Genomic DNA, 122,376 nt, shown 5'->3' on the forward strand with positions numbered 1-122,376 from the left:
CAAGCTAGCTTTCTCTGCATAATTCTCTTGAGAAATTTGTCATACCCCAAAACGATCTTAAAGTAGATAAATCTCTGGGGGCTGGTGATTTTTGGAATAATTCTACCCTTTGTTTATCTGGTGATCATCCCTCTTGTCTTAACATTACTACTAGATAGTTTACTTGCTGTTGGCATATTTGAGCTTTTCCTGGACTAACCTTAAACCCTGTTTTCTTTATTTTCTGTAATACGTGGTATAATATTTCTAAATTCTCTTACTTAGTTTTTGTGCTTATAAAGAATATCATGTACATATAATATGATGTTATCCTTATGAGGCATGTTATCCCATATTTGTTCATGTGCATATGGCAGATAGCAGCGTTGTTATGGAAACCTTGTGGAGATTGACAAAAACAAAACTGTCTTCCTTGGAATGTAAAGGCAAACTTGTACCACGAGTCCAGATGCAAAAGAATTTCAAAGAATGCATTAGCTAAATCTAAAACAGTGAACCATCAAGCTCCTCCCATAACAGAGGCAATTACTTCGGGATACTTTGCCACTACTGGAGCTGTCATTGGAGTCCATTCCAGAATTTTACAGTCCACTGAGGGAAGAGCCAGAAGAATATCAAAGGCCACCTCCCGTAGCTCCAATTAATACCTCCACAGTAACCAAAACTACACTACGAAATTAGGTCAATTTTATAGAAGTCAATCTTTAGTATGTGATTTTATACAGTCGATCATGCATGTCCCCACTAAGCACGTTAGATCGGCGGAGTGCGTCCTCAATACCAGGGCTAGCATCGACTCATGGAGTAGTGCACTGTGGGTAGCTATCCCACAGTCCCCGCTGCCCATTGGAATTCTGGGCTAAGCTTCCAATGCCTGATGGAGCAAAAACATTGTTGTGGGTGGTTTTGGTAGAATCTGTGCAGTCTCCCCTCCTTCCTTGAAAGCAACGGCAAGCAATCATTTTGCACCTTTTTCCTGGGTTATCCATGCAGACGCCATAGCATGGCAAGCATGGAGCCTGCTCAGCTGCACACTACAATGCTCACAAAAGCAAACACCTTGTGCATTATCCTGCCATTATGTGCAGAGCCTAGCTAGGAGCTGCTAGCATGAAGAAGATTGTGAGGACATGGACACAGATGTTCCTGAAAGCACGGGATGTGCCAATTGTGATATCATGGTAGCATTGGGGCGCGTTGATACAGTAGAATGCTGATTCTGGGCCCGGCAAACAAGCACAGAATGGTGGGACCCCATAGTGTTGCAGGTAAGGATGATTTCCAGTGGCTGCAAAAACTTTTGCAAGCGTAAGGCCACTTTCATGGAACTTTGTGACTTGCTTTCCCCCACCCTGAAGCACAGAAATACCAAAATGAGACCGGCCTTGACAGTTGAGAAGCAAGTGGCGATAGCCCCGTGGAAGCTTGCAACGCCTACTGCTATCGGTCAGTCAAGAATCAATTCGGAGCAGGCAAATCTACCGTGGGGGCTGTTGTGATCCAAGTAGCCAGGGTAATCAATACCCTTCTGCTAAGAAGGTTAGTAACTCTGGGAAATGTGCAGGTCCTAGTGGATGGCTTTGCTGCAATGGGGTTCCCTAACTGTGGTGGGGCGACAGTCGGAACGCATATCCCTATCTTGGCACCGGATCACCTTGCCAAAGAGTACATAAACCGCAAGGGGTACTTCTCAATGGTGTTGCAAGCACTGGTGGATCACAAGGAACATTTCACCAACATCAACATAGGATGATCAGAAAAAGTGCATGACGCTTGCATCTTTTGGAACTCTGGGCTGTTCGGAAAGCTGCAAGAAGGGACTTTCTTCCCAGACCAGAAAATTACTGTTGGGGATGTTGAAATGCCAATAGTTATCCTTGGGGACCCAGCCTACCCCTTAATGCCATGGCTCATGAAGCCATACACAGGCAGCCTGGACAGCAGTAAGGAGCATTTCAACTATAGGCTGAGCAAGTGCAGAATGGTGGTAGAATGTGCCTTTGGAGTTTAAAAGGGCCCTGGCGTAGTTTGCTGAGTAGGTTAGACCACAGCGAAAGCCATATTCCCATTGTTATTACTGCTTTCTGTGTGCTTCATAATATCTGTGAGAGTAAGGGGGAGACATTTATGGCAGGGTGGGAGGTTGAGGCAAATCACCTGGTGGTCAATTTTGAAAGCCAGACACCAGGGCAATTAGAAGAGCACACCGAGGTGCGCTGCACATCAGAGAGGCTTTGAAAACCAGTTTCATGACTGACCAGGCTACGGTGTGACAGTTGTGTGTGTTTGTCCTTGATGCAAAGCCACCCCCATTGGTGAATGTACTCCCTGTAAGCCAATCCCACGCCCCTTCCCCCCCCTTCGACCACAGTTGGCGCCAAGGGAAGAGAACGACCCAATGCCAGCCAGGGCTTCATCCTTGTCCTTGCCTGATGAGGTTGTGGCAGGCACGTCGACAGCCCTGGCCCTGGAGGACAGCAGAGTGCTGCAGCAGCTGCTCAGGAGGGTGGCACAGAACCCTGGGGATCCAGGCGGAAGCGGTGGTGGAGGACACTGATGCCATGGTTGACATTCTCGCCCCCTCGGGCCCCTCCCACATTGCTCTGTCACTAATTAAAACAAGACCTTGTGGCAGACCCCTGCACTCTTTGCCTCCAAGTGTAAAGAGGAATGGGTGCAGGTACTTTGTCCCCTCAAAGGGCTATGAGCACCTGTACACCCACCTCCGCCAGACTCCCTGGCAGCCAACCAGCCGGAGCGCCAAGGCTACCAGGGCCCCTCCCCAAAAAACCAAGAGGCAGAAAAGTTAGACCTATTTGACAGGAAGGTTTACTTGATGGCGGGGGGAGGGGGGTTGCAGCTCCGTATATCTAACCAAGAGGCCATCCTCAATAGATATAACTACAACGGAGCAATGGCCGAATTCACGGAGCTGCTGCCACAGGACTCCGGTGCAGAGTTTTTCATGCTTGTCAAGGAAGGCAAGCTCATCACCCAAGCATCCCTGCAAGTGGCCCTGGACATTGCGGACGTGGCCACTCGCATCATGGCAATGGGGGTTGCCATGAGGAGGAGCTCATGGCTACAGATTTCTGGCCTCAACGGTGAGGTCCAGAAAATCATACAGGACCTCCCCTTCGAGGGCTCAGTCCTCTGTTCAGAAAAAATACTCAAGGCTCCATAGCCTAACTGACTCAAGGGCCACCCTTAAGTCCATGGACTCCATGCTCCAGCGACACAGCGGAGGCATTTTAGGCCGCAGCCCTCACCATGGTTATACCATCCGCAGAACAGGCAGGATGGTTCCCGGAGGAGGAACAGAAACATCAGGAAGAGGCTCCACCCTTCCTCAGGCCAGGGCTCTGGCCAGATGAAGCCGTCTTCCAGCCAGGAGCAGGCCTTTTGAAGATGTGCCTGGGGGTGTAAAGAACGAGGCTCCTTGGTTAAATTGTGCACTCTTGGGACACATCCATGTAGGGTGTACGTATGAAATGAATAAGGATTATGTATAGGTTTTTATTATGTAATGTTTGTCATAAGGTTATGCGTCCTGAGATTGTCCATGAACAGGTTTTGTGAAGTTTCAGTTCACTGCAAAAGGCAAATGTTAGGTTCCCGCTCTTTCTTTGCTTCCCATCAGGTGGGAGTTGCCTAGCAACCAGAAGGGTATATAGGGAAGCTAGTCAGGTAGCGACTGACTAGGTAGCTAGTCAGGTAGTTTTCTCAGGAGAGTGAGAAGGTTGCTGCCTGCTGCACTGTGACTTTAAGTACAGCAGTAGTCAAGATCTCTCTCCGTAACAGCAAGGACTAGCTGTCAGCCCATGATAGCTGCTGCTATTACTGAGTGCATTGTTGTCGGGATTTGTTTTGTTGGGGAGCACACTCGCAAACACTTAGAGCTAGGTTCTTACTTGCAGCCACGATGGTGCAAAGAGGTTAGTGTTAGGGACACTCATCTGAACTCCATTGTCAGCAGTCCTTGTCGGAAGACGCGTCTGATCCAGCTCAGCTAGGAATCAATCGTCCGGCAGTATTGCCTGTGGAGAAGTTGAGGTAGAAACTGTTCAATTACTACGTTGTGTGCTTGCCTGTGTGTGTATATGTTAGGTTAAGGCTCTATTGTTATTCCCCTCCCTTCCCTTCCTCCCTTTACATCGTCTGTCCTCTGTAGTAATTAAAGAAAAATTTACATTCAAACAGAAGTGTGGGTGGCATTCTTCCTGGGCAAACTCTGACAGATGGGTGGGGAGGGGACTGGCAAAGGATTAGCAACCTCCTGTTAATTTCTGATCCAGAGCCTTTGGGAAGGGTTGCTCCTCAGAAGCATTACACTTGGGGTGTTTGGGTTACAGGGGAGGCGCACCAGCACGATACAACACAAGGAAAAACAGAAATGGAAGTCTCCTGGCATTTTGTCTCTAGCATTGTGCAGGGTTTCCCTAACATGACAGGGTCAGCTGCCAGATCCTGTGACAGCTCATTCTCAACACTTGCAATTATGGAACACTGAGTCCATTAAAACCTTTTCCAGTGTCTCCACATTATAGCTTTCTTTCTTGGGAACTTTCTTTCCTGAGGGCTAGAAAACAGCTTTTTGTTGGTTTTATATCACTCTCTCCTAATTTGGAGCTACATGTTTTTAGCCAGTTTTCAGATGGTAATTTTGACATCAGCAAGGGTTGAATGAGAACTGAAAGTATAAATCTATTTTGCTCAGACTAAACATGGCTGACCTACTCTGAATACTGCCTCTAATCTTCTTCAGCTATCACTTGATGCAAGAATGATGTCTGCCAAGGGGGTTCATTGGTGGGTTTTTAAGTGGCTGAGGAGCCCAATTCATACCCTGCAGATTTTCCTACAGAAGTGACTGGTGTAATCTTGGAGGAGACATAGTTGTTGGCTGGACTATTGTGCCCTTTCTTTCCTCCTTCGTCACTTCTGTGTCTCATGAGCACGTCTGTTCTCCTCAAAGTGATCTGTGGCTTGGTGTATGGTGTAGCGCCGTTTCCGATGCCCTCCATGAGCATTTTTTTCCTGACTTAACTGAGAGAAGAGTATTTGCTTCTGTGACAAAAGATTTTGCCTCAGTTGTTCAAATGACCTTAAATTGGAAATTTGCAGAAAAACCTCGGAATGGGGTTTAAAATCAGAAAATTATAATGTGCTTAATTAGACATAAAAAGTGGTGATAGTGTCAGGACCTTTTGAGATACTTAGACTAGTAATTAGTTTTAAGAATAAATCTTTAATTAGATAGAAATTAATAGTAGTTTAAATTAGAAATCCAGTAACAGCAGCTATAGGGTGATGTAGTGGAAGATTCCATTTCTAAGACCCATAGGAATCCATTACCTACAGTGTAATAATTTCACTTCCTGTAACCCAATGTTAAATTCCACTCCTTATGGGGAATGACTCAGCAAAATCTCATTCAATCTCAGAAATACATTATAGCCCATAGGCTATACATGAGGCTTCCAAACAGGAAGTATATGGGTCAGCCACAGGTCAGCTGAACCCCCCCCCCCCGCATAGCAATAGATTATAGCCTATAGGAATACATGGGACTTCCGGTGAGGAGGAAGAGCTATTAGTCACATGTTGGTACACGTGACATAATTAGCATATGCTAATCTTAAATTAGCATATGCTAAACCCTAGACGGTGATTGCCTGAGCTTGTGCATCACATGTCGGTACACCTGACATAAATTAGCACATGCTAATCTCTGAAAGCTGACTGGCTGAATCAGTGAGTGAATTATGTTGATAAGCTGACCAAAGCGTATATAAGGGCAACAGACAGTAGGTTACACCCTGTAGTGGGATCAGGGACCTTGAAGAGAGAAGAAACTGCACGACACCTAGGAAGGAGAAGACACGCAATAAGCAGCGGTAATTGCATTAGCGGAACCCTGCAAAGCATTAACTGCCTAAAAAGCAGTTTATTACAGCAGTAGCAGCAGCAGTTCCAAGCTTGCCCAGAGCAACGGCTGTTCTTCTTCGAGTGTTTGCTCATATCAATTCCAGTTAGGTGTATGCATGCACTATGTACACGGCTGTCGCAACCTTTTCCCTAGCAGGTACCCATCGGGCTGGCTGTGGAGCCCTCTGGAGGGGCGCTGGTATGGTGCTCTATGTACGACCCTGCTGGCCCAACCCCCCTTCAGTTCCTTCTTACCTCCAATGACGGTTGTTGGAATAGTGGCCTCTTGCTTGCAAGTGTTCCACTAATCCCTAGCTCTTTTGTTACTCTCTGTAAATAGCTCCCTTTCTTAGTTAATAGTTCACAGTTCTTAGTTAATTGTAGTCTCGCTACTTAGTGCTTTGCGGAGGCTCCCCCTCCAACACGCACCCCGCTGGGTCTCGGGGCATGCCGTCTTGGGGCTTCCAACCCTGTAGTTCCTGCTCTTAGCTTATGCCCACGGGCAACCCCCATGACTCCTGCCTCCTATGTCTGGGAGAAACCCATCAATTGGACAAGTGTAAGATCTGCAAGGCTTTAAAGCCCTGCACCAGGAAGGAGAGGGATATCTGCCTGAAGCAACTCCTCATGGAGTCAGCCCTCCGTCCGCAGCAGGACCCGGCCCCAAGCACCTTGGCGAGAAGTGCTCCCTGTGGTACCGTCTGCGGTGCCGAGAAAGGACTCGGCATGCCAACCCAGAAGCTCTTGGTCCCTAGAAACGTTCTCCCTGGCACTGCTCTCATTCCCCAGTTGCCTGCAAGAAACAGGCAAAAGGGAAATCCCCTCAGCGGGTTGATACAGCTACTGCACCCCCGGAAGGGGACAGTGCAGAGGACAGGCCTATGGCTGGCAGACCCTCAGGCCGTGCATAGGTCCCTGTCTCTCCAGGGAGCCCTACTCTCCTGGACTCACTGTGGCTGCATGTGGGGGAAGCTATGATGCCTTCCACCTTGGACACTTTTGAAGCCATTGAGATGACACCTAAGTCTCCCACTACGAGGGATAAGACTCCACTTCCTAGAAGCATGGCACCGGCTAGAGGCAAGCCTGCCATGTTGGGTCCATCTGCTCCCCGACCTGGATCTCCATGCCATTCGGAGTCCTAACGCAGCTCCGAGTCCCAGCACCGCGCCTATGCCCTGCGCCGGTCTGAACAGGGGGGTGGCAGGATACCAGATGGGGTGCCCTGGGACTGATAGTACGTCCAAGGGGTCCAAAACTGCCATTGGGGTGCCAAAGCGTCCTGCCTTAGGCTCCCCTGCCCTGATCTGGACACCTCAGATGTCCCCGATGCCCTGCCTGAGTGAAGGGAGGGCAACCTTGAGCAGGACAGCCAAGGGGGAGCGGTGCAAGACTGCACCGGAGAAACATCTCCCTCCCTCCCAACTCATGGTGCTGGTCCCATAGTCCCGACCATTGGATCCGCTCCCATTCAAGGTGGTCGTCAGCGGATAAGTCATGGTCCTGCTTGAGGTCCAGGTCCCGCTCTGTGACCTCGCGGCACTGTTCTTAGCACCGACCTCTGCCCACACGTTCACCCTCCAGGTGTCGCTCGGCTGACTGGCACTGCTCCCCCAATGCTGCTCCCTGCCTCGGCACCATTCTCGATTGCGGCACCGCTCTACGTCATGGCACCTTTTCCCCACCTCGGCGCTTCTCCATGTTGCGGCACCACTCCACACTCCATCATTGCTCCCCACCATGGCACTGGTCTACGTCGCAGCACCGCTCTGCATCACGGTGCTAATCAACATTGCGGTGCTGCTACGCTTCACGCATCCCATCCATCGGAGGGAGATGTTTCTCCAGTGCAGTCTTGCACTGCTCCTCCTTGGCTGTCCCGCTCAAGGTTGCCCTCCCTTCACTCAGACAGGGCATCGGGGACATCTGAGGTGCCCAGATCAGGGCAGGGCAGCCTAAGGCAGGATGCTTTGGCACCCCAATGGCAGTTTTCGATCCCTTGGACGTACCATCAGTCCCAGGGCACCCCACCTGGTATCCTGCCCCCCCCGTTCAGGATCTCACCTCCCAGAGGCAACTCTTAGCTGCCCACCCCAGGACCCCCCACAAAACGTGGACCCAGCACCACATTCTTCTACCGAGGCTACACCCGGTGCCCATAAGGACCCAATTCCTAAGGATCAAGCGGTCACCATGGAACCGGTCCTACCGGTGGCTTCCTCCTCCTCGTCCCCTGATGAGGCGGTGGCAGGCACCTCAACACTGGGCTGCCACCCAGGGATTATAGGGTGCTGCAGGTTGACCTCCAACAAGTAGCCCTGAATATGAATCTTCAGATGGAGGAAGTGGTCAAACAGGAGGACCCAAGGTGGACATCTTGGCACCAGAGGGCCCCTCTAGGGTAGCCTTACCCATCATAAAAACTATCCAGTCCAATGCCAAGTCCATTTGGCAAATGCCTGCCTCCATTCCCCCTATGGCCAAGGGAGCTGAACGCAAATACTTTGTTCCCACCAAGGGATATGAGTACCTCTTCACCCATCCTCCCCCATGCTCTCTCGTGGTAGAGGCGGAGAATGAGAAAGAGAGGCAAGGTCAGCAGGCCCCCACACCCAATTCAAGGAAGGCTAAACGGCTTGATTTGTTTGGATCATAAACCAGTTCGCGGTTCTGAGTAGATACAATTACAACTCCTGGTCCTCAATCCTCAAATATAAGGAGCTCCTTTCATCTGAGTCGCGAGGAGAGTTGGAGCCATTGCGGAAGAGGGTAAAGTGGTTGTCCAGACTTCCCTCCAAGGCTCCCCTGATGCTGCCAAGTACTCTGGTGTTGGGAATTGTGATGAGGTGCAATGCTTGGCTCCAGTCCTTTGGTCTTCCCCCGGAGGTCCAGCAGACCCTACAGGACCTTCTCTTTGATGGACAGGGTCTGTTTGCCGAGCAGACAAATTCCAGACTGTAAAGCCTAAAGGACTCCTGAAACACAATAAAGTCCCTTGGCATGCACACTCCGGCAACCCAAAGGAAGCTCTTTAAGCTGCAGGTCACCTAGCAATGGTCTTTCCCTCCTAGGCCCAGACAGGACTTCTCACATAGGAGAAGCAGATACAATCGATGCAAGCCATCGCGTCCTCCATCTGGGCGGGGCCAAGGGCAATCCAAACTCCCTTTGGGCCCTTTTGAAGGTGCGCATGATGATGGAATACTAGTCCACAACTCGGTTGTCTCCCCTCCTTTCCTGAACCGTCTATCCCACTTCTACCATGCATGGTCCCTTATTACATCGGACCAATGGGTGCTCCGCACAATAGAGGCGGGATATTCTATCCAATTCTGCTCTTCCCTTCGTTCCCACTCCCCTTGCCTGTCCCTCTTCAGGGACCCCTCTCATGAGCAACTCCTTATCTAGGAGGTCCAGGCTCTTCTCGCCTTAGGAGTGGTGAAGTCCCTCAGGAACTCAAAGGCAGGGGGTTATATTCCCGATACTTCCTCATCCCCAAAGCGAAGGGGGGTCTCAGGTCCATTCTGGACCTGCGGGAGCTCAACAAGCTCATAGGCAGCTTGAAGTTCTGCATGGTCTCCCTAAACACAATCTTCCCTTCCCTGGACCTGGGAGACTGGTACACTGCCCTCGATATGAAGGATGCTTATTTTCACATATCTATCATCCTGGCTCACAGATGCTTCCTCCACTTCATAGTGAACAAGGTGCATTACCAGTTCACAGCCCTCCCATTCAGGCTTTGCACAGCACCTCACGTCTTCACTAAATGTATGGCAGTTGTAGCAGCTTTTCTCTGCCCCACAACGTACATGTCTACTCTTACCTGGACGACTGGCTCCTCCCGGCCTGCTCCTGTCAGCAAGTGGAATGGCAGGTCAATATAGTCAGAGACACATTCGACTAATTAGGTCTCATATTCAACGGCAGCAAATCAGTGCTCACCCCAAGTCAAAGGATAGAGTTCATTGGAGCCATTCTGAATGAGACTCAAGCAAGAGCGTTCTTGCCAGAGACACGTCACCTGGCCCTCTCGCCAGATAATCAGCAACCTTTGCAGCTTCCCTTCCACCACAGCGAGGCAGTGTCTCAGGCTACTAGACCATATGGCGTCCTGCACACACATGGTTCAGCAGGCTAGGCTGTAACTCAGATCCTTGCAAGCGGACCACGACAGTCTGGACACAGTGCTGACCGTCCCTCGACACAACCTCGATTCGCTACAGTGGTGGCTGAATCCCCATGCAGTAGGCGTCGGGGGTCCTTTTCACCCATCCCAACCCATCTTGACTTTAGTCACAGACCTGTCCGCGTTAGGCTGGGGAGCGCACCTCGGAAGCCAAAAAAGGCAGGGCTTATGGCAAGTAGAGGAACTGGCTCTACATATCAACATCAAAGAACTCAGGGCAATCCGCCTCGCTTGCCAAGCTTTTCTGACTCGCTTGCAGGGCCATTGCATAGCGGTGTTGACGGACAACACCAGGGCTATGTTTTATATAAACAAGCAAGGCAGAGCCCGCTCATCTCCTCTCTGTCAGGATGCCCTCCTATTGTGGGAATTCTGCCTAGCCCACTCCATTCTCCAGGCTTCATATCTGCCAGGCATTCAGAAGGTGCTGGTGGACAGTCTGAGCAGATGTTTCCTCACTCACAAGTGGTTGATTCACCCAGACATCATCCACTCCATCTTCCGCAGTTGGGGGTTTCCCCAAATCAACCTGTTCGCCATGTGGGTCAACAGGAAGTGCCCAATCTTTTGCTCCTTTAGGAGCCACAGCCCAGGCTCGGTCGCAGATGTGTTCTTGATCCCATGGTCCGGGCAGCTGCTATACACCTTCCCGCCATTTCTGCTGATCCATAAAGTGCTCCTTAAAGTCCTCAGGGACAAGGCGGACATCATTTTGGTGGCCCGAGCCTGGCCTCGCCAGCACTGGTACCCCACCCTCATGGACTTATCGGTCCAGTCACCGATACGGCTACCTCTCATTCCCAACCTCATTATACAGAACCATGGTCGCCTCTTTCACCCAGACCTTCAGTCTCTCCACCTCACTGCCTGGAGAATCTGTGGCTGAATCAGGTAGAGCTTGCCTGCTCGGATCTGGTGAGGCAGGTCCTTCAGGAAAGCTGCAAATCATCTACTAGGGCCACATACAGGGCGAAATGGAAGAGATTCTCCAGCTGGTGCACCCAAAGGCAGGTGCTCCCATCCCAAGCTCTCATTCCTTGTATATTGGAATATTTTATGTACCTAAAGGACCAGCGTCTGGCATTTGCTTCTCTTAAGGTCCACCTTGAGGCCATCTCGGCTTTTCACCCCAGTGATTCTGGGTGTTTGGCGTTCGCTAACCCCATCGTGTTTCCTGAAAGACCTGGAGAAGATACATCCCCTGATAAAGCACCCCCCCATCCCGACCTTAACCTAGTCCTCTCCCGCCTCATGGGCCCTCCTTTTGAGCCTTTAGCTTCTTGTTCACTCCTTTACCTCTCTTGGAAAGTAGCTTTTCTGATGGCTATCACCTTGGCATGACGCGGGTCTGAGCTGTGGGCCCTCATCTCTGAGCCCCCATACACAATTTTTCATGAAGACAAGGTACAACTTAGACCTCATCCAGCTTTCCTTCCCAAGGTGGTATCCCGTTTCCATATTAGCCAGGACATTGTCCTGCCAGTCTTTTATCCAAAGCCACACAACAGTCCTCAAGAACAAAAGCTGCACTCGCTGAATGTTAGGAGAGCGCTTGCTTTGTATATTGAGCACACAAAGCTGTTCCGAAAGACAACTCAGTTGTTCGTTGCTATAGCAGAGCGGATGAAAGGATTGCTAGTCTCTTCCCAGAGGATCTCCTCCTGGATCACAGCTTGTATCCGCACCTGTTATTACTTGGCGAAGGTTCCTCTGCCTACCATCACAGCTCACTCCACGAGGGCACAGCCTTTCTAGCCCAAGTACCTCTCCAGGAAATCTGCAGGGCTGCGACGTGGTTTTCTGTGCATACTTTCACGTTGCACTATGCCATCGTCCAGCAATCTAGGAACGATACGGCCTTCAGCAGAGCGGTACTTCGGTCAGCAATACCTTCACTCCAACCCCATCTCCAAGGTAAGGTTTGAGAGTCACCTAACTGGAATTGATATGAACAAGCACTCGAAGAAGAAAAATATAGTGTGACAGGGTCAGGCCAGATGGCTATAGGAGAGTAATAGAAAGCAGATATATTAGCTCCAGGCTAAGTAGGTCCCTTTTCCCTGGGTAAGGTAACAGGGAAGGTTCCAGAACAATCAGGAACCTTCTGGAGACTATTAAGACAGGCTGATTAGAACACCTGCAGCCAATCAAAAAGCTGCTAGAATCAATTAAGGCAGGCTAATCAGGGCACCTGGGTTTAAAAAGGAGCTCACTTCAGTTTGTGGTGTGTGTGTGTGAGGAGCTGGGAGCAAGAGGCACTAGGAGCTGAGAGAGAGAATGCAGACTGTTGGAGGACTGAGGTGTATAAGCATCATCAGACACCAGGAGGAAGGTCCTATGGTGAGGATAAAGAAGGTGCTGGGAGGAGGCCATGGGGGAGTAGCCCAGGAAGTTGTAGCTGTCGCACAGCTGTTCCAGGAGACACTCTAGACAGCTGCATTCCACAGGGCCCTGGGCTGGAACCCGGAGTAGAGGGCTGGCCCAGGTTCCCCCCAAACCTCCCAACTCCTGGTCAGACACAAGAGGAGTCGACCTGGACTGTGGGTTCATGAAAATGGCCAAACTGAGGGCTGCTGTGAATCTCCAAAGTGAGCAAATCCGCCAATAAGCGCAAGACCCACCAAGGTAGAGCAGGAACTTTGTCACAATGGTTACTCAGGTTTTGTAACTGTTGTTCTTCAAGATGTGTTAGTCATATCTATTCCATCCCCTTCCTCCCCCCCGCCATCTTTCCCTCTGTCGGAGTAGCCGGCAAAAAGGAACTGAAGGGGGGTTGGGCCGGCAGGGTCGTATATAAAGTGCCATACTGGCGCTGCTCCAGGGCAGCCTGATGGGTAGCTGCTAGGGAAAAGTTTCTGACAGCTGTGCATGCGGCATGCGCACACACCTAACTGGAATAAATATGAGCAACACATCTCAAAGAACAACAGTTACAAAAGGTGAGGAACCATTTTTTTTCTGCTACCAAGCCAGCAGCTACCCCAGCAGCTACCAAGAGGGCTTCTGTCTCCTACCTCAGGAGCCACTTTACCTCAGGAGTAGGCAGCTGTTTGGCACAGCAGGTAATGGAGACTGCCATCAGCAAACAGTCATCGCTCACAAACTGTGACAGAGCAGAAGGACACTTTTATTTGAGATGGTTTAGAGGGATTCTATCAGAAAACCATTGTAAGTTCAACCTTCTTCTATTTTATTATCCTAGACTGTATGGATTTTGCTTGTAAATAAAGCTGGGTATCTGTGGTCTGAGTGAGATCTTCCCCTACCCATCTAGTAACTGCTTGGCCAATGCTTACTGGATGTCTAGCTTTAAGTAGTTAGTAGTGAATGTTTAATTGACATATTGTTATATAGTTATCAATCAAAATTGGAATTATAGTTTTGCATCTTTTTGCCAAGTCGCTTCATTCCCTTTTCAACCGTAACCCCTATTATATCTATCTCTATAATATTACAGTAACCACTCAGTTCTAAATAAATATTATTTTTGTTTTCAAAGATTTACTGCTTACTTGTCTATTCTGGATCGGAGGGCTGTATCCGTGTCCTTTCAAGGGCCAGCAAGGCTAGTTTCCCTGGCAATTCCTTTTGAGTGGAACCTTGGTTACCAGTTTAGATAATGACAGAATAAAGGTTTTAACTTAAAAGCAGTGTCTTAGGCAACATCATTGGTATAGTATAATTGAATTAAATCTTCCAATTACACTTCTGGAGGCAAGTGTCAGGTATACATACAGGGTGGCCAGCCCAGCGGAGTTGGTGTTTCATCACCTGCGCTTCTATACTACTGAAGTTGGCTGCAGAGAGAATACTGAAGTTAGTGCATCTGTCTTCCCAGCTGATCCTGGGAATCCTCCTGAGGCAGTGCTGAGATGTCGTCTGTCGGTTACCCAGGTTTCACACCCATACAGAAGGGTGGGGATGACAACAGACTTGTAAACCAAGGTTTTGGTGCCTGTTTGCAGATCCCTATAATTGAAGACTTGTTTGTGTAGTCTTCCAAAGGATGTTCTGGCACAGTGGATCCTGTATTCAATTTCTGTGTCAATGCTGGCTTTTTGAGAGAGGTGGCTGCCAAGCTATGGAAAATGGTCCATATCTTCCAGGGTTCTTCGAAGCAACAGTGCCTGGAACTAAAACTTCTAGGTAACTGTCAATGCTTACTGAGTTAGGTCAGAGCTTATCTCTTGGGTTACCTTGAGTACTTGAATCAAGTCTTCAATAAATTCCACTTGTACTGAGTCAGAATGACATTAAGATCATCAGAACAAAAGAAGAGCCCACTTATTTTCCAGCAAGGATAAAATCATGTAGTAAGTGGAATGCCAACTGGTGATGACATCTCAAATTAGCTGGGTAATAGCTTGGTCTTTTGTATGCCAACAATTGAGAAATCCTTGAAAAGTCCAATCAACCTCTCTCTGACCAGCCTGAATTATTGTTCCAAAGCCATGAATGTCCAACCAAGGGATTCAGAGAAGTGGACACAGCATGCCAGCAGGGCAACATGCATGTCTTAGATGAAGTTTGGATGCTTAAAGGCTGTTGCAGAGGTGATTCTGAATCCACATTTCCTAAGCAGGGGTTGGAGAATAAATCAACTACAAATAGCCCCCTTCCCAACTCCAGCAGCCCCGAAGCTTCACCACCTGTTCCCTACTTTCCAATACTGGTCAGCTCAGGGCCTGACTCCTCAGCCCAACCGCTCTGAACCACCTGGCAGCCTGAGTTTATATGAGTGAATAGGAGGAGGGACAGACCAGCCAAAATAATAATAATGCAAAGCGAGTGGGTCAGCTAAGGCTGACGCTGCCTTTTCAAGGCCACTGTTCCTGTATGATCATTGATCCACCATGTCTTTCAGGCCCTGTTAAACACTGTTACCTGGGGTTCTTTCAACCCAAAGCTCTTGGTAACTTTTACTCTGTGCGAGGTGGTGTCGGGAAATAAATCAAGGAAGACACGGCCATCCGACCGATAGATGGCTGGCACAAACAGGGCAACACAAGAGTGCTTTCACTTAAAGCTAAACTTAGTCTCAAGCACTTACTCACATCCACAACAGGTTAGTAAAACACCCCCAACCTTTGATAATTACCAAAGCTGAGTGTGGCTCTCAAGTGGCACAGCAGCAGCCTTCTGGTGCCCAAATCTTCCATCTGCCGGTGGAGACCACAAGATGCGTCCAGAGGGAGAGTCCCTGAAGAAACCCTCCCCAAGAGTCCCTCTAACTCAGACTTTTCCCCCTAATTTATACATTAGTAATACAATGACACTTAAAGAAAACTTGTGAAGCAAGCAGTTTCAAAGGTGAAGTGAGAGGTTTCCTTCTGGTCATCAATTAACCAGGTATGGTCAGACACATTCCCGAGGGCACATGGACAAGCTTCCTGTTCTTCTAAAATGCATGTATCAGCAATTTCAACACAATTCTTATCAGGAAGGATGCGGGGTCAAGCTGCTCTTTCTGTGGCACCCCAAACCCCCTCCCCTCCTGCCTTGATTAAGCTAAGCCTGCTGCATGGCCAATTTACGGCCTGTTGACATGGCTGTGTTTAGCAATAAGCAATAGGGATTTCAGGTACTTTACTGGTTTGCCAAAATCTCCCTGTACAGTCCCTCTCTCTCCTTCCCTGATACCTCAGGGCCTGCCCTTCCACAGCCAGTGCGCCACCAAGCCCTAGGGCCAACTTTCTAATGGCAGAAAATAGAACAGCTTCTCCCGCCTCCCCCAAGGCACAGCTTCTGCGCCGCCCCTTCCCTGAGGCCCCACCCTCTCCTCACTTCATTCCCCCCGTCCCTCCGTTGCTTGCTCTGAAATCTACAAGAGAGGAAGTCTACAAGATGAAACAAAAGCAGGAGGGTGTCCTGTTTATGAATAAAGACAAAGGATTGTTCTGGTATATGTTGGTTTGCAAGGAAACACACAGGGTTCTTCACTGAGGAAGCAAGTTGACAGCGTGCTTGATCCTGAAAGAGGATTCCAGCCAACCTTGCTGTAAAGGGTTGTAAGGATTTGGGGTAAGCATTACACTACAAGACATGAGAGCATCTAGTTAATTAAGTCTAGCCACTAGGATGCGTGTTATGATTTTATTTTATATGTAACCATGTTTCCAATATGTCTACTTGCTGTTACTTGAATCTCTGTGTTCTGTTAAATAAACTCATATTTGATTTCACTATAAACATATTTAAATGCTGTGAGTTAATCAGAGTGGTGATCTGAGTGGAACTGGTAAGCTGGGATGTACTGTTTCTTCTTTGGAAGCAGCAAATCCATGAATTCTGTCCAGGGGACCAGAGTCTGGACACTCCAGGGAGATGCTCAGAGGGCTCAAGCGTTGGAGTGTGCCAATCACTTAACCTGTAGAGCAGAGGTGGGCAAACTATGGCCCACGGGCCACATCTGTCCCGCAGGACCCTCCTGCCCGGCCCCATAGCTCCTGGCCTGGGAGACTAGCCCCCGGCCCTTCCCCTACTGTTCCCCCTCCCCCGCAGCCTCAGTGTGCCGCCGGCGCAGTTGCAGAGCCGCGGCCTGATCCCATGCTCTCGGTGGCGCAGCTGTGGGGTTGGATGGGGCAGGGGTCCTGAGGGGGCAGTCAGGAAAGAGGGGGGGGTTGGATGTGGTGGCGGGGGGGCAGTCAGGGACAGGAGTTCCGGGGGCCGTCGGGACAGGGTGAAGGGGTGGTTGAATAGGGCAAGGGTCCCCGGGGGGCAAGTCAGGAATGAAATGGGGGATTGGATGGGGCAGCGGGGGGCAGTCAGGGGCAGGAGTTCTGGGGGCCGTCAGGGGACAGGGTGAAGGGGTGGTTGAATAGGGCAAGGGTCCCCGGGGGGCAAGTCAGGAATGAAATGGGGGATTGGATGGGGCGGCAGGAGGCAGTCAGGGTTGGGGGTTCCGGGGGGTGGTCAGGGGACTGGGAGTAGGGGGTGGTGGTTGGGGTAGGAGGCCCAGGGAGGCCGTCAGGGGACAGGGGTTGTTGGATGGGGCAGGAGTCCCGGGAGAGCTGTTGGGGGTGAGAAGCGGGCGGGGGGGGCAGATAGGAGGCAGGGGCTGGGCCACGCCTGGCTCTTTGGGGAGGCACAGCCTCCCCTAACTGGCCCTCCATGCAATTTTGGAAACCCGATGCGGCCCTCGGGTCAAAAAATTTGCCCGCCCCTGCTGTAGAGTAACAGCAGGGCCTGCAAGGTTTAGACGGGAGTGCTTGTGTGCCCGTGGAGCTGGAGGCTGACCCATGGCAGGCGCAGACAAGGCTTCCTCATGCTATGAGCAGGTGGTAGCCAGGTGCCTCATAACCCTGGATACTCTTGGAAAGCATCACACATGTCAACGCAGCTGGGGGCTTGAGATGTCTGAGGAACTGGTTTGGGGATCTAGGGCAGTTGGACTGCAGAGTGCCATTACTCAAGGAAGGGTTCATGTTGTGTATTTGGTTGTCGTGGTAATAGAATCTTGTTGTTGCTATGGCAACTGAGTTAGATTATTAGGGGATAGCCCAGCCACTTTTGGCTGGTTTTTGGTTAGGTCAGTGTGTGGCAATAAAGGGCTGCTTTTAAGGTTTACAGCTCTCTGTGTCTCAAGTGATTGTTTCCTAAAACTGTTTCCCCCAAAGATATAACAACGTGGAGACGAGGATGGGATTCCTGTGCTGCCCCAGCAACAGAAGGAAGTAGAAGTCCAGGTACAAAAAAACCCCTTTTTTCTGTTGGAAGGGGGTGAGAACTGGCTTGTTTGCACTGACTGTGCAAACTGAAACTAAAACCATGGCTACCCTTCCGGGGCCACTGGAATCTTTTGAGGAGACTGTAGTGCAATGGCACATATATACTGACTGTTTTGAGCTTTTTGTTATTGCAAATGACATTATAGAAGAGAAGAAAGTGCCAATATTCTTCAGTGTTGTAGGGGCTAAGACCTACTCCCTGCTATGCAGCTTACTACACCCTGTTAAGCCAGAGACCAAATCTTACAGTGACATTGTGGAAATTCTGGGGTCCCATTTTTCTCCAAACCATTGGTATTTGCATCAGAATGCTGGTGTAAGGAGCTGGTGTGTCAACACTGTGGCAAAAAGGGACACATTGAGTGTGCCTGTAAACAAAAGAAAAACAGGCCGACCAAAAAGGGAAATCTGCATACCCTAGAGCAGACCTAGGATGACCAAGAAGACACCTCATCACAAGAAGAAGTGCCACTCCGTGTTCTCTCTTTGGCAGTGGGCTCAGATGAATACTGGGTAACCCCATTGGAGGATGGCAAACCTATACGCACGGAACTGGACACCGGTGCAGCCATCTCGCTGGTCTCCGAGACTGTATAAAGAAAAGCTACAGCATCTTCCACTTAAGGCATTGGTTCCCAAACTTTTCGGCATTACACCTCCTTTTTAATTTTTGAGAAACCCTCATGCCCCCCACCTCTCCTTTACGATCATCCAACCCCCCTTTTAAAAAATTCAATTTGTAATTTAAAATTAAAAATAAACACAAATAGTTTTTCTTGGCACAAAAAATTAATAAAAATGTAATTTAAAATAAGAAATAGCAAAAACAAAACAAATTTAATGTGAGGGATGATGATGCATTTTCTTCACGAGTTGGGAAATCCCAGGTTTGAAAGATGAAAGTGCGCAATGAAAATAGTTTTCAACATCCAGTCGATTCCTTTGTTTCGTTTTTATTATGACTAAACTTGAAAAGCTTTTTTCACAAAGGTACATCGACGAAAACGGAAAAATAATACGTAGCGCTTCTTCTCCAACTTTCAGGTAAATTGGGAAATATTTTATCCACAATTCCTCTGGGCTTAAGTTTTCAAAAATATCTTTCGCACTTGAATCATATTTCATTTCAAGTGCTTGTTCTTGCATTGCTCCTGGCAATGAATTAACATCAACATTGAACGGATTACATGCTAATTTATGAATGGGGTTGCCAGAAAAGTTGTTTGGAAAATAGCAGATGAATTAATCAGCAAGGCAGTCCAGATGAAACACAATTTTGTTCTTTGCATCCTCTTTACAAAGTTCTTGGAAACCTTCATTTTCAGCGAGTGATGAAACTGTTGGAAAAGACAAAAAGTTAGGTGTCTGAGCTTGCATTCAACGTTTCCAAATCTTGATTTTTTCTGTAAATGCTTTGATGGCATTGTGGTGTGCTATAATGTTTGCAGTGTTGTTTCGTTGCAGCTTCAAATTGAGATTGTTCAAAGATTCAAAAATGTCCACGAGGTATGACAGTGAAAGTTGAAACATTTGGTCCGTAAAAGCACAATATAACTCTTCTTTTTTCTGTTGCTTGAGGAAAATTTCCACTTCGTCTTTCAGTTCGAATAATCTCGAAAGCATGTTCCCTTTAGAAAGCCATCGTACCTCCATGTGAAACAAAAGAATTTTATGATCCGCTCCCAAATCCGTGCAAAGAGCTGCAAAAAGTCTCCTATTTAAAGCGCTGTTCTTCACAAAATTGACAACTTTGATGGCCAAATTCAACAAGTCACGTAGGTCATCTGGAAGGCTTTTAGCAGCCAACACTTGTCTGTGTATGACGCAGTGAGTCGTGGTTATGGCTGGATTTTTTTCTTTCACCAATGTCACAAATCCACAGCGAGAGCCAAGCATCACTGGAGCACCGTATGTGCATACACCAACCAGTTTTTCCCATGAAAGTCCATTTTCTTCAAAAAAGTTGGAAACCGTTTTCATAACATCAGAAGCCTTTGATGTGGTCGTCAATTCCTTTGAAAAAAGCAGTTCTTCTTTCACAGTTCCATCGTTAATGAATCGAACGTAGACAAGCAACTGAGAGAATTGTGCTACATCAGTGGTATCATCGCACTGAATTGCAAATAAAGGAGAAGCTTTCACTGCCTCCACAACTTGAAGTTTTAAATCTTTCGCCATGTCATCGATGCGACGTTTCACGGAATTGTTGGAAACTGAAATTTCTGATATTTTTTTCTTGCTTTTGGCACCAAGCACAATATCAGCTGCTTTCAACAAGCAAGGTGTCATAAATATAAAGGAAAGGGTAACCACATTTTTGTATACAGTGCTAAAAAATCCCTCCTGGCCAGAGGCAAAGTCCTTTTGCCTATAAAGGGTTAAGAAGCTCAGGTAACCTGGCTGGCACCTGACCCAAAATGACCAATGAGGGGACAAGACGCTTTCAAATCTGGAGGGGGAGGAAAAGGCTTTTGTCTGTCTGTATGATACCTTTGCTGGGAACAGATCAAGGATGCAAGCCCTCCAACTCCTGTAAAGTTAGTTAGTAATCTAGCTAGAAAATGCGTTAGGTTTTCTTTGTTTTGGCTTGTGAAATTCGCTGTGCTGAAGGAAATGTGTATTCTCGTTTTTGTGTCTTTTTGTAACTTAAGGTTTTGCCTAGAGGGATTCTCTGTGTTTGAATCTGACTGCCTGTAAGATTATCTTCCATTCTGATCCTACAGAGTTGTTCTCTTATCTTTTTTTTGTTCTTCTAATAAAGTTCCATTTTTTAAGAATCTGATTGGGTATTTTGGGTCTTAAAAATCCAAGGCTGGTTTGTGCTTATCTTGTTTATTCTCAAGCCTCCCCAGGAAAGGGGGTGAGGGGATATTTTGGGGAAATAGGAACTCCAAGTGGTCCTTTCCCTGTTCTTTGTCTAAATCATTTGGTGGTGGCAGCATACTGTTCAAGGACAAGGCAAAATTTGTGCCTTGGGAAAGTTTTTAACTTAAGCTGGTAAAAATAAGCTTAAGGGTCTTTCATGCGGGTCCCCACATCAGTACCCTAGAATTCAGAGTGGGGAGGGAACCCTGACACAAGGCTTCACAAGATTGTGTGCGCTTTCTTGGTTTTAGCGATGATCAATGACAGTTCATAAGATGCTTCTACCACTTTGGCCGATGCTTGATGAAAAGCTCCAGTAGTGTCCAGCTTCATGAATTTTAAATTTTGAATTTTTGCAGCAAAAAACTCTTTTGGTTTGTCTTTCAAAGTGCTGTGGTTCTTTGTCAAGTGTCACTCAAGACGACTGGGTCTCAAGGCATCATTGCTGAGAACTGCATGGCATACTATGCATTGAGGAATCGATTCCGTTTTTTTCCGTGATGGTGAAACCATACTTAATGTAGTCTTCATCGTACTTCCTTTTCTTAATTGCGGTCATAATATACTAATAAAAAAATTATAAAAATAATTTTCCTGATTCATGAATAATAATAGATGCAAGTTAATTTGAGTTATCGCAAACGTTTTTTTACTAGTACTATTATGTATGGACGCGTGCTACCCTATATATACCCTACCACCAGTCTGGCAAGTAGTCGGTCTTGCACAGTGACTGGTGGAGGTAACCACTCCCATGATAGAACAGTCTCGAACACTCTCGTGAGCAAGCTAGGAAGTTTTTTAAAAACTTTCTACATTGGTCTTCAGCCTCCCCACTGACCGAAACGTCACTCCTACACGTTGAAAGGCAAAAAAATAAAAAATATTCACATTTCGTGGTATGAAATTTGAAAACATTACAGTTATATAGTTTTATTTATAGTTGTATTTTTATTATTATTGTACTTTGTTATACCTTTATTCTTGTCTACTTATATTCTTAATCAAAAATGAGAAGATTATTAATACTTTATTGTAGTTAAATAATATAGGCCTGTAACTGCACAATTTTATGAATAATTATTATGTATAAAGAATATGTATAATTTATCATCTGTTGGTCTATTAAATTTTAAAAAAAAAATTTTTACGCTGATAAAAAATGTTTTTGTTATGAAAATTTCACAGCCTTGCGCCCCCCCCTCCTTGGAATTTCTTCATGCCCTCCCCGGGGGGGGGGCTGCCCCCCAGCTTGGGAACCAATGGCTTAAGGCAACAAAAACTGTGCTGAAGACTTATATGGGAGAAGTTGTGCCCATGTTGGGCACTACTGATGTCCATTGGGAGCTCAATGGACAGGCTGCTAAATTGCCACTGTTTGTGGTGAGAGGTAACTATCCAGTCTTAATGGGTAGGTCTTGGCTTAGAAAGATTCAGTTGAACTGGGCAGAAGTGCACCAAATGACTAAAGAAGAAACCAATCTGACCGCTATACTAAGGGAACATGCTGCTGTTTTTGGAGAGGATCTGGGAAATATAAAGGGAATCACTGCGACATTGAACATTAAACCTGACAGTCAACCAAAATATCTGAAAGCCAGAACTGTGCCATGTGCCCTCAAGCCAAAAGTTGAAGCGGACCTGGAGCGCCTGCTCACAAATGGAGTCCTAATACCAGTTACCCATAGCCCATGGGCAACTCCTGTCGTTGCAATAGTGAAGAAAGATGGCTCCCTCCGGATTTGTGGTGATTTTAAATTCACTGTCAACGCAGTGTTGTGTGCAGAGCAATACCCACTTCTCCGCATTGATAATCTCTTTGTGGGCCTGGGGGATAAATGTTCAGTAAGATTGACCTAAGTCGGACATATTTACAGATGCACGTCGATGAAAAGTCCCAAGAGCAATTGACTATTGTGATGCTAAAGGGCTTTATCGATACTGTTGCCTACCCTTTGGAATAACATATGCTCCCACTGTTCCAGAGGGCTATGGACCAGATCTTGTGTGGCTTGCCAGGAGTCCAGTGCTATCTGGACGACATCCTGGTCACTGGAAGGAATGAGGAGGATCACCTGAAGAATTTAATGCTACCCTACAAAGACTGGAATAGTATGGCCTCTGAGTCCGCAAAGACAAGTGTGAATTCTTCCAGTCCTCTTGAATATTTGGGACACATCATTGATGCTACGGGTCTTCGTAAGGCCCCTGCAAAAGTTAAGGCTATTATGGAGGCTCCCTCTCCTCGAAATGTTAGCCAGCTTTGGTTGTTTCTAGGACTATTAAACTACTATGAACGTTCATCTCAGTTAGCCACACTGCTAAAACCACTTCACGAACTCCTTGGGCAGAACAAGGCCTGGAAGTGGACTGAAGCCTGTGATATTGCATTTAACAAAGCTAAAGGTGCATTGCTAAATTCTGAAGTTCTGACACACTTTGATCCATCCTTACCCCTTATGGAGTGGGAGCGGTCGTGTCACACATTATGCCTTCGGGAGAAGAGAGACCTATTGCTTTTGCTTCACGCAGTCTAAGCAAAGCAGAAACTAAATATGCCCAAATTGGACGTGAGGCATTGGGAATTGTTTTTGGAATTCAAAAGTTTCATCAGTATCTGTTTGGACGGAAGTTTACTCTTCTCACAGACCTTCGACCTCTGACTTCAATTTTTGGACCCCACACAGGCATCCCCCCATTAGCTGCTAGTCGTATGCAACGTTGGGCATTGTTGCTTTCTGCTCACACATATGAAATCAAATATTGGAAATCCACTCTGCATGACAATGCAGATGGTCTCTCAAGGCTGCTTTCGCCAGTCAAACATCAAGATATTGCCCAGAAGGAAATCTTTTACTTTGAACAGCTAGAGAATACATCCATCACTGCTACTCGGGTAAAGAAGGCAACTTGAGTTGACCCACTAGTGTCCCAAGTTATGGACCTGGTGATGCATGGAACATCTCGACGAACCTCTCCAGTCTCACCCGACCTTGTTACCTACGTATCCAGGAGACGGAGTTATCGATCCAATCTAGTTGTTTGTTGTGAGGGAGACGCGTCATTATCCCACCACCACTGATATCACAGATGTTAGAACAGCTACATTCCGGTCACTCTGGAATAGTGAGCATGAAAGGAATTGCACAAAGCTATTTTTGGTGGCCTGGATTGGGCAGTGCTATTGAAGAGAAGGCAAGAGCATGTATGTCATGTCACGGTCTGAGAAATGCACCCCAGTGGGCACCTCTATACCCATGGGACTGGCCTGAAAACCCATGGCAATGTATTCACCTTGACTTCGCTGGCCTACTTGAAGGAAGCATGTTCTTGGTGGTGGTAGATGCCCATTCTAAATGGTTAGAAGTCTCTATAATGCAGTCCACTACTGCAGAGAGTAGTATCCAAAAACTACGGGGACTCTTTAGTCGTTTCAGTCTGCCAGAACAATATGTGAGTGACCACGGACTGCAGTTTGTCTCTCAGGAGTTTCAAAATTTTATTAAGGCAAATGGGATACACCATATCACTTCAGCACCATATCATCCATCCACCAATGGATTAGCTGAAAGATTTGTGCAGACAATGAAACAAGCTTTGAAATCAGCAAGAGGACAATTATCCATTCAAAAGCATCTGGACACCTTCTTATTATCATACAGAAACACACCTAATGCTACGACCAAGGCATCCCCGGCCTTTCTAATGATGGGATGACAGCTGCGCACTTGCTTTGATCTGCTGAAACCTTCTGAACCCGGACAAATTGTGCAACGTCAGCAGCAAGATCAAGTCATCAGGCATGCACCCAGAGCAAAAGACCGAACCTTTAGCCCAGGACAGCCGGTTTTGGCTTGGAATTATACTTCTGGAGCTAAATGGGTCCCTGCCACTGTCATTGCTCAAACCAGACCTGTTTCCTACACAGTCAGGACTGTAAAGGATCTCACCTGGCAGCGACATGTAGATCAGCTGTTGCCAGGTCATATCAGTCCTCGGGATACATCTTCAGTTGAGTTGCCTTACTTCACCACTTTCAGTGAGACACTGAATCAAGAGTCACCTGTTTGTGACTTTCCCCCTCCATTACTGCCAGCGGCAGAGATACCCTCCTTCCCGGAACGAGCTGATACCACATCTTTACCCATTTGCACTATGAACCCTGAGCCCATTGTCAGGCTTGTGCCCAAGGCATTTTCAGGTGCAACAACACCAGAAGTCCGCCATAATCCACCTAGGGACAGAAGGCCTCCTCAATGACTGGATCTTTAGATAGGGTGAACCCACGGTTACAGGGCAAAATAATCCCTGGGGTTTAGCCGGGAACAGAGGCAGTCTTCCCTCCTTCTCTAGTCCAGTGTTTGTTTTATTTAGATGTTCTCATTAAGGGGGGAGGAATATGTTGTGTATTTGGTTGTCATGGTAATAGAAGCTTGTTGTTGCTATGGCAACTGAGTTAGATTATTAGGGGATAGCCCAGCCAGTTTTGGGTGATTTTTGGTTAGTTCAGTGTGTGGCAATAAATGGCTGCTTTTAAGGTTTACAGCTCTGTGTCTCTAGTGATTGTTTCCTAAAACTGTTGACCCCAAGGATATAACAAAAAGAAAAGGAGTACTTGTGGCACCTTAGAGATTAACAAATTTATTTGAGCATAAGCTTTCGTGAGCTACAGCTCACTTCATCGGATGTCAGTCTCTAAGGTGCCACAAGTACTCCTTTTCTTTTTGCGAATACAGATTAATATGGATGCTATTCTGAAAAGGATATAACAGTTCAGACAAGAGGTCTGTGCCTGGTAGTGTGCCCTAGAATCACAGACCTATAAACAATAAATGGATGAGGGGGCTTAGAAGCATCTGGGGTCCAGGACCGGATCTGCTTGCAACAGATTGGTGACTTTTCCAGAAGAGAGGACTGCGCCAGGTTGTAATATTAAGTATCGCAATCACTTGCAAGTGCTCAACATCTATCAGGATTTAGCCTTTAGTGCACAGGACACATTTTATTTAAGTTTCTCTTGACAGTAGAAACACCTACAACACATGGTTTGGGACAAACTAATCACAAAAAAAAAAATACACCAATTGTGAGCCAAATTCTGAGGTGCCCTTATCTATTTGGTAGTATTGCAAGTTCTTCATTTTATCTGAAGCTTTGCCATATTTATTGTTTTTATTAATCCCGGTAATTTGGAGTCAAGTAATTACACGAGAATCTCAGGTTTCAGAGTAGCAGCCGTGTTAGTCTGTATTCGCAAAAAGAAAAGGAGTACTTGTGGCACCTTAGAGACTAACAAATTTATTAGAGCATAAGCTTTTGTGAGCTACAGCTCACTTCATCGGATGCATTTGGTGGAAAAAACAGAGGAGAGATTTATATACACACACAGAGAACATGAAACAATGGGTTTATCATACACACTGTAAGGAGAGTGATCACTTAAGATAAGCCATCACCAGCAGCAGGGGGGGGAAAGGAGGAAAACCTTTCATGGTGACAAGCAAGGTAGGCTAATTCCAGCAGTTAACAAGAATATCAGAGGAACAGTGGGGGGTGGGGTGGGGGGAAGAAATACCATGGGGAAATAGTTTTACTTTCTGTAATGACTCATCCATTCCCAGTCTCTATTCAAGCCTAAGTTAATTGTATCCAGTTTGCAAATTAATTCCAATTCAGCAGTCTCTCGTTGGAGTCTGTTTTTGAAGCTTTTTTGTTGAAGTATAGCCACTCTTAGGTCTGTAATCGAGTGACCAGAGAGATTGAAGTGTTCTCCAACTGGTTTTTGAATGTTATAATTCTTGACGTCTGATTTGTGTCCATTCATTCTTTTACGTAGAGACTGTCCAGTTTGGCCAATGTACATGGCAGAGGGGCATTGCTGGCACATGATGGCATATATCACATTGGTAGATGCGCAGGTGAAGGAGCCTCTGATAGTGTGGCTGATGTGATTAGGCCCTATGAATGTATCCCCTGAATAGATATGTGGACAGAGTTGGCAACGGGCTTTGTTGCAAGGATAGGTTTCTGGGTTAGTGGTTCTGTTGTGTGGTGTGTGGTTGCTGGTGAGTATTTGCTTCAGATTGGGGGGCTGTCTGTAAGCAAGGACTGGCCTGTCTCCCAAGATCTGTGAGAGTGATGGGTCGTCCTTCAGGATAGGTTGTAGATCCTTGATGATGCGTTGGAGAGGTTTTAGTTGGGGGCTGAAGGTGATGGCTAGTGGCGTTCTGTTCTTTTCTTTGTTTGGCCTGTCCTGTAGTAGGTGACTTCTGGGTACTCTTCTGGCTCTGTCAGTCTGTTTCTTCACTTCAGCAGGTGGGTATTGTAGTTGTAGGAATGCATGATAGAGATCTTGTAGGTGTTTATCTCTGTCTGAGGGGTTGGAGCAAATGCGGTTATATCGTAGCGCTTGGCTGTAGACAATGGATCGAGTGGTGTGATCTGGATGAAAGCTAGAGGCATGTAGGTAGGAATAGCGGTCAGTAGGTTTCCGATATAGGGTGGTGTTTATGTGACCATCGCTTATTTGCACCGTAGTGTCCAGGAAGTGGATCTCTTGTGTGGACTGGTCCAGGCTGAGGTTGATGTTGGGATGGAAATTGTTGAAATCATGGTGGAATTCCTCAAGAGCTTCTTTTCCATGGGTCCAGATGATGAAGATGTCATCAATGTAGAGCAAGTAGAGTAAGGGTATTAGGGGACGAGAGCTGAGGAAGCGTTGTTCTAAGTCAGCCATAAAAATGTTGGCATACTGTGGGGCCATGCGGGTACCCATCGCAGTGCCACTGATTTGAAGGTATACATTGTCACCAAATGTGAAATAGTTATGGGTGAGGACAAAATCACAAAGTTCAGCCACCAGGTTAGCCGTGACAGTATCGGGGATACTGTTCCTGACGGCTTGTAGTCCATCTTTGTGTGGAATGTTGGTGTAGAGGGCTTCTACATCCATAGTGGCTAGGATGGTGTTTTTAGGAAGATCACCAATGGACTGTAGTTTCCTCAGGAAGTCAGTGGTGTCTCGAAGATAGCTGGGAGTGCTGGTAACGAAGGGCCTGAGGAGGGAGTCTACATAGCAGACAATCCTGCTGTCAGGGTGCCCATGCCTGAGATGATGGGGCGTCCAGGCTTTCCAGGTTTATGGATCTTGGGTAGCAGATAGAATACCCCAGGTCGGGGTTCTAGGGGTGTGTCTGTGCGGATTTGTTCTTGTGCTTTTTCAGGGAGTTTCTTGAGCAAATGCTGTAGTTTCTTTTGGTAACTCTCAGTGGGATCAGAGGGTAATGGCTTGTAGAAAGTGGTGTTGGAGAGATGCATAGCAGCCTCTTGTTCATATTCCGACCTATTCATGATGACGACAGCACCTCCTTTGTCAGCCTTTTTGATTGTCAGAGTTGTTTCATCCTTCAACAAAAAAGCTTCAAAAACAGACTCCAATGAGAGACTGCTGAATTGGAATTAATTTGCAAACTGGATACAATTAACTTAGGCTTGAATAGAGACTGGGAATGGATGAGTCATTACACAAAGTAAAACTATTTCCCCCTGGTATTTCTCCCTCCCACCCCACCCCCCACTGTTCCTCTGATATTCTTGTTAACTGCTGGAATTAGCCTACCTGCTTGTCACCATGAAAGGTTTTCCTCCTTTCCCTCCCTGCCCCCCCGCTGCTGGTGATGGCTTATCTTAAGTGATCACTCTCCTTACAGTGTGTATGATAAACCCATTGTTTCATGTTCTCTGTGTGTGTGTATATAAATCTCTCCTCTGTTTTTTCCACCAAATGCATCCGATGAAGTGAGCTGTAGCTCACGAAAGCTTATGCTCAAATAAATTTGTTAGTCTCTAAGGTGCCACAAGTACTCCTTTTCTTTTTTCTTTATGAGAATCTCAGGTTTCAATAAAAGAAAAAAAGCGCGGGGGGGGAAGGAGAGGGGGTCAAGGCCCCAATCCTGAAACTGCTTCTGCACGTGCTTGACTTTACGTGTGCGAGCAGCAGTCCCAGGGACTTCCGGCAAAGGTAAAGTTACGCGGGGGGGTGTGTGGGCAGAATCGAGACTTAAGTTTCTAACCCTTGGGGTGGCACAGAAAAGCTTCAGCGTAGGGCCCAAGTCTGCACCCCCCCCCCCCCCCGGGCGCCTGCATTAGCCGCCCGGAGACTCGGAGCCGCCTTCCAAGGGCGGATAAAACAGAGGACGCGCGCGCGGTGAGCCGGCAGCGCTTAGTGTCCCTTGAGGGCGAACTACAACTCCCAGCCTGCCCCGCGCCCGCGCATGCTCCTTACAGCGAGCGGCTGGCAGGGCTGGGCTGGGCTGTTGCTGGGCCGGGGCTCGGCCCGTTCCGCGGGGGGAGAAGGAGCCGGTTCGGGGGTAACCGCCGCGGTATAAGGGGACGAGCCGAGCCAGCGCTGCGCCGGCGGGGGAGGGCGCGGACCCGACCCTCCCTGCGGCCCGGCCAGCTCGCGGCCGCCCGCTCACCCCTCCCGGGGGCAGAGCCGGGCCCGGGGGCTGCCGCGAGACCGGCGCAGCTGGATCGTCACCACCCGCCTCCTGTCAGTCGCTGTGGCAGAGCCGGGCTTCCCCTCTGCGAAGGTCTGTACAGTAGCAATTAGACTGCCAAGTGCCGGTGGGTTGGGGGCACTTCTGACCCTTTCCTTTTAGTCTTTTTAAAAACCACAAGATCGACTTTAGCTCGAAGTTCAGGTTTTATAAACGAACTTTTATAAACAAAAAAAAAATACTTTTTTGTTTATAAAAATAAAATCAAAAGAAATTGTCCTTGGAGGGGGGGAAAAAATCACAGAGATTTTGCTCAAATAAATACTCCACCAAACATTGCAGTGTTTTCCTGCTGCTGTTTTAAAGTGGAGAACCAGCTTTCACCTTTGTTTTTGCCTTTCTATTTCAAGCCGGCCAAAACGAGGCAAAAGCTATCGAGGGAGGGATAGCTCGGTGGTTTGAGTATTGGCTTGCTAAACCCAGGGTTGTGAGTTCAATCCTTGAGGGGGCCATTTAGGTATCTGGGGCAAAAGTTGGGGCTTGGTCCTGCTTTGAGCAGGGGGTTGGACTAGATGATCTTCTGAGGTCCTTTCCAACCCTGATATTCTATGAAAAGGTCACATGTCTTTCTCTTTTGTGCAGACTTCACAACAGCGATTCATGTTTCCTCATCACCAACAGAGGAAGGATGGTCCAGCACTCAATCCATTTGGCACTAGCCTAGGATTTAGGACCCTTGGGTTCAAATCCTTCTTCTGCCACAGACTTTGCTGTGTGACCTTGGGCAAATCATTTAGTCTCTTTGTAGGAAAATTGTACATCCCTATATCTCAGGGTTTTCTTTAAATAGATGAAAAAGATTGTGAGGTGCTTAGATATTATAGTAGTGGTTCCATATAAGTACCTAACCAATTAGTGCACTATGCTTTATTTGGGGCTGTATCTTAACTCCATTGGGAAATTGCAGCTTGTACAATTTACAGCAGTTTACTTGTATTTCACAGTGAGCTGCTACCAGTGCTTTGTGATTTGCACTGCCTGCTTTTGGGAATTGACCTCCACAGCCCTAAATGGCCTGCACTTTTTCTGCCTTGAGAGATCACCTCTCACCTTGTGTAATACTGCTGTAGTTGAGAACTGGAAGTACTGGAGGTGGCGCTCCCTTGCTATATTATAAAAGAGAGTGCTACGAAGCGTCATGTATTTCGTGTTGCAGTCATGTTATGCATTCCCACATCTTACCTGAAATGTCATTTGTCTAGTGTGCTGTGGGAAGGTGACAGACATTCGACTGCAGTTTTGTATTTTGGTCACTAGAGGTACCTGCAGTGCTTGTGGACTAGTCACTATATTGCCGCCTTTCTTGCTGTTCCTTCTGTTTGACCAGGGCCAGGAATGAGTAGCTGGAGGAGGAGGTGCAGCAGTAGCAGATAAGGTGAGGACTAATACTGGCCTCTGGCTTCCCAGCGGTTCCCCAGCCCCACACCAGACTCCCACCCAGCTACAGTATCCCTTGCTCCCCATGAGTATCAGCACCCTTGGTCCCCAAATCCTAGTATCATTTGTTTTCTAGCAACCCCAACGTCCACCCACCTAGCTTCCTACTTTGATTCCTCCATTGGTACCCAGCTATATACCAGCCACTCTCCAGTGAGCACGCCTCACCAGCCAGAACTGCCACTTTACAGTGCTGAAACTTGTATCGCTCAGAGGAGTGTGTTTTCACACCCCTGGGTGAAGAAATTTTCAGTGCTGTAAGTGGCAGTGTAGACAAGGCCTTTGTTCCTATGATGGTACTCTTAGTATAGTCATTTTTACTGTTTCACCTGCATGGATTCTGCAAGTGGTTCCACATGGGTGAGAGAAATTTTCTAGGAATAGGAAACTCTTATTATTTAAAAAAAATTTAGGGAATAAGCTGTTATGGTACCTGACAACATATTTCTCTCTCTCTTTTAAATATATTGACCCTATTTCAAGTTGTTGATGATTCTGTGTGCATCACAACTGCCCTGTAAGTTAGGGAAGCACTTAGGCTGCTGTGGGTCGGGCGCGCTGCAGTGGGGCCCCCTTCGCGCGGGGAGGGAGGAAGGATAAGGAAGCTGGTTTGGTGGTAACCAGCCTAGGCCAACACTCCAGTGTGGGGTGATGGTGCTGCTCACTTCGCTGTTGCGTAGATTTATAGCTAGCTTACTATGCTTGTTAAGAATAGTGCCGTGCAAGAGACAGGAAAACTTGCCTTCCCCAAGAATCTTCAGATCTAGTTGAGCAAGGCAAATTAAATTCTTTTGATGCCCGTTTGGTTTGTTATGTTACAGAAGTTACAGGGAGTATAAAATGGGGTATAAATTTAACTCTTGCTCATGTGTAGCCTGCGTGCAGTCGTCTTCCAGATTTATCACATAAAAAGGAAGAATTATTGGGGTCACCTAGCTATTGCAGGCAGTGAAATAAGAGATTTTAATTTCAGGGTCATGAGTTTCACTTAGCTCATAAGATACTTGGGGTAGGGATCATGATTTTTTTCATGCTTGTTCTGTGAAGTACTCAATATGCTTGTAAAATAATGAAGAACAGTAATCATAGTAGATGGTTACTCAGCTACTATCGTAGCTGTGATTTAATGCTACTCTACTATTTTGTTGGTGAGCAGGGTTTTCTAAACACACTTTTTTTGCTGTTTATAAATGTTTGTATTAATAACAAACCTTTTGTTTTCATAAACAAGGTTCTTTGCATCATAAAGTAAATATTTGCAACTTTTCCCCATAGATTCTTTTCCTTCAAAGTAAGTAAGGAAGAACAATGGGAGTTCAAGGACTTTGGAAACTGCTTGAATGCTCTGGAAGACCTATAAACCCAGAAACTTTGGAAGGAAAAATTCTTGCTGTTGGTATCCTTAAAACCTTGAGTTGACATACTGTTGCTGAAACATGCTGGTCCATCTATTCCATTGTGAAAAGATGCAGAAATATCCCTTACCAAAACAATCTGTTAGAACTAGGCATGGTACAGGTATAGACCCTGTGAGTTTGACAGATGAAATTTTATGATTGGAAAGATCAAGTGGTAAGGAGTTCTTTAACTGGTTTGGTCTTTATATCTTACGCACAAATGTAGAATGAAATGTTCCAATAGAGGGAGTGCAAATCTGAAAAGCTGAAAGGACTGAATTCATTCTGTATGTAGGGTTTCACTTTTGGTTCATGCCAAAAGAAGATTGACTCTAGCTCTGTTCCTGAAGTTTTTCTACACACTAAAGTGCAGTCTGTTAATAAAAGGCTTTTCATTGTTATCAAAGGCACGTTCTAAGCCTCTGTATTTAAGACATGGTTCAGACTGAAATGAGTTACACTACAGTTTAGCCAGATGGTGCAGAGAGGAATTTCAAAACCTTGCATTAATTCAGGAAGAGACGTAGGCTAGGTTTATTTTATTTTTTTTTTTTTTAAACTCATTTTTAACATGGTGTGGTCTGGCCTACCTGGATGGCCAAACCAGTATAACTTAGTTTGGATATGGCTGTGTTATTAAAAAATAAAAAAATAGATAAATGCTATATATCACACTCCTCATCTGAGCATCAACACATGGTCGCAAAGCATATTTGTTTCAGCATTCTAAATGGGGCCAAAGGGAGTGGGATTCTATAACAGTTTTGCTTAGGACAGATATACTGGCTGAAAATTTATCAGAGCATGGATAGGACACCTCTTTGGAAAATGAAGGTATAGTTTTTGGAACAAAAATGAACCCTTGCCAAAATTCTGTGTATTTTATTTTTATTACCCTATATATGGCATTGAAACTAACCACTAATCTTAGTTAGTTATCCTCATGGTTTGACTTCAGGGATTACTTGTAAAAATATAGGAATCAAGGGATGATAAATAAGAATAAACAATAATTAAATGTGTGCCTTTTATAGTTATAGATTCCTTCCACAAACAAATGACAGGTTGTAGAAGTCTGTATTTCATAAGCACATCTGATGTCTGCAGTACTGACAGTCATTTGAACCAGAATACAAAAAACGGGGAAACCAATGCCTATCTTCTGGGTCAGGAAAAATCAGTTCAAATCATCTTGTTAACATGGATGAAAGCTGGGAAGCTATTACAATTCATTCACTTACAGGAAGAATGAGGGCTGTTATATTGGCTGCAGAGTGACTCCATTGCTGCTCTTTGGCTTGGATATGGTGTTAAATATTCCTTCCTCTCCCATCTTCACTGTTCCTTGGACGATCAACCGGCCTCTTGTATACAAACCTGGCTACTTGGGCTTGGAACAACCACAAGATTTAGACCTAAATAAATTTAATATAGTTTGTTCATTGCATGGTTAACATTATGACATGTGCTTGTAAGACTATACATTTTTTTATCTTAACTGTCCTTCAAGATATTAGCATTTGGTTGAATCAAGCAGTAAAAGGAGCAAGGGACCGTCATGGTAACACCATACAAAATGCTCACCTACTCACTTTGTTCCATCGTCTCTGCAAGTTGTTATTTTTTCGAATCCGGCCTGTCTTTGTTTTTGATGGGGAGGCACCACTACTGAAGAGGCAAACTTTGGTTTGTACTTTTTTTGAGTAATTTTATGTTCTTTCCAGTGCTAAATAACCTTCCAAGGGAAGCAGTGGGGGCAAAAGATCTATCTGGTTTTAAGCTTCTACTCGATAAGTTTATGGAGGAGATGGTATGATGGGATAATGGGATTTTGGTAAGTAATTGATCTTTAAATATTCAGGGTAAATAGGCCTAATCCCCTGAGATGGGATATTAGATGGATGGGATCTGATTTACTATAGAAAATTCTTTCCTGGGTATCTGGCTGGTGAATCTTGCCCATGTGCTCAGGGTTTAGCTGATTGCCATATTTGGGGTCGGGAAGGAATTTTCCTCCAGGGCAGATTGGAGAGGCCCTGGAGGTTTTTTTGCCTTCCTCTGTAGCATGGGGCATGGTTGATTGGAGGGAGGCTTCTCTGCTCCTTGAAGTTTTGAACCATGATTTAAGGACTTCAATAGCTCAGACATGGGTGCGGTTTTTCATAGGAGTGGGTGGGTGACATTCTGTGGCCTGCGCTGTGCAGGAGGTCGGACTAGATGATCAGAATGGTCCCTTCTGACCTTAGTATCTATGAATCTAGGTGCCCAGTCCTGCATCTTTGTAGTGAATGGCAATTCTGCCACTAATGTCAGTGAGAGCAGAATTGGGCCTTAAATCAGCGACAGTAAGTGCAGGAACAAAGGCTCCTCTTGTACATTGTTTCTGCATGAACATATGCATAATTATAGTCTAAAGATCAGATTATAATGTTTAATTACTGTGCTCATGCAAGTGAATTGATGTATTGAAACCAATCTGAAAAATTCTAGTTTCTCACTTGTCTGGGCATGTGTATTTTTAAGTGGGTGAGTAAAATCTATAATTACCACAGTGACTTTTGATGATAAACTAAATGGTGAGCAAGTAGATTTTGTGCCTGGGTTGGTATTTTCATCTCAAGTTTACAAAGTTAATTTACATGGTGAATCACTGCTGTGGTTAGTTCTACAGAAGTGTGCAGAAGTCTCATTAAGATTGGGGCTAGGTACGGTGCAAGCCAAATCAATGATCGGGGAACTGACGTGTGGTGGACCTTGTCCCTGCCTGGAGTCTCTATTAATTTAATGGGGCAGATTGATACCCCTGGAGATTGAAATTAATGGGGCCTGATGGAAGGGGATGTCTGAACAGAATCAGTTGCAGGACTAAACCCTAAATTAAGACAAGACACAACAAGTTTGTGTGCAAAGAGGAAGTAGGAGATAAAGAATGAAGAGAGCAGTGGCAGGGAAGTGTGCAGACTGACTGTGTGCAGTTTACAAGGTTATTTAAAAAAATAAGCAGACATTAAGCACGACAAGAATCCACCATTCTTCTCAATTGTTTAAGTGAAGTACGGTATGCATTAGAAGTCAGTTATAATGTCACAAGTACCTATATAATGAACTTGGGCTAACTCACCAGTTTAGTAGTGGATGACTTTCATTTCATAATCCTTTCCTGTTTTAATACCTAGGCAATTATGGAAAAAAATGCCCTATAAAGATTGGAACTTATTTGTGATTGGGATGAGGAATTTATTTTAAAAAATCTACTCATTTGAGCATATCTCTCGCAGGGAACAATGCTTGCCACGTCCCACAGTGTTTCTTCTGAAGTGTAGCTTGGCGATTAGAAAACTGGATCATCCATCTGTTCTATTTTTATAAAATGATTAGTACTAAAGTTTATTTTTTTTCCAAAGTACTTGTATTTAATTCTGATTAATTTAAACAAGGAAATGTGATACTATTGTGTGATTTGCCTCTCCTCTTTTTCTTAGAAAGCAGGAAATCTTAAAAAAACCTTTCAAAACCCAGGAAAAACGCTTCTGGGATGCTATAGGTTCTGATCATAGCAGATTTGTGATGACCATGAGGGAAGAGGACAAGTCTAGCAGCTTCCAAGATACCCATTTTAAAACTGGAAGTCAATGGGGAAAGGTTGCAGGATTGGGCTCTTTTATAGATAATCTAGTTTCTGATATTTATGCAGGCATGATATGGAAAGCTCATCTCCTTTTAATATGAGAACCATTCTATTTTTATAAAAAAAAATCTGTCACGTACAGTGTCTCAATTTACAGCTTATTATAATAGTAATTCATCTGAAAAATATCTTCCATTAACAAGAAGTATCCTTTTAGTGAAATCTGATGTTACTCATTTCATGTTCGCAGGCTAAACGAAAACAAAGAAAAGAATTGGCAGTCAGTGACTCTAAGAAAACTACCGAAAAACTCTTGAAAACTTTCCTGAAAAGACAAGCTATCAAAACGGCTTTAACAGGCAAAAGGCAAGGGCAAAAACATTATTTTCCTCTTGTTTCAGTGGCAGTTTTTGCTTAGATATTAATAACTCTTCCAACTTTTTCTTAAGCAATGAAGCACTGCCCAGTATTTCACAAGTTCGAAGAGAAGAAATTGATGATATATATGTATTGTCCTCTTTACAAGAGGAAGAAAAAAAGAGGTAAGCAATGCTAAGACAAGTAGCTCAGTCTGATATATTAAAATCCATATTGAAAGTTTTTAATCCTGTTTTTGAGAGTATTCCTCTGTGAGATGCAAACTGTATTTACTTGCTGCTCTTTATTTTATGTTAATTTTGTTTTCATGAAAGAGGCTGGGTTGATAGCCCCGGAGACAGAAGCCCTCTGTTGTATCTACAGGGCAATGACTGGTAGAGCAAGCTTTCCTGCACCAACCTGTACATGTGCCTCCACCCTGATCTGAAGTGACCTCTGAAGATGAGAGGGCTAGATCAGTCTCGAGGCCTATTCAGTTGGCCCCTTTTTGAGTAACCAGCAGGGGTACCTTTTACGTTGTTTTGTTTTTTTTAATGTAGCTATTTCTATGCTAAGAATCAGAATGAGGCCTCCAAATAATGGTCACAACTGACCTGGTTCAGATTTGACTGTGTATCTCGTTACCCAGTAGTGGTGATTTTAAGGCTTTGATTTTTGTCATGGATATTTCTAGTAAAAGTCATGGACAGGTTACGGGCAATAAATAAAAATTCACGGAAGCCGTGACTTGTCCCTGACTTTTGCTAAAAACATCCCTGACAAAAATCAAAGCCTTAAATCACCACTACTGGGGTAACGAGATACTTGGTCAAATCTGAACCAGGTCAGTTGTGACCGTTATTTGGAGGCCTCATTCTGACTCTTAGCACAGAAATAGCTACATTAAAAAACAAACAGTGGCTAGGAGCTGAGGGGGGGGGTTCCCCACTACCCTGCAGGGCTGTGAGCTGCTGGGGGGGGCACGGCAGCTGGGGAGCTCTGGGGTTCCCCTGCTGCCCCTGGCAGCTGGGCAGGTTGGGGGGCCCTGTTGCGGTGGTGGCTGGTCTGCTGCGGTGCCCCAATGTCATGGAGGTCTCTGGAAGTCATGGATTCCGTGACTTCTGTGACCTCTCTGACAATCCGTGGCCTTCGTGATGATCTTTTTGTATCCCATGCAGTTCCTCTCCATCTTTTCTGCTAGCCTGTATCTTTTTTTATTATACATTTTCAGATTGCTTAGTTTTCCTGTTCATGAGCATGCAGTAGGTTAATTCTATTTTGCTTATTATAAAAAACATTATTGGTACATATGTTTAAAAAACCCTACAGCTTCCTTTTTGTCTACCTTGCTTCCTTTTGTAATTTTAGTTCAGAAGACGAAGATGAAAAAGAGTGGGAAGAGAGAATGAGCCAAAAAAAAATATTGCAGGTAACTACATTTGAATAGCCTTGTAATTGTGAAAATTTTCAATCACTCACTTCAGATGGACAATATTAACAACAAGGACCAACAGATATACTGGTTGGAGTGTATAGATGTACCATATCTAATTCCTGGTGTCAAAATAGGATTGCCTGCCTAAGGGACCAATAACTTTTAAAATGTGTGCTATTTTGCTAATCCCAAAATGTAGAAATTAGTGCTATCTCCTGCTGGAGAGCTGGAGACTCAATTTCCCAGTGTTACATAGTATTTCTTTCTAAGGTTGCGATTTATGAAATATTGGATCTTTTAGAGAAAAAATAAATTTTTGTTACTGAAAGTTAACTATGGAAAACTTAAGACATTAATATATGTATGTTTTCAGTCGTTCTTTCTTTCAATAAACTATGAGAGGCTGTTGGGAGTCCCTCCTGTCAAAATTCACAATTTATTCATTTCAAAAACTTTAACTCAGTTGGGCCTCTTCTTTTATCATTATGTCCCTTTTGTTTTTCCCATTCCTGTTGTCTCTGCTCCTCCCTTTGGCTCTCATTCCAACTTTTATCTTTGTCCCTGCAACAAATGCTGTCCCTACAACTGGAACTCTTTCAGCACATGCACTCTCTTCAAGCATTTCGTCATCCCTTCTTCTCTTCATTGAATAATTATAAACCCTCACTTTTGCAACCATGTTTTAAAGGTCTATACTTTGTGACCTGCTAGAGTTACAAACACCATGGCACAGCAATAAAAATACTTTTCAGGGTAGGTAAACTTTTTTCAAATGACATTGTGATTAATGGCACTGTTAAACAATAGAATAACAATTGAAATGTATTAAATATTTGTGGAGCTTTTCTACGTTTTTCAAATGCATTAATTTCAATTACAACATAGAATACAAAGTATGCAGTGCTCACTTTATTTTTTTATTACAAATATTTGCACTTGAAAAAATGATAAAAGAAATAGCCTTTTAATTCACCTCATACAAGTACTGTAGTGCAATCTCTTGATCATGAAAATGCAATTTACAAATGTAGTGTTCTTGGTTACATAACTGCACCCAAAAATAAAACAATGTAAAACTTTAGAGCCTACAAGTCCACTCGGTCCTATTTCTTATTCAGCCAGTCACTAAGAGAAACAAGTTTGTTTACATTTATCGGAGATGATGCTGCCCACTTCTTAATTACAACGTCACTTGAAAGCGAGAACAGGCATTCGCATGGCACTGTTGTAGCTGGTGTTGCAAGATATTTACATGCCAGATACACCAAAGATTCATATGCCTCTTCATGCATGCTTCAGCCATCATTCAGCTTCCATGCTGATGACACTCAATTATTATTATTATTTTTTTTTAACTAAATTTGTGACCGAACTCCTTGGAGGGAGAATTGTATGTCTCCTGCTCTGTTTTGCCTGCATTCTACTATATATTTCACATTATAGCAGTCTGTGATGGTGATCCAGCACATGTTGTTGTTCGTTTTAAGAACACTTTCACTGCAAATCTGACAAAATGCAAAATGCAATGTGAGATAGCTACACCACGCAACCCAAGATTTAAGAATCTGAAGTGCCTTCCAAAATCTGAGAGGGATGAGGTGTGGAGCATGCTTTCAGAAGTCTTAAAAGAGCAACACTCTAATGTGGAAACTACAGAACCCAAACGGAAAATCAACCTTCTGTTGGTGGCATCTGAATCAGATGATGAAAATGAACGTCAGTCTGCACTACCTAGATCGTTATTGAGCAGAACCGTCTTCAGCATGAACATCTATCATCTGGAATGGTGATTGAAGCGTGAAGGGACATATGAATCTTTAGCACATCTGGCATGTAAATATCTTGCTATTTGTAAATGTATAAAACACCCAAAAATATTTAACTAAATGGTATTCCATTATTGTTTAACAGCGCGATTAATCGCACGATTAATGTTTTTAATTGTTTGACAGCCCTAAATAAAAGCCTTGTTTACTAACTTCTGCTTTGAGAGACTAAATACTGTATTTGACTTTCCATTTGATTATGAGTGACTCTATGTATGTTTGTTGCCTTGGTCATATGAAACCAGTGTTTGTAAGTTCTCTTTCGCTTCTTACAGGAAGAATTCTTTGACAATCCTCATTCTGTAGACATTGAATCAGAAGACTTCAGCAGTCTGCCTCCAGAAGTGAAACATGAAATCCTGACAGATATAAAGGAGTTTACAAAGCGACGAACATTATTTGAGACCATGCCAGAGGTAAAATTTAAAAAATCTGTCATTTTTTTTTTTTTTAAAGCCAGTAGGATAGAGTCTGCTGCCATTAGTGCCGATGAAGACTGCATTAGTATCTCACATCAAAAAATCCTTGATGTGCTATGTCAGAAAAGTGACTGCACAAAAAATGTCAGGGTCATGGTTTTCAACAAACTTGCTTTCTATATGTATTTTGTTTTTTTGTTTCTGACTTCTGTTAGAATTGCAGAGCCAAGATTGCTTTATAATTTGCCCACTCTTGCATTGTGGCTCATGCCTCGCCACCAGAATTATTCTGTAATTGAAACTTAGTGAATCTTATTATTTATGATAAGTCAAGCAGAAAGAAAACAACTTCACTTCCAGATCCCAAGTTGCATGCAGAGCTTGTAGATGGGAAATCGTTTTTTTTATTTGTAAACTAAGCAAATGTGTAAAAAGTCATTTAAGAGACAACTGGAACCCTGCAGTGCCATTTTTAGAATAATCTTTGAGAGCACAACTATATTTTAAAGCGTAATAGGATTGTTTAGATGGCAGCTGACATTGAAACCTGCCAGGATAGATGTTGTAATAGGCAACCACATTTAAATCGCCCCAATGTGGGTTCCATTATAATATTATTTGCTCTTGAGTTATGGACCATCTTCTTTAAATGACCAATTTTTGCTGGTCATGTAAGAGAGGTATCAGTGTATTTAACAATGTTCCTAAAACTTTTTAAATAATAGTATTAAACAATGTCACAGCTCCAGGGCAACTGTATCTGTATTTCCCTTCAGTGGTACAGCTTCCAGCTGACAGACTGCTTTCAGCTCCCCAGTGGTTACCATTCTGGGGGGAGACCTGCATCTCTCTCCCTTCTGACCTTGGTATTCCCAAGCTGCACAGTTCCCTGCCTTCACTGTCTATTTCCCAGCACAGACAGGTTGCCTAAGGACATCTGCTTTGTTTCTCTTCAGAGACTGATAACATGTAACTGTTGACAATCACTCTTATCAGGTAGCACATCCTGTGCAAGTCTATTTTATTCTTAAAGTAAAATATAATAAAAAACAAACAAAAAAACCCCCTATAAGAATGTGATTAAGCTTACCAGAATTAACTGCAAACTTAACCTAGATTCTGGCAGACCCAGTCCTTGGAACTCTATCCTTCAGGGGGGCTCATAATAGAGGAAGTACATTAGCACCCCTCTCCCTCACGAGAGAAGGTATTTGCAGTGCTACAGTAACACATACACAATTGCATTTTTAATAGGATGTACATCAAAGGTGTTACCACTAATTTGATAAATGTGATTAATTAAGTTAAACTTTAACTTCATTCCATAAGGTTCAGGATATTACAGAATATTGTCAGTCTGTCACACTAATTAACCTATTTTTATCCTGTTAATGTGTCAGTCCCTTGTGAATTGCAATCAGTAACAGAAAAAGGTCCTGTGTCAGAAAGTGATGAGATGTAGAGAAACTGATGTATATATTATTTTCGTAACACAGCTGTTTCCTCCAGAGCCCAATGAATACATTTGCCTCAAAAATTCAGCAATTCTATTTTATTTAATTAGACTGTGGCTCATTTCATGTTTAATTTGTTTGTTTTAAGGAGTCCAATGACTTCTCACAATACCAACTCAAGGGTTTGCTTAAAAAAAACAACCTCAATCGATACATAGAACATGTGGAAAAAGAGATGAGTCATCAGGACTCAGGCCAAATCCAAACCCAATATGAAAATGAGGGGGGCTTCATGAAAGAAGTGGAAAGCAAGAGGGTAGTCTCTGAAGATACTTCTCATTACATTCTGATAAAAGGTATTGTAATGTTATCTTTTCAGTTCCTGAAATTTCTCATTGGGTGTGGGCACTCTGTATTGCTGTTTGTCTTGTATATACTGCTGAGAAATATGAGTTTCATATATAGAAACAGAGACAGTGAAGGCTTTTTTAACCGGCATACAGAGGGAATGGGGGGTGCCGGTAAATTTAAAATGCCAGTTAGCTCAGAGGGAGGGGTTTGGAGTGCGGGGTGGGCGTGCGGGCCAGGGAAATAGGAAGGGCTGTGGAGCACGGGCCCTGGGATGGGGGTTGGGACGTGGGAGGTGGCTTGGGGTGCTGATGTGGGGGTGCTCACATCCAGCAGCTCCCCGCAAGTGGCTCCCTGTCCCTGCAGCTCCTGGCGGAGGTGCAGCTAGGCGGCTTTGTAAGCAGGCACGCTGCCTCTGTCTGCCAGTGCTACCCCTGCACCTCCCATTGGCTGCAGTTCCCGGCCAATGGGCTGGGAGCCCCCGAGTCAACACTTGGGGAGGGCAGACGAAGGTAGCATGCCTGCAGAGCTCCCTGGCTGTGCCTCCGCCAGCAACAGCCAGGATGGGGAGCCATCGGAGGTGAGTGCCCCCTCCATATGGCACCCTGAGCCCCTCCTGTGCTCCAACCCCCTGCCCCAAGCTCCCTCCTGGACCCAAACTCACTCCCAGAGCATGCCCCATAGCCCCTCCCATGCCCCAGCTCCCTGTTGGCCCTGCACCAACCGCACTATAAACCAGACTTTTAGTGCAGATCTGAAATGCCGGTTTATAGAGCTTGCCAGTTAGTCAAGTGCCGGATAAAAGAGTTGTTGATACTTTCAGTATAATGAACTATAACACTAACTTAATTATTAAATTGCAGAGAAATAGAGTAATAAAAGACTTGATTATCAACCACCCGCTTCTTAGGATTTTAAATCTAATTCATTATAAAAGAAAAAGAATATATAAACAGTATGTATGAAGAAACTTAGCAGTCTTTTTCTTTTTCAGGTATTCAAGTAAAGGAAGCCACCAATACACACTTAGAAACTCTTTCAGTTGGGCATTCTTCCCCAGGACCTGAATATAACATACCTGATAAAATACATAATGAAATGAATGCTAATACCAAGCCACCTTCACCTGAAAAGTTAAAGACCAAGAAGGCTAGCAATGCAGCTGGAGCACCACCTTCTCCCAGAACTTTGCTTGCTATACAGGCAGCTATGTTAGAAAGCTGCTCAGAAGAGGAGCCAGAGGATGAAGATAAAAGGCAGCTGAATTTGGACCAAGCCACACTCTGTCCCGGTATAGCTGAAGGCAATGTATCACCAAGATCACTACAGGTTATTCAGCAAGCTTTAAGTGGTGGTAGTGGTGATGATGATGTGAGAGCAGTTATTACCTCTAGCGCTGATAGAATACAAATGGAAATGTCGGGGGTGAAGGATCATATTAGTAGCTCAGATGAGGAAGATGAGGCTTCTAAAATTAAGGATGGAAAAGAGTCGCTACTTTTACCTACAAATCTTTCAACAAACGCTGTCCTTATTCAAGATGGTGAATCAGACCAAAAACGTACGTCAGATTTTTTTTTAATCCCTGTATCTAAAGGTGTGTGCACACCTTGCGTTAAAAATGATTCCTCTGTTGAAATCATTAGAATAGATAAAGAACAGACAGAAGATGAACAAGAGGACACTTCAAAAATGGACTCAAGATCTCTGCAAGAAAACATGAATATTCCCATGCAGAAACTAATAAATTCCACAACAAAGACCACTTCAGTAGCTATGATTCATTCAGAAACTACAGAAATTTCTGACAATGTGGAATATGAAAATGTAGAGTGTCTTTTTCCAGAAGCAGAAAAGAATACTCCTGATCTACAGCATCCATTTTCAGTCACTCCAGAAATAGCAAATCCTAATGCGGCAAGAGTACAAAGGAAATCACAGTCTGAAGAGAGTGATTCAGATGGTACGTGCAGCATGCTGGTTTTTTCCATATTTGATTGTGGTAGCCAAGGCCCCAATCAGGATTAGAGCCCCATTGTGCTAATTGCTGAACAGATGCACAGGAATTCCCTGATTCCCTACCCTGAAGAGTTCACAGTCTACTGATGTGACACTTGCATTTCCCTCTGCTAATAGAGACACAGATGTATTTTAAGAACATCTTATGTATGATTTTTTTTTTTTAATTTGGCCTTATTGACAATTTAAATATATAATCTCTTGTAGACAGGAAGAAGTGCTTCTTTTTTTTTTGTTTTGTTTTTAAATTGTTTTTGATACAAAGCAGTTTTTAATATGGGATTTTTATTACACTTTAATTGTATGGGAAAGTAATTTTATTAGATTGTAAATTTGAAATGAGAGGATTCGATTAAAATGATGATTTCTTATTCTCTATCACAAATCAATATTTTCCTGAAGAGGGACTGACAGTTGCTCTAATTATGATGAGCCTCATTTCAGAGATCATTCCCAAATTTGTCTTGTTTTGATGCTGGTTTATAAATCAGAAGAACTTAGCAATACTACGCTTAATATTCCAACAGTTTCCAGTCTTTCTGATTTGTCAAAGAGAAATTAATTATTTGGAAATTTCTCTTGACAAAAATCTAGCAACAGCAATGTAGCAAAGCACAGTAGACGTGACAGAACTGTTCATATAAAAGTGTTCTGTATAAAGAATAATACCCAGATCATCCTTTGTACTTGGTTGTGATCTTGCAAGAGTTAAGTAGCCATTTGACTAACAAAATGTATTTAGGTATCTAAATGTTATATTCATTTAAAACAGTACATGTTATAAACTGTTAATAAGTGGGTAATCTAGGATTTGCCAGAACTCGGACAAATATGATTTATTTTTTCTAAGATTGAAATCATCCAGTGGTTTGACATGATCATCTTAGTCCCTGGAAAAAGAGACCAGGGTCGAGAAACACTTTGCCTCCTTATATAGAAATAATAGATCTTAGGCTCAGTAATAACTTAATTTGTCAGGGAAGAACACTTCTGTCCCATATCCAAGTCTGATTTTGGTATTAGAACCTCAAATTTGATGCATTCTTAATTGTTTGCTCAGTAAATTTGGGACCATATAAATACATCTTATCTTGATAATTAACTGATTTCCTCCTATTTTAATATAAAACTTTCTCTGATCCTCTGGGAACAAAAAACTAACAGTATACGTCAGCTGTTATTTGATATCTTAACATTTTGACCAATGATTCAATTCAATGGCAAAAAATCTATATTCACGCAGTGTTAATGTTGATTGGTGGTATGTTGTGCCTTTGCAGAATGCTGAGTTGAGCAAAACTCCAACATCTGAAAACCAGGAACTGCAGAGTTAAGGCTGCACATGCATATTTAACTCTGCCCTCTTTCAGCAAATCCACCCTGTTAACACAGATACCTTTACTCTGCCAACCCCACAGTTCCCGAAATATGTAATCTGTTCACCTTCTTTTACAGTCCACTCATTCTCTCTCACCCACAGGATTCCATCTAACGCTATGGGGGAGGGAAAGGCAGTTGACCATGCCACGTTCCCCTGGCATTAGTCAATTGGAATTATTTGCATACACTCCAGGCACAGTCAGCGTGTTAGGTGTACTTGCACTAAATGGTGGAGGCAGCAGTTGAGCCTGCTAAGTAATGTATGTTTGTGACATATGGATATGTGTGACAGGGCAATGATTAGGATATGAGGAAAGCTATGTTTTGCACACTGAGGTGAGAGTGCTAATGGAAGAGCTGCACGTGTACCTTCAGGATGCAGTATGCATCATTTCTGTGCAGAATTGTGTATATGTTGTGTAATTAGCAGGGCACAGAAGTATTATTACAAAGGGCATTGTCAGCAACGAGGGGGAACATGAGGATTCTAACACTTACATGATGGTTACATGAAAGTGAAATTTGAATTCTGAGAGTAAGTGTAAGAGAGCTGTAAAATGCTGTGAAGTGGTCCTTAAGTTTTACATGTTGTTCTCTCTGAGGAGATGGCTAAGTGTGTGAGTGTACACCAGGATCTGGAACCTCCTGAATCTTGTGCCAAGGGCCACTGTAAGTATGTGCTACATACATAGTAATGCAGTGCTCAAAGAGGGTAGAAGGAAGGTGGTGTGGGCAACCTTTCCCCCTCTTTCTGCGCTTTAATAGTGGAACCCTATGGATAGAATGGTTGAAAAAGGAGATGAACAACTTGTACATTTTGGGAGCTGTGGGGTTGGCAGGTTGTTAACAGGCCATATTGGGCATTGATGAAAGAGGACCAAGTTAAGTATACATGAGCGTTTCCCAGTTTTCAGACATTTGAGTTTTGCTAAACTTTGTGTTCTGCAGGAGGACAACATATCACCAGCAGCCTTAACTCTGCATTAATGTAGGGGTTTTTTTTTTGCCATTGAATTGCCTCAGTTTTTGAACAGGAAATGAAGTTGATAGGAGTTAGTACTCATTTAGGTAGATGTATAGATCATGTCCTACAGTTAGCATACTGAGCCAGCTGCAATCCTCTCCATGCGTGCCCTCCCGCCACGTCTGACCAGTCCTGCTTCAGCATCCCTCCCCAACTATTCCCCTGACTCATTCAGTGCTTTCCTCCATCCAACCTTGCCCTCTCCTCACTACTGTATCCAAGTCTTCCCACCACAAGCAAGCATTTCTCTGAAGTCTTCACTCCCAGGTGTAAAAAGAGTTCTATTGCTATTTCTTCACCCTTCCTATAACCTGATTCCAGTGCAGTGCCTAGAGCCAAGGAAAACTGTTTATAGTGGAATAGTGTTGGAGTGCAGGGAGGTGAGGGTGTGCTGGCAGAGCTGTGAGGTGCATTGGGGGTGCAGACAGAGCTGAGGGGTGCCAGGCCTCTCTCACTTGAGCTCCTAACCTTGCCTCTCCTACCTCCCATCCCCATTTATTTCCTTCTCCATAAACCCCTTCTCCTGGCTGCAGCCTCAAACACCTCTGACCCCTATTCCCACTCTTCTTCCTCTCTCCCACTTCCCTCCTCTCCCAGGAAGCATTCACATGTCTTTGTTTTCCCATATACTTTGATTACATTCCCCCCCCAGAATAAAGTTGCCACTTGTGATTCACAAATTGTAGCAATCTACAGCCACTCGGTTCATATGTCCTTTTGTCTTAGTTGGGGGCTTGTGATATCCTTATCCTTAGTGATGTTAATTGAAGGGTGAGGTCACAGGATTTGAGAGGTCTGTGATTCATCTAGTAGTTAATTCCTAGCTCAGTCTAACAAACCAAGGCAACAGAAGAAAACAAATTTTTTTACAGAGGGGGCTGTAACTGAGGAATCCTTTGGTCATGAACCCAAATTTGTTTGGATCACTATTGCTTCTCTGAACCTTCATGAAGCATACCAATTTTCAAAGCAATCTACCTAAACATTTGGATGTTAGACCACTTACAAGATTTGATCTTTTAAGGCATAAAAAATAGTTGGAATGGAAATCCTCTAGTTCTTTCTCTGTATTGGTACATGTACAGTGTAAACATGTATATATCTTTTTAATGTTTGCTATTGGGATCCCGTAAAGATTTAGTGGGTACCATGTGCTGCCTTGGGTAAAATGTTGCAGTGTGAAACCATTTTTGACCCATATCTCATCAATAGGTTCATTTCTAGCTCTAGGCAAAAAAAAAAAAAAAAAAAAAAACCCACCTAGAAACCTTTTTTAAATCTCATTTTTTGAGAGGGCTTATCTCCAGAACCCCTGGCTTGGATGACTCCAAATTTGTGCCATTAATCCTGCAACCTGAGATACACCAAAATTTCAAGGAAATCTGACTCTGTATGTCAATTTTAGAGGATTTAGAAAGGTTGACCTTTAAACTGGTAACGATGCACCCACACCACTATATAATAAACATTCTTTGGGCTAGATTCTCCCCTGTGAACATTATTGCTATTCAGGGTAATTGAAACCTGTAATTTCAGCTTGTAGTTTCATATAATTCTTTGGGGGGAAGGCAAAGTTTACCATTCTTTTCCCTAAATTTGAGCAAACTGTATTAATGGTCAGCCACTTTAGCTCCCCTAGCTCCATGAACCATTTGGCTCATGCTGCTAGGTTATTACCTGTCTGCTGCACCTGGATCCCACCTTGAAGGGGTAAGGAAATTCCATGGCAGAGAGATAAGCAGCATAAGTTAATTTAAGATACTTTGATATGTGGGCTTGGTGTAGAATCTGGAAGACACTTGCTGCTCTTCCCTACCCATAGAACTGTGAGGTCAGCAGGAAGGATGGTATTCCCCTCATGTATGCTGGATTCATTGGTGCAAGCTTCCTTCTTATAGAAGTGGTGAAGAGGGAGATTCATTGAGGGATGAGGCCATTCAGATGCTTGCTCCTGTCATTAAAGACCTACACCAGCATTTAGTTTTGAACTGTTTTGTTTTCCTAAACAATGCATTTAAAACTGAAAATAAAATGTTTAATCTTCTGTGTTTTCATTGCATGCTGTCACAATTTTTTTACTCATTTAAAAATAAGATTATGCAGAGTAATGAGTGATCTCTTCTGTTTAATCCCACCTCTAAAAAGACAGAGGTTCCTGTGAGAGGGTAGGACTAATGCCATACATAAACCAAAATCTGTTTTCCCCACCATAGTTTCACTCAGTCAGGATTGCACAAATATATTTTATTTTATTTATTTAGAAAAGCTCTGCAGAAGTCATACCATACAGAAGCTATTTAACATGATTTTTTTCGGGGGGGGGTGGAGTTCTATGCAATAGGAAAAACATAGATATGTATTCATGCGCACACATCCCTCCCTAGTTCCTTTTTTCCCTTTAAAATAAATAAATTAATAACTTTTAGTGTAAATTTTAAAATTTCCTAAATCACATGTCTTTATTTTTATAGCTGTATTTTTATATTCCTATCAGCATTAATCCTGAAAACTTTGCACTGAGTGGAAGGGAAAGTAAAACTGCAGTTCTCATCAATTCAATACAAATTATTAAAAGCTAAATGAATAAAAAAAGGCCAATTGCTGATATTTCCAAAGATAAAATCTGTCTTATTTTAACTATAAAGACTCAAACTTTCACATTCTATGTGAGTATCAATCTTATAAGGAAATAAAGAAATGTAAAGCCAGTTGAGACAATCAATATTTTAATTTTGTCTTTTCAGGACATCACTAGTTTGAAACAAAAAAAGCTACTACAGAAACTGAGAGAGCAGCAAAAGCTCTTAGGTAGTGATAGAGAGAAGTAGGAAATGTGAACATCTAACAGTGGGTCTGCCCAGAGGAGTCCTGGAGCATGGCATTGTGTCCAATGAAAATAAAAAAACAAACATTAATGTATCTTAGGAGTCGAGTATGGTATTTTTTTTCCCTTAATGAGGAAGAAATTGTGCTGCTTTTTTTTTTTTTTCCCCGTTCCCCTTGTGCAGGTAGCTTTATTGAAGTCGACAGTGAAATTAGTAATGACACTGAGTTTCCAGGTGAAATATTTAAAACATCACATGCTCCCTCTGAACCTGATGAGACATTGGCTGTTGAAGCAGCAGCTACAGAACAGGAGAAGGAAGGAGATGATGAGGCCACAGAGAACCTCTTTAAAGATGCTGCTGAAGAAGTGCAGCTGACTATTCATCAGAATGCTGAAACCAAAAAAGACAGGGAAGGTGCAGTGAATGAGTGGCAAGATATTAGTTTGGTAATGGTACTTGTTTTTCCTTACTTTACTATTCACTCTATACAACTAATCTCCAGTTAAATTGTTTTTCTAAAGGACGCTATTGAATAGACTTACGGCAGAGCTATTGTGTGCCTCCTTTAACTTACTGGCTAGTTCATTTGTCTGCTTGAAAGGTACAGAATATATTGAGCCTGATTTTTCAGAGTTGCTGAGCATCCACATCTCCAGATGAAATCAACGAGAGCTATGAGCACGCAGCTCTTCTGAAAAACATACCTATTTATATCTTTATGATGTGCTTCATTAGGAGAGTATGAAAACTTACAGGCATCTGTGTGAATTAGTGGTGCACAGGCTCCTATTGTAATGATAGTCAAGCACATATATATGTATAAACAATATATACTCTGTTGGTATGACCAAACTTTGCTTTTATTTAATATGCAGGAGGAATTGGAAGCTCTGGAGAACAACCTTTCTGTTGAGCAAAACATGCTTCAGGCTCAAAAACAACAGCAGGAGCGTATTGCTGCCACTGTAACAGGACAGATGTTCTTGGAAAGTCAGGTAATGTTTATTGAAGGTCATATTGACATTAAAAATAAAAATCACTGTTTGTACCTCTTGACAAGTCAAACAATATATCAAACGCTGTTTACAATTTTTAATTCTGGATCACTTTTCTCACTTATGAGCTTGTTTTCTTTCCTCAGCCTACTTGAGAGAGTATTAGAAGAGGAACATGTGTCTCAGATTCAAAATGCCTGAAATAACTACTGTTACACTCTACAGTTATGGTTTATATTTCATGAATAAATAAGGGAAAATATCTTCCTCCCTCCCCCCCCCCCAAGTATCAAGCTTATTTTTTAGTGTGGGGCAAGAGAAGGGAGCAATAAGATTGAGTAGAAATTAAAAAGCCTTTATAAGGTGAAATGCAGCAAGTTGTACCTAATGTTTGAACTGAAACTTTTTAAAAACTGTACTGTTGAAATGTATAATTTTTGAAAATATACACAAACAATTGTTCTCCGTGTTCCCGGAAGGAAGGACGGACAAGAAGTAATGGGTTTAATCTACACCAAGGGAGATTTAAGTTAGATATTAGGAAAACCTTTCTAACTATAAGGATGGTTAAGCTCTGGAATAGGCTTCCAAGGGAGATTGTGGAATCCCTATCGTTGGAGGTTTTTAAGAATGGAACACATAGCAAGGATGATCAGCACAGGGGGGCTGGACTTGAGGACTTCTCAAGGTACCTTTCAGCCCTACATTTCTATAATTCTATGAAAAATAAAAAAGTCTTTTGGATTATGCTTGTGTGGGCCATATCAGGCTTTACAGAAGACTGTTCATTTTTCTGCATTTCTTACCAATTGAAGTCCTGCTAGTAGCTGATTTTTTGGAAGTGAAGCACTCTCTGTGTCAGGCTCTGGTTACTGCACTTATACGTGATAGTGGTTTTTTTTTTAATCCTTACAGGATTTTCACTTTTGTGGGGCTTAGATTTCGTGTTTATCATAGTCAAATGAAAAATATGCTTGAATGCTACCCCCGACTTTTTACCTGTACAACACTATCATTTTGTATGGAAAGTCAGATGGGAGCGAAACCCCTCCCCCCTTACAATAACATAGAATCACTCTAATTTTAATGCAGGTAAACTGTAGCCAGTTAAGGTTTCCTATAGATTTTTAAGATCAGAAGGGACCATTATGATTATCTGGCCTCCTGCATACCACTGGCCAAAGAGCCTCACCCAGTAATATCTGCATCAAACCCATAACTTTTTTGTTAGAGCTATAGCATATCTTTTAGAAAGAGATCCTATCTTGATTTAAATACTTACAGGTTTAAAGGTATCTGGTTTTGATTAAAGACTATACTGACTTGACACCCCATGAAGTAACACGCAGTGGTGGTATAAATGATCTAATATTTGTAAACGATGTTCCAAAATACTAATTTTCAGGTTTTCTTTGGAGGAAAAGGAGGATCGTTCATACGGTATAAATTGTGTCCCAGTTTCTCGGGTTAAAAGGCTTCCTCATACTTTCACCATGATGTGATTTTTTTTTTTTTTTTTAGCCCCCCGCCAACTAATTGTTCTTTGGTAAGAGCTTGAGATATTGAAAGCCATGTGGTGGCAGACGGACTATTAATGCTGTAACTGAGCCTAATTTAACAGTAAAGGTGAGCAAATTGTTTTGAAACAGACTTTAACAGGGTACAGAACACAGTTCAAGCAAGGGTTCTCTGAAAAAATTAATCGTGCGATGAATCGCATTATTAAACAATAACAGTACCGTTTATTTAAATATTTTTGGATGTTTTCTACATTTTTAAATATATTTAAATTACAACAGAATACAAAGTGTACAGTGCTTACTTTATATTTATTTTGATTACAAGTATTGCACTGTAAAAAAACAAAAGAAATAGTATTTTTCAATTCACCCTATACAAGTACTATAGTGCAATTTCTTTATCATGAAAGTTGAACTTACAAATGTAGAATTATGTACAAAAAATAACTGCATTCAAAAATAAAACTGTAAAATTTAAGAGCCTGCAAGTCTACTTAGTCCTACTTCTTGTTCAGCCAATCGCTCAGACAAACAAGTTTGTTTACATTTGCAGGAGATAATTCTGTCTGCTTCTTGTTTACAGTGTCACCTGAAAGTGAGAACAGGCATTCTTGTGGCACCATTGTAGCCGACGTTGCAAGATCTTTACGTGCCAGATGCGCTCAAGATTCATGTGTCCCTTCATTCTTCAACGACCATCCAGGGGACATGCATCCATGCTGATGATAGATTCTGCTCGATAACAATCCAATGCAGTGTGGACCAACACATGCTCATTTTAATTATCTGAGTCAGATGCCACCAACAGAAGGTTGATTTTCTTTTTTGGTGATTCGGGTTCTGTGGTTTCTACATCAGAGTGTTGCTGTTTTAAGACTTCTGAAAGCATGCTCCACACGAAGGCACTTCGGATTCTTAAACCTTGGGTTTAGTGCTGTGGCTATCTTTAGAAATCTCACATTGGTTCCTTCTTTTCATTTTGTCAAATCTGCAGTGAAAGTCTTCTTAAAATGAAGAACATGTGCTGGGTCATCATTCGAGACTGCTATAACATGAAGTATATGGCAGAATACGGACAAAACAGAGCAGAGGACGTACAATTCTCCCCCAAGGAGTTCAGTCACAAATTTAATTAATGCATTATTTTTTTTAAAAAGCGTTGTCAGCATGGAAGCATTTTCTTCTGTAATGATGGCTGAAGCATATAGGGGCATGTAAATACCTTGCAATTCCGGCTACAAAAGTGCCATGCAAAGCCTGTTCTCACTTTCAGGTGACATTGTAAATAAGAAGAGGGCAGCATTATCTCTGTAAACGTAAACAAACTTGTTTGTCTTAGCAATTGGCAGAAGAAGTAGTAGGACTGAGTGGATTGGTAGGATTTGTAGTTTTACATAACTGCACTCAAAAACAAAACAATGTAACACAAAAATCTTCATTTGTAAATTGCACTTTCATGACGGATTGCACTACAGTACTTGTCTAAGGCAAACTGGAAAAAACTATTTCTATTTATCATTTTTGCAGTGCAAATATTTGTAATGAAAAATTAATATACACTTTGATGTCAATTACAACCCAGAATACAATATATAATATAAAAATGTAGAAAAATATCCATAATTATAATTGATATTCTATTGTTTAACAGTGCGATTAATCACAGTTAATTTTTTTGAGTTAATCTCATGAGTTACTGTGGTTTAATCGACAGCCCTAAAAAAATGTAAACATTATAGCCTTTGGTAGCATTAGATAAAAATGAATAATATCAGCCTGAAAATACTATTAAAATGATCCCCTAATGCACAACCATGCTTTGCAGAAGGGAGGAAGGAGAAGAAATGGGGGAGAGTAGTTTCCATAGATGTGGGGGTGGCGGTGAGGAAATCGTGTAGAGAGTGTACATGGAGCATAACTGGAGTTATGTCACACAACAGCATATTTAGCAGAGTCCAGTCAGAAATTTTGTTTATCAGAACACCTTTCTAAAGATGATTTATCCGCACCGCTGACCCATGTAAATATACCATTCATTTATATTACAATAAGACTTTTTAGAAAAACAAATAAACTTCTAGGATGTTGTTGCTACCTTTCATGGTCAGAAACATGGCTATAAAATTACTTGCTCACAACTGTTTGTCTTCCTGTTTTTTGCTACAACATTTATAGAACTGGAGCACCCTTCACATTAAATCATTGCAATAGTGAAGTCCAAAGCAAACTTCCTGGAATCTGTAAATTGGGAACACCAGAATTAAAGTGGTGTCTGCTGCCAAACATGCTTGAGGACTTTTCAAGCCTTGTAATACTTCACTTTCCAAAAAAGTATTTACATGAGTTATTTGTATGAATTAAACAGTTAAGGAGGCTGGGTGTTTTTCCCTCTAAGTTAGTGATCTACATAGCCAGTTTTCAGTCATTTTGGAATTGAGAAGTACAGGGAGAAAAATTTAGAGGGAGAATTTAGCTTATCCAAGAGACAGTTAAGAGGTGACTTGATCATGGTCTACAAGTACCGATATGGGGAAAAGATTTCTGATTGCTAAATTAAACAGCCATCTGCTAACAGTTATAACTAGATCCAGTGGCTTGAAGCTGAAAGTGGACAAATTCAGCATAGAAATAAAGCACAAATTTTTAACAGTGAGGATAAGTAAGCATTAGAACAACTTAGAAAGGAATGTGGTGGATTCTTTGTCACTTGAAGTATTTAAATCAAGACTAGATGTCTTTCTGAAAGGTATTCTCTAATTCAACCAGAAGTTGTGGGTTTGTTGTAGAAGTTACTGTGGGAAATTTGATGGCATATCTTTTACAGAAGATAAAACTAGATGATCAGATAAGACCTCAAAATCTATAAAAACTGATTTCTGTTCTTTTGTTTCTGGACTGAGATATTTTGTTCCTAGATATATTTTATTAAAAAGAGAGCCAGTGGATGCATGCTTTTGAAGCGTGTTCTGTTCCTGTTCATGCACACATTTGCATTAAATACAGCTTGCCTGATGCCTTATATTCTTGAACTGTCTTCTTTCATCCTAGCTCACATTTCATAGTAATGGGTTTCCTCACAGAATAAGGTGCTACTTGCCATGTGTTAGGCTTGTGGAACTGAATCCAAAGAGAGTATAGTTGACAAAATGACCTATCCAACGGTGCCTTCTTCCTTATGAGGTCAGCATGGCATCTCGGTTGGAGAGATGGAGATGGAGTGGGGGGTATCCCTGCCCCCATCTCCTCTCCAGTTCAGCTCATCCTGGATACAGGATGGGGCTGGGGGGAACTGCCATTCCAGACCCCATCATCACATCCCAGGGCTGCCTCCCCTAGAAAACAGAAAATCACGATAAGCTTGAGTGGGTCAGAAACCCAAATCCTCAAACTCCACCAAAGTAAAGTGATCGTGTAACAGTTGACTTTCCTGGCAGTACTTGTAAGTAAGATGAGTAGGATTCGACCCCTTGACTTTTTAATGTAAATTGTTTAGGTTTGTTATGAATGCGTAAACATTATCCAAATGTGAACCAAGCTCATTTTTAAGTCAAGCAGGCATGTATTAGGGGCTATCCTTTTCGGTGAAGTATTAACCTTACTCCCCACTTCCTGTAGGAACTTCTCCGTCTGTTCGGTGTTCCTTACATTGAAGCACCTATGGAGGCAGAGGCTCAATGTGCTGTCTTGGACCTTACTGATCAGACCTCTGGGACAATCACTGATGATAGTGATATTTGGCTATTTGGAGCGCGGCATGTTTATAAAAATTTCTTCAGTCAAAACAAGTATATGGAATATTACCAATATGTGGATATTCAAAACCAACTAGGTAAGGTGCAAGTGCTTATGTGCTGGATACATTGTTTGTTTGCTTGTTTTTGATGGGCAATTTTGTTCTATATCTTTTTTTTTTTTAATACTGGAACTCATTCAGAATCGTATAACTATTGTGGTGATTAACTTTTATTGAGAGAGATCAAAGTCACATCAGATACCAGCCTTTTATGTTGGTTTGTGCATGAAATAATCTCTCTGAATTCACAGCCATCTGTTGCACTGGGGCTAGGCTACTGACCTAATTATGATAGTAATAGTGGCTACCGTGTATGAAATGCAAGTCTGTTTTCTGGTAAACATTCACATTTTGTGTGAAGAAGAGAAAAAACTATGCATAGTTTTAGTCAGAGCAAATTTATATAGGGAGATTACAAACTTCTCTAAATAAAAGTTTCTTTTGGACATACTGACAAACGTGTTATAAAGGGATCTAATGGATTAAATCACTTTATAGAAAGATTTTCAATGACTAATTAATCCATGGTAGTATTTTTCCTTCTGATTGCTGGTGCAAGACCAAAGATCAAAAAAATATACTGGTCTGAACAAAATTTTTAGCCATGGTACATAGTAAACTATTGAACTTTTAAACTTGTGTGTCTGTCACCTAATTTATTAGGAACAATTTCTGCCCATTCCAGCTCTTCCTCAGCCATTACTTAGGCAAAACTACCACAAAACTCCTGGTTTAGAGATTTGAAACAATATTTTAATGAGTTTATTGATTATATTGATCATGTAAAACTTCTCAATAGTTTTACATAATGAAAAAGTATTTGTTTTTCCTGCTGTGGTTCGTTCTCCCAGCAAAGTCTTTTTTTCCAGTTTTTGTCCAGTTCTGTGGCTGATGTGATGAGCACTTATTTCTATATGCAAGAGTAGCTACAGCAGTTCAAAAAGATAAGTGGAGAAAATATCAAAGTTGGGGTGTGAGTGTATAAAAGCAAATCTCTTTTGTCTGATTACTTTATTTGTGCCTTTGTGGCAGCGGTTGCAATTGCTTATGTGGAAAAGAAGTGTTATGAAATTATTTGTGTTTTTAACTATCTGTGATACAGTAATATTTGGTTTTGGTCTGTTTTGGGGAAAATTAGTTTCACTTTGTCTTCCATCTTTCCTGTTCTTCCTTTCTTCTGCACATGGTTCCCTATGCCCAGTGGTCTTTCTCTCCTACTGCCATGGACTATAGACATTGTGATTAGCTGCCTGATGGACCGTCCTAGCATGCAACGTCCTCTCTTCTCTCTCTCCATTGAAGTATTTTCTGGAATAAGCTGGTGGATCCAGTCCCTAAGGAGTGGTTCTGGTTTTGTGTCCTCTTGTAACACTAATTCCTAGTAGTGGCAGCTAGGTTGATGTCTCCTCTTCCTTTCCAGCTGTTTCAAAAGAGCCTGGAGGCCTGTAGATGCAACTTGAAGCAATGAACATCATCACCCTGTGTCCTGTCAACACAGTGTGATCAGCCTCCAGCCAGGGAGCATAGACCACAAAGTTTGAGAACCACTGCTTTTAAGCCATTTGAATACTGTGATTCCAGACTTCAGGAGGTTGTGTGCAGCAATGGTTCTGTCTCTGAATTCCTGATATCAAAGCCACTAAACTTAGGTCAGAATTGAAGATAGGGTGAGATGTAGATTTTTTTTTTTTTAAAGATGTAAAATAACTTAACTTAAAGGCCAGAAATTAATGCAAGTCCCCAGGGTTCCAAACAGCATTTAATTTTGACTCTAAGGGGTTGTCAGATACAGTACCTTAAAGCAATCACTAGTGGTTGGACCAGCAGTAATGTTTTGCGATTGGTCCAGAATGTAAAGCAAGCCTGACCTTGAATCAGAGTAGCTTTGATCTCTGTCAATGCCTGTGCTTTTTCCTGTTACTGTTTTTATTTTCAGATAATGTGCTACTGTTGTCTGTGGGAGAACAGAGCTTAAATTCATAGAGTAATGTCTGGTTTACGTTTTCTGTCTTACAGGGTTAGACAGAAGCAAGTTAATTAATTTGGCCTATTTGCTTGGAAGTGATTACACTGAAGGAATCCCGTCTGTTGGCTATGTAACAGCAATGGAGATTTTAAATGAATTCCCTGGGCATGGAATGGAACCTCTCTTAAAATTCACGTATGATTTATTTGATTTTTTTTTCCATAATATAGATGTTAGTTTTGCATATTTTTCTATCACTTTAACGTGTAACAGAGATGTTGCGAATATAGGTGAAGAGTATGGGTTATGGAAAACAACATAGCTATCATAGGTCTGGAAGGGATCTCAAAAAGTCATGAAGTCCAGCCCCCTCTGCTGAGGGAGGACCACATACACCTAGACCATCCCTGATAGGTGTTTTTCCAGTGTTTCCTTAAAGTCTTCCAATGATGGGGATTCTACAGCCTCCATTGGATGCCTATTCCAGAATTAACTACCCTTATAGTTAAGTTTTTCTAATATTTAACCTAAATCTCCCTTACATAGTAATGGGCTCAATCTGCAGCTTCCTTACATATTTTATAATATGTGGTAAAAATGAGAAAGTAAGCAAGTTTTCAGTAATAGTGTGGCTGTGACACTTTTTTTTGTATTTTTATGTCTGATTTTGTAAGCAAGTAGTTTTTAAGTGAGGTGAAACTTGGAGTAGGCAAGGCAAATCAGCCTTCTGAAAGGGGTTCAGTAGTCTGGAAAGATTGAGAACCTCTTCTGATTGCCTTTTATGTCCCTTATTACCTATAACTCATTTTGTTCCTTAGCCTTTCCGATTTTGCCCCTTCATACTTGTGCAATTCTTTTATACTTCTCCTTAGCTATTTTGAAAGGTTTCCATTTTTTGTAGAACTCCTTTTTTTTATTTTCAGGTCACTAGAGAGCTCCTGATGGACTCATATTGCCTTCTTACTATCCTCCCTATGTTTCCTTTGCACTGAAATAGTTCGTAGTTGTGCCTTTAATATTGTGTCCATTAGAAACTGCTATGAGACCTTACCTACCTGTTCTCTGAGTTTGTTAAGGTCTATCTTTTTGAAGTCTATTGTCCTTATTCTGCTGCTCTTACTCCTTTCTTTCCTTAGAATCATGAAGTCTATCATTTTAATGATTGCTTTCACTCAGATGGTCTTCCAGCTTCAGATTAGCAACCAATTCGTCCCTGTTGGTCAGAATCAAGTCCAAAATGGCTATCCCCCGATGACTACTTCCACTTTCTGATAGAAGAAGTTGTCCCCAATGGATTCTAAGAATTTAGCGGATATTTTCTGTAATATGGGGAAAACATGTCTAGGTAGTTAAAGGCCCCCATTACTACCAGATTTTGTGTTTTTAGATATTTCTGTTGTTTTTTCTAAAAATGCTTCATCCACCTCCTCTTCCTGATTTGGTGGTCCATAGTAGATTCCTACCATGATGTCTGTGTGTGGCAGCAGGCAGATAAATGGAGGAATTCCTACCTAAAGTATCTTTGTGCCTTTCGATTGCATGTTTCTTGGGGCAGAGATTGTGCCATCTTGTTGTTTGGAAATTGCCTATCGTATCTTGGCACTACTGGAAACAAATAAGAAATACTAATAATAAAGGTGTTTAAGTTCTCCTGATAGTCCTTGATATTGTAAAATGTATTTTACTGAAACAACTAAATGTCTCTCTCCTCCTATACTGTTCAGTGAATGGTGGACAGAAGCTCAGAAGAATAAGAAAATAAGACCCAATCCACATGATACCAAAGTAAAGAAAAAACTGCAGCAACTGCAGCTGAGTCCTGGCTTCCCAAATCCAGCAGTAGTAAAAGCTTACCTGAAACCTGTGGTGGATGAGTCAAAGGGATCATTCATCTGGGGAAGGCCTGACGTAGAACAGATCAGAGAATATCTTTTTACAATCCTATCTGGTTGGAGTTGTGAACCAAAGTTGCTTCGATAGAAAAGAATGCATGAGTCTATTAGCAAGTTCAATAACCGAGAATCAAATTCTGCTTGTCTCACTTGCATGAGGAGTGATATCGTAGTCTCGCTCACTTCAAGCAGAGGTAAGGTGAGGAGGATTTCACTCTAAGCGTAAACTGTAAACAAAATCAGTGATTCCATCCTCACTTTATTTAGCATCCCTTGCCACAGTGCACGTATTTCTTGCACTGATTGCAATTTGAGATACAGCACTGTGTCTAAAAATGGATGGTAATTGAGCCATAGTTAGGTAACTAAATGAAGCCTCTGGTGTATATACAAACGTTGAGGTTTTTTTCTTTTCTTAAGGTTAACATATTTTTACAACAATATTGGATGTAGCCAGATGGATCTTTTTGTTGTTTGAAACACAGTTTATGAATAATAGAAAAGAATAAGCTTTTCTGAAGACATTTGGGATAATACTGGCGATAGTTATTAGACCTTGAAACTTCCATTGTTCTTACTGTACCTAAAAGTTTTTGCAATGTATCTTTTTGAGATGCTTGGTTAGATAAGGAACGTCCATTTTTCACATTCAGACTTTGGTAGTAAAGCATTTTTTAAATTTTTGATGAACCTTAACTGCCTACACATTCTGTCAGAGTTGCTTTGGCTGGACTAGGACAAAGACAGATGAAGCCCTTTTGCCTGTACTGAAACAGCTGAACTCACAACAGGTAATCCATGTTACTGGAGGCTTTTATGTTGTTTAAGGCTGGCTTGAAAATTTAAAAACTAGTATTTTTAAAATAACCAACAAAGCTTCAACCAAAAGTATATTACAAACCCAAATCATTTAACAGACTCTTGGTCAAAGTCTGTGCTGAACTACAATGCCTGCAATTCCACTGAACTTGTGGGCTGTCACAAGTTGTAAATCGGCATGGAATTAGGCCTTATGCATATAGATATTAAAATTGTAAGTAAATATATTTTTAAAATGACATAACATTAGATTGTAAATTCTTTTGGGCATAAATGTTGTACAGTTTATGTGCTGTGAAGCACTTAGGATAATTTTAAATACTGTAAATTAGTAAAATCTAATAGTTCTGCTGCCTGTCAACTCCTGAGTTCAGGCTCCTGTTCGTTCTGCGGTAGCTGATATTACAGATTCCTAAAGCAGCATAGGTAAACCCCATTTAATCCCTACTTCTGGTGCATTGAAGCTTGGCTCCTCTAGGATTTTCAGAATGTTTTTAAATGTTCTCTCAAACAGTTTGGCTAAATGAGGTTGTACTGTATTCCCTGTAAAGCTTTATATGTTAGTAATATCATCAGCTCTTTCCGGGAGATGCAGATCCCAGAATATAGGAGTAGGCAGATAAATGGAGGAATTGCTTTTAAAATACTTCGTGTTTTATAACATAAATATATTGATGACTTTTAAATCTACACACACTCTGTTAACAATGTGGAATCTTAAATGACTCTTTCAGAAGATGAAGTGAGCTGTAGCTCACGAAAGCTTATGCTCTAATAAATTTGTTAGTCTCTAAGGTGCCACAAGTACTCCTTTTCTTCTTTCAGAAGGGTTGCTGTTAAGACTTAAGATGTTGCAGTAAGCCTTCAGTTCATTTGATCAATGAGAAGAACGTTTATTTCACTGGTTTGTGCAAATGAAAAGCATAGTTGTAGGGTTTATTTAGTAAAGTAATCATTTTATTATGTTAATAGCTTTGCATTTGAGAATATGCTAATAAGTATGTGTGTTTGCAGGTCTGGGAGTCTCCATTTGTGCTGTAACTGCAAATAATGTGTTAGAAGCATGAACACAGTATTTGTAAAACATGCAGGGAATTTTGCTTCCTTAACCATTAATTTGTTTCTTTAAATAGGGCTGTAGTGTTTCTTGCTCTAATGAAGCTTTTAAAACTTACTGAATAATTATACAATAATATAATTACTAATCTCTTCTGGGAACTCATCTTGTACTCTATATATTTGTGATTCATATTTCATTTATTTGAGCAGTCTTTGTTCTACACCAATTTAGACTATTGCATAATCTATTTTATTTATAGAATGCCTATCACCATGGTATTAAACTTCACCTCTTTAATTGTTGTGTATACTTGTAGACTCAACTTCGAATTGATTCATTCTTCAGACTAGCACAACATGAAAAGCAAGCCATTAAGAGCCAGAGACTTCGAAGAGCTGTGACTTGTATGCGGAGGAAAGAAAAAGAAGCAGTAGCTGATGAAATTCAGGAGGCTACTGCTGTTGTAGAAAGAGAACTTAAACATGGTGAGGAAAGGAAGGGAAAAATAGCTGTCCAAGGTACAACAGATCGATCTACTGCAGCACAAAGCCAAAGGATAAAAAGAAAAAAACATTCAAAGTCCACAGAGGAGAGTTTACATGGAGGTGGTTTCATTGGTGAGGTGCAGCTGTCAGAAGGATCCAGTGGGTCTTCAGGGGAGGATTCTGAAAGTGAAGTTTTTAATAAGAGCAAAAGAGGAAAACCTGTCAAGGAATCAGCAATTCAGAAAAACACAGTGAGACAGGAGGAAGATGTGAATAGTAGCTCAAGTGGTGAGGATGAAGATGAAGAAAACACAGTCATGGTGACTGCCCAATCTGTGTTTGAGGGCAAAAAGGGAAAATCATGGAATATGAGAGGAAGAAAAAAGAAAAAGTGCTGAGTGTGTGTGGGGGGGGGGAAGCGGGGGGTTATGATAAAGTCTTCATCTGTAAATACTCTAATGAATTCTCTGGTAGAAAAGAATAAACGTAAATTATCTCTCTTTTTTCTTTGTATATTGCATTGACATTTTGACTAGACTTTAAATAAGAGGCAGTTTTAGCAATCTTGAACTGCAGTTTTTTCAGGACAATTATTCAAAAGGTCCAGTGTTGGTCTTTTTATTCAGTGAAAGCTTCCATTAAATAAATAGGAGTTTTTCCTGAGTTATTTTATAAAATTGGGCCTAACGATGATTTGTCAGTGTTATTTCCCAAGAAGCGAAATAGTTGTATTACGTCACAATCTATCAACTTCACAATTCAGTGAAGTTTGAGACATGATGTACAGAATTTGGGAGTACGGGGGGAAGAAAATAACTCAGACAGTTTTCGCAAAAAGAAAAGGAGTACTTGTGGCACCTTAGAGACTAACAAATTTATTTGAGCATAAGCTTTCGTGAGCTACAGCTCACTTCATCGGATGCATTTAGTGGAAAATACAGTGGGGAGATTTATATACACACAGAGAGAACATGAAACAATGGGTTTTATCATACACACTGTAAGGAGAGTGATCACTTAAGATGAGCCATCACCAGCAGCAAGGGGGGGAAAGGAGGAAAACTTTTCATGGTGACAAGCAAGGTAGGCCATTTCCAGCAGTGAACAAGAACATCTGAGGAACAGTGGGGTGGGGGAGAGAAATAACATGGGGAAATAGTTTTACTTTGTGTAATGACTCATCCATTCCCAGTCTCTATTCAAGCCTAAGTTAATTGTATCCAGTTTACAAATTAATTCCAATTCAGCAGTCTCGCTGGAGTCTGTTTTTGAAGTTTTTTTTTTTGTTGAAGGATAGCCATCCTCAGGTCTGTAATCAAGTGACCGGAGAGATTGAAGTGTTCTCCGACTGGTTTTTGAATGTTATAATTCTTGACATCTGATTTGTGTCTATTTATTCTTTTACGTAGAGACTGTCCAGTTTGACCAATGTACATGGCAGAGGGGCATTGCTGGCACATGATGGCATATATCACATTGGTAGATGCGCAGGTGAAGGAGCCTCTGATAGTGTGGCTGATGTGATTAGGCCCTATGATGGTGTCCCCTGAATAGATATGTGGGCAGAGTTGGCAATGGGCTTTGTTGCAAGGATAGGTTCCTGGGTTAGTGGTTCTGTTGTGTGGTGTGTGGTTGCTGGTGAGTATTTGCTTCAGGTTGGGGGGCTGTCTGTAAGCAAGGACTGGCCTGTCTCCCAGTATCTGTGAGAGTGATGGGTCATCCTTCAGGATAGGTTGTAGATCCTTATGATGCGTTGGAGAGGTTTTAGTTGGGGGATGAAGGTGATGGCAAGTGGCGTTCTGTTCCTTTCTTTGTTGGGCCTGTCCTGGAGTAGGTGACTTCTGGGTACTCTTCTGGCTCTGTCAATCTGTTTCTTCACTTCAGCAGGTGGGTATTGTAATTGTAAGAATGCATGATAGAGATCTTGTAGGAGTTTGTCTCTGTCTGAGGGGTTGGAGCAAATGCCACAAGTACTTCTTTTCTTTTTGCATAATGTAAAAGTATCTATATTGGTGTAACCTGACTATTTTTTTTTCTGCCGACCTTTCCTCTCTGTAATACTGCTTGCCACTTCCCAGCAGCTCTCTGGATCAGTGAGGGCCACTCCATGAATATAGCCAGTTTTTTCTTCCCTGTTAACTTCTTGTAGAACAGGCCTCTACCAATCTGAAACATCCCTCTCTATTTTTCCTATTTATCTTTCCTGAGTTTTTCCAACTTCAGTATTATTCTGTGGAAGTTTAGGTGCCATACAAGACTTCAGGGCTATAATGGGGCTAATAACCTGGAGAAAGATATTTGCATATTCCTGCCTCAAGAAACGTGGATAAATCCACTCAGTTGTACTGGTTGGAAAGTCACTCTATATGAAAAGAGAAATTTACTGGTGTAACTGCTTTCTAGGGGTATGAAGAATGTGTTTCAAGCTCTTGAAGTCTAGGAAATATCAGAAATTAAGAGTCTCTGTTCCTTTTTTGGGGAGTTCTGAGTGTAAACTTCAGTTCCGTTTAATGTTTCCGTACAGCTGAAAGGCCTTAGTATTAACTTTTCATCATTTGGAAGTCCACGCACATACAGTGAACTGCATGGAACTTTATTTATCTATCTCCCAAGGACGAAAGGTTGGGGTGACTTTGATAGGATTTGATCTTGTGGTTCCAGGGAGTCTAGTATTTCATGTAGGAGTCTTACAGCAGTAAGCCATCCCCTCTGAGTAGTACCTTTTGTAGAAAGTGAGGTCTTCTGATGCCCCAAGCATATATCCACAGGAGTGGATTTAGATGAAAGAGGTGGCTGCAGATCTTTCTCTAGTGCAGCGGTTCTCAAACTGATCCATGGATCACCAGTAGTCTGTAAGCTCTATTCAGGTGGTCCATCGATAGTTCCCTCTAAGGTGCGTGCCTGGGCGTCTGCACACGAGAGAATAAAGGGCCACCCACCTAATTAGTTGAGCCACACAGCCATGGCTCCAGTAATTAGGTGCCTGGACCCTGGAGAAGACGCACATATAACATGAGATGGTGGCTCTGGGGGGAAATAGGGAGTAGGTGGGAGGGGGCAGTGGAGTGAGAAGAGGGAGTGGTGGGAATTTTGGGGTTCCCAATTTTGGGCAGGCTGTGGTGGCCAGAGAAAGAGGTGACTTTCCCCAGCTCCAGGGCTGTGGCTGTCGGGGAGAGATGGCCCTCTTTCCCAGCTTCAGCTCTGTGGCTGCTGTGGCAGGGGAGAGAAGGAGAGAAACCCCTCCTTCCCAGCTCTAGCTCGGGGGGCTGCCACAGTGCGGGGGGGGAGAGGGCATATCCATCGCATTAGAAAGGTAAGACTACTGATATTAAAGCATGAGTTGTGTGCTTTTATTTGTAGGAGAAAAAAAATTGTTTTTTATATAGTGCTTTTATCCAAAGCACTTTACAATAGTTAGCTAATGGTACAAACAACATTTGGAAAGAGCATTAAGTGGTCCGCTGAAACCCTCAGTAATTTTCAAGTGGTCCGTGAAAAAAAAAAAAGTTTGAGAACCACTGCTCTAGTGGTCATCTTGCCTCACATTTGAGACTAAGTGGGCTGTGTTTGACAGTGGCTCCCAAATATAAAATGTGCTCTCTCTAGTATTTACTGTTGATGAGCATGGTAGAATCCTGCTGTTCTTCATTTAAGTTCTAATGAGATTTCATTTTATGATTATTTTTTAATAGTAGCACCTATAAGCAAATTATTGGGGACCCATTGTGGCTAGATGCTATACAACAATAGAGTAAGAGACAGTCTCTGCCCTGAGGCGTTTACAATCTGAATAAGATAACTTTCAGAGACATGCATATGTGGCTCCACTAATATAATTGTGCCTTTTGGAAGAGATGGGAGGGGAAGATGACGATGAAAAAGATTCTGATTCTTATAGAGGCACTTAATGCCGTATCTTCTGTATTTGAAATTTATATACAAAGATGTACAATTATGTGCCTACATTTGCTTCTTGCAAATTGAACAGGTGAGTGTACAAATCTCTCAGGCGTTCAGTTTTTATAGTCAGTTGTAATTGTGCACTCAAATTTAGACATGCAGTTGTACATGCATTTCATAAACAGACCTCTGCTTTAAATGTGACCCTGAATGTTTGGAAGAATACTTGGCTTTTGAATGATTTTTTTCCCCCCTTTTAAATTCTTTTTTTAATGACCTAGATAGTGACAGCCTTAGTAAATGCTATCCTATTTTTGTGAATTTGTCCAGATTACTCTCTATTGGGTATAGGCCTCTTGCTGTTATGAAATCTCCTCCTCCTCCTCCCTTATGTAAGAGTACCAAGTTCTCTGGGAAGCACAGCACTATGTGACCACTTCCTGTTCAAGCTGCAGCTGTCAGGATTTATTAATATCTTCTGGTGGGGGTTTGTTGGCAGTATGTAAGACACACTTTAGTGCATTTCTATCTGGGACTATTTGAGCTAATTGCAGGGGAAATCCAGTGAATAAATCTTTTTATATCTCTATCTTTATTGGAAGGCCAAGAGAAAGATTCAGGTATGTTGATAGATACAATAAAACACAGCTTTTAGACGCTGGATACCATAGAAATTCTTACTGCCTCAATTTTCAGAATATATTCTAATTAATCTGAATTACTTTCACTGCTTATATTAACTAGTGCAGATTAGTCATTGAACTGTTTAGTGCTGAAGTGCTTTTAGTTAATCATAGTAATAGAGTATAAAATCTATTAAACATGCTATGAATTAACATTCAAAGTCTAGCAGGATGTTGTCTAGTTCAGTACACATAATATTGTATTACGGAGATGACCTTCAGAAGAAAATACGTGTGGATGCTATGAAGCGAAATGTTTTTGCAGTTTAGAACGGTTGTGTAGTGAAACAATATTGTCTGTCATGTGGAGTGCTAAAAGTCTGTTTAACAATATTCATTTCTCTGACAATCTGAAGAAAACGTATGCATTCTACACTGTGGAAGTAGAGGACAAACTGATCAGTATAACATTTACTAACCTGTCCATTAGCTAATTGATGATTTTATGTTGTCCCTGTATGGGTTAACAATGATAGAGCACTATGGTGGTAGGGCAAATCTGTACCTGTTGTGTGGATAAAATCATAGAATTTGAAGACTGAACACACCACCAGCTCCCTAACAATGCAGGAATGTTTTTTTACTTTACATTTTCTAGTCTAATTTTAAATATCCCAAGCAAAAGGGTATTCACATTTCCCCAGAGGAAATTCTTCTACAGTCCAATAGATTTTTACTGTCTGGAAGTTGTCCCTCATATTCAGCCTATATTTTCACTTTCATAACTTTATTCCTTTATTGCTGTTTATAGATCCTCTCAATCCTCTCCCTCTTTGGTATTAAAATATTTATAAAGTATTATCATATGCTGCCCACAACCATTCCTTAGCCACTCCAGCCATTTGTAGTTCTCCTAATCTATTATTCATAAATCTTGCTACCCTGGATCATTTTTGTATTACTCTTCTCTGAACTCCTAATTTATCCATATTCATCTGATAATGAAGTTTCAAGGACTGAACAAATACTCAGATCAGTTGAACTAAATCCATGCACAGAGGAACTATTAACCTCATTCCTTGCATGGATGCTTCTGTATATGCAGTCCAAAATTGCATTGCCTTTATTGCAAACTTTTGTGTAATTTTTTTTTCCCCTATCACTCCAAACTCTTCGGGCATTACAACTTTCCATTGAGTATATGTGTTTTGAGTTCTTTCTGTGTGTGTGTGTGTATGTGTGTGGCATTTTTTCAGTTAAGTGTTTTCTTGAATTTTTGTAAGTTGAATCTCATTTTGTAGTTTTCCTCCTATGTTTCTAATCTTTCTAGATCTCTTTGTATTATTTCTCTGTTCCGAATGGCATTTGCAACTCCTGCTTCCTGCTTATCATGTATTAATTTAATTAATAGGCTTTTTACACCTCCTTCCAGATAATTAACGAAGTGAAGCAAGGCCAGATCTTATGGCAATCTCTGATGCTATGCTGGACAGTTTTCTCCTCCGCCATACATTTCTCATGAACTTTTTGTGGTCTTTCAGCCGTATTCCTATTCAAGACAATTTGAATTAATTTTCAAGTAAGATTTAATAAAATAGTATTAAATCCTTCAGTAAAATCCCAAATTTCTGTCAACTGCATTTCCTTAATCTATTTTTTCTTTGAGAATAAAAAAAATCAGATTTGCTTTAAGATTTATTCTTTGATCCATGATTCCATGCTCCTTTAGATATTTAGTGATTTTTTTTTTCCTTGACATTCCATTATTTTACTAATGATGGAAGTTATTTATAGGATTGTAGTTGCCAGGATCACTCTTGTCTTTACTTTTTTGAAAATCAGTACAATATTTGCTTGTGTACATCCTGCCAGTATCTTCCCAGTTCTTTATGATTTTTTCAAAAATAATTTCCATAGTTCAATAAATTCATTAGCTAATTTTCTTAATTGCCTAGGTAGCCATGTCATGTAGGTAAGCAAGTTTGTATATATCCAGGTTTTCCAAGAATTCCTTTATTTGTTTAATAATAATTTTTACAAGAGCTTCCTTTCTTTCTAATTGTTCATCCCTAGTTTTTATTTTATTTAAAACATTTGAAACAAGTTCAGATTGTGATTCATTTGCGTCATTAATTGAATCACCACAGTCGTTTGTGTCATTTCATTACTGGTCCCTGCTTTGTCTAGTACTGCCTGCCTGATAATATTTTTAAAACTCCATCTTACCTAAAAAGGATAATAGCCACTCATTTTTTAAAACCACCTTTATATTTTCCCTGCAAATCTTAACTGTGTATTCCTCATTGTTTGCCTCAGCCATTTTTCCTAAGCAGAATTTTGGTTTCCAGCACCTTTTTACGCACAAAATTCTTTCTCTCACACATAATGTATATATTTAAATAAATAACATTCCATTTGATATTTTAATAAGTATATTTTCTGTCCAGTACTGTATCACATGAAATGGACATACCATCACAATGTAATAATCTGATATCGGCTGAATTAACAAGGAAACCAGAATACAAGGAAGGTAATTTATTTTTCTTATCTGCTTCATTTTTCTGTTATGCTTATTAAGTAGGAGGGAAAAGTGTTTTATCCATGAGGTATTTTCATATTCATTTCCCTTAACAAACTGTGTTAATATTTACATAAAGATGCAATAGTGTTATTGCAGTGTTGTAGTGGAAATTTGTAATGTTATGCCATGCCAGCTCTCACAAACCCTGGCAGCTTCCTACCAGAGTTTAGAGCAGTGCCTCTGGCTGGTTCCAGTGAATGAAGTTGTTGCCATAGATCAGGATATTAATGTCGAGTTTCTATGTGGGATGTCAATAAGCCAGAATGAATTACTTACAAGCTCAATTTCCGTCTGGACTGCCTCCAACTTAATCCTGAGAGATCTTCACATAAAACTAGTAGCAGGATCAGGCTTTGCTCCCACAAAGCTTGTGGCTGCAGATCCTGTGGTGTGGTTTTTGTTTTTTAAAAGATCCTTAAACATCAAATTTAATCTCAGATTTTAGGTTTAAACAGATCAAAACTTTTGCATGCTGGCTATGAAGGAAGTTTCCAAAATGTTAATTTGTAGCTAAGACTGAAAGTTAGTCATGGTGAATGGACGGTGTGCACTTTAATGAGCAGTTATTCAGTATTTGCTTTCTCCTCACTGTTCAGTGTGTGGTCTCATGCCTTTTTTTTTATTGCACAAAATTCAAACCCTGCTTTAAAAACAATTATTAATGTCCTCATGTGTCTTTTCAGTTGTATTAATCACTACAGTATCTGCATGCTTCATAAACACTAACAAATTTATTTTCACGATACACACCTCCACACTGCCCCGTGAGATCAGGGAGTGATATTATTCCAATTTTACTCAAGAGAAATTGAGGCACAGAGAGATTTGAGGTCAAAAGTATCCACTAGTTTTGGGTGCGCAATCTGAGATACTTAAGTAGTGTGAAAAATCAGGTCCTATCATTAGATAGCACTTTGAACATATAAAGCTCAGTGCCTACAGACATTTGTTGCCGCTGTGAGTTTTCAGCACTTCTGTAAATCAGACCCCAGGGTACCTCAAGTTAGGTAACCAGAAAAAGAGGAACACACAATAGTTAGAGGGTTTTCTCTTCACCCCCTCCCCGGTTCTTGTCACACACAAGACAAGAAGTCTGAAGTTCCGGCAATGCAATGTTTGTTGGGGTTAGTTCCAAGCAAGCATATCCATAGCTCTACATGCCGGCAGAGTCTGTTTCCTAGGTGTTCTGTTCCCAGCTCTGACGTTGCAGAGTCTTTACCCCATGTCTCCCTTCCCAGCAGTGACGCTGCAGAGCTTTTGCCTGTGTCACTGTTCCCCATTCCTACCTCCTCCTCCTTAGCAGGCCCAAATATACCTAGTCCCACCCCTTACAACTTATGGTCATGTTCCATTTAGAAGGAATGTGCGTCTGGGGTCTTCTTCCCACCTCTTTTTGTATCCCATGAGAGGGGTAAGGAGTGAGGTTGTGCCCTGGACATGACCAGGCCTTTCTTTGGCTTTTAGTGGGTCTTATACCTCCACTCCTAACTGGTTGCCTGATCCTCACTTGAGAGAGGAGCCAGGCAGCCTTCCAGTATATGCTCATATATTACACTTCCACCATACCCTGTAACACTTTTGACTCCATCTCTTCTCTTTTCACCCCATCTGCTTGTGGGCAAATGTAACACAGTGTCTTTGTTCTTTGTTCTCACGCATTAGTAAGAATATCAGAGTATCAAAAGTCAAACCCCAAATTCTATCCCAGGCTAACAAACAGTCCTATATACTAACAACAGTTAGTAACCATCCATGAAAAATTTGATTTAAATGACTTGCCCAGCATGACATTGGAACTCTGTGGCAGAGGCAGAGAGAGAATCCAGTTCTCCAGGGTGGCATTCAATTGCCTTAACCATGAGACCATTCCCTCTCTTCCTGTAATTCCCTGCCTCATACACTACACACCTTCCAACTTCTGCCACAAGTGAAGCATGGGTCATACAGTCAACATCGTCTTTCACATCACAAGCTAGCCCTTCTCCACCTGTAGAGCAGAGTGGAAAAAATAGCATGTAATTAAAAAGACTATTGTAATGCATACAATGAATTAAGGTTATACAGGCAACCTTAATATTGGGGTTTTCTAATATTTGAGTGCTTGACCTTGCAACCTTAATGATCCTTTAAAATCACTTTGTGTGTGTAATTTCCTAGATATTTTTTTTTTAAACAAGCCAACTGAAAAAAGAACTTCTATCATGTGGCATCATATTTATGCTCACACAGGTCACCATCTGGTTTGGATCCTTTAGATTCACTGCACAGGCATCTGCCATTGATATTTGCTGACAGAAGAGGGATGGTAAAACTCAGGAATCTCGGGTTCTATTCCAGGCTCTGAAGGGGAGTGTGCTCTACTGGCCACGCTCTACCTGTTGCCCCCAACTATGACCCTTTCAGCCCCAACCCTGTCCCAGTCCAGTTTTTTTACCTCAGCACTAACTCGTTATCACAGTCCCATTCTCTTCATGTAGCCAGTCCCAGTCTTCACTCAAGTTTCTGATATCAATCTCAGTCGTCTTGCCACTAAGTCCTAGTCTTCTTGCATTGCCACGCCGTCGCCTCCTGGCTCCTCATCTGATCTCTGTTCCCTCCATCCACTGACTCTGTCTCCATTCCCTGTTGGCTCCCAGACCTAGTCTCCTTTCCCAGCCAGTCCCAGTTCCTTGCCCAAGTCCCCAGTCTGTCTGTCTGTCTCTCTCTGTTCAGTCTTCAGTCAATCCAGACACTCCATTTTCCCTGTCCCCACTGGCTCTCAGTCCTAGTCTGTTTCTCCAAGCTCCTCATCTAAGCCATGTCTTTTGTCATAGATGTACAGGGTGGTTAGTGCCCCAGCCTTTATACAGTCTCTATGGGTGTACTTCTATTATTTTCTAGGCCTCAGGTACAACTTTTTACAAGGGCAAACCATGCAGTCTCACAACTCTGAGACTGAACCTGTGGAGTATGGTATCTGTATACTTGCCATGTGTCTCTACAGCAAGTCCAGGTAAAAGCTGTACTCATTTAGGGAGCAATGTAACCAGTAAGTATTTGCAGCAACGAAGGGCAGCATTTTCAAAACAAGCCAGCATTTATTAGTCTGCTGGCATACAGTCTTAGATTAGCATGGAAAAGTCAAGCTTCAGTCTTTGTTTATAGTGGCAGGAGCAACTGGTCTACATTTCCATGGTCTCCTGTAGTCCATCTCAGTCTCCTTCTCCTCTAGACTCTGACCCTGTGTATCTCCCTGGTCTCTCTGAGCGGAGTTCTTCTTAACGCAGTCACCTGACATCTCCTGTGTCTCTTTTGCCCCCAGTTGCAGCCCCACTGTGTTCCATACCTTCTTCTTCCTTGGCTGCCAGGTATTAAAAGTTAATGTCTGGTCAGTGTTTGACCATTGGATCTTTCTTTTTCTCTTCAGGGTATTCCATTCATATGTGTGTTTAATTTCATTCAGTTCTTGATGGCACATTTGGCTTCAACCCAGACAGACCTGCTGCCAACATAACATCTGACTATCATTCCCATATTCCACGGGGAGAAATTAACCTCTTCACACCAAGTGGGTAGCAATACAATGTAAATGGGTAAACTCAGTCACACACACTAATAAAATTACAAAAAAATCCACATTCTCCTCAGTCCTCGTCTCCCTGAATCCTTGTTCCAGTCCGTTTGTCCAGCCAGTTCTAATTCTCCCCCATATTCTGACTCCTTGTCAGATCCATTGCCCTACTGGTTCCCAGTCTCCTTGCCCTACCAGCCCCAATTACTCTTTCCCCCATTCCTCATTCAGTCTCAGGTTCTCCCCCACCTATTGCTTCCATGTCTCTCTCCATTTCCCTTCCTGGGTCCTGGACCTAGTCTCCTTGCCCACCCAGATGCAGTCTCTGCCCCTTACCAGCCACAAGTAAAAGTCTCTGCCCCCATGTTCCTTGTGTCGATCTGTTTCCCTCATCTCTTCCCCACAGTGCATTCAGTCCATCTTTTGTCTCCTCTGCTTTTGAATGAGATGGCTTCCTCCTCCATACTGAATGGGTTCCAGCAAGGGGGTCAATGAGAGCGCAGGGAAGATAGGCACCCTGCTCTGTTCCCCAACCTGGAGCAGCCGGTTGCTGCCATTACAAGGAATGTTGGGTTTTGCCCTTGTAGCCCTGAGCTGGAGTATGTTCAGTCACTCTGTGGGAATAGTGCATGCACTAGGAGTCGTGAGAGGCTTGAGCATGCTCAGTGAGGACAAAATCTGCAGAAACCTCAGCTTTGGAGCTGTAGCGAGTGTCTACTGAACATATATAAACTGCAGTTTTTCAAAGGCTTAGAACATTGCCAAATTTGGGTGGATTTTTACAGGAGTGGTAACAAATACATCATGAAGTTCACTCCCCTGCCAAATGTCAACTCTCTGCTTCAAACCCGGAGGCTGTAAAGCTTTCCAAAGAAAAGGTTGCCAGATGTTTTTAATATTGAAAAATATTTTTTTTCCCTAGGTGTGTTCTCAGAAATGGCTGAACTGTGTTGGCTGAAATTTTCCAAAAAAGCGAGCCTGTGGCAGGCATCCAGCATGGAAAACTTCAGCCCAAACATGTAAAGTTTGGCAAAGCTATAAGCAACTTAAAATAGGATCTTGTAATGGGAAGTGTCAAGCAAGCTTAATACTAGAGTGCTATCAGTCCTGCCTCCAATAATCTCTTTACTACAGCCTCATTCTGTCTGCCCTCCCTTCTTCTTTTCCTGCTCCATTCCCTTGGTATCCCCTCTACTTCATTATTTCTCTTTTCAGCTAATAGTCTCCAAACAAAATCCGACTCCAAAATATTAAAAAACAAAGTTAAATTATGGTACAAAAATATTTGCAAATTATTGCATTGTTCGCTCTACTTAGGGCTTGTCTTTGTTGCAGTCTTGACTCAAGTCATCTACAATTGATTTAATTCCTTTTGGGTTAGCCTACCTCAAATGATTGGTCACACTATGACATACCACTTGAGCTATGCAGAGTCGTTGCATTAGAACAGGGATCAGCAACCTTTGTCACATGGCCCATCAGGGAAATCCACTGGCAGGCCAGGATGGTTTGTTTACCTGCAGGAAGTGGCGTCCAGCACATCCCTCTGCCCCCGCTGCTTCCCATAGCCCCCATTGGCCTGGAACGATGAACCACGGCCAGTGGGAGCTGCGATCAGCTGAACCTGCACACGCTGCAGGCAAACTAACCGTCCTGGCCTGCCAGCGGATTTCCCTGATGGGCTGCATGCCAAAGGTTGCTGATCCCTGCACTAGAAGCCGATGAGTTGTACTAACTCATGTTGTAGCCTATGTCCCTGTCTGGCTAGCCAATTGAAGTTAAAAGGACCACCATGCTCCAGTAAAGTGTGGATGAGACTCAAGTTAGTAGCAAGACTCAAGTTAACTCTGCAGGAAAGAGAAGCCCATATATGTTATACCCCTTCCTCCCAACCCTGAATCTGTGTCAGTTTATATTGTAAGCTCTTTGGGGGCAGGGACTGTCTCTTGCTCTGTTTGTACAGTGCCTAACACAGTGGCATCTCAATCTTGGCTGGGCTCCATAGATGTTTGTGATACAAATAATAATACATTGGGGGCGACAACTTACAAAAAGTTCAGTGTAATAAAAGAAAAGAGAGTAAGTGCTGTGCAGAGTAATAATGCTGTCAGTGTAATAGCAATTAATTCAGAAAAGTAAGCAGGTGTCACTCATTTCCTAAAAAATTTCTTCAGATGTAATCAGTACTGATTGCATCAAAGTACATTCATTCACTTGAGTAAAATATACTGTTTTTTGTTACAGAGTTGACTCATGAAATGATTAAGATTTTTGTTCTTTTCTAAATTTGGATGTTCATTTATATGAAGTGGGGGGGAAGGAGGAATGCAGCATTGGGGTGCTGGTTTTCGCATATACAAAAGCATAACATTGCAAAGTTCTGATATCCTCCAACATCTGTCTCAGTCCTTCTGTGTTTAATAAAAAAAATACTTCTCTATAATTTACCTGTTAATAACTTAACTTGCTATGTATGGACTGTATTGTGCAAAGGCTGCAGGTCTGTGCCAGACCAGCTCCTGGAGGCAACATGACTGATATGCCTCAGGAAGCCCACAGAAGTAGGATATGGATCGTTGCATCCTTTTGAAAGGTGTGTGCTCCTCCTGTGGCTGGCTCAACTCCTCTGACAAATGCACAGGGAGGGGCAGGGCTGTGGCTCCTTCTGAATTCCAACACTGGGTTCTGTTTTACCTACCTACACTTCCTTCGGAGTGTCCATCGGCTTTGGAGGTGTTCACTCCTCTTCTTATGCTGTTGTCATTTGTTCCTTCCCAGGGATGGCTTCGTTTCAATTGCATTAAGGTGGTGTGAGTAGTTTTATATCAGATATAAATCAGTTAAAACACCTGGAGAACCTTTGCTTAAAATGTGCTTTGAAAATGCAAAGTATAATTAACTACCAGTTGGGGAAAATTGGTGGGGACCAGATTAGTGAGTTCTTTCTTATGCTGCTGGGGGTGCTAGCTCCTGGTCCATCAGCAGCAGGGCAGGAGGGATCGAAATTCTGTCTGATTTCAGGATACAAGGAGAGAGGATTACTCCCCTACTTTGGGCACCAGATCATGGCTAGGGTCAGTCTAGCTCACTAGATGCCATCTGTGCAAGGGTTTTATAGCTGCTATGGGAGTCATGCCTTTAAATTTCTACATCCGTGTGTATAAAGTTTCAAGCATTATATTACATTGACATAGGGTCTCAAATTGATTTTCATGGCAAATAAAGAAGTCACACACCTAGAAATAAATGCAGTGCAATTACTATATTTCAGTGTCTTGTCTTCAAAATTAACAGATGCATTTGATTGTATGTTTCCAGACACGCCCTCCCTCTTCCCCTTTGCAGGTATTAATAGCAATAATACTGGTTTACCTGCAAGCCCTATAAAGGATAAAGCCAAAGAACGTTAGTCAAATAGTCTCTAGGTAAATTTATTCTCTGGAAAAATATTTTGTTCCATATTCTTGGAAAGTAGCACACTACTCTTAACATGTGTTAAGTGGAATGGAAGGATTTAGTGTTCTACATACTCTGATAATCATTGCTATATTGTCTAACAATTGCTATATTTAAGTAGTCTGCAAGGCTCTTCCTGAGGGCTCTTTCAAATCTGTCAAGACCATGGTTAATGTTCTGTTCTATCTAGGTTCTTATATTACATTCATCCCAGTAATATCATCTGAGCACCTTCCAGAAGTGCATTAAGCAGTGTAACTATCATCTGTCACATTATTTCTCTCATCTTCTTCCTGGGGTATTTGCAGTGGAGTGTTTGTTTTGGAATTTTTTAAAATTATAGGTGGGGCTGGCGGATGGGGAGTCTGGAAGGGTGAGACTAAGAATTACTGGGACTGGGATCAGAAACCTGAGGAGGGTAGTCTGAGACGGACTAGGTGAGGCGAATTGGATGGGATAAGGAGCCAGTGTTGAAGTAGAGAGAGGACTGGTGTACAGAGACAGAAGGGGTCAAGCTTGAGGGAAATGGGCAAAAGACTCTGGCCCTAAAGTACACTCCCCCTCAAGCCTGGAATGGAACCAAAAATCCCAGAGTCTAACCATTCCCCTGCTGCTCCCTTATCCCCCTTCTAGTGCTGGTCCACATGGGGGATAACAACTTGCTACTGATATCAGTTACTTCTGTTAGCTCAAGTGGCAGAGGCTATGAAGTTGGATATAAAGGTTCCAACGTTGCCAATGATCTATTTGGGTGTCAATATGATGTGGTGTGATATTTTGTGTGTTTGTTTGTTTTTTGCTTTTTTAAAAACCTGGGCAATTACACACAAAAATACGTTAAAAACATTGTTAAGGTTTCAAGTCAAGTATGCAAAAGTCATGAAATGCCACAATTAAGGTTGCCTGTGCAACCCTGATTTGGGCCCCTTGTGCACATGCATTATGATAGTCTTTAATTACATGAACACTTACTGTTTTTTTTTGTGTATACACACACACACACACACACACACACAAACACACACGTTAGAGAAGGTAGGTCAAAGAAATGTGCCTTGCATTTAGAGCAAGTGATGAGGTTTTTGATGGTCCTGGGGGAATACGTTCCACAGGCTTGGACCAGTCCTTCCTGAAGTTCTGACTCCAGCCTGGATGAACTTTCCATTTATGGTAGAGAGTTCTGTTGTACCTGAGGGGTGAAGTTGTAGGCTATGGTCCTCATCTTGGAGTGTTAGGCATTTAGATACCTTGGACCCAGGCTGTGCAGCACCTTGAAGATAGGGACTGAGCACTTGAACTTGATCCAGTGTTCTACTGGAAGTCAGTGTAAAGAGCAGAGGACAGGTTTGAAGAGTTCATGGTAGCCCATGTTTCTAAAGAGATGAGCTGTGGCATTCTGGATCAGTTGGAGTTTCCTAAGTACTGAAGGCTTCATGCCTAGGTGTATTGCATTGCTGCAGTCCAGCTGAGAGGTGACAAGGGTATGAATAACTGAGGATTCCCTCCCTTAGACCCATAGAACTAGGTAAAGACAAGCAGATAAAGTGAAACGGGCACAAAGACTGTGGGACTCTGGGTCTTTGGTGGTCCTTGGCTTCAGTGGGACTTTTCACAAGACTAAGGGGATTGCAAGATCACACCCCTTATCCTGAAAGGTGCTACTAGCTCAATGGGATTCCACTACTCTCAAGATTGGGCCCTAATCTGGATGGAAATAGAGACCTGCTGATAGTTTGAATCTCTTTGGTCTATAAATAATATCTGAAAAATGTGTTGTCATAAATATAAAGGGAAGGCTAACTACCTTTAAATCCCTCCTGGCCAGAGGAAAAACACTTTTACCTGTAAAGGGTTAAGAAGCTAAGCTAACCTCGCTGGCACCTGACCAAAATGACCAATGAGGAGACAAGATGCTTTCAAAGCTGGGGGAGGACAAAGGTTCCTCTGTCTGTGTGATGCTTTTGCCGGGACCAGAGCAGGAATGCAGGTCAGAACTCATGTAAAGAGTTAATAAGCAATCTAGTTAGATATGCGTTAGATTCTGTTTTGTTTAAATAGCTGATAAAATAAGTTGTGCTGAATGGAATGTATATTCCTGTTTTTGTGTCTTTTTGTAATTTAAGGTTTTGCCTAGAGAGATTCTCTGTTTTGAATCTGACTACTCTGTAAGGTATTTACCATCCTGATTTTACAGAGGCGATTCTTTTACTTTTTTCTTTAATTAAAATTCTCTTTTAAGAACCTGATTGTTTTTTCATTGTTCTTAAGAACCAAGGGTTTGGGTCTGTGTTCACCTATGCAAATTGGTGAGGATTTTTATCAAGCCTTCCACACTAAAGGGGGTGTAGTGCTTGGGGGATATTTTGGGGGTGGGGAGATGTTTCCAAGTGGGCACTTCCCCTGTTGTTTTTGTTAGACACTTTGGTGGTGGCAGCATAAAGGTTCAAGGACAAAAAGTAAAAGTTTCTATCTTGGGGAACTTTTAACCTAAGCTGGTAAGAATAAGCTTAGGGGGTCTTTCATGCAGGTCCCCACATCTGTACCCTAGAGTTCAGAGTGGGGAAGGAACCTTGACATGTGTATTCAAAATTAATAATAGCTTTTGAGGATTACCCCTGAGTGTTACTAAATGCTCCCTTGTGCTCCCCCCCCTCCCCACACCTTTTAGAATTGAGAGAGTTACTATTGAAGTGAAAATAAAGAGTAAATTACATAATTGCTTTAAGATGAAAGCACTATTGTCAGAAAACAATACTTTGCTAATGCAGTCCACTAATTTCAAACTTCCAAAATGTGATTTCAAACCCAAATTTTTCAGACAAGCCAAAACAAAAAAACCATTCCCCACACTTGTATGCAAAGTTGGAATTTTTTAAGGAAACCTGCTTTTGAGTTATCCAAACCCAAATTTCTTGACTGCTGAAAAATACTCATTCCCACTGTGATAATTCAAAAATAGACATAGGAATTTATAAGAAACTTTCCACATGTGCATGTTGCTGCTTGGCTGCATCTCAACATGATAAATTTCAGCCCCCAAAATAAGTTTATGAAAAGAAAATGCTAACTCAGAATGAAAATTCCATCTCCACCTAAACTCTTTAAATTGTTGCTACAGCACTGGTATAGCATATATGGTAGCATTCATTCTTCAGTAGTTTAAGGGCAACATTGCCATCAAATTGAGTCCGAGAAAACCACAAAAGACCTTAATATGCTTAGAATATAAAATGGAGCAAGTTTATTATGAAGTAATACTTAAATACAGCTAAATAAAGGTATTATCTTCACCTGAATTGTGACTTTCGGAGCCTCCATTTTTAGGACAATTTGAGATACTTGAAAGGGAAGGGGCCTGGTTTTCAGAGGATGGATTCTCAGCACTTTCTGAACATCAGGCTCATTTTAAATAGCTCAGATTGGGCACCCAAATTTGCTGGTTGCTTTTGAAATTTTAGCTTATCTATCATAGAGCTTTTGTGGCATTGTTTAGGGCTCAACATGGGCTCTGACATTCAAAGTTTAGTCTGTGTGTTGAATTGGCTCATCTCTAAATATAACCATTAAAAATTGTGGTTCTACTGAGAGCCTCAAGTGTCTATATACTTGTATATTTTCATTTGAAATAGCACTTGTCCCAGAGAAAATGGCCATGTCACCAGTTTGTCTAGGTATTCATGCCATGCTCTACAAACCTAAGAAGACCTAAGATTGTAGTGCTTGAAGGAACTGCTTGCAGTTCCAGAGCTGCACACACTGATACCTGATATTTAGAAGTACAGAGCTTGAATTAACTCTGTGGGTGAGAGAGTACGTAGCTTCTGTAGCAGGTTAAATATGTTGTTGCAGAGCTGAACCTTGTCAGGTCACATCCTACATTGCAAATTGGAAGTCTTGGGTTTCTATATTCATGTCAGCTGGAAAAGGTCTATCCAGCTGAGAGAGTTAAGGTCACAGCACAAGATGATATCACTTCAGGGTAAATAAGATTGCTGTCTGTCACATCAGACATCGAAAGTTAAGTAAGGTTAGGTTAGATCAACACTTAAAAGGGTTTCACAGTAGCAGCCGTGTTAGTCTGTATTCGCAAAAAGGAAAGGAGTACTTGTGGCACCTTAGAGACTAACAAATTTATTTGAGCATAAGCTTTCATGAGCTACAGCTCACTTCATCGGATGCATTTGGTTATGGACTTTTTCCTGAGGAAGTGATGTTGGAGACTCAGTAGGTGGCACTCTTGCATCTGAATCAGTGCTGTACTAGTCTACCAGCAAAGTATACAGAGAATGCTTGGCTGCTGTATGTGTGTCCCATGGATGAGACACAAAACTGCTATCTGTTTGCTGATGATCATTACAGATTCTGTATAGGCGGGGCATTTAATCCCATTGTGTTGGTCACATTCCAACTTGGATATGTAACTTTTGCTTATTAACATTCCTCCTACAGTTTCAATTTAATTATCATTAATTCTTTTCCTCCACTTTATATGCTGTTGAATGATGCCACGTTCATTCCCAAAAATTGCTGCTTTTCAATAGTAGGTGAAGTGTCTGTGTCCTAACTCACAAAAGGATATGAATTTAATTAATGTTCATAAAGCACTTTATGATCTTCTGGATAAAGGTAGTCTATAAGTGCAAAGTATTAACAACTACTTATTGGGGAGAATTCATTGATTGCAAGCAAAACTGGAGTGGGCACTTGATTACTGCACCAATATTACAGAGACATCTTGATCAGGCCTTGCAGCAAATAATCTGGTAATGAGGGGACTCTTTCTTAGCTAAGAATTTATTGAGGAAAGAAATTGCATGAATTCATCTGATCTCTTATAGCAGAGGTGAGTGAACTTTTTGGCCAAAAGGCCACATTGCGGTATGGAAATTGTATGGCGGGCCATGAATGCTCACGAAATTGGGAGTAGGGGTACGGAATGGGGTGAGGGCTCCAGCTGGGGGTGCGGACTTTTGGGTGGTGCCAGAAATGAGACATTAAGGATGCAGGAGGGGGCTGCGAGTTGGGGCAGGGGGTTGGAGTGCGGGGGGTAGTGAGGGCTCTGGCTGGGGGTGTGGTGTATGGGGTACAGCAGGGGGCTCCAGGCTGGGACTGAGGGGTTTGGAGGGCAGGAGGGGGATCAGGACTGGAGCACAGTAGAGTGAGGGGTCTGGCTGGGGCCCTGGTGGGAACTGAGGGCCAGATCAAAAGGTCTGATGGACCAGATGTGGCCGTGGGCCATAGTTTGCCCACCCCTGTCTTACAGTATATCTAATGTGTGCTAATAATTGAGGGATGGTACTCTACTCAATTTTAAGGCTACTGCTTCCTGATTTAAACAATCTACTATTATTGTTTAAAGTGTGTGGGTGCAAATTGCACAGTTCAGAGTGTACCTACTTTTAAACAGATTTGTTTAGAAGTGGTAGGAATACTAAGTATGCAGACTCAACATAGGGTCTAATTTGCCCCATTCCAGGGATTTCCTTTATCGTTAACTTAAACAAAAAACAAACAAACTTTAGCACACGTTTCCTTCTGAACTCAACTGTTTTTTGATGTTTTTTTCCTGCAGGACTCCTCTGTCTGTGCCCCTGGTTCCTTCTTCTTAGAGGAAAACTCTATCTCTTTTTTTACTTCAGGTTTTGAGCTAATAAAAGTCACCTAATTTGACATTAGAATGATAAAAAAGAGCTCTGCCTCCCTGTGCAAGGTTTAATAATCGGTTACACTGTTCTATAACTAGCCCTCCAGTAATTAACCAAGAAGCTCCAATCTTCCAGATGATTTACCATAAGAGCCCATTTCGGAAACTGTATCCATAGTTTAGTGTAGAAAATGTTGCTAACTCCTGTGCCTTTTATGGTGGTTATATTTACATCAGTTTTGCATGATATTGTGATTATAATGCAAGTCATGTGAAAGTATGTATATAAATAAAATGTGTGTGTATGTATATGTGTGTGCGTGTGTGTGTGTATATATAATATATAATTAAAACATGCTATTGCATCATAATGCTACTGCAGCAGAGTGTGATGATAATGACATAACTGAGATTAATTTTCTGTTCTACTAAACAAAAATTGGCAACAGTGTAACCTGCAACAGTGTTAGCTGTCCTAAACGTTCTTCACACAGCAAAAAGAAAGATTATTTGGGTGATCTAGCCAACTGGAAAGAATCTATGTACAAAGGTACGGTGGGCTGCATGGATATGCTTATCTGCCAGGAGCAGCAGTGCTTTCTTTTCCTAGCTGTATTGCTAAGGTTTCTGTTTCACATGTTCAGTGACTGATTCAAGTTGGTATTTTAACTCCTTTTGTACATTGTCAAAAAAAATAGCACTCTTAGAACCCATAAAAGGGCACAGGAAATAATAAATGAAAAATACACAAACAAAACCATGAGAGTAAAGAGCAGCAATTGAAAATACTTCCTATTGTGTTGTTTAAATTAATAACAAGATATTGTCACTTTTTCCTAACTTTATATTTTCTGTACTCAGCTGCATTGGCAACAAGGAGAAGAAATGCATTATGTGAGCTGTATAAATAGTTTTTAATTATATTCCAACAGACTCCTCCTGTGTTGTAGTTGTTAGTAGTAGTATTATCATAGAGAGTAGGACCATATCATACCAAACAATTTATTGTAAAATGCATTTCCACTATCAGGTATAAGCCAGATTGAAAGCTAGAGAGCCGCCTGTCTGTATAAACCAGTAGCTTTGTGATCAGTCAATTCTGCTTCTATGTCACAGTTTTGTTACAACACTGTATAACCTATATGATCTTTATCATTTTACTTCCAGATAAAAATGAAGATGAACAGACCGTTGCAGAAATCATGAGAAGGCGTTTTTCTCCTGCTGTTGTAACTAACATATCCTGGGAAGGTTTTCGCTTTGCTGACCATGAGATAAAAATTAGAGAAGCCACTGAATGTTATGGGGCAGTAGTCTGGCCATCGGTACAATATTTATGCAATATTATTGGTTTTTATTCCCTTAAAAACTCTAGCCCTTTACATTGTTTTCCATATTTGTTGTTTAGTCCTGTAAAACCAAGGGAAATGTTCTGCATTTTCTCTGCCTCTTCTTTGCAACCCACAAATCTTTTATGTTAGAACTGTGCAAGTGGGAGCTGGCCACACATCCACAGAATTAATCATGAACTTGCTGATGCACAGGGCTCCTTCGTCCCTCAGTTGAAGGACTAAATAAAGGGAAATATATATAATTTTTCAGTTTTTGTGCTTTCAGCAACTTTTGGGTCAATGTCCCCCCATTTCATTCTGAACCTGTTACAAATGAAACAAGGGAAAGAACTATTTTGTTCTATTCTGGACCACTAAAAAGTGGCCTTCCTAAAAGTCATTACTCTTGTAAGGAGACCAGAAAAGCTGGCAACCATTACATCTGTTTTTCATGGGGACCCGGGAATTTTCTACCCAAAGTTGTCATCTGACTTTTACCTGAACTTGAAAATAGTTTTTAATTTCTGCCCAAACCTGTCTTCTGATGAGGAATGGAAGTAGTGCTTTCTGCTTCAGTAGTGAGTTGAAATATCATGTAGAATGCACCAGATCTATGAGGTTTACTGGCAGCCATTTTGTGGGTATAAGTTAGGGGAGTAAGGAGGGATATAGAAAGTTAAGAGGCTACTTGATCAGTCTGTAAGTGATTGCGAGCCTTGGTCCCTTCAGAAGAGGGATTCTCTTTAGGGGTATGTCTTGTACCGTGCCAAAGCATGTCGTAGGCTCTTAAATAATAATTAGTAATGGCTTCCTCCAACCTGCTTGGAGAGAGGGAAGCTTCTTTGGAATACATATAAATCAGTTTTGTGTTAATCTATGCATGTCCAAGGCACTCTACAAATGTGATCTCTTTCTCTCCTCCCCCAACTCCCATAGACTAGGAATCAACATAGTAAACAGCCACTAATGTAGATCTTGAGAGAAACTTTTCAATAAGAATATAAATAAGAACAACTGAAATGTTGTCTTTTGAAAAGTCCCAGCGACACACATGGGAATCATACCCCAAAACGATTATATTAAAGGATATTTATGGTCCAACAAATAACTCACAGAAACATGTAGATTCAGAATCACTGATTCCCCTCCCTCTGCTGGGGGTGAAGTATATTTCGGTCTGCCAGCAATCATTTCTGGGTTGGTTCACCTGATCCTGACGAAACATCTCCTCTTCATTCTATGCTCCTGTTATTCTCATTGTTTCTATCAAAGTGATGGCCTTGCATTTGAGGCATAGGCATAGGAGTCAGGAGACATGGGTTGTGTTCCCAGCCCTACTACAAGCTTGTGCTGTGAGGTTGGGGAAGTCACTTCAGCAATCTGTGCTTCAGGCTGATCATGCCCACTCAAAACGGGGATGACAGTACTTCTTTATCTCACGCAGACAGATGGGGAGATGTTGGACAAAAATGTATGATGTTTGTGAAGTGTTTTGAGAATCTGGAATGGAAGAAGCTATTTAAGTGCAAGGTGGTATTATTCAGATGGCTCTGATTGGAAAAATAATGTTGTTCTGCAAATTAGGCAGCAGAAGGCTCTGTTGGAGCATAAGATATAATCTCTGCATCAGGTAATGGATAAAGGGTGATCTTTTATTGCAGGAGAGCTGAGATAAAATGTGCCTTATTATTGTGCAGTTGGACTTATTCAGCTTAGATAGATGTGAAATAAATTACATAAAATCTTGACTTAAAGAAAAGCTATTTTTCTTGTAATTAATATTCAGAAAGGTCAGTGCTCATATAGCTATGTATTTTGTGTGTGCAGAGTGGTCTTTTCCTTTTCCTTTTCCTTTTCCTTTTCACTATGTTCTTGTGTTTTTCCCTGGCAGGCTCTTGTTCTATGTCACTTTTTGGAAGCAAATGCTGAAAAATACAGCCTGGTTGATAAAAATGTAATGGAAATTGGAGCTGGAACAGGGTTGGTCTCCATAGTAGCCACTTTACTTGGTAAGTGTTGGCTGTTGCTTTGCTGGGTTTGGAAACTTCATTAAGATGACTATTGATTACTATTGGAGCATATAGTAAGTTGTTCAGTTCCTCTAAAATGTTGAAAACTGAGGAAGAAACACTGAATTCTTTAGGGTTTTCAGTCAACTTGGAAGCCAGTTCTGCTTTTACCTCCATAAAATTACTTGTCCTCACTTTAGAATGCCTTGTAGGAGGGGACAGTAGGTGTGACTGCCATCCAGTATTAAACAGAGGATAGAAATTGGCTGCTGTGAGAACTAGGGTTCTACCAGACCAGGAGGTCAGAGGCATATAGAAGAGGCTGGATTCAGACACAGCCTCTCACAAGAGCAGTTTATCTTCTGACTATTAAATAACCCCTTCCTGGTATCCCAAGTCGCTTCTGTTTTCAGATTTGTAACCTGTTCTTTCAGAAATGTATCTTTGAGCTCAATGTCCTGGCATCGTCCATTCTATCTTCTTTCCTGACAGCCCGTTCTTTACTAACGGTAATTGGAATCACTAACCACTTGCAATGTAGCCAAGGACACAATTTAGTCTGCGGTATCTTTTATTACTGTATGAGAAGGAAAGAATCCAGGGGATTCTCAGATCCCGGCTGACTTTGTACGGTTGATAGTTAGAAACCCCTCCCCCCATCTTTTGACTTGTATACCAAGCAGATTTGATATAAAGACCCCATAAAGGTGGATCCCTAGGATATCATTTTTGATTTTGCAGAGCAAGATCATATTTTAATGAATTTTTTTGGTGTGGAAACCTAATATACATGTCTAGTGTAATGAAATGCCCAGGAGGCTTTTTTCATGTATATTGTACCTATATATGGGAGAGACCTGGGAATGCAGTTGTGTGTGCAGTAGGTTTTGTGTACAGATTTCTTCTTCATTCTTGAAGTATAATCAAGGGTTAATCTGTGGTGGTTGTTTGTTTTTTGTCACAGGTGCACGTGTAACTGCCACGGACCTGCCTGAAGTACTAGGAAACCTTCAGTACAATATTCTCAAAAATACCAAAATGAAGTGTAAGCATCAGCCCCAGGTTAAAGAACTGTCCTGGGGAGTTGATTTAGAGAAAAACTTTCCCAAGTCTTTGTGTCAGTTTGACTACATCCTGGCTGCTGATGTTGTGTACTACCATCCCTTCCTGGAGGAGCTGCTTCTTACCTTCCATCACTTGTGTCAGGATAACACTGTTATTCTCTGGGCCATGAGATTCAGGCTGGACAAAGAGAACCAATTTATAGTCAGATTTCAGGAATTGTTTGACCTGGAGGTAATTTCCAATTTCCCCAGTTTAAACATAACATTGTATAAGGCAATGAGAAAAGGCAAGAAGATGATGTGATGTTCCAACTTGAGTGTTAGAAAGTGTGTGTGTGTGGGGGGGTGGGAGTATGAGTTTGAGTTTTTTCACAGGTTCCATGTTAACGCTTGATGACACCTGTAGATTATGCAAGCAGCATGCCTTTTGGGATGTCAGTTCAGCAGATGGATGCCTCTATCCCCTTCAGAAGAGAGTCACTTCCCACCACCCTTTGCCTTCTCTTACATAGGGTGATTATGAGCCTCTCTTCCTCATGTTGTAGACTTTAACAAATGGTCTTGCATAAGAATAGTGCAGCATACTACCAATTCCCTTTTAAAAAAAAATTCTCAAATCCTTGGAGCTTTGCCCCTCTCAAAATAGACCACTGTGGACCTCTAGCTCTGAGAGCACAATACTAACAATTGCCCTCAAGGCAATGTTTTGCATCACTGCCTCCTTGTGGTAGCTTGAGACCATAAAGACCTACTTTGTATGCTTAATTATGGGCAGATCAGAGAAAAAAGTTGCTTAGCATCTTTGGAAAGGCCCACTGTGACTGTCTGTATCCCTGTATTCACCTTTTTACAAAACTATAATGCATTTTGTACAAAGTGTGCTTGTGAGGTATCATTTGAAAATTCATAATTTACTGATCATTATTGTCCTGATAAACTGTGTGTGACAACATTGTATGTAAAGTTATAAGGCTCTACTCTGAGATTTATTGAGCCATATTCCAAGTCTGCAAAAGCAGGCACAAACCAGTCCCTCAAAGACACAAGGCAAATCGACGCCTCAGTCAAGTGTCAACAAAATCACATGGTCTATCGCCTGGTAAAGCTGCCATTCTTTGGTAAGAAAAAGGGTGTGAGTAAGAAATGTATATCTTGGCAAATAAACAGCTGGAGGTTTCCATCTCCTCAGACCTTCTGTCTTCTGAACCTCAGCTGGAGATAATTTTCAAAATAAAAGAGAACCATAAGAAAGGGGAGCAGATGCCTCAAAATACTCCTCTCTTTCTCTCTACCCATGACATCAACAACACCTGAAAGACAAGGAAAGTAACACTGGACCGGGGAGGGGCGCTAGGGGAAAAGAATCCTGGCCAACTGAAATCCAGACCGTAAGACTGCTCAAACATGTGGTGAGAGAGACCTCTGCTTTGAATTAATTTAGCTTGTTAAGTTAGATGTTAGTTGTGTTTTACCTTTTATTTTCTTGTAACCAGTTCTGACTCTTATGCCTCATTACTTGTAATCACTTAAAATCTTGTAACCAGTTCTGACTCTTATGCCTCATTACTTGTAATCACTTAAAATCTATCTTTCTGTACTTAATAAACTTGTTTTATCTAAACCAGTGTGCTTGAATTGAAGTGTTTGGAAAACTCCATTTGCGATGGCAAGATTTGTGCATATCACTTTCTATTAATGAAATGATGGACTTTATATGAGCTTGTATTGTCCAGAAGGGTGCCAGGCAGTAATAAGACACACATTTCTGGGGGAAAGTCTGGGACTGGGAGTTTTCTGGTGTTGCCCTGGAGTGTAATTCGTGGCTGGCTATAGCATTTATACAATATAGCTGGGAGTGATTTACGTTCTGGAGAGGTTTCAGAGTAGCAGCCGTGTTAGTCTGTATTCGCAAAAAGAAAAGGAGTACTTGTGGCACCTTGGAGACTAACAAATTTATTTGAGCATAAGCTTTCATGAGCCCAATGAAGTGAGCAGTAGCTCATGAAATTGTGTATTATTCTCAGGCAGGTTAATAATTACACTGATTTTTTTTCCAGAGGCAGCAAATCAGTATAGGAGTCTTCGATATTACAGACTTCCAATCTGTCCTTTGTGCTCCTGACTACATTCATGTTCCTTCTAGGTCTCTGGGGAGCAAAAAGGGGTTCCATTAATTCAAGCTGCAGCTCACCTGTGAGGCAAATTGAATAGCCACAGGTGTCACTCAAGAACATATCATGGCTGTCACATTCTCAGATGCTATGGTGTGGCAGTGGAATAAGAGACCAGAGAGATTGCGGGAGGCTGGCTTCTGGATAAAGACAGAAAATCAGCTCATGGTAGCATTAGCGCTCTTGTTATGGTTACCCGCTCTGGGCTAGTGAACAGATTTCTTGCTCAGAGGGAATACTCTCTATGCTTTGAAAACATGGCTCATGACTCCTTTTACTGATCTCAGCAATACCTCAAAAGGAAAATTATAATTCTCTTCACCAAGCCACCAGCTCCACCATTGACAGCAGAGTAGCGTCAGCCAGTTACTGTGTTTGGTGCAGGTGTGAGGACAATAGTTAGAAGCTCCGAAGAGAAAATTTCAGAACTCTGACAATGAGATTTTGAGAGGATCTGCTGTCTCACTGGCATGTAAATTAGCAAAGGTTTGTGTTCGTTCTGGCTTATTGTATGCTGTACAATGATGCCTTGAGACATAGAGAGAACACACCCAAAGAGCTGAATATAGGTAGATGTAGAGGATCCTCATTTGCTAGCTAGTCCCTGTGAGACAAGCAGGGCAGAGAGGGGCTGATGGTTGGAAACCTCTGAGATAAATACTATACAGATAATTGCACTTTCCAATAAGTTCATGCTTCATCAGAAAAAAGGAGAGAACAGACAGAGGAAAAACAAGGAAATAATTGCAGACAGGTTAATTGTACGTTGTCTATATTTTTTTAAAAGCATGAATCCATGCAAAACTCACTAGGAGAACACAACAGATAAAATCTTCTCGGTGTGGAAGGCTTCAGTAGCAATAATAAGGAAATTAAAGCTGAGTGGTTTAAAACAGCGCCATTTTATTTAGTAGCTTGGTTGCATAAACAAATTTGCTAAACCCAGGTAGGCCACAGAGTGGCCACAAGCAACTGAATAACGGGCAGGAAAAAGCTTAAATAAGGAAAACTAAAACTCCGTTTAATGTCTCTTTCCCTTCCTTTTTTATATTCTAGCATCAAGGCCTCTTGTGACTGTACTCTCAGAAGCAAGCAACTGCATGTAAGATCAGTGGCCTCTCGTGGTTTTGTGGAGACGTCTGAACATTCTGCTTCTGGTAGGTACAGAAGATACAGCAAATGTAACCTCACATCTGTTCCTTATGAGTTGATATTAATTTATGAGGGGTAGTTACAATGTACTCAGTCTTGTCCAGAGTAAAGAATTTTCTCTTCGGAGCTTCTAACTATTGTCCTCACACCTGCACCAAACACAGTAACTGGCTGACGTTACCCTGCTGTCAAAAACGGAGACCAGCCTAAACATGTAAACTGCCAGCCTGCAAACTAAATTCCAGTGGGTCCAAATCTTCAGTGTTACAACATCACTCTGAGCTCCTTCAACATTTGTTTCAGTTTCCTGTGCCTCGTTTCCACCTCCCCCACCAAATCCAGCATCCTCCCCATTGAATTTCTGTCCTGCGCCAGAGAATCGGAGAGAGAGAGAAGCCCAGTCAGGACTGTAGGGAGTTAATTTGACCCATCTAGGCTATCAATTTGGTGTACCTGTTCTGTGGCCTTGAGACTAGCACTGTCAGGCTGTCACCATTCCCTTAGCATTTTATTCATTCTGGGGCAGCTTTGGTCTTGGGGTGATCGTGAGGTTGGGAGGCAAGAGAGCTTGGATTTCCCCCCAGCTGTGCTGCTGACTTACTGTATGGCCTATGGCCTTAGGCCAGTCACTTAACCTCACTGTATCTCAGTTTCCCAAATGTACAACAGGGCACCTTGGTAAAGCATTTTGACAGGAATCCCTTACACATCCTAATATGGGGTGAGTTCTTTCCAGCTTGACTGAATGTTGGTTAGATTAGGGGAAAATATTTTTGGGGCTCTTCACAGTTGGACCAGTTTGTCCCAGAAGTGAGAGCAGTTTTATGGCTCCAGTCTGTACACTGCCTTGCACTAATAAAGGTTTGGTGATCAGTGTGTAGTGTATGTTTTGTGATAACCTGTCACAAAGGGAAGAGTAAAAATGGGCCTTTTGAGCAGAACAACAATTTGAATGAAATAAGCCCACCCAGCACCTCAGAACCTTCCCTTCCCTTCCCCATCACAAGATAACTTGCTCTTCAGTTTAAGCCCAAACCTAGCACCTCAACAGTAACCTTACTGAGTCTGTCAGTCCTCTCATCTACCTTGCAACCATGAATATGAGTAAGTAAAGTATCTGCAGTGCTCAGAAACCACACTGATGGGTGCCTGTACAAAACCTGATAATAGATAAGAAAGTAACTCCCCTGTAAAGCCAATTTGGGGTGATAGTGGGCGTGGGTGAGTGGTTAGGTAAGGGTTAATGGAATGGAGGACTGCTGTTGTGTGCTAATGGGTGTGTGTATGTAAAGAATAGAAAATTTCATCCTCCCCAGGAGGATCTGCAACTTTCAGACATTGAAGGGTTACCACCTGGAACAAATCTGATCTACCGGGCCCCAAAGATATTTTATGGTTATTATATTCTGGACTCCTTGAAGTCCAAAATACTGTTTGTTTGTTCTAGGGAAACAGTTTCTGCTTTTTTCCTCAGCCATATATTAGCTCTTTCCACTCATAACCCTTCCCTTGAAATTGAAAATGGAAAAGCTGGTCTCCATGTAGATTTGCTTTCACATTTTTTTAACTTTTTTACCTTTTACCTTGCCAGGCTCTTTTTGTGATAAAGGGAAATGAAAATTGTGAGTTCTAAATGAAGAGAGTCTGTTAGGGAGATTTATAGAAAGATTTGTTATCAGTAGGGCCCATCCAAATTCACGGTCCATTTTCATCAATTTCACAGTCATAGGATTTTAAAAAATCATAAATTTCATGATTTCAGCTATTTAAATCTGAAATTTCATGGTGTTGTAATTGTAGGGGTCCTGACCCAAAAGGGGGGGGGTCACAAGGTGGTTGTAGGGGAGAGTTTTGGTACTGCTACCCTTACTTCTGCTCTGTTACTGGTTGCGTTGCCTTAAGAGCTGGGTGGCTGGAGAGAGCGGCTGCTGCTGGCTCAGAGCCCAGCTCTCAAGGCATTGCCATTGTCAACAGCAGCACAGAAGTAAGGATGGCATGGTATGGTATTGCCACCCTTACTTCTGCGCTGCTGCCTTCAGAGCTGGGCCCTTTGGCCAGCAGCTGCCACTCTCCGGCCACCCAGCTCTGAAGGCAGCAGCGCAAAAGTAAGGGTGGCAATACCACAACCCCCCTACAACAACCTTGCAATCCCACTTGCAACCTCCTTTTGGGTCAGGACCCCCAGTTTGAGCAATGCTAGTTTCTCCCATGAAATCTGTATAGTATCGGGTAAAAGTAGAGAAAAGATCTGATTTCACCGGGGAGACCAGTTTACATGGTCTGTGACCTGTTTTTCACAGCTATGAATTTGGTAGGGCCTTAGTTATCACCTTTACTTAATTTACATGTACTTAACTTGCTAAAGAAATGGCTGAAGAATGGGTTCTGTAAACTCAGGTCTCCCTCCTTAGTTTGGAGATAATATAGCTAGCATTTCAGCTTTGATGTTGCTCCAAGGGCCCATGGATGGCTCGCCTGTCTCCCATTCCAGATCAGCATGTCACACTTAGATAATAATCAGGGATTTGATTACCCAAAATAGCATTATGAATCAAAGGGCTGTTTACTCTGACTGGCCACTGGAGGTCACCATAGCTCTACAAAAATAAGCAACTCTTAATCAATAATCCACAATAAAAACATCTTAAAAACGGAGCTGCTCTGAGACTTTATAAGTAGCTGGTGTGAAAACTGTGGGGTACAAACAAACACAATAAACTACAATTACAAATATATGACATTCACAGGAATTATTTTAAGCAAAAAGTGTAGGAGTCTATTTCCCACAGCCCCCTTCTGTATAAAGTGAGCATCAACCATATTGTGAGAGGCTGAAGAGAGGAAAAGTTAGCCTCTGGTTTCTCACTTTTACATAGTGGAGATGGAGTTGCTTCACACAACTACTGTCTGAGGTTTCTTCTTGTGACTCTCCTCCTCTCCCAAAGCAGAATGTCTTTCAATTGGCCACTGATTTAGGGAACTTGATCCGCAAGGGCCTAGGTTGAGGGTCTGAGTATCTGTCTCCTGAAAGCTTACCTCCTCATGACACCTGTTATCCTGCAGGAGTATCATCTTTCCCTTCTCTGAAGCAAACCTCTATGTCAGTAAGATTCATTGGCCAAGAACTGGAAGCAGCTTGGGGTATACTTGAAGCACAGTTGCATGCTCGAATTAGCTAGTATTAGTATCGAATTAGCCTCGATAGAGGCATACCAAATATCCATAATTTAAAAATAAGCAAAATGTGAAATGTAATAGAAAAATGTATGACCCTTCAGCAATCCTCTAACAAGTGGGGTATTTTTTTTTTTTGCCTTCCCGGCTAAGTACCTCTCATAGCCTGTAAACACACATTCATTAGCATTCTAAAATTTTCCTCTTGTGTCAACTGAAATAAGGCCAAAATCCTCCTCTGCTCTCTGAATTGTAGCTCTCTTGAATGTACCATGTACAGAATGAGCAATACAAACCCACACTGCTCCTGGGAAAGGACTGTTTTGTCCACTAAGAGCTCTGATCCTGAGAGGTACTAAGCAAGCTGGCTCTGATCCAGCAAAGCACTTAAGCACATGAGCAGTGCCATTGACTTCAATTATTCAAACTAGATGGGGGGTGAGAAGATGCTGAGTATGTTGAGACACAGCAGCCACGGGTGCTTATGAAGCTCCTTAAATTATTATTTGTTATCTGTGTTCTGGTAGCACCTACCCTGGGTGCTCTGCGGTCCAAATAGGAAGGCACAGCCCTTGCTCCAATGAGCTTACAACCTAAGGCAAGCAACATAAGAAAAGGGAGTGAGAGAGACAACATGCAGGGCCAAAGTCTCTGGTCTGCTGCAGCTCCTTTGCGCCACTCTCGTAGCACAAAGGGGTGGTATTTTTGCTGGAGGTGGCCGGTGAAGAATTCCCCGTGTGTGTGTGTGTGTGTGTGTGTGTGTGGGGGGGGGGGGCGCTTTCTCTTCTGGCATAAAGCTGTGGGAGGTGGCATAAAGACCTCCTGCTCCAACCACCCATCCCCCCCACCTGTGATGCAGGGACTGAGGAAGGGAAGGGGAGGAAGTGTGCTGGGAGGGTATGCGGTGGAATGGAGCTTATACTTGGCAGCATCTCAGCTGCTCTAACTTGCGCTGGGACCTGCTCCCTGACACCCCTCCACGCTGTGCCAGATGGAGTTCTGATAAAGGGGACAATTTGAGCCACAATCAGTATTAGTTACTTTTAAATATTGGCTATTCCCCTCTGTCCTGCTACTTATTCATTTGAAGTGGGACTCAAGGAGGGATTTGAAGAAGGTTAGAGAAATGGCTTTACAGTTCCATTCAGGGAAGGTGTCCCAGGCACAAGCAATAGCATGAAAGAAGGCAGAGAGACATCTTTAGGAAAAAGCAGACAAATGGGACATGGTCAGGACTGGTGTTATTACTGGATGGCCTGCGAGTGACTACAACGAAGTGTATAGACATTCTCGCATATAAAGAGATACTGAGGTTCGACCTGTCATGTGGCAGATTCTAGACTAGGTTATAAAAGGAAAGGAAACTGGTACGAAAGAGATTATGAAAGGGGAAGGCTGCATCCTTGCTCCTCTCAGCTTGCTGCAGCTGGAAAGGCCTAAGGTGGTTAGTATCCAGTAGTTTGAGTTGTTTAGTTCTGGTTTTGAGTTTGGTTTTTGAAAACCGAGCCAGCCCCAAAGAAAGGGATGTGAGGAGGCCTTAGCTGAAACCTTACTTTTTTCCTTCTGTTGCAGGTGAATCTGCACTTCAGATTGGCAATGTGGTAATAAGCAAGAGTGGATAAAGAGCAGGGAGAGGAGCATTGTGAAGGCAAGTAGTTTGGACTTGATGAACTGGAGGAGAGCTTCAAAGAGAGAAGTGACACGATCAGAGAAGTAGGCAAGGAAGATGATAGCAGCAGCTGTGATAGACTGGAGGAGGGCAACATAGGTTTCAAGGAGGCCAGAAAGAAGTTGCAATAGTTACTGAGTTTTCAGAAACCTCCCACTCTCCTCATAGTTGAAATAACATCACATGCTCTTAGCATCTTCTAACCCAATCTTCAAAATAAAAAACAGGAAGTGTTTTTTTTGTTTTGGGTTGATCTCTAGAGCGCAGTGAGCACCACCATGTAGTTTGGAAAACCAATGCCCTAGTTGCTGATTAGAATGCGTGGATGTTAACTCTGCAGAAACCAACAATGCTTTAAAAATGAGCTCTGATATCTGAAAGACATAATCCAACAACTCGTTTTCAGCACCACACATCACATCCCCTAATAGAAGCAGCCTAGTCTGCAGGAATGAACACAGGGCTGCGAGTTGAGAGCTCTAGGAGTCCTGGCTGTATCACTGACTCAGTGGGAGGTCTTGGTCAAGGGACTTCACCCGTGCCTTAGTTTCTCTGTCTCTAAAATGTTTGCTTACTGCAGAGTTGTACTACATCTGCCATCTTGATACTTCTCCACAATTCCGGCATTGCTGGTTTGTTCACCAGTCCCTCCCTCTGTTCCACCCGTATGTTTTAATAGTTATACGCAGGGACTGGCAACTTTTGGCATGCGGCCCATCAGGGAAAGCTGCTGACAGGCCAGGACGGTTTGTTTACCTGCAGCGTCCGCAGGTTTGGCCGATTGCAGCTCCCACTGGCCACGATTCACCATCCTAGGTCAATGGGGGCTGCAGGAAGCGGCGGCCAGCACATCCCTTGGCCCATGTTGCTTCCCGCAGCCCCCATTGGCCTGGAACGGCGAACTGCAGCCAGTGGGAGCTGCGATCGGCTGAACCTGCGGACGCTGCAGGTAAACAAACCGTCCTGGCCCACCTGGTTGCAGACAAAGGCTTGAACACATGATTCAGTGCAACCTTGGAAACTAGAAGGCAAATAAAAAGAATCCAAATGTGTAATTTTAAAAAAATCTCATAATTTTGGGGGCCTGACTCATTATTTTTGAACACTTGGGGTTGGCAGGACTGGAAAAAAAGTAGTATTAGGTTGTCTTGAAACTATTTTTAATGTTTGAACTGTAAATAGAAATTCATAATGAAGATATGACACTTTATTGTACAGTTTCTTTAGTCTCCTATAATGTCAGTATTAATTCAAACAGATGGATACCAAACAGCCCATGCCTTACAATATACAAAAGTACTTACATATTCCAGCACATCTCTTTGCTTGTAGTTTCTAATTATAGTACTTTCTACCTGAAATCCCTTTACTTTATTGCCTAAAAGCCAAAGCCATTTTCTCCTGTGACATTCTCTTTGGAGGAGGATCGATAAAGATAAATGAATTGTTTTCCAAATTAAAAAAAGAAAAGAAGACTCAAGACTCATATTAACTCATATGCTAGTTTAAACTAATTGCTCAAATCAATAGGAGATGTAATGATAATATTTAACATATTTGCTGCTTAGAAAGCCACAACACTTCAGCTTTCCATATAGCTATGCTAAAAATATTCCTGCATCTTATTCAGCTATGAGCATGTGTTAAATAGAAATACACACAAAATGACTGCCTGATGCCAATTCAAAGAATTAAAAAAAAACTAGTAAAGAAAGAACCGAACACTTATTTTTAGAGTGGTTGCGTGGTTTGCACACTGCACAGGAAGCCTGATTTCCACTGATGACACTGACTTTTATGGCCTTGGGCAAGTTGCTTAATTTCTCTGCCTTGGTTTTCCCCTCTGTGAAATGGGAGTAATGATACTTATCTAGTCCATAGGATAGTTGTAAGGATTAGTTAAAGTGCTCTGAGCATGGAAACCACTGTATGCATGGTTGGTGTTATCAGGGTGTAATGCACATATAGCATTCCTGTTCACGTTTTGTTTCTGATTATTTCAATGAATACATTGTACACATGCTGTCTGTGGCCACGCATCTTCCTCTATCAGCTTTTGGAAATAGCCAGTTTTTCTCTTGAATTGCAGGAATAATGATGTATGCCTTATAATTCATTTGGACATATGGACTGTGTCTAAAATGAGATGGTTATTAGGGCAGCAGCATTTGCAACTTAGGGCTTGTCTAAACTACCGCTTAAGTTGATGTAACTTACATCACTCAGGGGTGTGAAAAAAACACCGCCCTGAGCGACATAAGTTACATCACCTTAAAGTGGTGTTTCCACCATGCTATGTTGGTGACATAGCTTCTGTCTCTTGTTGAGATGGAGTAATTATGTTGATGGGAGAGCTCGCTCTCCCATTGACCATACACATCTTAGCATGGTAGCGAAGACAAGCCCAAAGAGATTTAGTAGAGCCTTTCCATGTTGTCTATCAGCAAGTGTGAACATCATGTGTAGGCACAGATGATATAAGCACTCTAGCTTCAATTCACCAGTCTATCTCTATTCAGCAAAGCACTTACATACGTGGTTAACTTTGGGTAGGTGCTTAAATGTTTCCTAATGGTGATGGACTTGAGCAGGTGCTTAAACATTTTGCTGAATTGGCAGCTATACGCCTAACAAGCTTTCCCTGGTGAAGGACATCAAAGGAGTGGTGACAGAAGTGATGTGCTGACTAAGGAGGGGAAGAGAGAAGCCGAGAATGAGGAAAGATGTGATGCAAGCATTAATGTCCATAGTGAAGGTGAAATGTGGAGGGGAGGTTGTTAAGCAGAGCTGTTCAAAAATGGAAACCAAAAATCCACAAAAATTCTTTATTTAAAAAAAGCCTTGTTTTTATTGAACGCTCCTTTTCATTCAGAAATGTGACCATCTCTATAGTTAAGAGGATACAAACTGAGGGACTGCATAGGGTGAGGCAATGCTCAAATTGGGTGAGTATTTTGGGGCATGCCATACCCACGATAATCATTACTGACAATCGAAAAGGCCCAAGGAATTTGCCATCATTTTTTCCTCCCATATGAGTTCTGAGACTTGCAAAATATGGCAAAAATTAACCAAGCGCTTACAGTATGTTATATTTGAGATGGTAAAAAAAAATCATCTAGCAAAAGAGGGGTTTGAACAAAATAGAGAGTCCCAAATGAAAAACAAAAGGGTCCAACTAGGTAGCGATTCAGACAGGCCAATATATTGAGAAGCTGGGCTGCTTTCTGATTGTCTGACAATTTGACCATGCCTGACAATCTCGGGGAGAGAGAGATTGAATTCAGTGGGTGATGGTGGGGGCTGGAGAAAGAAAGAACAGTGAGACTAATGAATCTTGCTCCTTTCTACCTCTCCTTCTCCGTGCAGAGTGCTCCCAGCTGCAGTAAAGGAATGGAGCTATCACTTACCTACTCCTGCACCTACTGTGTCTACTGTGTAATATGTTTACTGGTAGCTGTCTCTGTGTGCTATATATATGTAAGCAGAGTCAGGATGAGCTCTACCCTGACATCTGGTGGCGAGTTGTCAAAAAGAACTTTGGGGCAGATCTCATTTGCATAGGCACACCCACCCCACCTAGATGGTCATTTTGGCTGCTGCAGGAGCCCCAGTTTCTCTGTTATTGGGGCAGGAAGAATAAACTGTTATTAATCTGATTATGTGAATCAAGGACAGTGGAACTGTACTTGGCCTTTTGTTATGATGGAGGGACTTGCCATCAATCTAGCAGCACTCGCTAGGCAAGGGTCATGGGTTCAAAAACCCAGTGAATGGAGAGAGGCTGGGGACAGGTATTAATACCTGGTGGTATGGGCTCCTGGTGAGAGTCCTAAATGCCAATTGCACCTTCTCCTTTTTCCACTGTGAAATATCAGAGCTAGTTTTGGTTCCATTAGGAATCTAGTTACAAGCTGCTGAGCTGAATTAACTTTGGGTCAATGGTGAACCAGCACTGAGGCTTTCCTACTACAAGCTGAAATCACTAAAGAGCTAAAATTACTAAAAGCTGAAATCACTGAGTGCTGTGTTAAGTAGTGGGGGTGGGGGGGTCTGAAGATGTATTGTGGAGTGGCTCATGGGATGGCTGGCAGAGTGGAGCAGTTTGCATGATGGCAGAACAGCTGGCAGAGTGGAGCAGCTGGAGTGGCCCATGGGATGGCTGGTGGAGCAGAGCCCCATGGAGAGGCGAGGCAGTCAGCTTTGGACCATGTAAGGTGCCCCTTATCCTCCCCCATTTCCACCCAAGCTGGGAGGTAAAACTCTGCAGATAAACTTTCGAACTCTGGGGCTGCACTGACAAGGGACAGAGACTTTTGGGACTTGGGTGACTTTTGTGTTGCTGGACTCAAGAACCCAAGGGAAAGGACACGGCCCAATTTGTTTGAGGTGGGTTTTTGCTGATGGGTTGTGTTATGAATCCTGTTGGTGGTGTTTCTCCAATAATATGCCATGTTGTTTCTCTCTGTTATTAAAAGGCTTTTGCTACACTCAGGCTCTGTGCTTGCGAGAGGGGAAGTATTGCCTCTTAGAGGTGCCCCGGGGGGAGGGGGGGTTACATCAGAGTATTGTCCTTGGTAAGCAACTGAGATGAAGCTGAGCCTCAAACAGTGTGAAGCTAGTTTCTTTGTGTTTATAGTTTAATTGTTTTCTTTACTAAATGTTTCTTGTTTAAGGTGAGACACGGTGGGCTAGGTAATATCTTTTATTGAACCAACTTCTGTGGGTTAGAGAGACAAGCTTTCAAGCTACATCCAGCTCTTCAGGTTTGGGAAAGGTACTCCCAGTGTCGCAGCTAAATACAAAGTGGAACAGATTGCTTAGCATAAGTAGTTAACACAAATTCTAAGGGACCATTCAAGGTCTATTAGAATTCTCTGTGGGGGCAACAAACATGTGCACAAGGATGATCCAGTAGATATAGTGTACTTGGACTTTCAGAAAGCTTTTGACAAGATCCCTCACCAAAGGCTCATAAGCAAAGTAAGCAGTCATGGGATAAGAGGGAAGGTCCTTTCATGGATCAATGACTGGTCACAAGATGGGGCAAAAGGGTAGGAATAAATGGTTAGTTTTCACAATGGAGAGACCTAAATAGTGGGGTCTCCCAGGCATTTGTACTGGGACCAGTTCTGTCCCACATATTGATAAATGATCTAGAAAAAGGGGTAAACAGTGAGGTGGCAAAATTGGCAGACGATACAAAATTATTTAAGATTGCAGTCTGATTTGGACATTACTAAGAGTTACAAAGGGATCTTCCGAAACTGGGTGACTAGGCAACAAAATGGCGGATGAAATTGAGCCTTGATAACTGCAAAGTAATGCACATCGGAAAACATAATCCCAATGATACACACAATATGATAGGGTTTAAATTAGCTGGTACCTCTCAAGAAAGAGATCTTGGAGTCATTGTCAATCATTCTCTGAAAACATCTGCTCAGTGTATGGTGGCAATCAAAAAAAGCTAACAGTATTAGGAACCATTAGGAAGGGGATATATATGAAGACAGTAAACATCGTAATTCCACTTTGTAAATCTGTGGCATACCCACACCTTGAATACTGTGTGCAGTTCTGGTCACCCATGTCTGAAAAAAGATATATTAGAAGTGGAAAAAAGTACAGAGAAGGATTACAAAAAATTGTTAAGAATCTGGAACAACTTCCATCTGAGGAGAGATTTAAAAGACTAGGACTGTTCATCTTAGGAAAGAGGAGACTAAGGGATATGATAGAGGTCTATAAAATTATGAATGGTGTGGAGAAAGTGAATAAGGAAGTGTTATTTACCCCTTCACCTAACACAAGAACAAGGGGTCACCCAGTGAAATTAGCAGCAAATTTAAAACAAATTAAAGGAAGTACTTCTTCACACAAGGTGCAGTCAACCTGTGAAACTCATTGCCAGGGGATGTTGTGAAGGCCAAAACTATAAATGGGTTCAAAAAATAATTAGATAAGTTCATGGAGGATAGGTCCATCAATGGCTATTAGCCAAGATGGTTAGGGATGCAACCCCATGCTCTGTGTGTTCCTAAGCCTCTGACTGCCAGATGCTGTCGACATGGGATGGATCACGCAATATTTGCCCCTTTCTGCTCATTTTATCTGGGGCATTGGGCATTGGCTGCTATTGAAAGATGGGATACTGGGCTAGATGGACCATTGGTCTGACCCAGTATGGTTGTTCTTCTGTTCTTAAGGTGAAGTGACCCATTAACACCTCTGTTGCCATAAGAAAAACCAGAGGTGGGAGGAGTTAGTGGGTTACAGATTGTTGTAATAAACCACAAATGCAGTGTCTTTATTAAGACCAGGATTTTCAGTATCTAGCAAAGTTATGAATTTAAGCTCCCAGGCTTCTCTTTTGAAAACTTTGTCCAGGTTTCCGATGAGGACTGAGAGGTCAGATATGGAGTGATCATTTTGTGAAAAGTGTTTGCCCACAGGTGATATGGTGTTTTTCTCTTATCATTTTTCTGTGTGAGTTCATTTGTGACCATAGCGATTTGGTTTCACCCACATAGTTGTTGTTGGGGCATTTAGTGCACTGGATGAGGTACACTGCATATGGTGGTAGGGTGTGTGTGTGTGTGTGTGTGTGTGAGAGAGAGAGAGAGAGGTTATGGAGCATACCTTTTTTTATTATTGTAGTGAACTTTCACAGCTGAAAAAGGGGTCAGATTATTTCCTCTGGGACATTTTATCCTTTGTTTATTCATAGGACAGACATAGTGTGGGAAGTGACAATGCAAGTTCCCCATGATCCCCCTGCAGTGTTCCTCATCCCTCACTTGGAGGAATTGCATCTAAGGGGTGAAAGAGTAGTTTTTCCTTCAATTCTTGACTCTTCTGCTGCTGAGAATGCCAACAAAAACCAACTGGGATGATGGTTTTTGTGATGATGCCATTTGCTCATGGGAAACTTGGCTGAAGCGCTAATTATTTCCCAGATTGGTGCATATTCATGTCTAGTTGTTTTAGAAAAAGAGGATATTAGGACTGGGTGTGGGGGGGAGGCCCAAAATTTGTCTCAGTATCAAAGAACTTATTCATTTCAATCAAAGTCATGTTTGATTGAAAATCCAATAAAAATAACCATTAATTTTTCCTTAACGAAGTTAAGATCACATCCTACCTCTAATCAATAGCTTGTTTGACATCTGGGCCATCAAATGATCATGATAGTCCCTTCTGGTCTTAGTCTGAGTCTATAAGAATTAGGAAACTCATGATATATATGCCACATAATTATATCTGGGACACAAATTCATTGCCTCAGCTGTGTCTTGCAAACATCAGGGAAGCTTTAAACCTAACTATGCATGAAATTTCAAACAGACTTAATATATATGAGAGAATTTGCCACATAGCATTTAAAATGGTAAATTCTTCTTTTAATTGTGTTCTAGTCTGATGGACAACAAGGTACTACATCAGTTTCAAAAGGATATTTTGATATTTAGATATTTCGTTATTACAATATCACTGCAAGGGAAAATCAGTTTGAAGGTTGCTGGTCCCTAAGTTGTCATGAAAGCTAGTAAAAAGAATTGCTTTTTACTAGAAAAAAGCAAGCTGTGAGATTTCAGGATAAGTTATTACACTTGTGAAAATCTACTTGGCAGTTCATTTCATTTGTCAGGGTTGCCATTCTTTGCTTTTTGAACAATTTCTTGTAGATCTAAATATAGCCTTCACTTTTAAAGAGAGCTCTTTGAGGCAGGGATTGTCTTTTCCCTGTGTGAGTAGGGCCTAGCACATTAGGGCAGAGGTCTCTTCGGTATGCTACCACAATCATAGAATCAATCATAGGACTGGAAGGCACCTTGAGAGGTCATCTAGTCCAGTCCCCTGCACTCATGGCAGGACTAAGTGTTATCTAGACTATTCCTGTCTAACCTGCTCTTAAAAATCTCCAATGATGGAGATTCCACAACCTCCATAGACAATTTATTCCCGTGCTTAACCATCCTGACAGTTAGGAATTTTTTCCTAATGTACAACCTAAACCTCGCTTGCTGCAATTTAAGCCCATTGCTTCTTGTCCTATCTTCAGAGGTTAAGAAAAAAAAAATTCTCCCTCCTCCTTGTAAAAACCTTTTATTCACTTGAAAACTGTTATCATGCCCCCTCTCAGTCTTCTCTTTTCCAGACTAAACAAACCCAATTTTTTCAACCTTCCCTCGTGGGTCATGTTTTCTAGACCTTTAATCATTTTGTTGCTCTCCTCTGGACTTTCTCCAATTTGTCCACGTCTTTCCTGAAATGTGGTGTCTAGAACTGGATGCAATACTCCAGTTGAGGCCTAATCAGTGTGGAGTAGAGCAGAAGAATTACTACTTGTGTCTTGCTTACAACGCTCCTGCTAATACATACCAGAATGATAGCTTTTTTTTTTTTTTTTTTTTTTTTTTTTTTTTTTTTTTTTTGCAACAGTGTTACACTGTTGACTCATATTTAGCTTATGGTCCATTATGACCCCCAGATCCCTTTCCACAATACTCCCACTAGGCAGTCATTTCCCATTTTGTATGTGTGCAACAGATTTTCCTTCCTAAATGGAGTACTTTGCATTTGTCCTTATTGAATTTCATCCTATTTACTTTAGACCATTTCTCCAGTTTGTCCAGATCATTTGGAATTATAATCCTATCCTCCAATGCACTTGCAACCCCTCCCAGCTTGGTATCATCCACAAACTTTATAAGTGTCCTCTCTATACCATTATCTACAGTATTGATGAAGATATTGAACAGAACTGGACCCGGAACTGATCCCTGCAGAACCCCACTTATTATGCCTTTCCAGCATGACTGTGAATCACTGATAACTAGTCTCTGGGAACGGTTTTCCAACCAGTTTTGCACCCACCTTATAGTAACTCCATCTAGGTTGCATTTCCCTAGGTCACGCAAGACAGTATCCAAAGCTTTACTAAAGTCAAGATATACCACTTCTACCACTTCCCCCCCATCCACAAGGCTTGTTACCCTGTCAAAGAAAGCTATCAGGTTGGTTTGACATGATTTGTTCTTGACAAATTCATTATGACTGTCACTTATCACCTTATTATCGTCTAGATGTTTGCAAATAGATCACTTAATTATTTACTCCATTATCTTTCCGGGTACAGAAGTTAAGGTGACCAGTCTGTAATTCCCTGGGTTGTTCTTATTCCCCTTTTTGTAGATTGGCACTATATTTCATCTTTCCAGTCATCTGGAATTTCTTCCCATCTTCCAATACATATAAATAATTAATAATTAATGGTTCTTTGGCTAACATGGGAAACATCAAGATTCTTTCTCAACTTTAGAGCAACACCTACTGTGTGTATGAGTGACATTCCTTTTCAAAATGAGGATTGTATTGATTGCATATGGTGAAGCTAATTATAAAAATCTCTTGAGTTTATAGATTCATAGATGAACCAGAGGAGTCCAGTCATGTTTTGCAGAGTATAGGAGGCTGTGCTGACTTTGTCTCCTGGTAAATATATTGTCCTATTGTGATATATGTGCTGTGCTGTCTTGGAGCTGTCATACCATTGTGATAAAGGATCAAGGCATAATGCTGAGACTTTGTCTCGAGATATTTTTGGATGCCTTTAGGCCCTGACCCAGCAAAACACATAAGTAGATCCTTGTGTGAGACTATTTTTTTTTAATCTCACTCTCGTCCCAGCTCACAATATACACTTCTACACCCACCTGCTCCCGCATTATCTTTTGTATTTTTATCTCGCTCCCACCTGCAAAAACCCTAGATCCTACAAATCCTGCAAGGGAGACAGATTTCCCCCATGCTACTAAGAACAAAACAAACTCCACCCCCACAATACACATACATTTATATATATAAATGGAATTCAGACACAATTTTACCACTAAAGAATAAAACAAATCATGCTTAAGCACATAAAAATACTTTAACTCCAGTTATAAAGGCACTAAATCTTTCTATCCCTCACTTAAATTTTAGTATTAAAATCTTTATTTAATAAAGAAAAACTTGCTTTACATTGCTGAAATTCTATTTATGAAAAAGTGATCAGAGATTGAATATTCTTGCAAATTATCACAGTTTGTTGCCCTCTCTCCCCCAAATCCTGCTGGCAACAAAGTACATTTTTCCTGCTGTTATAGTAGCAGGTCCTGCAGGATCCACGGGATCCCAGCCAGAGGTGAAAGTAAACCAGTACACCCCGGTACGGCCTACCAGCAAGAGCCAGTGCGCCATACCTGCATGGATTGCCTTCCCCAGGCACAATTTAAAGGGCCTGCAGCTCCCTGAAGTGGCTGGAGCCCCCGGCCATTTAAATTGCTCCCAGAGCCCCTCTCCTGGAGCCCTGGGGTACTGGCGGAGGGGCTGGGGCTGCAATTTAAATGGCCCGAGGCGGTAGTGGCGGCCGAGCCCTGGGCCCTTTGAATCGTCCCTAGAGCCCCACTGCCGCTTCCCTAGGGCTCTGGCAGGCTCCGGGAACAATTTAAAGGGCTCGGGGCAGTAGTGGCGGCCGGAGCCCCATCCCCGGAGCCCTGCTGCTGGAGGCCTGGGGAAGCGGTGGCGGGGCTCTGGGTCGATTTTAAAGGGCCCAGGGCTCCGACCGCCACTACCGCACTTGGCCCTTTAAACTGCTGCCAGAGCCCCTGGCTGCCGCTGTTACTCCGGGGTGGGGGAAGGAGGCACTTCCCGGTTCAGGGTAGGCCAGGGCTGGCTCTGACTTGCCCCAGCCCCACCCCTTCTGGGGGCCAGAGCCGGCCCCAGCCCAGCCCCATACTGGTAAATCCCTAGACTTACTTTCATCTCTGATCCCAGCCACACTGCAGGGCTCTACACTTAAGCACATACTTAGCTTTATTATTCCACTGACCAAGACCACTCCATTGACCATTATAGTCTGAGAATCCAACAGTCCTCAGCCCCCTTTCCAAACAATTAAGAAACTTCATGACTTGAAATTCAGAGTTGCCTGGCTTCCTGCAAGAGTTTTTAACCACACTGGGCAGCAGGTAACACTAAACCTGGTGGGATTATGGGTCAAGGATGAATATAAAATATGTTCACAAGGGGAAACTGAAAAACAGTATCTTTCCCTGCATGCTTAGAGATACTAAAACATTGTACAGATATTTGATTTAAAATCAACTAAACTAATCAACACATTCTTGAATGAATGAATTAATGAATGAATGAAGTCCCAGCTGCAGTACAGGATTTAAGACACAAGGCAACCCAGTTTGCTTTTATAAAGAAAGCCATGTCAATCTACCTACAACAAGAGCACCGAAAATCCTTTGAGTAGACTTTGAAGCTGCATGATAGGGACTAGCTTTTTGATCTGTGTTTATAAGCACCTAGCACAATGTGGTCCCTGGTCCATAGCTAGAGCTCGTAGGTGCTACAGTAATTAAAAAAAAATAGTAGTGCACTTTACTAGTGAAGTACAGACACACAATGATACATTCTATTGCAATAATTTATCAGCAATTTAATGCTAGTATTGACATGGAAATTCAGGATTTAAACAATCTTCTAGTTAATCTTTCAATGAACCTCTTTTCCCTCCCCAAGGGGAAAAAAAAGGTTTATAGCTTAGGTATTTTAAATACTTCAGGGCTAAATCTCAGGGCTAAACTCGGCACCTATTTTTACCCTGCACAATCCCACTGATGTACAGGATGCAAGTCAGCACAGATGGCTTTACCTGGTTAAGCAGTATTTTAGATACAGATGGTTCAAATATAGAATTAAGTTCAGGCTTTGGTTGCCAGAAGCACACTATGGTATGGCAAGGAGGAGCAGAGCTGAAGCATCTGAGAGGCTGTTCATGGATGGAGCATTCTGCTCGCATAAAACAGATGCAAGTAGAATTGCTCAGGGTTGCCTGGGGGGGGGGCAGTGCAGTCATCTGCATTCCACACAGCTGCTTTCTAGAAGAGCAATGTCAAATTTTATCCTCACTTCCACCACCAGTGCCTACTGTTGGATGCCAGCACACATGCAGTGGAGGTGTGAGCTGGCAGCAGGATGAACCTGTCTTGCCATAATCCCATGGGGTTGAAAAGCACCACAGCATCATGATCCAGGAAACTTCAGGTCTAAATTCTGACTGCTCCTTGGAAATCTTTCTTTCCTGCTGCACCAAGGGAGGAGCAGCCAGAATTTAGCCCATAATTTACCTGTACAAACATTGATGATTCATGCACCTTTTATGGTGAAGTGTTCCAACACTATGGTGATGAGTATTATATATAATCCTAGATGTCTTAAATTAGACACATAGCACAGACATATCAGATAGATCAGAGACTGGCATGTGACAGGGTGGAAATTTTCTGATTGTTAAAGCAGTATTTATGTTCTCCCACTTAGGTTTTATATTTTGTTGTTTTTAAGCCAGTGGTAACATTTGGTTTTCAACATTTAACTTTACAGTACAATAAACTTTATTTGATATAGCATTTTTTATTACAAACTGTACCTCAGGCCAAGTAAACCACTCTCAATTTAATAACAGAGTAGTAGAGGATGGGACCAATGAAGAGCTCGAGGCAAGGAAGAAAGTTTCAATTGTAAAATGAGCTGTAATACAATAGATGGCTTCCATCCTTCTGGTGTTATAGGTAGAACTGGTTGAAAAATTGTCAATAAGAGAGAATGAGCCCACCCCGGAATAGTCCAGATGTGCCTGCTTTAGAACAGGGACTTGAACATCCCAGGCCAGGGACCAAACCACCAGACTATGGAGTCCATCTCTATCAGTGGCCAAATGGATATTTAATTATTGACGCAAAGTGGAACAGCTCCAACAGGAGCGATTGAGAGGGAGACTGAGATTCCTTGTGGGAGACATAGGGTCAAGTCCATGCTCTGATTTGCAGCAGGATCCAGGGGAGTTCCCTAAACATCCTAGGGGAGTTCCCTAAACACCAGGCTATTCATTATTCTGGGTAGGTGTCTGTCTGTCTCATTCACACAAAATTTGAAAGGTCTCATTTTCATTTCACATCAGAAAGAAAACAAATTTTGAAACCTCAACCAGCACTCCCAGCTAACCTGGTGGCTGAACTTTGTGACTTTGTCCTCACCCATAACTATTTCACATTTGGGGACAATGTATACCTCAAATCAGCAGCACTGCGATGGGTACCCACATGGCCCCACAGTATGCCAACGTTTTTATGGCTGACTTAGAACAACGCTTCCTCAGCTCTCGTCTCCTAATGCCCCTATTCTACTTGGGCTACTTTGATGACATCTTCATCATCTGGACCCATGGAAAAGAAGCCCTTGAGGAATTCCACCATGATTTCAACAATTTCCATCCCACCATCAACCTCAGCCTGGACCAGTCCACACAAGAGATCCACTTCCTGGACACTACAGTGCTAATACGCGATGGTCACGTAAACACCACCCTATATTGGAAACCTACTGACCGCTATTCCTACCTACATGCCTCTAGCTTTCATCCAGATCATACCACATGATCCATTGTCTACAGCCAAGCTCTACGATATAACCGCATTTGCTCTCACCCCTCAGACAGAGACAAACACCTACAAGATCTCTATCATGCATTCCTACAACTACAATACCCACCTGCTGAAGTGAAGAAACGGATTGACAGAGCCAGAAGAGTACCCAGAAGTCACCTACTACAGGACAGGCCCAACAAAGAAAATAACAGAACGCCACTAGCCATCACCTTCAGCCCCCAACTAAAACCTCTCCAACGCATCATCAAGGATCTACAACCTATCCTGAAGGACGAGCCATCACTCTCACAGATCTTGGGAGACAGACCAGTCCTTGCTTACAGACAGCCCCCCAATCTGAAGCAAATACTCACCAGCAACCACACCCCACACAACAGAACCTCTAACCCAGGAACCTATCCTTGCAACAAAGCCCGTTGCCAACTCTGTCCACATATCTATTCAGGGGATACCATCATAGGGCCTAATCACATCAGCCACACTATCAGAGGCTCGTTCACCTGCGCATCTACCAATGTGATATATGCCATCATGTGCCAGCAATGCCCCTCTGCCATGTACATTGGCCAAACTGGACAGTCTCTACGTAAAAGAATGAATGGACACAAATCAGACGTCAAGAATTATAACATTCAAAAACCAGTTGGAGAACACTTCAATCTCTCTGGTCACTCGATCACAGACCTAAGAGTGGCTATACTTCAACAAAAAAGCTTCAAAAACAAACTCCAACGAGAGATTGCTGAATTGGAATTAATTTGCAAACTGGATACAATTAACTTAGGCTTGAATAGAGACTGGGAATGGATGAGTCATTACACAAAGTAAAACTATTTCCCCATGGTATTTCTCCCTCCCACCCCACCCCCCACTGTTCCTCTGATATTCTTGTTAACTGCTGGAATTAGCCTACCTTGCTTGTCACCATGAAAGGTTTTCCTCCTCCCCCCCCCCCCCCCCCCCTGCTGCTGGTGATGGCTTATCTTAAGTGATCACTCTCCTTACAGTGGGTATGATAAACCCATTGTTTCATGTTCTCTGTGTGTGTGTATATAAATCTCTCCTCTGTTTTTTCCACCAAATGCATCCGATGAAGTGAGCTGTAGCTCACGAAAGCTTATGCTCAAATAAATTTGTTTGTCTCTAAGGTGCCACAAGTACTCCTTTTTTCTTTGTGTGAAACCTCAACAGTTTCCCATGAAATGGAATTGTTGATTTTGGGTCAGCTCTAGTTATAAGGGGTGCATAAATACACAACAGAAGATGGTCCCTGCCCTTGAAGGACTTAGCATCTAAGATAAGAATCTATAAGTGAGTGCAACAAAAAGAAAATGGGAGAAGAATGAAGAAGGAACCAGAAATGTATTTGCATAAGATGTACAAAGTAGATAGATATCAAAGTCCGTACTGGCCATCTACTGTGTTGTTAGTCATTCTCAGATGGCAGTTTTATCATCCTGATAGAAGTGGGGGTTAAAGACGAATTTCAAGGAAGTCAGGGTACTGGCCCAGATTTTTTCTCTTAGATTTTTATATCTGGCAGGCTTATCAGCTGCTTTTACAACCTTGCAAAATCATTTTAACATATGAAAAAACCAGCAACTGCGGTTACATTTTACTTAAAGTTATGGGCATTCCTACTTGCCTGATATCTTTTTTCAGTATTTAAACTTGCATTTTCCTCTCCTCTAGTCTCAAAATTTTATGCAATATCATCTGGACTATCATATTTTCCTTGTGCATATCCATTTCTCAAAGAGAGATGGGAATGTGAGCTAATGTTTTGAGATCCAATGGTCAAATATATTGGACTATACAATATTATCTTCTATTTAGTTAAAAATGCATGAACAATTTTAAATCGTACAGATAATTTATTGGACTCCTGCACTTCCATCAACTTAGCTACTGCCTCTTGGAGAGATGGATTAACTACATTGACAGAATAGTCCCTTGTGTCGATCTAGGAAGCAGCTATGTTATGGCACTACAATGGCACAAGTGTAGCAGCTGTAGTGTAGACGTACTCTAAGTTTCTGATAGTGCCTGCAGTGTTGGTGCCTTCAAAACACAAAAGACAGCATGGTCCCTGTCCCAAAGAGCTTACAGCTGAAGAGAAAAACAGGCAAAGAGGAACAGAAGGAATAAAGCATATAAACAAAGAGGTGAAGGTGGTAATTGGCTACATGTTGCTAAAGTTTAAAAAAACACAAACTGTTTTTTCCCTGTGTAAAATAAATAGATGATTTCCACAAAGTTGTCTATAAAAAGCTGGTCAGTTTCTTTTATGCATCACGGTAGAATGGAATCTTCAGGGTTTGAGTGTAGAAGGGCTTGTGGCTTTGTGGAGCAGATTAAAAAAAATTCTTCCATGCATATGGGCATTTGGATAAAGGCAGAGAGGGGCTCATGGAAGAAGCAGACTAATAGAACATAGAAGCTGACATCAATAGCAGGGATGGGACAAATTAAAAAGAGATGTGGGATTAAATGGGAAGGCACAGAGTTTTTCTGGAAGGACAAGAAACTTGAATTTGATTCAGTGTAGGAGGGGGAGCCAGTGGAGGGACTTAAAAGGTGAGGGTGTGTAACATGGTCAGATTGACAGGGAAAGAGCAGATTGGTGGGTACATTTTTATGGTCTTGAGCGTTACTACGTGGCTGCCATGGAGGCCAGAGAAGAAATTGAGAGGTGATGATGATGGCATGGCAAAGAGTTTTAGCTGTAGGGCTAAAAAGAGAAGGACAGACCCCCAAATTGTTTTGGAGGAAGAAACAGCCAGATTTGGAGATCACTTAGATGTAGATGTCAGAGAGAGAGAGAGAGAGAGAGACTGAGGTGTGCAACTGGATAGTGGGAGACAAACCAGAATGTTTTGTATTTGTAATGTTTTGCAATGTAGATTTGACAGCCATCAGCATAGAGTTGGTAACTGAAGCTGTGTATGCAGATGAAGTCACTTTGACAAAAAGGTATAGAAAAGAAGAGGAGAAGGTTAATGATGCAGACCTGTGAAACATCCGTGGACAGTGGGAGAGAGGAGGAAAGGGACAGCCCATTGAAAGAGATGCTGAATGGGATATTCAGAAAGATAGAAATAGAACCAGGAGAAGATGGAGCCATGACGATACAGAGTGGATAGGATATTGGGGAAGGCTTGATTGACAGTTTTGACATTATTTAGAGGTCAAGTAAAATGAAAAGGTCTGACAATCGGGCTCCTGACACCCCAAAGGGAGAATGGGGTCTCGTCCCCAAAGAATAAGCAACTGAATCAACTGGCTGTATACAATGCTATTGTGAATAAAAATATGACAAGTAAGGTCTTTTATGAAAGCTTGTAATGGTTCTAGAGAAAATGGTAATGGTAATGTAATGGTTCTGAACTTGATGGTCATGATGAGATATGTAAGCAGATCATGGCTAAGAATCTGTATATTTATGTATATAGAAGAGTATGCTAATGGCTACTACTACAATTTCAAGCAGACCTCACAACAGATGGGGCTCCTGTCAAGCCAGTTATTTACACAAAACTAACTTCAAGTACCCATCTGTTGGCCAGCTGGGAAAAGACCATGTTGGGCCATTAGAATTGATGGGAAAACCTTGAACCAACTTGAAGCTGAAAAGAAAACCCCAGCCTTGGAAAACTAAGGGAGCAGGGATTTTTTTCCCCACTATGAATCACCACAGTCAGAAATTAAAACAAAAAACGGCAAACCTTTAAAAAAGAAGGGGTTTGAAATGAAAGACATCCAGACGCTGAGGGAAGCCTCTAAGCGGGAAGCTGTCTGTGAAATGCTGAATCCTGTATGTGTTGAGAGCATACTAAGAAACTGTTCAGAGGCAATAGGTAACTTGTATTAGAGAAAGAAATTTAGCTAATATAGAAGTGTAAAACTTGAAGATATGTCTTCATGGTTATTTTCTGGGTAACTTGTATGTGTTTGCTTTTCCTTATTGCATCTTTGAATCTGATTTTTCTATTAAATAAGCTTTTTTGTTTATTTTTATCCCAAGCAGGTCTCTGTTAGACCAACTGTTTGCCAAAGTGAATTAATAATGGGGTAGAGGCAGGTTTCACCCCTTTAGGAGTGATGAACCAGAGGGGAAAGCTCCCTGGTAGTTAAGACCTTGAGGGGACAGATTTGGGGAGACTTGGGCTAGAAGGGTTATTGAAGTCACCCTGCCAGGAATCACTAGGTTTGTGGAAGCCCGAGTGAGGCCTTTATGCTTATAGGCTGGCTACTAGTGTAAGGGCTCTGAGCTGTAGCAGCAAAGCAATAAGGTACCCAAGGTTACAGGGCAGGCAATGACAGAACCCCTTAGTGGTTTGACAGGTTTCAGAGTAGCAGCTGTGTTAGTCTGTATCCATAAAAAGAAAAGGAGTACTTGTGGCACCTTAGAGACTAAAATATTTATTAGAACATAAGCTTTCATGAGCTACAGCGTCCGATGAAGTGAGCTGTAGCTCACAAAAGCTTATGCTCTAATAAATTTGTTAGTCTCTAAGTTGCCACAAGTACTCCTTTTCTTTTTAGTGGTTTGAGTAATCCCCTAAACATCACAAAAGGTATGCTTGTAGTCCCTTGGATCAAAAAGAAGCAAGAGTCAGCAGTACTGCATTGCTGGAAAGAGCTGATGCAGTAACAGAGGAACATAGTGTAAAAATCATATTAGTAAAAATCCCTGGGAATTAAATTATCTTGGGAACTCACCTAAATAGCCTGTCAAAGGCTCTCTGTGCATCAACAAGAATTGCCATAGATATGATGTTTAATCTATTTGCTTGGTGTATTCAATTAGATACTTTACACATATTACCAGCAATAAATTGGCCTTGCAGGAAACTAACCTGATCTCTATGAATTAGCTTATCTGTGACCCTTTCTAAAGTACCTGATGGGATTTTTTGAAACACACTCATTAGTTAAATAGGACAAAAGTTATCACCTAGTATAAGGTTCCTACCTATGATCTATAGGGATTACAATTGTGAGTATGCAGCTCATTAGGGCAGCCTTTACTCCATTATATATTCCTCATGTAGAACCCACTAATTCTTTCTGAAAAACTGTAATATATTCTGTTCGGTACCCATCAACCCAGTAGCACGTTTCTATCTTGCTGCACTCATTTCCTCTGTGGTAATTGAGGCAATCGGTTTCTCATTCTAATTTCTCATTCTCTCTGATCCAGCTTTGGCATTTTAATATTAGAAATTTCATAATGTCTAGTTTATCAGCTGCTAATTTTAATGTAAACATCTGTTTATAAAATAGTTTAATAATCTCCCTATTAATTTTGATACAGTTGATATCATCAAGAGACACCCTAATTCTACAAATAAAATTAGTGTCTTGTACTTTGAATTACTTTTATAATTAACTTTTTTTAAGTACATAGAACTAACATGAAATGTGACAAACATTTACATATAAAATAATGGACAGTAAAACAAGTTTCTGGTAGAAAGTGAAAATAACTATCTGACTGTTGCTATATTTAAATGTCTCTAGTTAGATGATACACAAAAGTAACATTAATCATAACTGTCAATGGAAGCATAACATATTGCTTTAATTTTATTTATTTATTGAGCACCTAAAAATGGACTAGGCACCTTTCAGATAGAAAGACAAGTTGCACACATCTTACAATATAATTTTAGACCTGGACTGACAAGTGGGAGTAACCAGACTGCGTGGGGGGAAAATATAGGATGAGGGAGGATGCAGGTTACAGCAATATAATATACTATGCTCAGTTTCTCAAATGTAGGTTTTTCTTGTCAAGTTGAGGGGATTATTTTGCCTCTTTCTTAGACTTATTTCAGAAAATTTAGTGTGAAATCTTGGTCCCATTGAAATCAATGGCAAAACTTCAGTGTCCTGATTTTTTTGCAAAGTTAGGCCCTGATTAAGCACAGTGCTTAAGCAGGTGCCTAAATGTAAGCATGTGAATAGTCCCATTCACCTAAAGCCACCATTGTCTTCAACTTTGAAGTCAATGGGATTACTCATGTGCTTAAATTTGGGCATGTGCTTCAGTGCCTTGGTGAAGCCGGGTCCCAAGTACTAAACGTAAAGCTGTGACTCGGAACCATCTGGTAGCCTTTTGTGATGAGTGCCCTTTCAGAATGCAGAATACCCACTGTTCAATGCCCGTCTGCTCATGTGAGCCAAAGATTTTCTTAAAGGGCAGATATTCAGATGGTGTAAATTGTCAACGCCACTCTGAAGTAATTTGAGCTATGACAAATTATACCAGCTGAGAATCTGCTTTTTTTCCTGCCCTTACTGCTGAACTGCAAATGTTTATTAAGTTTGACTGACATCTAATAAGCCATCTTTACTTCTCTGAATGTTAAGTTACTTCCTTTGAATTTAATACGCTGATTGATTCTGCTACTGGTATAGGTCCAAATCATGATTCCAGTTTACATGGCAGCAAGTGGAGCATGAAAACTAGTAGGCTGTATAAACCATCTGGGAACGAGTCAGGCCAGTATATTCTGGGAAAGGTCAGTCTGGTGCATTAAAGAGGGGAAGGGAACTATAAAGCTGCTTAGAGCAGTGAACTGATGTAAATGAGCTCCTTGATTCTCCCCTTCCCCTTCTGCTGGTACCTCAAATTCAACAGTAACCCTATCAAGGGGGAGAGAAAGGGATTGCACTATGAACTAAATTCACAGTCTCTTCGCCTTCAACAGAAAAGCCCATTCCATGTGGGGACGTGGAAAGGGAGATGCGAGGCAAGATGGGAAGGATTGCTGACAGGGTCTCTCTTCTCTCCCCACCCCATCCCCTGCGTGTGTGTATAACTTGTAACTTCATCCCAAAAAGCCTTATTCTCGTCTCCTTGGCTAAGTACTATTTCAAAGCTGTCAACCAGCCTTTACAGGGAATGTCCCCATTTTAGTTTCTTTCCCATGAAGGAGTCCATCTTCTTCTTCTGAAATATCAGGGAGGCACTGCTCGTGTTTAGTGCCTCCTCCAATGCCATTCTCCTAAAACTGGGTTTCTCAAATGGCAATCAGACTCTTCCACTGAGAAGGATGAGGCTTATTTGGCCCCCTTAGAGGGACCTTCATTCCTGAAAGATAGATATTAGCCTCTAGAGCTGCAAAGCTTCAGTGGGCTCCATGTTGCAGACCCTTTTATACTGTGGGCTGAGAACTACAGCTATTGCTGTTGCCAGCTATCATGGTGGTTGGTATTTTTTTTTTATTCAAACCCCAGCAGCTGGAATCAAGAGCTTGCATAAGAAGCTCAATGTCATTAAAATAATAATAATAAAAACTTTCAAGAGCCTCTGGTTGAGAAAATGTTGAAAATGTGAAGCAAGCTGCACGCTGAAGGCTCAAAGGCCAGAAGGCATATAAAAAGAACAAAAAAACATATTATTTTAGAAGATCTCATGATTTTAAGCCGATCTCATAATTCTGGGGGCCTGACTCATGAGTTTTGAATGCTTTGCATTGTCAGTCCTGGGACCATAATTTGCAAAGTCTCTTACTAATATGTAGTTCTGTACAAAATGTATCAATTAAAGGTTACTTCCACAGTAGTTTTTCCCCTATCTATTAAAGAACCAAACAAATTAAGAGTTAAATTAAGCTTCATAGGTTGTGTATTAATATTAATATACCAATTCCTGTATAATATCTAATTAGTATCGGTGGCACAGTGGCAGCATTTAGATTGTGAAAATATTAGCAAATAAGGCAATGTGTACTAGACCTAGAAATACAACATTGTAATTAAAAGTGACCTAACAGCAATTTAGAGGAAACTTGAATGGGCTAAAGAGGTAAATATATATTTAACCACTTGGTATGAACAATAATCTGAACACTGAGCTCACTGTCTATTTGAATTTGTCAAGAACTGCTAGGAGAGAATTGGTTTTAGGGACTTCTAAACGTGGCTTTCAGTGAACAAGTGCAGTGCTTCCCTGTGTTTCAGTGCTCATGCTATCCTTGGAGAGCATTTTAAGGGCACTGATCCTGCAAAATGCTCCGCGTGGGCAGACCATGGAGCCCGCATGGAACTTTTGAGACTTTTGATAGTGTGGCAGTTCAGGCCAGTTACTCTGGATCTTTTCCAGTTTCTCTATATCCTTTCTATACAGCAGTGACCAAAATCGGACACAGTACTCCAGCCGAGGCTTAACCAGTGCCAAGTGGAGAGGGACTATTACCTCCTGTGATTTGCATGCAATGCCTCTGTTAATGCAATGCAAAATTGCATTTGCTTTTCTTGCAACAGCATCGCATTGTTGACTCATTTTGAGGTTGTGATCCGCCACAACTCCCAGATCCTTCTCAGCAGTGTTGCTACCAAGCTATTCTGTATTTGGTTTTTCTTCCCTAAGTGTAGCACCTTACATTTGTCTTTGTTGAATTTCATTTTGTTGTCTATAGCCCAGTTCTCAAGTTTCTCAAGATCCCTTCAAGCAATCCTTTAGATATCCTGGGACCAGCCCATTGAGCACCTGTAAGATAAGGACCAAAAACTTGAACCTGAGTTGATATTTTATTGGAAGTTAGTGTAGAGAGCTGAGGACAGGTTTGATATTCCTATAAATCATGCCCCTAGTTTTAATTTTCCTGGGGGTCAGGAAGTGTCTAAACATTTCCATCTCTTGTTACATCCCATGATTTTTCTAGAAAGCTTTGGCAACCCCTATCCTTCTGCATGAGACCCTAGCACAGGAGCTTCCTTCCTGTGATTCTCTTGCCTTTTAGCCTCTGTGATGAGCCGTAGGTATCTCCACATGCAGCAAACTCTTGCTTTCCTTCCATCTCTATATCATCTCTCTTCTTTCCTTATTTCTGTCAATGTTTTTCTCTCCTTTGTATTTATTTTCTTCTCTCTTTCTCATTTCTCACTTTTTAAAACGATGCACTTTTCCCTCTTTTCCCCTGGACTGTAGAAATGTCTTTTCCCTTGTATTTTAATTTTTATGGGTGAATTTACTCTTCATGAAAGAGGGCAGATGGACAGCTGATGGGGTGGAGTTCTCTGTTTATCCATGTGTAAGCAGGGCCTGAATGAACTCTCCCCTGACAGCAAGCTGGGAGGTGGAGAGACTTCAGGAGCAAGCTGTATTTACATGAACACACCTACTCTGCTTAGATATCCATCAGATAGAGCAGTGTTACTCAAAGTGATAAACTTTTGCTGGCATTGGGTTACAAATCACTTTAGTTACTGAATGCAGGGGTAGTGAATTGCTATTATCAATGTTGTTGTCTTTATTGTATGAATAAAGGGGAACAGAACTGTGCATAACCTGTTCCAAATGAGGGAGTCACCCTCAGATGAAAAGATCTAGTTAAGCCAAGGACTTGAATGCCAGACCCCTGTGAAAGGAAGAGAGGTGGGGACTCTCCCTAAGGTTCCCTGATCTGGTTTAACCTATTCCTCCCCACTGTTCACAGATAGAGCTAAATAGGCTTAATTAGAAGCCTTTTGTTATGTTAAGTTCTAGGACTGCTGATTAATCACAGTTAACTTGCGCTATTAATTCAAAAAAAATCATGATTAATCACAGTTTTAATTGCACTGTTAAACAATAGAATTCCAATTGGAATTTATTAAATATTTTGGATGTTTTTCTACATTTTCATATATATTGTATTCTGTGCTGTAATTTAAATCAGTGTCTGTTTTTGATTATAAATATTTGTACTGTAAAAATCATAAACAAAAGAAATAGTACTTGTATAAGCAAAAAGAAAAGGAGTACTTGTGGCACCTTAGAGACTAACAAATTTATTTGAGCATAAGCTTTTGTGAGCTACAGCTCACTTCATCGGATGCATTTGGTGGAAAATAAATTTGTTAGTCTCTAAGGTGCCACAAGTACTCCTTTTCTTTTTGCAAATACAGACTAACATGGCTGCTACTTTGATACTTGTATAAGGTGAATTGAAAAATACTACAGTGGAATCTCCATCATGAAAGTACAACTTACAAATGTAGACTTTTTTTGTTACATAACTGCACTCTAAAACAAAACAGAGTGTACAACTTTAGAGCCTACAAGTCCACTCAGTCTTACTTCTTGTTCAGCCAATCACTAAGACAAACAAGTTTGTTTACATTTACAGAAGATAATGCCCTTTTATTTCCAATGTCACCAGAAATTGAGGACAGGTATTTGCATGACACTTTTGTAGCCAGCATTGGAAGGTATTTACATGCCAGATATGCTAAACATTTGTATGCTCCTTCATGCTCCGGCCACTATTCCAGAGGACATGCGTCCATACTGATGATGCTCGTTAAAAAAATTTAATTATTTAGTGACTGAACTCCTTGGGGGAGAATTGTATGTCCCCTAGTCTGTTTTACCCATATTCTGCCATACATTTCATGTTATAGCAGTCTCAGATGATTGCCCAGCCCATGTTTTTCATTGTAAGAACACTTTAACTGCAGATTTGACAAAACACAAAGAAGGTACCAAGGTGAGATTTCTAAAGATAGTTACAGCACTTGACCCAAGGTTTAAGAATCTGAAGTGCCTTCCAAAATCTAAGGGGGACGAGGTGTAGAGCATGCTTTCAGAAGTCTGAAAAGAGAAACACTTTGATGCGGAAACTGCAGAATCCGAACCACCAAAAAAGAAAATCAACCTTCTGCTGGTGTCATTTGACTCAGATAATGAAAATGAGCATGCATCAATCTGCACTGCATTGGATTGTTATTGAGCAGAACCTGTCATCAACATGAAAACACGTCCTCTGGAATGGTGGATGATGCATGAAGGGACATACGAATCTTTAGTGCATCTGGCACATACATATCTTGCGACTCCAGCTAAAACAGTGCCATGAGAACACCTGTTCTCAGTTTCTGGTGACACTGTAAACAAGAAGCAGGCAGAATTATCTCCTGCAAATGTAAACAAACTTGTTTGTCTGAGCGATTGGCTGCACAAGAAGTAGGACTGAGTGGACTTGCAGGCTCTAAAAATTGACATTTGTTTTATTTTTGAATGCAGTTTTTTTGTACATAATTCTACATATGTAAGTTCTACTTTCATGATAGAGATTGAATTACAGTACTTGTATTAGGTGAATTGAAAAATATTTCTTTTGTTTTTTTACAGTGCAAATACTTGTAATAAAAATAAATATAAAGTGAGCACTGTACACTTTGTATTCTGTGTTGTAATTGAAATCAATATATTTGAAAATTTAGAAAACATCCCAAAATATTTAAATAAATGGTATTCTATTATTATTGAACAGTGCAATTAATCGTGATTAATTTTTTTTAATTGCTTGACAGCCCTCTTAAGTACTCAATGAGAGCTGAAATTACTTGTGGTGGGGCAGTGTCTCTGCCCAGCCTGCTGAGACTGACCTACAAAGTTCACAGCAGCGAGGCATATGGCAGCACGAGATGACTGATGGGTGGCTGGCGAAAATGGTGAGCAGCAGCTGGCAAGGTGGCCAGGCCAACCAGAGCAAGTGCTCAGATGGCAATGCAGGCCAGATGTCTTCTTCCTCGGGTGGGAGGTGAACTCACACAGATGCACTTCTGAACTCTGGATCCTCACGGACCAAGGACAACCACTGTGAGTGGGGTATGGTGAGGGAGCAGAGAGGGACAAAGTAAAGGAACTTTTGGTTGTAGAACTCAAGAACATGAGGCAGAAGACTCTGCCCCCTGCACGCTGGATGGGTGTCCTGCTCACCGTTTTATGATTATGAATCCTGCTTGCGGCATTTTCCCTAATTAATGTCTAGTACTTCTCTCCTTTCATTAAAAGTTTCTTTTCTACACTCCGACTCTGTGCTTGTGGGTGGGGAAGTATTTCCTCTCAGAGGTGCCTAGGGGTGTGCAGGGATGTGAGTTATATGGGCCTGTGGTGCCTGTACTCCAGCAAATTCAGGGCCCGGGGGGCTCGGCTCCACCAATGTTCGAGGCTCGGTCTCTCCCTCAGCCCTGACACCCCTGCACACCTCCCCTGAGCATCCCTTTCTGCCCTGGGCAGTGGGATGCTACCCTCCTGCCCCAGCCCTGGGGCAGCCTGCCTGCCACACCCCAAACTCCTTACCCCCAACCCCTGCACCCCCTCCTGCACCCCAATCCTCTGTCCTAGCCCAGAGCCCGAACCCAGCACCCAACCCCCCTCCCATACCCTCTCCTGCACCCCTGCCCCAGCCCAGAGCCTGCACTCAACACTCAAACTCCCTCCCAGAGCCTGCACCCCTCCTGCACCCCAACCCTCTGCCCCAGCCCAGAGCCTGCACCCCTGCCCCAGCACAGAGTCTGCATCCAGCAACCAAACTCCATCCCAGAGCCCACACCCAAACTTTCTCCCAGAGCCTGCATCCTGAACCGCATCCTGCACCAAACTCCCTCCCAGAGCCTTAGGTAGGTGTGTGTGGGTGTGTGTGGCCGTGGGGGCTGGACTTGGACCCATTCTGGGATACCACCAAAAATTATACAAACCTGCCGCCCCTGGGGGTGGTATGTAATTTTCCCAGGTTACTAGTGGTGTCAGATGCCACCAGTGTGGTGCTTTGCTGTATCCTGTGTTGATAACAGTCGGTTGCGTGTGTGTGTTTCCTCTGTGTGCTGCCCTGGCTCTGTGCAGATAGCTGACACAGCAGACCCCAGGAGAACCCCCAATGACCACAGACTCTGACAAGGTACGAAGGCACCTGTCCAGGTTTATCGCCAAATGAAACACAGTCTCTAGCTCCCCAGATCAGATGTCTACAGTTCTGCTAGTAGATATGTGCTCCCTGACAATGGACACAGCTCAGTTAGTGGTGGGACGCTCCACTGCCCCCTAGGCTGGTCAAAGACATCCACTCTTATTCACTCTGTGCATTCTTATACACAGGTACAAACAAGTTACACATCCTCCTGACGTATTGAGGTACAACCCCTCTACGTAGTAAGGTGCTGCCTGTTACCTTGCACATGTTGGTTTGAACAAAACAACTCTATCCATCATATTACCCTTTTGTCTCTGTCTTTAGGATGGGTCTGCCTGTTCTTTGTTATCTGTGTGTAATGTACAAGTATTGGAGTGTTCTGGTATCATCCTGGAATATGTTTATATCTCTAGTGTCCACTACCTTTTAGGTATGTGTATTTTTGCAACATCAGCCCTTTCCTTGCCAGCTTCTGTGAGCAGGGTCTGCCTCTGGTTCACAGCTTAACTTTGCTTTATGTTAGCAAAGTTTTGACCATTACTTTAGTTCAGGCCTCAGGCCTCATACTGGGCCTCTGATAAGGGTTTATGTTTCAGGGCCTTATCCTACTACAATCAGTGCTGGTGAATATAACTTGGAGACTGATAAGTTATATGAGACTGATGCTGATAAGTTTTGTGACTTGAAATTATTCCCTGATGGATGAAACGGCAAAGTTATTTTATACGTGCCAAAAATTGATTAGAACGTATTATCTCACCACCATTGCTATAAAAATTCATCTGAATTGCTGTCTATGACTTCTGGGTTGCTCCCCTTTCATTACAAAGCATCTTATTTATTCTAATCATGTCTTTCTTTTTAGAAGAAATGCAGACTCAATATGTGTTGTTCCCCCCATTACTGTATTTCATTATGACTGCTATAACACTATATCTCACCTGACCTGAGATACCCAATTGTCTCAATTAGATACAGCCTTCCATACATTTAAAGGTGTAATCCCAGGAACCTAACTTCATAAAACAGCAGCTAATTTAGCATTTGTGCATCTGATTAACCTTGTTTCTAATAACAATTGGTGTCCAGTTAATTTATTTTATTTTTCCAGCAGTACATCAAATATAATAAGATGCACTGAACGCTTACAATGTTATAGACAATTGATCTGCTTCTGCTCTCACAGCAGGCCAGTTTTACACCACTGTAATCTCACTGACCTCAGCTGAGTTACTTTTGAATCAGACTCCTAATCCTTGTTTAGAGCAGTTCATTATGTCCTGTCTTTTCTCTTCCCTCTCTGATCTACATAGACCTAAGTAGATCTAGCAAAATACTAGTAGTTAATATAATCATTCCTGTATAGGGTGACCAGATGTCCTGATTTTATAGGGACAATACCGATTGTTGGGTCTTTTTCTAATGTAGGCTCCTATTATCCCCGACCCCCGTCCCGATTTTTTCACATTTGCTGTCTGGTCACCCTTTTCCTGTAGCAAGCTCAAGATGTAACTGTGAGCATCCTAGAAAGACCAATAAATTAAAGTTTGTTGTGAGATCCCTGGTTTACCTATTTGGTCAATGGTTGTCTCAGGCAGGATGTTTGTTGGCTAATGACTCCTGTGTCTATTGCAGTAACTCTATTGAAAGTCAATGCCAGGGCCTGTCTAATTTAGGGGTCCTGCTACTTGTCTCCCTTGGTTAACGGTAGGGACTCTAGGCTAATCTCACAGAATTCATTGAGTGAATTTCTCAATTTAAAATGAACCTTGTTCTCCCTTTCAGAGTTTCGCCAGAGGGTACCTCTAGCTCTGTCCACTACAATTTAGGAGCTACAGCTAACTTTCTTGCTCTGTCTCCTTTCTTTAGGGTCCAGATCTAGTTCAGGTAAAAATGCAGATACCAACACTGATCAAATTACAGTTTTGATGCTGGTGACTAAATGTCCAACCATCCTAAGTAGCTTTTCAACCAGACTGTCTTCCAGGGTGTCTATTCCAGCCTATTCAACCAGGCTGGAGGGATACTTAACGTGTTACTCTTTGGGGTCTCATGTGTAGATACGAGTGAATAATTGATTTTTCTGTTCCAGAACCAAACAAACTTTTCATTTTGAAAATGTCTTTTCAAACTGACATTTCTGCATCATTTGTTTTTGATTTTTTTTTCAAAATAAACCATTTAAACATTTTTGGCTAAAACTATTATCTGAATTTGACCCAGATTCACGAATCATGTTGTACTGAAAAATGTAATTTTTTTTGACAATATCACTATTTGTTGAAAAGATTTTGTCCAGCACTCCCGACATGTGCCAATTTTGACGTTTATTACTCCCGTCTAATGTCAGAGCTAAAAAGGGGAGGACTTAGCCAATTGCCTCATTTACATGCTGCGGATAGCATTTGAGCTTCAGGTCTCTTCTGACACACACCTAGTCTCCACCACACCTGACACTTCTTTACACTGCATTTTGAGGCATAAGGGAGAAGATGTATAAGGG

At 42.1% G+C, this 122,376-nt stretch overlaps 2 protein-coding genes and 1 pseudogene across 6 annotated transcripts; 2 read left to right on the forward strand and 1 right to left on the reverse strand.

Annotated features, from left to right (window-relative positions):
* Positions 1-19,006: 19,006 nt before the first annotated feature.
* On the reverse strand, positions 19,007-20,133 carry LOC119851527 (annotated as a pseudogene).
* Positions 20,134-28,955: 8,822 nt separating this feature from the next.
* ERCC5 (ERCC excision repair 5, endonuclease) lies at positions 28,956-62,037 on the forward strand. Of its 4 annotated transcripts, none has more exons than XR_006277804.1 (17): positions 28,956-29,300; positions 30,595-30,642; positions 31,980-32,100; positions 33,612-33,787; positions 35,980-36,095; positions 36,179-36,271; positions 37,455-37,515; positions 39,623-39,763; positions 41,369-41,576; positions 42,563-43,531; positions 49,000-49,265; positions 49,695-49,814; positions 54,950-55,163; positions 57,144-57,288; positions 58,818-59,018; positions 59,692-60,546; positions 60,630-61,695. XR_006277804.1 is itself a non-coding variant. In XM_043504732.1 (17 exons), exons 3-17 carry the CDS (start codon positions 32,013-32,015, stop codon positions 61,745-61,747), a joined length of 3,450 nt encoding a protein of 1,149 aa, XP_043360667.1. In that variant the 5' UTR covers positions 28,963-29,300; positions 30,595-30,642; positions 31,980-32,012; the 3' UTR covers positions 61,748-62,037. The 4 variants fall into 4 exon arrangements, 3 of the variants coding, with proteins under 3 accessions (XP_043360667.1, XP_043360669.1, XP_043360668.1); XM_043504732.1 differs by having other exon boundaries at positions 28,963-29,300; positions 59,692-59,776; positions 61,181-62,037; XM_043504733.1 differs by lacking the exon at positions 28,956-29,300 and adding an exon at positions 29,316-29,334 and having other exon boundaries at positions 59,692-59,776; positions 61,181-62,037.
* A 2,734-nt stretch (positions 62,038-64,771) lies between these two features.
* LOC119853143 (protein-lysine methyltransferase METTL21E-like) lies at positions 64,772-87,127 on the forward strand. Of its 2 annotated transcripts, XM_038395757.2 has the most exons (5): positions 64,772-65,869; positions 68,320-68,405; positions 82,274-82,431; positions 84,329-84,446; positions 85,411-87,127. In XM_038395757.2, the coding sequence occupies exons 2-5, from the start codon at positions 68,336-68,338 to the stop codon at positions 85,812-85,814; spliced, it is 750 nt and encodes a 249-aa protein (XP_038251685.1). In that variant the 5' UTR covers positions 64,772-65,869; positions 68,320-68,335; the 3' UTR covers positions 85,815-87,127. The 2 variants fall into 2 exon arrangements, with proteins under 2 accessions (XP_038251685.1, XP_043360673.1); XM_043504738.1 differs by having other exon boundaries at positions 64,772-68,405; positions 85,411-87,028.
* The last annotated feature ends 35,249 nt before the right edge of the window (positions 87,128-122,376 follow it).

Source organism: Dermochelys coriacea, chromosome 1 (genome assembly GCF_009764565.3).
Source record: "Dermochelys coriacea isolate rDerCor1 chromosome 1, rDerCor1.pri.v4, whole genome shotgun sequence".
NCBI classification, from domain to species: Eukaryota; Metazoa; Chordata; order Testudines; family Dermochelyidae; genus Dermochelys; species Dermochelys coriacea.

What these genes read in the sequence shown, in the direction of transcription:
- ERCC5 (XM_043504732.1), top strand. Translation starts at nt 32,013, where the DNA reads ATGGGAGTTCAAGGACTTTGGAAACTGCTTGAATGCTCTGGAAGACCT. An exon ending in TGAAGAGAGTGATTCAGATG is followed by an intron (nt 43,532 to 48,999) that starts GTACGTGCAGCA and finishes CCCCTTGTGCAG; the next exon opens with GTAGCTTTATTGAAGTCGAC. An exon ending in GGATATTCAAAACCAACTAG is followed by an intron (nt 55,164 to 57,143) that starts GTAAGGTGCAAG and finishes TCTGTCTTACAG; the next exon opens with GGTTAGACAGAAGCAAGTTA.
- LOC119853143 (XM_038395757.2), top strand. Translation starts at nt 68,336, where the DNA reads ATGGACATACCATCACAATGTAATAATCTGATATCGGCTGAATTAACA. An exon ending in GAAACCAGAATACAAGGAAG is followed by an intron (nt 68,406 to 82,273) that starts GTAATTTATTTT and finishes TTTTACTTCCAG; the next exon opens with ATAAAAATGAAGATGAACAG. An exon ending in GGGCAGTAGTCTGGCCATCG is followed by an intron (nt 82,432 to 84,328) that starts GTACAATATTTA and finishes TTTCCCTGGCAG; the next exon opens with GCTCTTGTTCTATGTCACTT.